The sequence below is a fragment of the Panthera tigris genome, chromosome A2, assembly GCF_018350195.1.
Source record: "Panthera tigris isolate Pti1 chromosome A2, P.tigris_Pti1_mat1.1, whole genome shotgun sequence".
Classification (NCBI taxonomy): Eukaryota; Metazoa; Chordata; class Mammalia; order Carnivora; family Felidae; genus Panthera; species Panthera tigris.
This window is the reverse complement of record NC_056661.1, coordinates 38,850,148-38,994,326: the sequence shown is the minus strand read 5'-3', so window position 1 is coordinate 38,994,326 and position 144,179 is coordinate 38,850,148. Positions and strand designations below refer to the sequence as shown.

Genomic DNA, 144,179 nt, shown 5'->3' with positions numbered 1-144,179 from the left:
TAGACAGTAGGACCATCGCTTGCAAAGTCTTGGGCAGGCAGTACATTTCATAAACCTGAAGAATGCAAAGGAAGCCTTCCTGTGCCAAGGACACCAGTTGGAAATCTCATGGGATTGTGGAAGGATACTTCTTTGTCAGTAAGCATGGTGAAGTGAACACTGAACTGAGCCTTCAAGCCACAGGGGTCCCTCTCAGCTCAGTGACTCAGTAGTTGCATCCTCTAATGGGAAAATGGTAGAATAAAAGGGCCATGGAATCATCTAGTGCTGCGTTTCCCAGAAGGTTTTCTGAACACTGTCAATTAAGTGGTCCGATCGTTTGAAATGTTTGGGAAACACCAGTTCAGTGAGTTTATTACTGAACTCCTTGGAGATATGAATAAGCTAACATGTATTCAAGTCAGTGGTGTGCTGATAAATGCTTACCAACAAGCTGAGAAAAAACATAACCCTGATTTTGAGCATTTGTCAATGTCTGGAGTTTATACTCCCACCATAACTATTTGAGGCTACCAGTGTGACCTCACTGAATACATAGCTGGTTTAGAGAAGTTTTGAAAACTTCACCATCAGCTCCAGCACACTCCTTGTGGGACTCTCAGAGATGGAGGGAATGAAGCTTTGCCCAAAACCTCATGGCCATGGCTGCATTCCTATAGGACATTTAAGGGATGAATACTCTTTAGATGCACTTTAGGAAATTCTAGTTTGGTTATTCTATAAATGGGGAAACTGACCAGCTAAATATCTTGACCAAGAACTCAGATCCAAGCACAGATTAAGCTTTTCTGAGCTTCTATCCTGCAGCAAAACTCTTAATGTCCCTCTTTCATTCAGGTATCCTAGATTCACGACTGCCGTTTACTTGCCATGAACCATGTCATGGTCTCTGCTAAATGATTCCAGCTCATTGTGAGATGTGTAACATGATGTTACACATCATTGTCCCCATTTTACAGACGAGAGCACTGAAGTGCCGAGATATCAAATAACTCCACAAAATGAGACAAAGGCACTGTTTGCTACCAGATACCTTGCTCTCAGTAAGACACCCTGGTACCATATTGTTCCCTACCATGGCCAGATGTGATAGCACAAGAATAAGGCTTGTCATCTTCCTTTATCAGCAAGAAGAATGTCAGCTTGTGTGTGTCCCCTTTCTTGCTCTCATTCTTAAGCCAGAATATCTCCACAGACCAGCTTTGGACAATGGACATACCAACAGCCTGATCACTCCACCAGCATTTACTGGTGGGTGATATAATGGAGTGAATGTTTGTATGTTGAATCCCTAACCCCTAGTGGGATGGTGTTTGGATAGGAGCCTTTGGGAAGTAATTAGGTATAGATAAGGTCATGGGGTGGGGCCCTCATGATGGGATTAGTGCCCTTATGAGAAAAGTCACCAGAGAGCTCACTGCTTTCTCAGTGCACATATAAAGAGGAGGTCATATGAGCACTTGGTGAAATGGTGGCTGCCTACAAGTTAAGAGAAGAGGCATCAGAACGAAACCTACCTTTCCAGCACCTTGCTCTTGGACTTCCCTGTCTCTGTAAGTGTGAAAAATACAAGTCTGTTGCTTATGTCACCCAGTCTATGGTATTCTGTCTTAGCAGCATGAGCAAATTTAGCATCAAATTGTGAAATATTGAGCTCCAGGGCTGGAGCAAGAAGTGGGGGAGATAATTAGTTCAATGGTCATAGAATTCATGACCTTGCTTCTAGAAGTCCACATGGTAGTTATAGTTATAATAGCTTTCTACTTAAACTCTTTTACATCTATGATGCCATTTGATCCTCAAAGGACTCTATGAATGTTTTCTGTTTCAGAGAGGTCTGACTTTGTCCGGGGTCACATAGCTCCAAGGTCAGGAGCACTGAATCATCATCTGCCCCTGTGTCTTTCCCAGTACATCAAGTTGATTTATGCTTAACTATTAGAGTATAGCTAAGCTATTAGTTCTCCCTGAATCAAAACGTGAAAGGCATTAGAGAGGCCTTCAAGATTTCAAAAAAATATGGTATACATATCTTCAAATACGAGTTCAAACACAAGGAGGAACATTCACTTACACGTCACTGTTGCAAGAACTCAGAACGAGGGCCAACTTGGTAATTAACACAATGAACCCTTACGTTGTGCTTCCTAGATGTTGGACACTTTTGGAAAGTTTGACATGTATTAACTCATTTAACCCTCACAATAATAACCCTAGGACATAGCTATTATGATGATGATGCCATTTTCCATATTAGCAAATGATAGTGTAGGGAGAAAAAGCTTAGTTCTGACTCCAGTTGTCTGTAACTGTAGATGACTGGGGAGGGATGTGTGTGTATAGAAGGTGGAGGTGAGAAGGGGGTGATTCCCAGTTACAAGGCATCGTGTTCTGCTTTCTGCTTCCTGCTTTCCCTCAGCATCATAACTATAGTGCCTCTTAGCTGCTCATTTGTACAAGCAACCCAATTTCTTCTTGAAACCCTCTCCATTCCTCGCTCTTTGAACTTAAGGCATTGAGAAATTCTGTTAAAATGCAAATCTTACCCTGGAGGGGAAACACATGCAACTACTATTTTCCATTTACACTTTTTCTGTGAATTCATTTTCTTGATTGGCTTTTGATTCATTGAAAAAGCCCACCCAGACTGCAGAACCAAGAGATTTTTTTATTTCTGTGTTTGTTTTCGGGGAATGGGAAGGTCAGGACAGGAGACTGTCCTGAGAAAGCATAACAGTGACTGACAGAGTTGACTCTGTCACCACCTAACATCACCACCATGCTAGGCACTGGACTCCTCCCTGTGACATTCTCAGCAGCCTTGCACTATAAGCTAAATATCATTACACCCATGTTGCCAATGAGAAAACTGAGGCTTGGGGACGTTAAGTGATCACTTAAGGAATAAACTAGTTAATGCTGAGGAAGGATAGCCTAGCTATAGCATTGTAACTCTGAGGGCTCTGGCAAACTGGAAAACTCCAGAAAAGTGCTAAATATCTAGGGTGTGTCTGAGTGTGAAGCAAGAGGGGAGGCAGCTAGTTATTGTGAGAAGGGGACATTCAAAGGAGTATCAATAAAGAAGGGGCTCTGGCCACCCTCTCCCTTGTGCTCCACCTCCATACTCCATTCTGTGGTGGCCTCATGAGACCACAGGCCTTCCCCCCACCTCCTTCCCAAAGTCTCTGCAGCTTCCTTGGAGACAACTGCTTCAGCGGAGCCCCCACGGCTCATTGGGGGTCAGTTCCTGCCAGGAGGCCAGAACCACTTTCTGGTCCTGCCTCCCACGGCTTTCCTGGTCTAGGCCTATTTCTGTTTCCTGTGTCATTATGTCACCTTCGGCAGTGAAGGTACCTGAGCATGTAGACAGGTGTGAGGACTGCAGGCTATATAGGGAGGTGACGTTCTCTCAGAACCCCAGCAGGTTTGGGTCCTGGCTCTCCACCCTCTGAGGAGACCGTGCCTCCAGACTCTTCCCTACAATGAGCCCTGGGAGCCCTCTCTTGATCACCTGCCTTCTCAAAGCCAAGGAAGGATGGAAGTTCTGTCACTTCCAGCTTAGCGACTCCGAGCAGATTGCTCAGTGTCCTTGATTTCCACATGCATAAAATGTGGATGGTGAGAATATTTGCCTCATGGCCAGGAGGCTGTAAGGATTAAACGCATTAATCCTGGCCCAGGCCTGGCACATGGTAAATGCCCATCAACATCCTCTGCTCCTGGTGGCGATGTTATCATCTATAACTGAGGAGTTATATCAGTCACAGCAATTTTGGGCTATGTGCCATATTTTAACGTATTTTTTGCTTTTCTTCACAGACACACAGACACACATGCACACACACACACACACACATACACACACACCACTTCGTGGCTATGAGCGTAGCAGCACAGGCAGACCCAGCATTTGGAACTCCATTCATCTCTTGGCTATGCCCAACTCACTGGCTGGCCTTGAGCAAGCTACCCCCTCTCCAGCCCTGCTGAGGTCCTGCAACTTAGGAAACTGCAGTGAGGTGTCACTCGTCACAGGCTGAAGGGCTTGGGCGAATCCAGATGGCAGACAGGTTCTTGGGGGTGCCACTGTGCTTTGAAAACATGGTAGTGTCACACTGAAGTCCAGATATGTGGCTCCCTCAACACTTGTGGTGACAGCACCCCCAATTCCTTGGAGCCAGGAAGGATTTTGGAAGTTGTTCATTACTGCCTGGCCCCAGGAGGCACTTGACTTTGCAAACCTTTGAACCTACGAATTCTCAAGTCCGTTCCAGCTGGAAAATTCAGCAGTTGAAACCTCAGGTTTGTCTTGCAGGGCTGAGAAGGATCCCTGCTGCAGAGGGTTAAGTGGCTACTTTCAAAAGGACAAAGCAAGAGATGGCGATAAGATAAGGAGCTGTGTTTTCACCAGACACTCCTTGGAAAGAACAGGCTTTTGTTGTGATCCAGAGGATAAGAGCCTGAGCCTCGAATTCATCAGGCCATCCCTCCTCCCGTTAGCCAGGGCTCAGGGCCGCCAGGGATGTGTCTGCAGCTGCTGCCACCTGCTGGAGCCTGGAGCCTCTGCAGTCTGCCTGCAGGTGTTTGCACAGACATTTCCTCCAAGCCTGGAAACACAGCTCTTGTCCTGATGGATGCAGTGGCCTTCACCTTTGCAGTTGGCTGGTATTTCTGGAGCACCCGCTGTGGGTCAAACACTATGCTTAGAACTTCCTTGCATTGTCTCATCTAATCCATTTCACTACAATGGAGGCCCACACAAGGGGAACTTTTGTCTCTTTTTCACAACCGTATCCCTAAGTGCCTACAAAGTGAGTGGCCCACAGGAAGTACTTGGTAAATACCGATTGCATGAGAACAGCCATAAAGATAGATTGTGTTATTGCTCTGGTTTTATAGAAGAGGAAGTTGTCACTTGGTGACACAAAAGCTCCAGGTATTGTGGATAAAGTGGTGAGGGAAGCTGGAAAGATTCTTGCCATAGGCAGAGTTCGTCTGTCACCTGGGGTGATTTTGTTTTTAAGTTTATGTATTTATTTTTGAGAGGGAGAGAGAGTGAGCAAGGGAGGGGCAGAGAGAGAAGGAGAGAGAATCCCAAGCAGGCTTCCCACTATCAGCATAGAGCGTAATGTGGGGCTCGAACCCACCAACAGTGAGATCAGGACCTGAGCTGAAGTCAGGAGTCGGAGGCTTAACTGACTGAGCCACCCAGCCTCCCCTGTTGCCTGGGGTGATTTTGAAGGCACAAAGTCAGGCAGCGCTAGGCTCAGGCAGCAAGGGTTCTTGGGGTGCCACTGTGCTTTGAAAAAGTCAGGGCTGCAAGCCATCAGGGAAGCAAGCCAAATCAAAATGTTGCCGTGGGCCCTGGTGACCTTGAGGCACAACCAGGGCTCTGGCCAGGGCAAGAGACCCCTGACAGATGTTTTGTGCTTTTTTTTTTTTTAAGCAATTTTAGGTTTACAGAATAACTGATTAGAAAGTACAGAGTTCCCATCTATCCTCTCACACCCCAACCCCTTCCCCCAGTTATTATTAACTCTTCTGCCCCATTATCAACATTTTGCATTAGTGTGGTACATCTGTTATGGTTGAGGGGGTCAATATTGATACATAGCATTAGCTGAAGTCCACAGTAGTTTATGTTAGGGTTCCCTCTTGGTGTCTTACATTCTAAGTGCTCTGACAAATGTATAATGACATGTTTCCATGTTTGCAGTGTCATCCAGAAAGGTTTCACTGCCCTAAGAATCCTCGGTGCTCCGGGGCGCCTGGGTGGCGCAGTCCGTTGAGTGTCCGACTTCAGCCAGGTCACGATCTCGCGGTCCGTGAGTTGGAGCCCCGCGTCGGGCTCTGGGCTGATGGCTCGGAGCCTGGAGCCTGTTTCCGATTCTGTGTCTCCCTCTCTCTCTGCCCCTCCCCCGTTCATGCTCTGTCTCTCTCTGTCCCAAAAATAAACGTTGAAAAAAAAAAAAAAAAAGAATCCTCACTGCTCCACCCGTTCCTGCCTTCCTCTGACTCCCTGAACCCCTGGCAGCCACTGATCATCTTTACTGTCTCCATAATTTTGCCTTGTCCAGAATGTTATGTAGTTAGGGACTTATAGTATGTAGCTTTTTTCAAATTGACTCTTTCACCAAGGATTATGCATTTAAGATTCCTCTGTGTCTTTTCAAGGCTTGATGGCTCTTCTTATCACTGCATAAAATTCCATTGAATGGACGTACCACAGTTTGTCTCTCCATTCACCTATTGATGGGCATTATTGGTGCTTCCAAGTTTTGGCAGTTGTGACTAAAGCTGCTATAAACATTAGTGTACATGTTTTGTATGAACGTAAGTTTTCAACAAATTGGTAAATACCAAGGAGTGCAGTTGCTGACTCATATGGCAAGTTTTGTAAGAAATCTTTCAAAGTGGCTGTCCCCGTTTTGTACTTTTGAGCATTGCTGTTCGTGACAGGCATGCTGGCCTGCATTTTCCCCTTCTTGGTGTTGGCAAGACTTCGAGAAGACAGGCCTACATCTCCTCCCTTCCTGTCTGCATCCACCTCCCTTGCTGAGCCAAACCCACTTCCTCTGCGGAAAGGTAAAGAGAACAGAGGACCTTCTTTTTCATCCTACAAAGAGGGACACATTTCAGACAAGGTGTGATAGTGTAGCTGCTCTGGTCGCTTGAAATCCCCAAGCCATTCCCTTGGGCAGGAGGCAGATAGACTGGGCCTACCTCTCTGGAAGGTCAACCTGTGGCTTTGGGTTCAAAATTCTTGGCATGAGCACAGCCATGTGAGCTGAAGAAGACAGTTGCCGTTTTGATGTGTGGAGCTTTGAGGCCTCTGTTCATGAAACTCTCATGAAACTAGTGCCTTGAACAACCAACTCCTGCTCACTTTCCGCTCTTTCTAAAATGTAGGCAAGTCAGATAGCTGTTTGGTTCACATCATCTCAAAACTTAAAGTAATTGGAATGTTTTGGAAATAATAGAACTGTATGCAAGCTAGGAGTTTATTTCACTTTTCCTGTCTCTTATTAAGAAAGTCATGAAAAATTAGATGAGGCCTTTCAGAGTTACTTTAAAAACAAATTTGAGGGGCATCTGGGTGGCTCAGTCGGTTAAGCGTCCAACTTCGGCTCAGGTCATGATCTCACGGTTCATGGGTTCAAGCCCCACATTGGGCTCTGTGCTGACAGATTCTGTGTCTGCTTCAGATTCTGTGTCTCCCTTTTTCTCTGCCCCTCCCTGGCTGTGCTCTGTCTCTCTCTGTCTCTCAAAAATGAATAAACGTTAAAAAAAAAAAATTGAAACTAAGTTAGGCTAACATCAAACTGTAAGTGTAGGAAAGAGAGGGAGTTTTTTTAAATCATGTTTTTGACATTATTTCCCAGAATTCAAAATTCCATGTTTGGTTACTTCTATGCAATTGCATCTCCCTTCCTGGCCAGACCAACCCAACCAACAACAACAACCAAACTCTTAATCTTCCATCAGTAACTTGGAGCAAGTCATTTAATCATGGATTCATTTTTTAAGGCTCATGCTCTTTGGTGACTGCCTAGGAAAACTCAAGGAATCTCATTTGAACTGCCTTAATCTGTAAGGAGGAAAAAAAAGCTTTAGTTCTGCTGGTAGGAGAGGGTTTATTTATGTGTCTCAATTTACCAGCCTAAGCACTGCAAATATAAACTCTCTGAAGGAAAATTTTGTCCTAATTACTTAACTGAATCCAGAAGCATCTGCTTTGATTTACGGTAAGTCCAGTTGGGTCTTAATCAGGCATTTTACAGCATGCTGAGGTAACTTAACAACTAGTACCTTTTTTTGCTCCAACCAAGTATTTTTCAAAGGGTAGGGATAGGGTGAGGTCCAGAATAAACAATGTTAACAAATTCTCCAGATGATTCTTATAAAGACTGAAGTTTGAGAATCACTGCTCAAGGCAATACTTACTTCTTTTTAATTTTGTTTTCCCTTTCAGCTTTACCTACGAATAACACATTCTGGAGAAGTTTTGTATTCCTGATATGTTTGATTGTCTCGCTGGAAACATTTTTACTTTATAAGTTTCTTAAAATTTTACTTTCTAAATGAAATTATAGTAAAATTGGCTTTTTGTGTGGGTCTACACATCTGTGAGTTTTAACACATGTATTGATTCACGTAACTACCACACCACACTCAGGACACAAAACAGTTCCGTCACCCGAGAAAACTCCCTCATGATATCCTTTTGTAGGCACACCCTTCCCCCAACCCGTGTCCCTGGCAACAACTGATCTGCTCTCCATCACCAGCATTTTATCTTTTCCAGAAAGTTATATAAATGGAATCTTACAGTATATAGTATATAATCTTTTGAGACTGGCTTCTTTCACTCGGCATAATGTCTTTGAGATTCATCCAAGCTGTTGCTTATATCCATAGTCCATTTCCTTTTATTGCTGAGCAGAATTCCATTGTATGAATGTAACCCAGTTTGTTTGTTTCCCCATTGGAGAGCATTTGGCTGTTTCCAGTTTTGGGCAATCATGAGTCAAGCTGCTATAAACATAAGTGTATAGGCTTTTGCATAAATATAAGTTTTCATGTATCTAGGGTAATACCTAAGAGGATCCAGGAGTCAACTAGTAGGCACATTTTTCACTTTATGAGAAACTACCTCCCTGTTTGCTCCAAGGGCTGTACCATATTGTAGTCCCCCACCAGCAATGTGTAAGAGTTCTAGTTCCAATTTGTCTTCGCCGGTACTTGACATTGTCAGTTATCTTTTTTTTTTTCAACCCTTTCTAATAGGTGGTTAGTAGCATTTCATCGTGTTTTTTTATTTTTTATTTAAAAATTTTTTTAATGTTTATTTTTTTTGAAGAGAGAAAGCACATGAGCGGGAGAGGGTCAGAAAGAGGGAGACACAGGCTCATGATGTTTTTAATTTGCATTTCCCTAATGGCTAAGGATGTTGAACATCTTGTTATGTGCTTTTTTGTCATGCGTATTTCCTCTGTCTGTTCAAATCTTTTGCTCATTTAAAAACTGGATTGTTTGTTCTCTTACTGTTGAGTTTTGTGAGTTCTTAATATATTCTGGATACAAGTCTTTGGTATGTGGTATGTAAATATTTTCTCCTACTTTGTAGCTTGCCTTTTCATTATTTTAACAGTGTCTTTCCTGGAACAAATTATTAATTCTGATGAAGCCCAATGTATTCTTTTTCTGTTATGAATCATAAAGGTTTTCCCCTATGTTTTCTTCTAAAAGTTTGATAATTTTCTGTCTTAAGTTTAAATATATGATTTTGTGTGGCACCTGAGTGGCTCAGTTGGTTGACTGTCTGACCCTTGATTTCGGCTCACATCATGATCTCATGGTTATGGGATCAAGCCCTCCATCAGGCTACATACATGCTGAGTGTGGACCCTGCTTAAGATTCTCTCTCCCTCCCTCCCTCTCTCTCTATCTCTCTCTCTCTCTCTCTCTCTTTCCCCCTCTGCCCTTTTCCCCTGTTCACATGCTTTCTCTTTCTTAAAAAAGAATCATAGATATGTAATTTCATTTGAGTTAATTTTGGTATAAGACATGAGATTTATATTGGAATTCATTTTTTCACATATGAAGTCCAAATGTTTCAACACCATTTATTAAGAAAACAATCTTCTATTGAATTGCCTCTGCACTTTTAGCACAGACTCAATTGATAAATTTAGTGCAGGGAAACTTTCTAGAGTAATGGATATGGAAATATTTTTTATTGGGTGTGTATTATGTGTGTTTATGACTTGGTCATTCTCTTCAGTTTGCACACTTCAGGTCTATGCATTTCATTGTATTTGAATTAAACTTCAATTAAAATGGCATCATTTGGCTGGCCATAGCATCAGGTCTATTTTCAGAGTCTCCTCTGTCCCATTGATCTACATTTTTTTTTGCCAATACTATCCTATCTTGATCCCAATTACTGAAGCTTTATAGAAAAGTTAAAATTGAAAAGTGTGATTTCTCCAACTCTGTTCTTCTTTTTCAAAATCATTTTGGCTATTTTTGTTCCTTTGCATTTTTATATCCGTTTGGGATCAACTTATATCTCTACAAAAAATCCTGTTGGGAATTTGATTGAGATTATGTTAAATGTATAAATAAATTTGGGGAGATTTGACATCTTTACTTGTTATTTGCCAGTCTATGAACATGGTATGTCTTTGCATTTATTGAGGTCCTCTTTGATTTCTTTCATCAACATTTTGTAGTTTTCAGCACACAGATCCTTTGCATGTTTTATTGGATTTATATTTAAGTATTTCCACCTTTGAGCTCTTTTATTCTATATTTCAATTTTTTTAATGTTTCTTTATTTTTGAGAGAGAGAGAGAGAGAGAGAGAGAGAGAGGGAGAGAGAGCATGAACAGGGGAGGGGCAGAGAGAGAGGGAGACACAGAATCTGAAGCAGGCTCCAAGCTCTGAGCTGTCAGCACAGAGCCCAATGTGGGGCTCGAACCCATGAACCATGAGATCATGACCTGAGCCGAAGTCAGATGCTTAACCTACTAAGCCACCTAGGCACCCCTGAGCTACTTTAAATAGCATTTAGAAATATTTGATTTCCAATTCCTTTTTGCTGTTACATAGAAATATAATCCTTTTTTAACATTTACGTAGTAAATTCATCTTGTCTTTATTTCTTCTTTTCCAAATTGGATGACTTTTATTTGTTTATTTTCCTGTTTTTGTTTTTTGTTTTTTATTTACTTGCACTGGATAGTTTACTTGCACCATTCCAGTATGGTGTCAAATAGGAAGGGAAGTAGAGGAAGTCTGCCTTGTTCCCATTCTTCGGAGGAAAGTATTCAACCTTTTATCATTAAGTGTAATGTTTCCTGTAGATTTTTCTTTTTTTCTTTTTTTTTTAACGTTTATTTATTTTCGGGACAGAGAGAGACAGAGCATGAATGGGGGAGGGGCAGAGAGAGAGAGGGAGACACAGAATTGGAAGAAGGCTCCAGGCTCTGAGCCATCAGCCCAGAGCCTGACGCGGGGCTCGAACTCACGGACCGCGAGATCATGACCTGAGCTGAAGTCAGATACTTAACCGACTGAGCCACCCAGGTGCCCCTCCTCTAGATTTTTCAATGATGTCCCTTATTGGGCTGACAAAAGTCCCTTCTTTTTGTAGTTTGCTGAGAGTTTTTAATTATGAATGAACATTGAATTTTGTGAAATGCTTGTACTGTATTAATTGGTATGATCATGTACTTTTTCTTTTTTTGACAATGAATAATACATTGATTTTCAAATATTGAACTAACCTGGCATAACTCAAGATAAAGCCCATTATGGTCTGAGAGCATACTTTGGATATATGTATTCTGTTTTTATGATTGTATCTCTTTGTATAGTAATTTTAATGATTGCTGTAGAGTTTACAATATATATAACTTTTCACTTTTAAGTATCTTAGCATTTCAGGTTGAATATAGAAACCTTACCAGTAGATATGGTTTTTTTGTTATGATATGTTTTTTGTTATTTACATACAGTGAAAACTCCATCAGACAGTGTTATAATTTTTGCTTTCAACTATCAACCATACTTTAAGAAACTCATGGGAGAAAAGTCCCGTTATGTTTACACAGAAATTTACTATTTCCATTTCTCTTTCCTCATTCTTGATGTTCCAAGTTTCCTTCAGATATAATTTGCCTCTGTCTGAAGAAACTACTTGGAAATTCCTTTAGAACAGGTCTGCTGGAAATGAATTCTCTTAGTTTTTTTTTTTTTTTTTCACCTGAGAATGTCCTTATTTCACCTTGTTCCCAAGGCTGTTTCCAGTAGAATAGAATTCTGACTTGACATTTGTTTTCCTTCTGCACTTTAAGTATATTGTTATACTTCATTCCAGACTCTGGTTTCTCATGAGTATTCTGCAACCACTTCTATTCTTGTTCTCCTATAGGATAACTATCGGTAGTGTGTCCATTGTTCTCTGTTTGCTTTCAACATTTTTTCTTTTTCTTTAGTTTTCAGGAGTTTTATTATTATGTGTGTGTGGAGGGGGGATTTGTTTAGATTTATGTTATTTGAGGTTTTCTGAGCTTCTTGACTGCAGATTTCTGCCTTTTGCCACATTCAGGAAGTTTTCAGGTTGTTATTCTTCAGATATGTTTTCTTCATTCTTTCCCACTTCTCAGACATAATGATGGGCATGCTAGACCTTCTGGGATTGTCCACAGGTTCCTTAGGATCTGTTTATTTTTCTATCTTTTTTCTCTCTCTTGTTCAACTTATATACTGTCTCCTAATCTATCTTCATGTTCGCTGACTTCTCTGTCATTTCCATTCTGCTGATGAACTCAGCCAGTGAGTTTGTTTCAGTTATTGTATTTTCCAGTCCTAAAAATTTTTATTTGGTTGGTTCTTTGTATCTTCTTTTCTCTTTCTGAGACTTTCTATTTTTCCATTTATTTCAGGAGTGCCCAGGATTCCTGTTGGAATGTTGGAACATTTCTTTAACAGCTGCTTTAAAGCCTTTTTTCAAATATTTCTAACCTCTGTGTTATCTCAGCATTGGCATCTTTTCCCATGTGAGTTGAAATTTCCCTGATTCTCTGCATTCAGAGTAATTTTGGTTTGTATCCTGGACATTTTAAATATTATGAGACTCTGAATCTTACTTAAATCCTATGAAGAGTGTTGATGTTTTTGTTTTAGCAGTTAATCAACCCAGTTGGGTTCGGTCCTCAATTTCCAACCAGTTTTTTGTGGGTTGTGGTTTCAAGGTCAGTTCGGTTTTCAAATCCTTTTGCAGTGCTATTTAGATCTGTTCCAGATGTTCACCACCCAGGGCTCAGCCTGGGACTTGGGTATAGTCTGTTCCATAGCTCAGTTCCAAAGTCTCTGTATGTTGGTTAGGTCACAATCAGGAATGCATAGCTCAGAGGTTAGCCTAGGAGTCCATGAGCAACTTTCTCCTCTCTCTTGGCTGTCTCTGACACTTTTCAGCTCCCTGAACACCTCTTTTTGCTGATTTGAACAGAAAACTGGGGTTTTATTTACCCCACTCTGGCATGCACAACCCCTAGCTGTGCTCACATCTGGAGCCAAGTTTTAGGGTAAGAAAGCCACAGGAGTTTGCCTTATCTCTGGGGACCACAGGGCCTCCTGTTGGAGAGGAAGTTCCCTTCCTCAGAGTTTTAGGCTCCTGGAGGCCTCCAGTGCTGCCTCTGACAGCAGCACCATTAGTATGCCAAGACTGCTTGTGGGATGAGGTACAGGAGAATAGAAAAAAGACAAGAAGCAATGAGAAAAAGAAAATAAGTCATTTCCTCCCCCCTTTCTAAGTATCAGGAAACCTCTTTCCCTGTCTTCAAGCCAGAACTAAAGGGCTTTTCCTCGAGCTCTCTCTGTTCACTCCCAGGTTTTAGACTGTGCTGAGTTCAGGCCAGTAGACACTAGAAAGAGAAAAAGAGTAAACTCCGGTTTGATGGTTCTTCAAATTCTGGTCTTCTTTTCCAGCCCACTTGCTACTGCTTCCTTTTCAGAGTCCTCAAATGGCTGATTGATGCAATCTCTCCAGGTTGTATAGCTGCATTCAGTGAAAAAGTGTATTAACTATATTTTCCTATTCTTTATGTTCTGGTATCTAGGGTCTTGCTAATTGGGGAGGGACTACCCCTCTCAGGACTAGCTAATTCTTAGAGATTTTCAACAGTTCACCTGGGGGCACACTTTTCATATGCAAATTAAAGAGTCCAAACCCCATACCCCCAACCACCTCCTTTACTGAAGTCTAATGCTTTGGGCTACCGGATCCACCTTCTGTAAATCACCCCGGAGCCAGACACCAGACAACTCAGGACAGCCCCTATACCCTAGAGCCTCCTGAAATTTTTCAAACTAGCGAATTCCATGCCTGCTTACCTTGACTCTCATGTTCCTTCCCACAGAAACTAGAGTAAATCTTCTTGCCCAGTTTTCCCTGCTGCCTCTGCCTCTGCCTCCTGACCATCCCAGGTGCTTCCCCATGTGGCCCCTCATGGAATGGTATGACCCTTCTCTTGGAAACTGTGAGTAAAAATCTCTCATGTCAATAACGGTCATCTCCTAATCTGTTGGCCTCACCATAACTAAATAATAATGAAACCTACATTTAAAAACAGAAGGACAGGTTAGAATGTGCTTATTTCATCTCACATGGAACACTCTTTATTTATAGACATAATCAGCCACAACTTTTTTCAGTTATAAATCAGAGAAATTGGCTCTCCCAAAAGATGGACTTTTTATGCCTTGAGTAACTGAAAAGTTCAGTTTATTTGTTTTTCCTTGTCTGTACTTTCTCATTTTTAAAATTTTATCTATCTATCTATCTATCTATCTATCTATCTATCTATCTATCTAAGTAATGTCTACACCCAACATGGGGCTTGAACTCACAACGCCGAGATCAAGAGTTGCATGTTCTTTCTGACTGAGCCAGCCAGGTGCCCCTGTCCTGGCGCCCCTTCTCCTTTTTAAAACAACAAGTCTGTTTTAGTGTTATAGGAGGTCATGCTTCTCTGTGTAGTATCCCTTCCCCTTCCTACTGTGAATTTCCTTTAAGGAACCACTCCTGAGCTACTGCCAGCCTGTATGGTTTGGGTGTGAGTCACCATGGCATCATCCCCCACTGCACAGAGGTCACAGATCTAGTCTGCCCAGTGACATATTCCAATGTCCTGACCACAGCTGTCAGTTCAGAAATTAAAGCCAAGCCCAAGACTTTGCATGAAACTATTGAGAAAGAGCATCTCTGTTTCTGCTGGTGTTACTTAGTGAATGGAATGTAAATCTGAAGTTGCCTCTTCCCAATGTTTTTAAAGAGGTTACCAAATGGTAAAAAAACAACCAAGAAGAAAGCAGAGCTGTGTGTTGGTAAACAGATTTTTGGTAATATTGATATGGGTCCACCACTGTTGAAGACCTTCCTCTTCCCATGGCACTTTAGTTACACAAATTAGTGAATTCCTATTTTGCTTGAGCCAGTCTGTGTTCGTTTTCTGTCACTTGCAGCCCAAATGTCCTGACTAATGTATAAATGAGCCCTTTGTCTATTATAGTTTGTTGTGGCCTGAATCTTGAGTTGATTATCTTTAATCAACAGCACATGGAAATTTTTATTGGAGTCATTTGTTGAAATCCATTGGAAGGAATTGTAACTTGCTGGGTGAATTTTATCTGTCCATACCCTCTTCTTGTTGTTTTTGTCAATGAGACTTGGTCTGTGTTGCTTAGAGTGCTGATGAGTTTGAGTTTTCCCCAGAAGCAGACCCTGGGTAGATTTGAAAGCCAATAGTTTATTTCAAAGGCAATCCCAAGAGTATCAGCAGGGGATTGAGGGAATAAAAGTGGAAAGAGAAGAATGCATTATTACAAAGGTTTCTGGGGTTCATCCCTGCCTGGGAATTCTAAAGAACATTGTAGAATAAGCTCTAAAAATACCAACTCAGAGTATATGGAACCAGAGGGTATTTATCCTCCAACTCATATCCATCATTGGCTGAGGTCTGTTTCCAGGGCTTTAATTCTCCCAGCATGTCTGGCCTGCCCTGCTCAGGAGCTGAGAGCAAGTCTTTAGGTGGAGAGTTGTAGATACCTGTAATAGAATGTGCTAGGCATGTGTGTGAGGGACCCAAGGTTCAGAGGGATGTGGGAGGCGCACAGCCAACCTCTGCCACCAGAACTATGAGTGTTCTTGTTTTCCATTTCTTTGCTTCTAGCTTAGCCTCTGAAGGTGTATTGATTGCATGTGTATTGATTCATATGTAATGACTCTTCACAAACACAGTAGCTTTAAAACTTATCAGCTTCCTCCATGTTTGGGACGATGAAATTGAAGTCAAAAGTGTGGTGTTCTCTAGGATATTTCAGTCATTCATTCATTCATTTCTACAACAAATGCTTTGGGACGACAGAAATCAATAAGCAAAAGTCTCTGTTCTTGCCAAGCTCAGAAACTGATGGCAAGCAGATAGAAATGTAATTACTGGTGGTATGAAATCATACTTGCTTTCATAGAGGTGAGTAAAAACTGCTATGAGAACACACAAAGAAGGCTGTGTTTTTATCTTTAAAGATGAGGAAGGATACTTATTCTCCTTGTTATTGCTATGTAGCAAACCACCCCAAACTTGTGGCATAAAATAGCACCCATTTCTTTATGCTTCTGCTTTGGTGGGTCAGTAATTTGAAAGGGAGTGTAGAGGAGTTAGTGTGTCTTCACATTATGGTGTCTGGAGCTTGGCTACAAAGGCTTGAAAGCTGGAGGCAACACACTGGGTAGGGTGTGGAACCATCTGAAGGCTTCTGGCAGTTGATGTTGATGTTTGCAGAGACTACAGAGAGGTTGCCAACTGGTACATCTACACTTGGCCTCTCCATGGGGCTCCGTGGTATCCTTATAGCATGGTGGCGAGATCGAAAAGCAAGTGCCCCAAGACAACCTGTCAGAAGCTGCATTGCCTTTTAGGGCCAACCTTCGGAAGTCATGTAGTGTCACCTCCACTGTGATCACAAGCCTTCCCAAACCCACTAGGAGAGATCTTAGACCCATCTCTCAGTGGGTGGAGTCTCAGTCATATTACACAACAAGCAGCATTTGGGAAGGGAAAGATTGGTGCATCCACTTTGGGTAAACACTGTCTACCACAGTATTGAAGGGATAAAATCATTTTGTCCATCTGCTATTTAGTAATATATTTTCTGGGCCACATTATTTTCTGAGAAGTACCATTTTAAATTATTTACGTTGCCTAAATCAGATTGCCTCATAAAGATATGAAGAGAGGGATTTATTATTTAATGCATTTGTCACTGCTCCATTGCCCGCACAGACTTCCTCCTTCGTCCATATTTTGAGAACCAATGCCATAGAGCCTGGACACAGTGGTGAAGAGGGCACCAAAATTACCAGACCAGACTCTTTTTAGAGGTCAGGCAAGGGCAAAGACTGTAAATATTCTTATCTTATCTTAGTACTAAGTTGTTTATGGACATACAAACCCATATACCTGCTAAGTTCATTTCTTTTTTTTTTTTTTTTTTTGTCTTTTCATAGTGTTATTTAAATTCTAGTTAGTTAACATAGAGTACAATATTGGTTTCAGGAGTAGAATTCAGTAATTCATCACTTATATACAACATCCAGTGCTCATCATAACAAACACCCTCCTTAATAACCATCATCGATTTAGTCCATCCCCTGCCCACCTCCTTCCATCACCCCTCAGTTTGTTCTACATTGTTAAGAGTCTCTAATGGTTTGGGGTGCCTGGGTGGCTCAGTCACTTAAACATCTGACTTCAGCTCAGGTCATGATCTCATGGTTTGTGAGTTCGAGCCCCGCTTTGGGCTCTGTGCTGACAGGTCACAGACAAGAGCCTGCTTCAGATTCTGTGTCTCCCTCTCTCTCTCTGCCTTTCCCCTTCTCGTGCTCGCTTGCTCGCTCTCTCTCTCTCTCTCTCTCTCTCCCTCTCTCCCTCCCTCCCTCTCTCAAGAATAAATAAACATTAAAAAAATTTTAGCTCCCTCTAGCTGCCATCTTTGTGTCCCAGCGTGTGTGTGCCTAATCTCAGCTGGTCCACCCAAGATCCCCTGAGCACCAGCCCTAGTCCCCCATGCATGGTCCCATTTCCACTCCAACCAGGTGAAAGAAACTATCACGAACCAGGAGAAACTCGCCAAACTTGCAAGCACAAGTGCACGCTGGTGGGAAAGGAACTGCTCACGGAAAGAAGAAAGTGGTTCATAAAACAGCTACGGCAGATGATAAAAAACTTCATTTCTCCTTAAAGAAGTTAGGGGTAAACAATATCTCTGGTGTTGAAGAAGCAAATGTGTTCACAAACCAAGGAACAGTGACCCACTTTAACAACCGTAAAGTTCAGGCATCCCTGGCATCGAACGGGCCATGCTGAGACAAAGCAGCTGACAGAAATGCTACCCGGTATCTTAAACCACCTTGGTGCAGACGGTATGACTAGTTTAAGAAGACTGGCTGAAGCTCTGCCCAATCTGTGGATGGAAAGGCACCACTAGCTACCAGAGAGGACGATGATGATGAAGTTCCAGATCTTGTGGAGAATTTTGATGAAGCTTCCAAGAATGAAGCCAACTGAATTGAGTCAACTTCTGAAGAAGATAAAACTTGAAGAAGTTACAGGGAGCTGGTATCTTATATTATGACTGCTTTTTAAAAATTTTCTTCATGGGTCTGATAAAATCTAGATCTCTGATATTTTTAAGCCCACGCCCCTTGGACACTGCAGCTCTTTTCAGTTTTTGCTTATACACAATTCATTCTTTGCAGCTAATTAAGCTGAAGAAGGCTGGGAATAAAGTTTGAAACAAGGTTAATAAAGTTCTTTGCCTAGTTAAAAAAATTTTTTCAAGAGTCTCTTATGGTTTGTTTCCTTCTCTCTTCTTTCTTCCCCCACCATATGTTCATCTATTTTGTTTCTTAAATTCCACATATGAGTGAAATCATATGATACGTCTTTCACTGACTGTTTTCACTTAGCATAATACATTCTAGCTCCCTCCACCTCACTGCAAATGGCAAGATTTAATTCTTTTTTGATAGCTGAGTAATATTCCATTGTGATTATACATACCACATCTTCTTTATCTCTTCATCAGTTGGTGGACATTTGGGCTCTTTCCATAATTGACTATTGTTGATAGTGCTGCTATAAACATCAGGGTGCATGCACCCCTTCAAATCTGTATTTTTGTGTCCTTTTGGGTAAATACCTAGTATTGCAATTGCTAGATCATAGGGTAGTTCTATTTTTTAACCTTTTGAGGAAACTCCATACTGTTCTCCAGAGTGGCTGCACCAGTTTGCATTCCCACCAACAGGGCAAGAGGGCTCCCCTTTCTCTGCATCCTCACCAACATCTGTTGTTTCTTTTGTTGTTAATTTCAGCCATTCTGACAGGTGTGAGTTGATACCTCATTGTAGTTTTGATCTGCATTTCTCTGATGATGAGTGATGTTTAGCATTTTTTCAGGTATCTGTTAGCTGTCTGGATGTCTTCTTTGGAAAACTGGCTATTCATGTCTTCAGCCCATTTCTTAACTGGATTATTTGTTTTCTGAGTGTTGAGTTTAATATCTTTATAGATTTTGGATACTAACCCTTTAATATCTGATATATCATTTACAAACATCTTCTCCCATTCTTTCAGTTGCCTTTTAGTTTTATTGATTGTTCACTTTGCAGAAACTTTTTATCTTCATGAAGTCCCAGTAGTTCATTTTTGCTTTTGTTACCCTTGCCTCTGGCCTGGTGACATGTCTAGCAAGAAGTTGCTCTGGCTGAGGTCCAAGAGGTTGCTACTTGTGTTCTCCTCTAGGATTTTGATGGTTTCCTGTCTCAAATTTAGGTCTTTCATCCATTTTGAATTTATTTTTGTGTATGGTGTAAGAAAGTGATCCAGTTTCTTTCTTCTGCATGTTGCTGTCCAGTTTTCCCAGTACCATTTGTTGAAAAGACTGCCTTTTTTCTATTGGATATTCTTTCCTGCTTTGTTGAGGATTAGTTGGCCATGTAATTGTGGGTCCATTTCCAGGTCTGCTGGTCTGCTGTGTTCCATTGATCTATGTGTCTGTTTTTTGTGCCAGTACCATACTGTCTTGATGTCTATAGCTTTGTAATATAGCTTGAAGTCCAGAATCATGATGCCTCCAGCTTTTCTTTTCTTTTTCGGGATTGCCTTGGCTATTTGGGATCTTTTGTGGTTCCATACAGATTTTAGGATTATTCCTTCTACCTCTGTGAAAAATGCTGGTGGTCTTTTGATAGGAATTGCATTAAATATGTAGATTGCTTTGGGTAGTGTAGACATTTTAACAATGTTTGTTCTTCCAATCCATGAGCATGGAATGTTTTCCATTTCTTTGTGTCCTCTTCAGTTTCCTTCATAAATGTTCTACAGTTTGTTTTAATAAGTTTATTTATTTATTTTGAGAGAGACAGAGACAGCATGAGTGGGAGAGTGTCAGAGAGAGAGGAAACAGAGAATACCAAGCAGACTCCATGCTGTCAGCACAGAGCCCAACCCTGGGCTTGAACTCACAAACCCGTGAGATCATGACCTGAGCTGAAACCGAGAATTGGACGCTTAACCAACTGAGCTACCCAGGTGCCCCAAGTATTCTCTAGTTGTCAGAGTACACATCTTTTACCTCTTTGGTTAGGTTTATTCCTAAGTATCTTATGGTTTGGGATGCAATTGAAAATGTGATCCATTCCTTGATTTCTTTTTTTGCTGCTTCATTATTGGTGTATAGACATTGAACAGATTGCTTGATTTTATATCCTGGGACTTTGGTGAAAACATGTATTAGTTCTAGCTATTTTTTGATTGAGTATTTTGGGTTTTCTACATAGAATATCATGTCATCTGAAAATAGTGAAAGTGGACTTCTCCCTTGCTGATTTGGATGTCTTTTATTTCTTTCTTTTCTTCTCTTTTTTTCTTTTTTTTGTTTTTTTTGTCTGATTGCTAAGGCTGAGACTGTGAGTACTATGTTAAATAGTAGTGGTGAGAGTGGACCTCACTGTCTTGTTCCTGTTTTGTTCCTACTGTCTTGTTCCTGACAGTAGAGGAAAAGCTCTGAGATTTTCCCCATTGAGGATGATATTAGCTGTGGGTCTTTTGTATATAGCTTTTATGATGTTGAGTTATGTTCTGTCTATCCTCATTTTGTTGAGGGTTTTTATCAAGAATGAACACTGTATTTTGTCAAATGCTTTTTCTGCATCTACTGAGAGGATCATATGGTTCTTATTTTTTATTTTATTAATGTGGTGATTTGCAAATATCGAACCACCCTTGCAACCCAGGAATAAATCCCACTTGATCATGATGAATAATTCTTTTAATGTACTGTTGGATTCCATTTGCTAGTATCTTGTTGAGAATTTTTGCATCCATGTTCATCAGGCATATTGGCCTGTAATTCTCCTTTTTAGTGGGGTTTTTGTCTGGTTTTGGAATCAAGGTAATGCTAGCCTCATAAGGAGTTTGGAAGTTTTCTTTCCCTTTCTATTCTTTGGAACAATTTGAGAAGACTAGGTATTAACTCTTCCTCTGGGAAGGGGCACCTAGGTGACTCAGTCCGTTAAGCATCCGACTTTTGATTTTGGCTCAGGTCATGATCTCCTAGTTTGTGAGATTGAGTGCAGAGCCTGCTTGGGATTCTCTCTCTCCTTCTCTCTTTCTGCCCTTCCCCATCTTGTGTTCTCTCCCCCCTCCCCTGTCTCTTCCTCTCTCCCTCTCTCCCTCCCCCTCCCTCCCTCCCTCCCTCTCTCTTTTAAACTTAAATTAAAAAAAAATAAGAATTCGTCTGGGAAGCCATCTGGCTCTGGACTTCTGTTTGTTGGAAGATTTTTGGTTACTGATTCAGTTTCTTTACTGGTTATGGGTCTGTTCAAATTTTTTACTTCTTCCTGTTTCAGTTTTGGTAGTTTGTATCTTTCTAGGAATTTGTCCATGTCTTCCAGATTGCCCAGTTCCTTGGCATAAAATTTTTCTTAGTATTCTCTTATGATTTCTGTGGTGTTGGTTGTGATCTCTCCTCTTTCGTTTGTGATTTTATTTATTTGGGTCCTTTCTCCTTTCTTTTTTGTGAGTCTCACTGGGGAGGGGAGGTTATCAATATTATTAATTCTTTCAAAGAACCAAGTTTTAGTTTTGTTGATTTGTTCTACTGGGTTTTTTGTTGTTGTTGTTGTTGTTGTTTCTATATTGTTTATTTCTGCTGTAAACTTTATTATGTCTGTTCTCCTGCTGGGTTTAGGCTTTATTTGCTGTTCCTTTTCTAGTTCCTTTGTAGGTGTAAAGTTAGGTTGTGTATTTGACACTTTTCTTGCTTCCTGAGGTAGACCTATATTGAAATATATTTTCCTTTTATGACTGCCTTTGTTGCATCTCAAAGGTTTGGGCTATCATGTTTTCATTTTCATTTGCTTTCATGTACTTTTAATTTCTTCTTTAATTTCCTGGTTAACCCATTCATTCTTTAGTAGGATATTCTTCAACCTCCATGTATTTGTGGTCTTTGCAAGTTTTTTCTTTTAGTTGACTTGAAGTTGCATAGCGTTGTGGTCTGAAAACATGCATGGAATGATCTTGATCTCTTTGTACTGTTGAGGGCTGATTTGTGATGCAGTATGTGATCATTCTGAAAATGTCCCATGTGCACTCAAAAAAAGTGTGTATTCTGCTGCTTTAGGGTGAAATGTTCTAAATATATCTGTTAAGTCTATCTGGTTCAGTGTTTCATTCAAACCCATTGTTTCCTTGTTGATTTTCTGTTTATATGATCTGTCCATTGCTGTAAGTGGGGTGTTAAAGTCTTCTATTATTGTATTATCATCAATGAGTTTATGTTTTTATTAATTGATTTATATATTTGGGTGTTGCAAGTCAGGGGCATAAATATTTACAATTGTTAGGATCTTCTTCATTGACAGACCCCTTAATTATGATGTAATGCCCTCCTTCATCTCTTGTTATAGCCTTTATTTTATAATCTAGTTTGTTTGATATAAGTATGGCTACTCTGGATTTCTTTTGGCATCTATTAGCATGATAAATGGTTCTCCATCCCCTCATTTTCAATCAGTAAGTGACTTTAGACACTTTAAACACTTAAATAAGTGTCTTGTGGGCAACATATTGATGGGTCTTGGTTTTTAATTCCTTCCGATACCCTGTGTCTTTTGATTAGAGCATTTAGTCCATTTACATTTAGAGTGATTGTCGTAAAATATGAATTTAGTGCTATTGTGTCACCTGTAAAGTTGGTGTTTCTGGTGATGTTCTCTGTTCCTTTCTAGTCTTTTTTCCCCACTCAAAGTGTCCCCTTCAGGGACGCCTGGGTGGCTTAGTTGGTTGGGCATCCCAGTTCAGCTCAGGTTATGATCTCATGATTTGTGGGTTCGAGTCCTGCATTGGGCTCTGTGCTGGAGGCTTGGAGCCTGGGGCCTGCTTCGGATTCTGTGTCTCTGCTCCTCCCCCACTCACACTCTTTATTTCTCTGTCTCTCAAAAAATAAGTAAACTTTTAAAAAATGTCAATAAAGAATCCCCTTTAATATTTCTTGCAGGGCTCTTTTAGTGGTCATGAACTCCTTTAGTTTTTCTTTGTTTGGGAAACTCTTTATCTCTCCTTCTATATTGTATGATAGCCTTGCTGGATAAAGTAGTTTTGGCTGCATATTTTTCCCATTCAGCACATTGGATATATCCTGCCATTCACTTCTGACCTGCCAAGTTTTTGTGGATAGATCTGCTGTGAACCTTATTGGTCTTCCCTTGGAGGGTAAGGACTTTTTCCCTTGCTGATTTCCAGATTCTTTGCTTGTCTGTGTATTTTGTGAATTTGACTATGATATGTCTTGATGATGGCTGGCTTTTGCTGAATTTAATGGGAGTTCTCTGTGCTTCTTGGATTTCAGTGTGTGTCCTTCCCCAGATTAGGGAAGTTTTCAGCTATAATTTGCTCACATAATCCTTCTGTACCTTTTCTTTCTCTTCATCTTCTGGGACTCCTATGATATGGAAGTTAGCATGTTTTAAGAAGTCACGGAATTGCCTAACTGCCTTCTTGATCCAATACCTTTCTTTTCCTCTTCTTTATAGCTTCATTATTTTCTATGATTTTATCTTCTATAACACTAATTCATTCTTCTCCTTTGTCCATCCTTGCTCTTATGGCATTCATTTGGGTTTGCATCTTGGTTATAGCATTTTCAATTCCTGCCTGACTAGATTTTGGCTCTTTTATCTCTGCAGTAAGGGATTCTCTAGTATCTTCTATGATTTTTTCAAACCCAGCTAGTATACTTATAATTGTTGTTATAAATTCTAATTCAGATATTTTATTTATATCCATATTGATTAAATCCCTGGCTGTTACTTCTATTTCCTGTTCTTTCTTTTGAGGTGAATTTCTTCACCTTGTCATTTTTGTCCAGGAAAAAGAAAAACAAAAGTGAGATCCTAGGTTGTTTTGGTCTGCTTGTTAAAAGCAGCTAGATCCAAAAAATTAAAAAAAAATATATATATATAAATTTTTTAACAAAAAAATAATTTAAAAAAATAAAGGAAAGGATAGCTAAATCCTATTTCCCTAGAGCTGAAGCTTTACAGCACTTTATGATTAGTAGACGTGGTACAGGCAAGGAATTTATGCTGGTCTTCTGGGGAAAGTGCCTGTTGTGCTTATTCTCAGGTCCACTTGCCCTAGTAGAGATGCACCTACAGGGCACAGGGAGGGGGTAGGGAGCAGGGTTTGGTGTGACTCCTGTCTCCAGTTGGTGGCATTGTTTAGCTCTCTGAGGTTGGTCAATGCTAACTGGTGGGAGGCAAACTGGCAGCACTCTGCTCTCTTGCCTCTGGAGCAGAGAGCTCACGCCTGCCTCTCTTCAGGAAGCCTTCACAGGAGAGCATTCACCTGCCTTGTGTCCCCGGCTTCTGCCAGTTTCCCCCCTTCACCTTCTCTGTGTCTGAGCTGTCCACCTACCAGGTTGCATAGTACTCCTGTGTTTTATCTCAGGTGCACAGCTGGGTTTCTAAACTCCAAATTTTAGGGACTCCCTTAGCATGACCCACGCTGGTCCTCTATGGGAGTGTCTCACCACACTTTTGCTGTTTGCCATTTTGTCCCAGGAAAGCCATCTCATGAGCACACAGCAATTTGGAGTTTATGGCTAAGCGGATCATAAAGCTGGCACCAAGGCTCAGTGCCTTCAGCCAGCATCCCCACTCTTATGCCTGGGAACAGTGCACCTGTTTGTGCCACCCGTTCTTCTGTCAGGGGAAAGGCCTTGCCACCACTCCCAACTGCACTCTACCCCAGGTTTCTCCAGGTAAGACCAAGGGGATCCTCAAACCATCCTGTCTGCTCCTGGGTCTCTGCCCTCCTTGCCCCCAGGAGCACTGTTAAGCCAGATATGACCCTGGTGGTAGTGGACTTCTAAAACTTCAGATTTTGCACTGCACTGATTATAATACCTTGCAGTAGTCTCCACAATCAGGACTCCCTCCCCTCTGCAGCACCCAAAGTTCTCTCTCTCCCAAATTAACTCTTCACAGCTCCTACCTTCCACAAGCTGGTTATTTTTCTACTTATAGATATGCAGTTTTGTTCTTTCAGTCCTCAGATCGATTTCTTGGGTATTCAGAATGATTTGATATTTATCTAGCTGTGTTTGAGGGAGGAGGCAAGCTTAGGGTTGCCCCTACTCCTCTGCCATCTTAACTCCTCCCCCTCAACTAACCCATTTCTTTTGTAGTAGAATCTAATTCTCAAAAATGTTAAAAAAATCTTAAATTTATTTAGTGTGTGGGATGATTACCCCCCAGAATAAGATTCTAATTTATGCTGCTTTTTGAATGATTGTGCTGAGTGTCTGTGCTGAAATGATCTCTTTTGTCCATTAGTTGGACTTTTTTTCAAAGCTGTAATTTAATACTTTTCATTTTTTAAAATCATATTTAGAACATCTTCACAATAGACAATTTGTAATTAAGGTAGACAATACATAGAGACATTTCGACTCTTAGCTGAATGAAGTAGCTAGGAGGCAGTCTTGTACTACAGTCTCATAATTTGTGGATTGAATCCCAAATGTGCTACCTACTGTTCTATGATCTGGGGCAAGTTATTCAACTTCTTGGAGTCTTGGTTTCTTAATCTGTAAAATGGGGGTCATGATACCTACTTTTTAGTATTGCATCACAGATGAAATAAGACAATTAAAGAGCCTAGTACCTAGGAGATAATAAATTGAATATTGGAGGATTCTAAGAGAAACACAGCCACTATATGCTCCCTTGGTTCTCTCTGGAGTTAGAGAGCAGATCAGTAACCATATAATCAACCTTCATATTTTCCCCTCATTTCCTGCCTGCAAGGGCTGAGAAAAATGCATAAAACGAGCTGAGGCTGAAGGCCTTCATGTTACTTACGTGTGGCTGTGTGTGCGTAGGTGTGGGTGTGGCTGCCAGAACTGTGGCTGGGAAGAACATTTCCTTTATCAACCATTTCCTCTCCCCTCACCTTGTCTCTTCTCTATTTCCATTTCATAAGACTACAAGCTTCACAGACATTTCTTGATTATTTCCCAGTGACATGTATTCACTGAAGAGGAGGCAGAGCCTCATGGGGGAAATGCAGCTCAAGTCTAAAGCACTGACTTGGCGAGGACCTCCAGCTCTCTGAGAAGCCTCCCTCCCCTTTCCTCACAGTTTAATTTAGAGCCAGCCTGTGGTGTCGCTCCCTGGCCCCCATGGAGCTGTCAGGAAGGGCAGAGCCAGAATCTGCCCTGCCTGTAATTAAAGGTCTGGTCTTCCACCCCCTCCCCAACCATGTTGCGTTGAGACACCAGGTTCACTTAACACTCCTGGAAATGGCAAGAAAATCAATGTCTTGCTTGATATTCTTCTTGCTTGCTTTTCTTTCCTTTTATTTTTAAGTTAGAAAGTCAGGAAGTCACCCTGAAATCACTGAAAATGTCAACCAGAGAGCTGCCCATTTCATTTGGCCCCTGTGTGGGTTTTTTTCCCTCTTAATTATTATATCGATGACATTCCACCTTTCAAATTAAATCCCTTTCCTCATTATCTGGGGTTGCCATTATTACTGTGTGAGTTGAAATGGATTTCATGACAACTCTGAAAAACCAGGGTTGGCTAAATTTAGCTTTAATTAGGCATCATCGTAGCCCCGTGATTATTTCCTCATTTCATTCGGATTCTAACTGGAGTGCTGAGCGAGGGTTTGGCATGGCTTTTGTGCAGTTTTCACAGAATTATCCCCCACATTTCTTGTGATCATGGTAATTGTTTTCTGCCACAAATGGTTTTTGCAGATAGAGCTTTAGTCCCCTTTTATAACCCAGAGTTTATTAGAAATAGTCAAGCTATGTTCCACAGCTGGCAGCTTGTGCGAGGAAAACCCCAAACAAAATATCAGGATGTTTCTGCCTAATGTTGACCCTCGTGAAATACCCCCAGTGGTAACTAGACACTGGCTATTCCACTTCAGGTGTACCTATCACCACTGAATGGAGGGATTGCCACAAACGATGTGCAAAGTGGAATTTTTCAGATCTTGCCTGGTCCTTCCCTTGCCTAGAGACATTCAAGCGTCCCGGTTAAGAGGAGGTTCTTCATGAAGCCAGAATGCCAGGTTCAAATCTCAGCTTCACTTTTTTTTTTTTTTAAGTTGATTTATTTATTTCGAGAGGGAGAATGAGAGAAAGTGGGGGAGGGGCAGAGAGAGAGGAAGAGAGAATCCCAAGCAGGCTCTGCACTGTCAGTGCAGAGCCCAACGCAGGGCTCGAGGTCACAAACGGTGAGATCATGACCTGAGCCAAGACAAGAGTCAGACACTTAGCCGACTGAGCCATCCAGACGCCCCTCAGCTTGACTTTCTAGTGGCCCTTTGACTTTAGGGAATTTCTTTGAGTCTTGGTTGCTGCACATGTCAAACTGAAATGTGGTAGTACTGCTTCATAGTGTGATTTTGAGAACTAAGTAAGTTAACATACATAAAACAATTAGAACAGCGTATCACACATAACTGCCTGTTGCTGCCGCCGCTTCTCTTACTACAGGGCCCTCAGAAAACAGCATCATACCACAGTTATGTTAGCAGATAGCAGTAAGGCAGGCATAGGCTGGGACTGAGGGGCAAAATTTCATTCCCTGCTGAGGAAATCACGGGAACTAGTCAGATTTTAATCTGTAGTGGACATCTATTGATTTTGCCTGCCAGAAATATATACCCTCTCCTGGATTTTCCTCTAAGGAATGTATGAGTCAGGTTCTAGTTGGCACAACACAAACCATGCCAGGTATTTCAAACAGAGGGAATTGTATTCCAGCAAGGAGTTATGCAGTTGGGAGGGATGGGAAGCCAGACGGGATGGTGAAGCTACCCAGTGGTTAGCAACAGCAGGCTATCTCTACTCTAATACACAGAGCTAGGAGGCCAAGGGAGGGGGGCAGAGTCCAAGGCCATCTGTTGGAAGCTAGAACAATGGTGGGCCTGACCAGCCAGAGCTGAACCATGAAGGGAGGAGCCCCAGGGGAGACACAGCCATTGTCTGTGATACCCCTTGAAGTAGAGGGAAAGGGATAAACACCTTGGCTCCTCTCTCTTCCTACCCTCTAATCTTCTGTCAGTGCCTCCAATTAGCAGAGTCTACCTGAGAGCCAGAGGCAAAGCCATCAAGCAGTGAGAGTTCTCTGTGATCAGAGTAGCAAATAGGCAAATGTCTGGCCCAGAAATGACCTCTCTTCCAACCACCCACTCATACCGTCCTGATGCAGCAGACCTCGACCTTTGGCTCCAAGGGTAGGCATGTGACCTAGTCCTGGCCGATCAGCGTTTTCCCCTCCTCTGGCTATAGTGCCCCGAGTTGGTCCAATGAGAGTGAACCCTGGAATCTGGGGGAAAGAGGAAGCTGCTTTCTGATAAGGTTCCCAGGCATGTGGAATGTAAAGATAGAGTTGCTAATGGCCATGTTGCTACCATAGAAAAAAGAATGGCTTAGAATGAAGCTAGCATAAAGGGAAGCAGAACAAGGAGGAGAGAAAGATTACCAGCAACTATGTCTGAATACCTGGATTCAGCCATTGCTGTGCCTGGACCTCTCAGACGTATCAGCCATAATCTCTATGCTTCCTTCTTTTTTTTTTTTTTTTTATAAGGTTGTTTCTGCCACTTTGAGCCAAATGTGTTATAAATAATATACAACAGACCTAAGACACACCTGGGGTACCAGGAGATGGCTACAATAAAAACTTGTGAACACTGGGGCGCCTGGCTGGCTCAGTCAGAAGAACATGGGACTCTTGATCTGGGGGTCATGGGTTCAAGCCCCACATGGGGTACTGAGATTACTTAATAAAAAAAAAATTTTAAGCAACCCCCCCCAAAAAAAAACAAAAAACAAAACAAAACAAAACTTGTGAACACTGACTAAGAGAGAAGTCTGTCTATCTGTGGAGTCAGTCATGGGGTTGGACATTTTTGTATAAGTCAGAAACCCAGAGATCTGAAGAAGTCTCCCCATCAGGGTCTGACATTCTACTTCTCATGCAGGATCTAGTTATAATAAACTTCTTACAAATTCCTCAGCTGCATTTATTTCTCCTTTATCTCCAGGCTGTCACACTTGTTACTCCTTCAATATTGAGAACTCTTTCTTACTTTCATCCTTAAAAATTATTTTTCTTGTGAAGCCTTTTATGTGTCAGATACTGTGTTAATGAACTTATGTATATAGGAATTTATATATATGTATACATATATATGTATAGGATCTGTATATGAACATGCATAAGTGTATTCATATGAATACATATATACATTTCCTATTTAATCTTTACCTTTGAAGACAGTAATTTATGAGCTAAGAACTGTTATTATTTCTATTTGCCTTTTTAAAGTGTGGAAACTGAGGCAGAGTTGGGTTAATAACTTTGCCTAGGACTTGAACCTGGGCATCAGATCCCATATCCCACCATTGTAACCATGAAGCCTCCTTCTTCTCTGAGCATACTTATTTATCCATCTGGTGTCAGCTCAGATCTGTGCTTCAATTAGATTTTGTCCTGTTGCTGTGTATTCCATGAGCCCCCTGTTCTTCCTCCTCATAGTTGTCAACAGTATTGCCCACCACACCGTGGGCCACTTGCCACGACAGGTTGTATCTTGCATCTTCCCTGAGCTCTGTGCTATCCTCAGTTCCTAGCACATCACAGACTCTCAGTGACCATTTCCGTAACTAAGGGAATAATGAGTGTTGAACCAGCGCTGTTGATTTGAAGGAATCCTGCCTTTCATTGAGGATTAACCTGAAAATTTGGTGAGAAGTGACCGTTAGGATCGAGGAATTGTCAAGTAGTATTCCATTGTATACATACACCACAACTTCTTTATCCATTCATCAGTTGATGGACATTTAGGCTCTTCCCATAATTTGGCTATTGTTGAAAGTGCTGCTATAAACATTGGGGTACAAGTGCCCCTATGCATCAGCATACTACTTGGCAATGAGAAAGAATGAAATATGGCCTTTTGTAGCAACGTGGATGGAACTGGAGAGTATTATGCTAAATGAAATAAGTCACACAGAGAAGGACAGATACTATATGTTTTCACTCTTATGTGGATCCTGAGAAACTTAACAGAAGACCATGGGGAAGGGGAAGGGGGAAAACAAAAGGTTAGAGAGGGAGGGAGGCAAACCATAAGAGACTCTTAAAAACTGAGGATGAACTGAGGGTTGATGTGGGTAGGAGGAAGGGGAAAGTGGGTGATGGGCATTGAGGAGGGCACCTGTTGGGATGAGCACTGGGTGTTGTATGGAAATCAATTTGAGGGCCACCTGGGTGGCTCAGTTGGTTAACCGCCCGACTTCGGCTCAGGTCATGATCTCACAGTTTGTGGGTATAAGCCCTGCGTTGGGCTCTGTGCTGACAGCTCAGAGCCTGGAGCCTGCTTCTGATTCTGTGCCTCATTCTGTCTCTGCTCTTCCCCCACTTGTGCTCTGTCTCTCAAAAATAAAATAAAAATGTAAAAAAAAATTAAAAAAAAAAAGGAAACCAATTTGACAATAAATTTCATGTACAAAAAAAAAAAAAAAAAAAAAGGATCAAGGAATTGGCCTGTTAAGGAGCCAAGGACTACTGTAGCGAAGGAATCAGATACAGCTTGATTCAGCTCGAGTCTGAGGAATGGGAGATTCCAGGCCTGATAGCCAGATAAGGAGAGACTGTTGGGCAAGGGGAGTCTTGCTATCCTCCCAGATCACACCATGTGTATCTTCCCTGCTTATCCCACAACAAAGATTGTCTCTTTACCTTCTCCAGGAGGGTGTAAGCTTTCAAGAGAAGGATTTCTGTCTCTCAGCTCTATTTCCTGGCCCTCGACCTGGGGCTGGGCACCCTGTGGGCCCTTCCTGGATGCTACTTGGTTAGTCATTGATGGAATGTTCACTCCCAAGTCTACCTTCATCACTGTCCCAGGCTGAGCTGTGATGGACAAGGCTCATGCTAAATCCTCAGTGGCTGTCTGCTCTATGCAGCCTTAGTGGAAGTGCCAGCTATTTGAGAGACCAGCGCAGTGACATTTCACAAATTCCTCATGCTTCCTTATTATTTCTGGTAATGTTATCTACTGGCAGATATTGCTCTTCATTACTCAGAATATGTGATGATTAGCTTAAATGTATCCCTGTAGGCATTGTAGGCATATTCAGTCATTTGATCGTGTATTCATCACTCAGCAAATATTTTTTTTTAATTTTTTTTTAACGTTTTATTTATTTTTGAGACAGGGAGAGACAGAGCATGAACAGGGGAGGGTCAGAGAGAGGGAGACACAGAATCTGAAACAGGCTTCCAGGCTCTGAGCGGTCAGCACAGAGCCCGACGCGGGGCTCGAACTCCCGGACCGCGAGATCATGACCTGAGCCGAAGTCGGCCACTTAACCGACTGAGCCACCCATGCGCCCCATCACTCAGCAAATATTTAATGAGCATGTAAATGTATCCAAGTACAAGGAGACACATGGTAGGTTCATGGCTGTTGGTAATGGGGCAAGGGGAGAGATAAAACAACCTAAATCCTGCTCTCAAAGGGCTGAGTTGACAGTACAGTAGCTACTATTTCTAAGGCACCTACTGTGTTCCAGACATATGCTAAATATTGTTTGATTTATTCTTTTTTTAATGTTTATTTATTTTTGAGACAGAGAGTGCAAGTGGGGCAAGGACAGAGAGAGAGGGGAACAGAGGATCGGGGCGGGGCTCAAACTCATGGAGCACAAGATCATGACCTGAGCCGAAGTCAGACACTTAACCCACTGAACCACCCAGGCACCCTTGTTTGATTTATTCTTCACCATCGCCATAAAATGTGGATAATGGATGGAGAAACTAGGGATCTATATGTTAAAGCTACTTGCTCATGATCACATAGCTGGTAAGAAGCAGAATGGGGATTCTTTCCCCCATTTCTGAGAAACCAAAGCCTCATTCTTACCTCTATGCTATACTGCCTCCAAAATAAGGACGAATAGAAGATGGGCTGTGACCTTTATTTCAAAGTGCCATAGAAGACCGGGGGTGACCACTTTCAGCCATGGAACTGCTGACCACTTCTGGAATGTGGAAGCCATCCATGTGGGTCTCTCTACCTTTCCCTTAATCTGGATGGAAATGGAAAATTCAGTGGAATCTTAGGTATCTGTGAACCCCAACATGAAATCACCAGGTATTTGGAACCAACTTTCCATTTCTATAAGATGGCCCATGTGTGGCACACACAGCCTTTGGGGTTTTTCCATTTTGCCTTGCTTGGCCCTAAACATCTGTGTAGCTGTGCTCCATATGGAATGTGTTCTGGGAAGAGGCACAGGTTAACCCTTTTTGTTTGTTTTAAAGTTAGAAACTAGGGGCGCTTGGTTGGCTTAGTCATTTCAGTGTTCAACTTCAGCTCAGGTCACGATCTCATAATTTGTGATTCAAGCCCTACATCAGGCTCTCTGCTGTTAACAAAGAGCCTGCTTTAGATCCTGTATCTCCCTCTCTCTCTCTGCCCCTCCCCTACTCTGTCTCAAAAATAAATAAACATAAAAATATGTTAATAAACATTAAAAAATAATAATAATGTTAGAAACTGTAACTCTTAGGACTTCAAACTGTATGTTATCTAAGGTAGAGATTATCCTGGGAGCGAAGACACCTTTGTTCTGGGAGGTCCCCTCTGGTGGGCACTGCTAATCAAGGCTAGTGAGCCAATACGTGAATCTGGGAAGTCACCCAAAGGCAGACTATCCAGCCTGTCCATGTTCTGTTGAGTCCTGTAAAGTGAGAGCACATCAGAGATGTGTGAGAGAATTTCTCTCCTCCTAAAGCTAGATTGAAGCTATCCTATATCTGAAAAAATTTATCTGAGCTGTTTATGTGTTCCTCATAAAGATTGTGAATGTTGGTCAAGACAAGTTACCTTCACACCAGGTTAGAAGAAAAACTGTATTTGGCTTAGGAGAGAGCTACCTAGTGAGTGTTGGTTTCACACACAGAGTGAACAGCCCCAGCTGGAGAATTTGGGCCAGTCCACTTCAGTGACCCAGTTCTGGCCATTGGGTAGGACCGAAGTATGTGTTGGACGTGGTGGGCTTCCCTTCAAATAAGTGGATGTTACCACTGTTGATCTTCCTGGGAACTTAACAGGCACTCTGAGAACTATATTAGGCTCTAGCATTCTTTTCTCCCCTTTCATTGAGACCTTGACTCCTGGGTGGGTGGCTTCAGTTGATTCCTGACCTATGGGGGTCTCCTAGGAAGCAGTAAAATCCCTGAGAATGAGTTTAGGACCAACCGTCTCTGGAAGTAATGAATCTTGGAGCAGATGTGAATTATCCTTTGTGGAATATTTCTGTGATTTCCAAGTCTTTAGTAAATTCTCATTAGAAGAGAAAAAGTAGAAGTTTCAGGTATAATTGCTGGCATCCTCCAGGTTTTACATTCTTTGATTTACTAGCTCTGTGCCTGTCAGCTTACTTAATGTCTCTAAGCCTGTGATTCTTTATTTGTAAAGTGGGTAACAATTATACCTAACATATAGTATTAGTGCATGCTAGCTGAAAATGTGTCAGAGTAAATCAGATTCTCCCTGCGATGTTGGTATCTCCATGGCTAATTTCCCAGATGCAGGTTGGCTGTAAACTGAAGACAATTATCATTAGACTTTCAAAGCAACACACTTAGACTTTTTGTTAAAAAACAACAACAACAACAACAACTTTCCTCAGAGAAGCTCCAATTAGATGTTGATAGGATAGGCTATTTTCATTTTTTTCTTTTTCTTTTTTTAGCAAGGATTTTGAAAAGCATTAATGCCTGCTAATGAGATCATCATGACAAAGGTACTATAAAGAAATGCGGTAAAAATGAACCTATAACGATAACATCACTTTGGTGAAACTTATTTATTATTAAGCATATTTAAAAAGAAAAATGGATAGCAATTTAATTCAATTTATAACACTTTAATGGAATAACTTTCATAATGGGAAGGAATGCATATTTTGAAACAAGCTGTTCATGTTTGTCTACGAGGGGGAAATTCCATTGCTTCGGGAGCCAGAAAAAGCTGAACAGTATTTCCCCTCAACAAACAAGGCATTGTCCTGGAAATCTGGTCTTCCTTATCCCCCCCCAGGTTTGATTGTTCAGCTACTCTGTTTCTACGAACAGTTTTCAAAGGAATCAACAGGAAGAATTCTGCAAAGTGAAATTGGGCATTTGGTTATAAAATCTGGTGTGAAGGCATTACAGTGTGCTATTGGGAGAATATCAGAACAGCTCATAACTTCATGAGCCATTAATGAAGTTTAGATTCTCAACACACAGGCGTATTTCTTGACTAAGCACAATGTTACAGGTGATTTTTCTGGCTGCTTGCGGTTATGTGCCTATACTCTTATCTTTTTGAAAAAAAATATATGCTTTCTACGTTTCTCCATTACTTCAGTAACACTGTAAGAAACTTCTAAGACACATGAATTCATATTTTGAAGAAATAAAAATGTAAAAAACTATGTTAATTTAATTTTTTCTTTGCTTTTTGGTTTCTTTTTAGTTCAATTTATTTAAACTAAAAAATAACATGAAAATAGTTCACCCATTTCTCCCATCCTTCCCCCCCCCTCCCCCACCATCTCTGGTAATTGCCAAGCTGTTCTCTGTATCTGTGAGCTTAGTTTTATATATATAGTTTACACACACACACACACACACACACACACATATATGTATGTATATATTTAGACTCCACGTATAAAAGAGGTCATATAGTATTTGCTTTCTTTGTCTGACTTATTTCACTTGGCATAATGCGCTTGAGGTCTATCCATGTTGTCACAAATGGCAAGATTTCATTCTTTTTCTTGGCTGAGTAACATTCCATTGTATAAATATATGCTACATCTTCTTTATCCATTCATCCATTGCTGGTTATTATGTCATTTCCACATCTTGGCTATTGTAAACAACGCCTCAGTGAATATATATCTTACTGAATTAATGTTTTCATTTTCTTCAGGTAAGTACCCAGAAGTGGAATTGCTGGACCATGTGATTGTTCTCTTTTTAATTTTTTCAGGAACCTCCATACTGTTTTCCACAGTGGCTGCCCCAATTTACATTCCCATCAACCATGCACAAGGGTTCCCTGTTCTTACATCCTCATCAATGCTTGTTATTTTGTGTCTTTTTGATGATGGCCACATGAACCAGTGTGAGTTGATAGCTCATTATGGTTTTGATTTGTATTTCTCTGAAGATGAGTGAAGTTGAGCATCTTTTCATGTACCTGTTGACCATCTGTCTGTCTTCTTTGAGAAAATATCTATTCAGATCTGCCCAATTTTTAATTACATTGTTTTTTTGCTATTGAGTTATATGAGTGTTTAAATGTATTTTGGATATTAGCACCTTATCAGATATATGATTTGCAAATACATTCTCTTGTCAGTAGGTTGCCTTTTCATTTTGTTGGTGGTTTCCTTTGCTATGCAGAAGCTTTTTAGTTTGACATAGTCCCCTTGTTTAGTTTTGTGGTTATTGTCTTTGCTTTCGTGTCAGCTTCAAAAAAATTTTCAAGACCTGTGTCAAGGAGCTTATAACCTAGGAGTTTTATGGTTTCAAGTCTTAAGTTCAAGTCTTTACTTGAGGTAATTTTTGAGGTAATTTTTGTGTATGGTGTAAGACAGTGGTCCAGTTTCCTTCTTTTGCATATGGCTGTCCAATTTTCCCAGTGCCATTTATTGAAGAGACTGTTCTTTCCTAATTGTAAATTCTTGCCTTTTTTTGTCATACATTGATTGACCATGTATGCATGGATTTATTTCTGGGCTCCATATTCATATGGAGTTATCTATAGGTCTATTATACCCTACTGTTTTAATTACCATATTCTTGTAATATCATTTGAAATCAGGGAGCGTGATGCCTCCATCTTCATTCTTCTTTCTCAAAAGTGCTTTGGTTATTCAGGGTATTTTGTGGGTCCATACGAATTTGCAAATTTTTTGTTCTATTTCTGTGAAAAATGCCATTGGAATTTTGATAGCAATTGCACTGAATCTGTATATTGCTTTGGGTAGTATGGACAGCTCACCAATATTAATTCTTCCAATTCATGATCATGGAATATCTTCCCATTTATTTGTGTCTTCTTAAGCTTCTTTAGTTAATGTCTTGTAGTTTTCAATATGTAAATATATTTTATCTCTTTAATTAAATTTATTCCTAGATTATTAAATGTGAGACCTGAAACCATAAAAATCCTAGAAGAGAATGCAGGCAGTAACCTCTTTGACATCAACTGTGGCAATTTCTTCCTAGATGCCTCTGCTGAGGCAAGGGAAACAAAATTAAAAAAAAAATCTAATGGGACTACATGAAAATAAAAAGCTTCTGTACAGTAAAGGAAACTATCAGCAAAACAAAAAGCAACCTACTAAATAGAAGATATTTGCAAATGATATATCTGATAAGGGGTTAGTATCCAAAATATATTAAGAACTTATATAACTCAACCCCCCAAAATGAATAATCCAATTTAAAAATGGGCAGAATACATAAATAGACATTCTTCCAAAGAAGACATACAGATCGCCAGCAGACACATTAAAAGAAGATCAACATCACTCATCATTCAAAATTACAATGATATATCACCTCACATGTGTCAGAATGGCTAAAATGAAAAACACAAGAGGAGCACCTGGGTAGCTCAGTCATTTGAGCATCCAGTGCTTCATTTCAGCTCAAGTCATGATCTCACGGTTGGCGGTATTGAGCCCCATATCACTGACTGCGCAGAGCCTGCTTGGGATTCTCTCTCTCATTCTTTCTCTCTGCCCCTCCCCCATTTGTGCTCTCTGTCAAAATAAAGCAAAAAGAAAAAGAAAAACATAAGAAACAACAGGTGTTGGTGAGGATGTGGAGAAAGGGGAACCCTCTTGCGCTGTTGGTGGAAATGCAAACTAGTATAGCTACTCTGGAAAACAGTATGGAGGCTCCTCAAAAAGTTAAACATAGAATTACCCTACAGTCTAGCAATTGTTCTACCAGATATTTACCCAAAGAATACAAAAATACCAATTTGAAAGGATATAAGCACCCTGATGTTTATAGCAGTATTATCAACAATAGCAAAGTTATGGAAACAGCCCAGGTGTCCAACAATTGGTGAATGAATAAAAAGGATGTAGTATGTATGTTTGTATGTTATGTATGTGTGTGTGTATATATATACGGACACACAATGAATATTACTTAACCTTAAAAATGAATGAAATCTCACCATTTGCAACGACATGGATAGAGCTAGAAAATATTATGCTAAGTAATAGAAGTCAGTCAGAGAAAGACAAATACCATGTTATTTCACTCATATGTGGAGTTTAAGAAGCAAGACAAATGTGCAAAGGAGGAAAAAGGAGAGAGATAGGCAAACCAAGAAAACAGACTCAACTATAGAGAACAAACTGATGGCTACCAGAGGAGATGTGGATGGGGGGATGGGTTAAATAGGTGATGGGGATTAAGGAGTGCACTTTTTGTGGTGATCACCAGATGTTGAATCGTTGTATTGTGCACATGAAACTAATATTACACTGTATGTTAACTAACTGCAATTTAAATAAAACCTCAAAAATTTTATTCCTAGGTGTTTTATATTTTTAATGCAATTGCAAATGGGATTGTTTTCTTAATCTCTCTGATAGTTTATTAGTAGTATGTAGAAACACAACGAATTTTTGTGTATTGATTTTGTATCCTGCAGCTTTATTTATTCATGTATTAGTTCTAATAATTTTTTGGCAGAGTTTTTTGGGTTTAGTCTTTTTATATATAATATCATGTCATCTACAAATAGTGACAGTTTTACTTCCTCCTTACCAAATCAGTTGCCTTTTATTTCTATTTCTTGCCTAATTTCTCCAGCTGGGGCTGCCAATGCTATGTTGAGTAAAAGTGGTGAGAGTGGGTGTCCTTGTCTTGTTTGTTGTTTTAAAGGAAATGCTGTCAGCTTTCATCATTGAGTATGTTAGCTGTGGGCTTGCTGTAAGTGGCCTTTATTATGTTGAGATACATTCCCTGTATACTCAATTTGTTGAGAATTATTTTATTATAAATGGATGTTGAATTTTGTCACATGCTTTTTCTGCATATGTTGAAATGATCGTATCATTTTTATTTTTCATTTTGTTCATGTAGTGTATCACATTGACTGATTTATGGATGTTGGACCATTCTTGCATCTGTAGAGTAAATCCCACTTGATCATGGTGTATGATCCTTTTAATGTATTATTGAATTTGGTTTGCTACTATTTTGTTGAAGATTTCTGTATCTATGTTCATCAAGGATATTGGCCTATAATTTTCTTTTCTTGTGGTATTCTTGACTGGTTTTTGGTATCAGGATACTGCTAGCATCATAAAATGAGTTTGGAAGCATACCTTCCTTTTTTTTATTTTTTAAAAGAGTTTGAGAAGGATTGTTTTAATTGTTTTTTGAATGTTTGGTAGAATTCACCAATGATGTCATCTGGTCCTGGACTTCAGTTTGTTGGGAGGTTTTTAATCACTGATTCAACCTCCTTACTGGTAATCGATCTCTTCAGATTTTCTATTTCATCATGATGCAGCTTGGGGAGGTTATATGTTTCTAGTAATTCATCCATTTCTTTGTGTTGCCCAGTTTGTTAGCATATACCTGTTCATAATAGTCTCTAGTGATCCTTTGTATTGTAACATTTTCTCTTTCATATCTGATTTTAGATGAGTCTCCTCTCTTCTTACCTTGGTCAATCTACCTAAAGGTTTGTCAATTTTGTCTCTTCAGAGAGCCAGCTCTTGTTTCATTGATCCTTTCTATCATCTTTTCGGTCCCTATTTCATTCATTTCTGCTCTAATCTTTATTTTCTTTATTCTACTAACTTTTGGCTTCATTTGTTCTTCTTCTTCTTCTTTTTTTTTTTTTTTAGTTCCTTGAGGTGCAAAGTTAGGTTGTTTATTTGAGACTCTTCTTATTTTCTTGAGATAGGCATTTATTGCTATGAATGTCTCTCTTAAAACTGCTTTTGCTGCCTCCTATAAATTTTGGGATGTTACATTTCTATTTTCATTTATCTCAAGGTATTTTTTTATTGCTCTTATTTTATTCTTTGATCTACTGGTTCTTCATTAGCATGCTGCGTAATTTCCTAAGTGCCTCTACTTTAAATTCTTTCTAAGTTACAAACAATAATATTTAAGCAATTTGGAGCTTAGATTCTGTAGTCGAACTGCTAAGGTTAAAATCCCAGATCTACCAGTTATTAACTATGTGAGCAGGTCACTTAAAGTTCTTGAAAGCTCAGCTCATTTGTAAGTCTTTAAAATGGAAAGAAATAAGGGTAACTTATCTCATGGCTTACAGTGAGGACTTAGTGAAATAACATGTAAAGTGCCTAGCACAGTTCTCAAAAATTATTGGTAGTATTTTCTTTGCTTTTCTTGTACCTGCACATGATTGGAACATAACTCAAATAAGTTTTCAAAAATAATGATAGCATATTTTGGGGACACAGTATGTGCCACTCAGTAGGATAAACATTTCATCTTGTTTTATTTAATTAAAAGGACTTTTCAATATTGCATTTGTGGAAAACCTAGGTTTGGTCTGGATCCGGGTAAGGCTGGACCCAGGAGTTTGAATGCGGTCCTCAGAAATCTGTCTGTCTCTACCTTTCAATTCTCACCTCTATATTAACTTTGGTCTCAGCCAAATTCTCTCCATGAGAAAGCCAGATACTACTAGTAGTTCTAGATGTTCATGCATTCAGCTCTTCTAGCTCACGCCTTCCAGCAGAAGTCCCAGATCATTTTTGTTTGGGTACATTTGGGTCAGTGTCCTTCCCATGATGAACCTTCTGTTAACCTGATGTGGGTCACTCTCTCAACCCTTGTTTGGACTGAAGATTGAGGATCTGAATTGATGATAGCTCAGCTTATAAGCTTTCTTTTCTAGTTTCTGAAAAGCAGGGAGACCACCCATGTAACAAAAGTCAAAACCCATGGACAGTATCTTCAGATGTTGTAGGAGATAGAAAAAAAAAAAAAACCCAGACCCAGAGGGAGCAGACCTGATATGAAATCAACAACGGTGGAACAGGAAGGAAGGGGGATTCTGAAATGTCCTGCAAGCTGCAAATCCATCAAATGGCCAAACACAAGAGAGGGTTGCATCCTGAGTGAGAACTGTTGTGAGCAGATTTGAGAACAAAGAATAAAACTAGGGAGCTGAGAAAGGGAGGAGCACTTGTATACTGCAAATTACCTCTCTATAAATGGAATGGCCTGCAAGCAATGTCGTCTCAGGATTGATTTAAGCACCCAGGTTGTTTATTTCAATACATCCCCATGGCTCCTTAGAGAAATGGCTCATTCTAGGTCTGGGGCAGGGAGGATGCAGGCTGAGCTGGAGACAGCTTGTTTGTCAGAAAGCAAGGTAACTATCCAAGACTAATAGAGTTGCATCAACGTGACATAGGAGGTGGTCTGAAGAGGCTCCCAGTGGCTAAAGTTGGGAAAATTTGGACATCAAAAAGAGCAATGATTATAGATACAATGTATTTGATTATATAAAATTCATGACTTTATAAAGATACCCAAAAAAGAGAAAGCCAGAAAAGCATCATATGAGATGGCCATTAAACACCACCTTACTTTTCAATTTGTAATTAAAGGAAAAATAAAATATCTATTCTGCCTCCTCAGTGGGAACTATATGGCACAATTACCAGCTGGCTCATTTGATAAAGAACTCTACATAACAAAAGAATACCAGTTAGTAAATGTAGAAGGAATGATAGAATTTGAAAACATCATTTTGTAAAACGTAAAACCTAATGGAAATAGGGATTGAAGCAAGATTTGTATGTTTGGTGAGTGTTTGATGGAGGACAAGACATTGCAGAAGGCCAGAACAATACTATACCAATTCGTTTCTGATCGTGTATCAGTTATCTATTGCCAACTAACAAACCATTCAAAAAAAAAGTAGTGGCTAAAAACAGTAATCGTTTATGATTCTTCATTACTCTGTAGGTCAGTTTTCCTGGTCTCTGTGATTAGATGGTATCTTGCCTAGAGCTGATCGATCTCAGAGGTCCTCGCTCACATGTCTGGCAGTTGACAACAATGGCTGGATGGCTGAGGTCCTCTACAGAGTTTCTCAAGATGACCTAGCCTGGCTTCACTCACATTTCTGGGACCTCAGCTGGAATAGCCGTGGCACTCTCCACGTGGTGTCTCGTGTTCCTGTAGGCTAGTCTAAGCTTCTTCATATGATTGTCTCCAGTTTTCAGCAGCAAAGGAAAGAAAACTACAGGGCCCATTTTCCAAGCTTCTACTTGCATTGAGTTTACTAGTATCCAATTCACTGAGGAAAGTCAGGTAGCCAAGCCCAGACTCAAGGGGTGGAGAAATGGAATCCGTCTCTAGCTAGCAATCCAGTATAACTTTCTGTAATGAAGGAAATGTCCCATATCTGCACTCTGCAAATGATAGCCACTAGCCACATGTGGCTGTTGAGTGCTTGAAATGTGATTAGTGCAAATGAGGAACTTAATTGTCAATTTTAATTAATGTAAGCATAAATTTCAATAGCCACATGTGGCTAGTGAGAGCTAGCCACATTGGAGAGTGCATTTCTTAGTAGAGAATCATCTGTGGCATATTTTAGCCAAAAATGTTGATCATGAATCCATCAATCCTTTAGATCTAACTTCAGGTTCATAGGAGATCGAGGGGTATAGGAATCAGCTACATAGTACAACAAAGAAGCAACCAGAAAAATCTAGAAGGTGCAACATTCCATGGGAAAACTGGCCCTGTGTCTTCAGCAAGCCAAAGTCATAAAAAGAGAATCGTGACAGATTGAAGAGACATAAGGGATATAAAAGCCAGATATGTTTCTTGATAGGATTCCTGCATAGGACCAAACGGTTGTAAGGTATTATTTAGCTTAATTGGGAAAATTTGTATGTGGTTTAGCTATTCAATAACATAAGAAAATGTACTGAAATGGAAAGGTAAAGATCACTGATGAGCAACGGTTATGTTTTAGAATAGTATGTAGGGTATAATCTCATGTGGGTGAAGAAAACATACATAGAAATATGTGTGTATATAAATACAAATTTACATGCACACATACAGATATCCAGAAGCATATGCACTAAAATGTAAGACACGCTAATTCTGGGTGATGGGAAGAAGTTTTGTTTACCTTTTTGCATGAGTTTACTAATTTTTTTTTTACAAACGCAAAGTCTGCTGCCTCTAGAATAAAAAAGGGGTTATTTTTTTAAAAGGTAAAGACACTACTAAGTGTCTAGGAGGTACCAAAAATAAGCAGCCATAGTACTATGTGTGTGCATGTGTGTGTGTGTGGGCACACGCCCGTTGAGAAAATGCTTCCTCATGATAATGTTGCAAATGTTTCCTGTGCACTCAGGAAGACCATGGGGTTCTGCAGGTGCTGGAAATGGCTTAGCTAATCTCAAGGATCTGGTAAATGGATCACTTCTCTCTGACACCACAGAAGCTTCAGCCATCAAGTTAGATTAGTCACAGCATATCCCATTGGCTAGCATGTTCCAGAGTGTTCTAGTATGAATCATTCATGTAGGCTTCTAATTATGTTGCTTGGTTTCCCTCAGAAATAATGGCCCCAGGGACTGAATGTTGTGTCACAGAGAAAGTGAATAAATTGGCCAGGCCTTGCCAGGTGTCAAACAAATAGGAATATACCACAAGAAAAGTGTTCCATCCATAATTAATGACAACATTTTAAAGTTTTACCAGAAATTGATAATACGGTGCTTTATTTTAATGTGATTTTCCCTTAGTGATGTGTATGTATTTTCAAGTAGGTCTAATATCAGATATACATTAAACTTTCCTTATTGAAAATGTAATTGCTGAATAGAAAAATATTATATTTATAAACTTCTCCTTGTCACTCTTTATGCAGTTATTCACTCTGTGTGTTCAATGTGGAAGTTTCAAGAATATAATGTTTTTCACAGAAAATATATTCAGGGCTACTAAGTGAATTGATGACTGCCAACTTTTTTTTACAACTTTTTACATAATTGTCAAATTGTTACTGCCATAATAAAAATTGGGATTGACACGAGTTTCTTTTGGAATCACATGGCTATCTTTTAAAATAAACATGTATTACCATTTCTGAGTTACAAGCCCATTTGGGTAACTAAATCTTCCTAGCAGTCAACTGAATAATTAAATAGCAAGGCAAGAGCTTTTATTATCCCCCAAATCTGCAATTGAACATTTGCGACGGAACAAATGGATCCATTCCTCTTTGGGACCCATTAAGGAGAAAGGAGAATTTTAAAACGCTTATAGTCTAGCAAACAGCAGTTGTTCAAGTGTTGAGTTCTATCAAATAAAATTAAGTGAAATCAAATTCTTTTCCCATTTGTATACTTTATGTCTTTGTTGAAATCACTTATTCTGAGACACAATAGGCTGTCACACCTGTCCCCTTAAGTTTCCAAAGCATTAAGTCATTGCTCTACTGTCTAACTTCTCTTAGTGCCATATGCATTTTCCCTTAAATTTTGGAGTAAACAAAAGCTTTAACAAGTTCACAGACTCCTCTTCTTTTCAACAGAGTGACCTACTTCCAGCCTTGCTATCAAGTCCCTGAGGATGTTCCTGTTTCGTTGTAGTTAATTTGAAAATGATATACAATATGATGCTTTGGTTATAGATAAAGGGTGATAATGATTTCATCGCATTTTGCCCTTTGCCTTTCTATTTACACAGAGCCCTCTCAAATGACTTGTCCAGGGATCTTGCCACAGTGTTTACTGAGCATGCTGGTTTATAGAGTATTTCATCTAAATGAGGAGAGTGAAGGTTATCACAGGCAGAGAAATGCAAAGCTTTCGGGGCTGGAAAGTATAGATTGTGTATATTCCTTCTTTTATATCCGTTGAGTGCTTGCAATATGCAAACATCACGCTAGGTGTTAGAGGTATGTGGGTGAACCATATAGGCTCTCACATACTTTACAGCCTACTAGGAGTAGCAGATAATTACAAATGCAATTCATCAGTTAATTAACTGTAATCATGAGAAGGGATATGAAAGAGAAAAACAGATACTATAAACACAGATGCAGCAGGGTATCTGACCTTTTGGGTGTAGGGATTAGAGCCTGGGTAAGGGGAAATCAGTCAGAAAAAGCTTAACTAAATGCCATTCAAAAGGAAGGAAGGAGGAGGATTTCATAAGTGAAGAAGAGAGAAGTATTACAGACAAGGAGGAATTGCATGTGCGAAGGCCCTGAGGTAGAAGGGACATGACAGATTTGTTAACAAACACAATTCAACTGGGTAAATTTGAATATCTAATTGGCTTTATTAAATGATTCATGAGTTGGGTGACAATTCATCTAGCAAGTAGAGAGATACTCAAAGGAATTGTCTAAAATAGAAGGTTTTTTTAGGGAGGTGGGTGGACAAGGAAGTTATTATCGAAAGAAAAACAAAGGATTCTTTCAGGCAAGGTCACCTTTCCTTAAGGGGAAGGGCAGTGGTTCTTACTAGGTCGATGACCTCATCTTCCATTGTGGTAGGTGGAGAGGGCCCCTGTGATACCCTGCTGATTTGGTTCTGACCAGAAGATTCCTGACTGGCTAGTTAATACTACATTTATGGGGGAGGTTGAAACTGCAGTTAGATCAGGTATTAAGCCACTATTTGGTTATTTGGCTTAGCATAAGTGAATCCATTTTGGGATGGATGGTGTTTTGTTTTTAAACACATTTTTAAGAATTGAAAGAAGACAAATAGGGCTGACATACAGAGAACAAAGGGAGAATGTCATGGTATGGCCAGAAAGGGGCAGAAGGAGAGAAAACAGGACACACAAAGGGCATCAGATAGATTTGATTACCTGGATTGAAGGTGAGTAAAATGGGAAGATTGTGCCAAATGGTTTGGCTTTACTCTAATAAGCAACAGTGCAGCACTTGAGCAAGAGGGGGAAAAAAACCAAAAAAACAAGCACATTCTGTCGATGGTGTCAGAACAGTAGTGCATGGCCAAGGTGACATCAGTGTGGAACTAGAGACGGGGCTTACAGCTCAAAGGATACATAGAACTCTGCCCAACGGGCTTATGAGTCTGGATGCAGAAGGGAAAGAGGAGGAAGTGTGGAACTGAGACCCAGTAGAGGGATAAGAACCCATTGGCAGTGATGACAGAGTAGATGAGAAGAGGGAGAGAGAACTGAAAATAAGGCTAAGAATATAAAGCTCATGCTGATGCCACTGAATAGCCTGTAGCTGATGGCAGAGTGTGGGTACATACTCCAGCTTTTTGGGGCATGTTCTACTCTGTCCCCCGGAACTGCCCAGTTGTCCTCCTTCCTCACATGCTTGATGCCACCTCCTTTATCATCTTTCTTTCCTTCTCCATCTTACTTCCCAGGTCCCCCACTTCCTGAAAACATGTGCCAGATAAATCCACTTGATCTCACATCAACTACTTCAGGAAACAAAAACTAAGGCAGTATGAGTGGAGAGAAAAAGAAGAAACACGCATGTGTGGGGGCACGCGCGCACACACACACACACACACACACACACACATTTTCAGTTTCAACGTGTCAGCAGAGTGAAAGCTTGGGATACGGCCCTGGATGTCATCTCCATGCCCATGACAGTTGAATCCCACAAGAGGCTGAATTTCTTACAAACAAAACAGGAGGAGCGCCTGGTAGCTCAGAAGGTTAAGTGTTTTGACTTCAGTTCAGGTCATGATCTCATGGTTCAGGCCCCTCATTGGGCTCTGTGCTGACAGCTCAGAGCCTAGAGCCTGCTTCGGATTCTGTGTCTCCCTCTCTCTCTGCCCCTCCCCTGCTCATTCTCTCTCTCTCTCTCTCTCAAAGATAAACATTTAAAAAATTAAAAAAAAGAAACAGGAGTCTCAGACACTGCTGGAGAATACAGAAGGTAAGCTTACAGTGGCAGAGAGGGTGTTGTTTTAACTAAGAGTGACAAAGAAGTTTGACTTTGTAGCCTTTAACACAGAAAACTTTAAGAATAGCAGCTCAGAAATTTGGAAGAGAAGTTGCACCTTTGAGAAGATTGTGTAAGTAGAGCACACGTGATGTATGAAAAGCTTTGGGGTTTGTGTGTAGGTTTTGTTTTTTGTTTTTTGTTTTTTTGTAGTTTGTGGAGTAATAGGTTACTTCAGTAAGAGGTCATGCAGTTTACTTAACACAATAGGTTTAAAAAAAGACTCTAAGAGTGTGTGGTTTATGAGATTCATCTGAGGTTACTTCTAGGTGCATTTCCAAAGTTTTTCCCCCCAAAGTATTGGCTCAGAAATTAAGCCAAAAAGAAAAATGCTACATGTAATATCGCCTTCTGCCCTTTTAGCCCATTGTTATTCCAGATATTTCACCACTATTTTGCATCACTTTAATGACTTACCAAATATTAGTTAGGAAATGCATTATTATCCTCATTGTCTACAGGAGGAAATTGACACAGAGAAGAAATGTGACTCACCTAGTTACTACTTACTTCCACAATTAATGATGAATCTAGGACAACCCACAGTGCCTCACTTCTAGCATTTCTGTGTTTTGAATTTAATTAGAAATTAATATAATTTAATAGGGTTTTTTTGTTGTTAGATATTTGATGATGGTTTATAAAGGAAATGTTCTTTGAGCAATCATTATGAAATGAAAGGGCGTGTTAACATGGGCATGTTAACTGAATGAAAGGGCACGGGACCTGTTTAGACAAAGTAGTTCAGTGCCTTTATGTTACAGATCTGTCCTTTCTTGCCTTTCACATTGTCCAGTAATAGGGAGAGATTCCACAAGATGAAAGACTTACCCCCCTGAAACCATAGGATCAGGGAGTTCAGTGGGAGACACCATCCCAAAGAATTTGGTCTAACAGAGTTCATGATTATTTTGAAAGGTCTTACGGTAACCACACTAATGTGAGTTCACTTCTTGGTGAGTTACAGATAGAGATGATACCAGATGGAGTAGTCACACAAAGAAAACTTTACTTGTAGCAAAAAAGGAGATCATGGAGAATAACTCCCAAAGCTGGGACTCCCCCAGCAGGGGTGAGTGGGTCCCTTTTATTTTGGGGTAGAATGAATATAAAGAAAGGTGAGTTTTGTCATTGCATGTAGAGATGGGCATAAGGTCGTGCACATGTATGTATGAAACATACATATACATGCATCATATATTACGTTAATGAGGTTTGTGCTTATATAATGAGGTAGAAGTGACTGCCCGACACTCTATGGTCCATCTGCACAGGTAGTGGTCAGTGATCAAGCTCAATCTGGTCAAGGCTGGCTAGAGGTCTTCCTATTGTTTGCCTTTAAAAGATAATGTTAGGGGTGCCTGAGTGGCTCGACTGGTTAAGCTTCAGACTCTTGATCTCAGCTCAGGTCATTATCTCACAGTTCTTTTCTTTTTTTTTTTTTTTTTTAATTTTTTTAATGTTTATTTTTTAGAGAGAGAGAGAGAGAGAGAGAGAGGCAGAATGTGAATGGGGGAGGAGCAGAGAGAGAGGAAGACACAGAATCCGAAGCAGGCTCCAGGCTCTGAGCCATCAGCACAGAGCCTGACATGGGGCTGGAACTCACAAACTGTGAGATCATGACCTGAGCTGAAGTCAGGCGCTCAACTGACTGAGCCACCCAGACGCCCCATATCTCACGGTTCTTAATACTGAGTCTCATGTTGGCCTGTGCGCTGGGCACGGAGTCTGCCTGAGATTCCGTCTCTCCCTCTCTTGAAAATAAATAAATTAATAATAATAACAAAAGATAAGGCTAACATTCCTGTGAAGAAGAAGAAGGGGGGTGGTCAGTGGGAGTCTTGCTGGTGACATTATTAGACCTAAATTATTCAGTCTCAAAGCAGAGTATTTTCTAGTTTTTTTCTTTCTAATTTTTTTTGGACAGAAGCAGAGTTTTAACTTGGGCTCTTGAATCCTCAGACGTGATCTTGGGCAAGGAATTTTCACTCAGACTCAGTTTCCACACCTGGGAAATCCGAATCATAAGAGTCCCTACCATAAAGGTTTCTGGTAAGGTTTAACAAAGATGATTCGAGTGAAGTACTCAGTACATAGTTAGTACTCCATAAATGTTAAAACTGTTGTCATCGTTAATGATCATCCGGGTCAGTGACTGAGACCGATAGGTTAAGGAATCCAAAGCTTGATGTCTGATTCTGCGAGGTTGACATTCTTTCTAAATCTCTTCATTGTTTCAGGCTGCTTTTTGTTTGTCTGAAATATAAGGGGGAATGGTGGTCTAAAGATTCACCTGGAAGCCGTGGCATGTATTTGAGGGGCTTCTACATGGACGAGGTCCGTCTGACTTTGTCTAGGGGAAAGCTTATAGCAAAGGCACCAAAAGGAAAAGTATTACAGGGTCTCCCTACTTTACTAAAGATGGTAATTGCAGTTGACGAGTAGCACCCACGGAGGCACTCAGCAAGGGTTACAGCTTATTTAAAAACGAATAAGAGCTCAAATTCAAACATTAATAGGGTGATTTTGACTTGGTATTCTTTCAAACATGTAACCACTTTTCTCTTTTTAAATTCAAGGCCAGTTGCTTTATTCCCTTGGGCCTTCATTTAGAAATGAGTGGCTCATTAATTATCTTCTTGACTGCAGAATATAGATGATGTTTCATTTCATTTTCACGTTGGATGAGTCAACTAAAAGGGGTCTCATTGCTGAAAATCATGGATCACAATTTCTCTTTGTTTCTCCACTGTTAGGAATAGCTCAGACCTACCCCCTGCAAAGAAGCATACTAATTCTCCCAATTGCCTTTAGCTTGTTAAGTAAATCTCATAAATTTGGTGCAGTGAGATGTTTGCATATAACTTCATCAGAAATATCATTTATGTCCTTTGTCGTAACCTCATGCCAGGGTAATCGTACATTGGAGACCCATCAAATAAAACGATTTATGAAGAATATTGATTCCATTCTTCTTTCCACACAGATATTTACAATTGGAAACAACTTTCCAAATAAAAGGGATATGAAATCTGCCTTTGTTCTTGGGTATCAGAAGAAAGCATTTCGTAAATATTCTCCAGATGAACAAAGTTTCAGGCAGATTTGCTTGAGGTACATATTACACAGACCTGAGCTTTCTCTCTCTTTGCTTAGTTTTCAGAGTTTAAAAAGCTGATTCATAGGGTTATTTTTCAAAGGCTAGCTACTGAACAGGATGGCGTCTATGAACACTGCAAAATACAGGAAAGAAGTCCGGCCTCTGCTCTGCTGCTTACAACCAGCATCAGTTTTTCTGACTTCCAACATCTTTTTTTAAACGAGGAAATGACGCATTCTCTATGTTGGAAGCATGATTGTTTACCATTTATTTCATTTCTCCCTAAAATGCTTTTGCTCCCTTTTGTATAATCACTATGGGTTTTTAAAGGTCTTTTCTAAGCAGAATGGGTGTACTTTTTCTCCTCACCTTAACAAAAGCTATGTCTTCAGCTGTCTTTTGCTCTCTCTCTTTTTTTCCCCTTTCAATAGAACCAGTTAAACATTAGCAGCAAAAGGAGAATAATTTATTTATAGGGTATACACCTTTGAACGAATTACCCCCAAATCCCACACAATTATAAAACAGAAGCACTTAAATGAGTTCAGTACAATAAAACAGAGTGAACCAATCAAAAAAAGTATACAAACAATGGGTCTAGACTGACTCTTTAAAGTGTGGACCAGAAAACCCACTTCTAAATGGCTTTTGAATATTCAATTAGACAAATTGTGGCCCAGGGAAGCTTTCCATTACAGTGGTGGGTAATTTTTCAATGGATGATAGACTTGAGGATGTTTTTGCATTTATAAGGAAGCACTCCTTAAATAAACACTAAATCCCCCAAGGAAGAGCAAAGAACTCTGGAGAACACAAAATCTGATTGGGTGTGACCTCAAGCACTGAGTATGTGGGGATGAGCATTGAGTACTGACTGATGAATGAACGCAGAATGGGAACAAGAATAGCAAGACATACCCAAGTCCCAACTGTGATCCCCTACATGTTCACCTGCCCCACTGGGAATCGCACTTTCATCTCTGGGCCATCTGCAAATATTGGGCAAAATTCGCTTGTTGAGGAGCAGATCCCTATGTAGGGCTTTAGAGAAGAAAGGAAGAGGTAGCACACAAAACCATAGGGCGAGATTTCTCTGGGACATAAAGACCAGTTCTGCCTTCATTGCCAAACCCACCCCCCCCACCCCCACCCCAGGGCCAAGCCTCTCTTCTCTCTGGGTCTTAGTTTTTCCTTGTGAGATGGAAATATTACTACCCATCTTGTAGAGTGGTGCATGAAAAAGCACTTGACAAACACGATGCTCAAAATGTTACCTCCATTGGGGCACCTGGGTGGTTCAGTTGGTTAAGCAGCCGACTTCGGCTCAGGTCATGACCTCATGGTTTGGTGAGTTAGAGCCCCACATTGGGCTCTATGCTGACAGCTCGGAGCCTGGAGCCTCCTTCTGATTCTATGTGTGCATGTCTCTGCCCCACGCCCGGCTCACTCTTTCTCAGTCTCTCCAAAAACTGAATAAAAGTTAAAAAAAAATATTACCACTGATCAAGTCATCTTAGCCACTCAACCAGCAGAGAGCTTGTGGGGGACTTGGATTTACAGGGTTATGCAAAAGGAAGTTTGCTAATGTGCAAATACAAGAAATCCTGTTTGGTAATCACCAGAAGATGGTAGCCATGTGACAGAATGGAATAAAGCCACTGAGATAAATTAACTAGCTTTGCTATATTGTAATAGCTCAAATAAAGGTATTATATTTTTAAAAAATGAATATATAGTGGTGCCTGGGTGGCTCAGTTAAGCATCCAACTTCGGCTCAGGTCATGATCTCCCGATTCGTGAGTTCGAGCCCCACGTCAGACTCTGTGCTGACAGCTCAGAGCCTGGAGCCTGTTTTAGATTCTGTGTCTCCCTCTCTCTCTGCCCCTCCCCTGCTCGTGCTCTGTCTCTGTCTCTCAAAAATAAATAAATATTTTTTTTTAATTTTTTAATGAATATATAGATCAATGTGAATTTTTCTTACCTCCTGCCCCTTTCCCAAGCAACCAACTGGACCACATTTTTTTGTCATTTTCATAGGGACCCATTTCAGCCTTTGTTGAATGTTTGTGTTGATACTAGAGGAAATTTCTTACTACTCTCGAAGTTCTGTTTCATGTTGTTTCAGTCATTGGGTTTTGCTTTAGTACTGGTTTTTTGGTCCCCCCCACCCCCACTGCGGCCAGAATGACTATGTTATCACCTAAAAGTGTCCCCTCCAACAGGGGTGTGCTGGTTTTTCTAAAACATATAAATACAAGATGCCCAGTTTAATTTAAATTTCAGATCAACAATGAATACATTTTTTAGCATAAGTATATCCCCAATGCTTTGTGGACCAAACTCACACTGAGAAATTATGGGTTGTTGATCTAAAATTCAAATGTACCTGGGTGACCTGGATTTAGGCTGGCAGGCCTACCTCAGGAGCTGGGTGTGGCCTAGAGGGTACTTCTGCATCCTCAGGAAGAAGTTTTATTCCCACCAGAGGCCCAAGCTGAGGCACTGAAGGAAAAGAGAGAGGCCCCATATATTCCTGGAATGGGGACAGAATATGGCTGTCTGAAAGCAAGGAATGGGTTTGGTCATGTGGGATTCTGAATCTTGCTGCCTCTGCAAGGGACCACCCAAGGAGGGCTGTCCTCTCATCTGAGGACTTATTCTGATTTAGTGCCAACCACAGATCTGGTTAGAAGAGACCAACTACCTGCACGTTAATGTTTGATACGCTTGTACATTTCAAATCGATAAGCAGCAAGTGGTGGTCAAACACACCCTCTTCTTTGGTGAGGTCAGTGTGGGACCCCATGAAAGGAAAATTTTGCTTTCATGTAATAACTTGAGATTGGTTTATTTTATCCCAAAGCGTTTTGCAATCAAATAAAGCTGATTTTTGAAGCGGGTAAGTGTGTTCTCTTTTTCTTTCACATTTTTCCTGCTTTTTCTATCTGTGCTAGTCTCTAATTTTAATTCTTTGTTATTTTTAGGATAAGAAGTAATGAGTACCACAAAGCTCATGAGTGTGTTGTTGTAGTCATTTTTTCAGGTAATTCCTATCAAAATTCTTGACAAAATAATAGTTGTTATTTTTGTTATGATTTGTATGTGATGCATTTTGACTTGGCTCCCATATAATTTGAACATTCAGTGGCAAATTGAGGCTGTAATGTTATAAACAATGTCATTTCCAAGATGAATTATTAAATGTTATGTAGAAAAATGTTTTGAGTGAATTATCAGTTTATTCCATTTACCAACTATAAATTTAGGATCAGAAACATGATGATACAGAGGATAGAATTTCAAGATCTCCTCTCAGGGATTCTGATTATCTTACAACAAAGATACCACTAGAGTACATTTGTAAAGAAAATTACAAATATTGTTGGTTATTAAATAGGAATAGTTTTATTTTTTATAATTTTTAATATGATGCTGACATTTTATTGTCAAAGATGCTGTGAGAAAGTTCTCTAACATTATGCTGGAGTAAGTGAGTGGGTACGTGATCCCCTTTCAGAGCTCTCTCAAATTCTAGATGTTTTAAGTAAAAATGAATAAATATTTAATATCATAAACACACTAAGTAGGAACGTATGGTATAATATAATCTCAAAGTCACTGTGCGTAACATTCTAATTCTCCTGGCAACCTTTGCAAGATAATTATTATTGTATCGGTTTATTCATGAAGAAACTGAGGCTCAGAGAGCTTGAATAAATTGTCTAAGGGCCCTGTGCTAGTAAGGGCAGAGCTAAGATTTGAACCCTGGTCTGGCTGACACCAAACCCATGTACTTTCCCTATACCATTCTGTTGTTAGAAGGAGTACTGGACAAAGATGAATGATTTATAAACTTCCTTCCTTCAAAAAAGGAATAGAGTCAATGTAATATCAAAATAAGACATTGACAAATGAAAGCAGAATACACAATCATTTAGAGCTGGTGTTGCATGGGAGTCGTGGGAAATTACTTTAGGTGAGTCCTAAACAAAGCTATGACTGTACTAGTAGCCAAGGAAGAGAGGAAATTGAAGAGTACATTGGTTGTTTTCCTCTTAAAAAGTCAAAGAATGAGCTCATTTGCAAAGGTAGTCTTTTTCCTTTCATGATCTGATGGAGGAGTTTCTGAACTGAGTTCTTTAGTGAGAAATGCTAGTTATCAAATGAATATTGCCTTACTTAATCTTTGGTTTTGTAGAAATCTAGTTAGTTTCATGGAATCCTTGAAGCTGAACTGCATTTGAGGCTAATTTTATTGATTGATTGATTGATTGAGTGATTTATAAAAAGACACAGTGTTGTGATCAGACTATTCCATTTAGCAATCAACAGCATGAGTGAAAAAAAATCTGTATTAAAATGCTTTGTTGGAATGCTTTACACTTTTCACAGAATGGAAACTAAAATAACCTGTTGTACAATTAGTCATGAATACAGTCCTTGAGTTTTCTGCCCATGAACATGAGTATTGTCTAAAACATGTCTTCTTTGTAGCAATTAGGCCCTGCCCCCACTGTGCTTGGCTGAGTTCACAAAAGTGTTGTAACCTGTAGCTTCCCTGTCACTTCTCTGGCTCTTCTCTCCTGCTAAGCTTTGTTTCCTGACAGTAATTAAAACCTTCTACCACTTCCATAGCTACTGCTGCTCCTGGAACTGCATTAGCCACCTGGTCACGTGGCTTGGCAAAGTATTGGCCTCCGTCACCATAGGGGCCAGGGCTTCTGCCTCCAAAATTTCCTCCTCTCATGGGTCCAGAATTTGAAGAGTGATTGCTATAATCGCCAAAGTCATTATTAGCTTCCACCACCTCCAAAGTTGCTTCCATCGTTACCAAATCGATCATAGCTGTCCGTGTTGTTGCCATATCCACCACCAACTCAACTGCTACCAAAGCCACCTTGCCCACTGAAATTTCCTCCATGACCAAGGTTGTCATTCCCACCAAAACCACCTCCACGACCACCACCAAAGTTTCCAGAACCACTCTGACCTCTTTGGCTGGATGGAGCACTAGCCATCTGTTGCTTAGATAGGGCTTTCCTTAGGTCATAGTTGTGGCCATTTACAATCTGGTATTTTAGGGTATTGTTGTTGTTGTTGTTGTTGTTTTTAATTTTATTTAAATCCAAGTTAGTTAACATATAGTGTAATAATAGTTTCAGGAGTAGAATTTAGTGATTCATCACTTACATATAATACCCAGTGCTCATCCCAACAAGTGCCCTCCTTAATGCCCTTCACCCATACAGCCCATCCTGCCACCCAACACCCCCTTTAGTAACTTTTAGTTGATTCTCTGTATTTGAGTCTCTTATGGTTTGCCTCCTTCTGTTTTTATCTTATTTTTCCTTTGCTTCTCCTATGTTCATCTGTTCTGTTTCTTAAATACCACATATGAATGAGATCATATGATATTTATCTTCTCTGTCTTATTTCACTTAGCATAATACACTCTAGTTCCATCCATGTTGTCGCAAATGGCTAGATTTCATTCTTTTTGATTAATGAGTAATATTTCATTGTGTAAATCTAAACCACATCTTCTTTATCCATTCATCAGTTGATGGGCATTTGGGTTCTTCCCATAATATGGCTATTGTGGACAATGCTGTTATAAACAATAGGGTGCATGTGCCCCTTCAAATCAGCATTTGTATCCTTTGGATAAATACCTAGTATTTATCTATTTTTAATTTTTTGAGGAACCTCCATACTGTTTTCCAGAGTGGCTACACCAGTTTGCATTCCCACCAGCAGTGCAAAAGTGTTCCCCTTTCTCTCCATCCTCACCAACATCTGTTGTTTCCTGAGTTGTTACTTTTAGCCATTCTGACAGATGTGAGGTGATATCTTTCTGTGGTTTTGATTTGGATTTTCCTGAGGATGAGTGATGTTGAGCATCTTTTCATGTGCCTGTCAGCCATCTGGATGTCTTTTTTGGAAAAGTGTCTGTTTGTGTCTTTTACCCATTTCTCCACTGGATTATTTGTTTGTTGAGTGTTGAGTTTGCTAATTTCTTTATAGATTTTACATAGTAACCCTTTATCCAGTATGTCATTTGCAAATATATTTTCCTATTCTGCAGATTGCACTTAGTTTTGTCGATTGTTTCCTTCTCTGTACAGAAGCTTTTTTCTTCACAAGGTCAACATTGGTTCATTTTTACTTTTATTTCCCTTGCCTCTGGAGACATGTCTGGTAAGTTGCTGTGGCCGAGGTCAAAGAGGTTGTTGCCTGTGTTCTCCTCTAGGAGTTTGATAGTTTGCTGTCTCACATTTAGCTCTTGCATCCATTTTGAGTTTATTTTTGTGTATGGTGTGAGAAAGTGGTCCAGGTTCATTCTTCCACATGTCGCCATCCTGTTTTCCCAGCATCATTTGCTGAAAAGACTGTGTTCTTTCCATTGGATGCTCTTTCTTCCTTTAAGACCGGTTGGCCATACATTTGTGGGTCTATTTCTGGGTTCTCTCTTCTGTTCCGCTGATGTTTGTGTCTGTTTTTGTGCTAGTACCATACTGTCTTGTTGATTACAGCTTCATAACACAGCTTGAAGTCTGGAATTGTGATGCCTCCAGCTTTGGTTTTCTTTTTCAGGATTGCTTTGGCTATTCGGGGTCTTTTTTAATCCTGAACAAAATTTAAAACTATTGGTTCTAGCTCTGTAAAGAATGCTGGTGTTATTTTGATAGAGATTATACTGAATGTGTAGATTGCTTTGGGCAGTATTGACATTTTAGCAATGTTTTTTCTTCCAATCCATGAGCATGGACTGTTTTTCCATTTCTGTATGTCTTCTTCACTTTCTTTCATAAGCTTTCTATAGTTTTCAGCCTACAGATCTTTTATTTCTTTAGTTAGCTTTATTCCTTATGTATTTTATGGTTTTTTGTACAATTGTAGATGGGATTGATACCTTGATTTCTCTTTCTGCTGTTTCATTATTGGTGTATAGAAATGCAATCCATTTCTTTATGTTGATTTTATATCCTGCGACTTTGCTGAATTCATCTATCAGTTCTGTCAGTTTTTTTGGTGGAGCCTTTCAGGACAATCTGGTATTTCTGAATGGCATTCTTGTGTACAGTCATGGTCATCAAATGTTACGAAAGCAAAACCTCTCTTCTTGCCACTGCCTCACTCCTAATTTCAACCACTTCAATTTCCCCATACTGTTCAAAATAATCTCTCAGATGATGTTCTTTGGTGTCTTCTTTAATGCCACCAACAGAAATATTTTTCACAGTTAAGTGGGCAAACAAGCCTTTGAGAATCCTTACCTGAGGCAGTCCTCTGGTTCCACACCTCTCCCATCCACCTTGTGTGGCCTTGCATTCATGGCTGCATCCACATCTTCCACAGTGGCTTACGGAACCAACCCAGATCTCTCATTACCACACAGTCCGTGAGCGTTCCCCATTGCTCAGAACAGCCCCTCAGACTCTCATCAGTTGTTTCAAAGCTCGAACTTCCAAGGAAGAGCTTTTGCAGCTGTTCGGGCTCTTTGGGGGACTCTGGCTTAGACATGCTGGTGGGGGAAGGGAGACTTAAATGACGCTTCCTTGGTGGCATCCACAGGCAGAAAGGCTAAATTATCATCATTTGAAAAGATGTTTTTCATACGTAGAAATTTGGTAGACATGGATATTTATTATAGGAACCATTTTTACATGCTGGGGGACTAACATTGAATTGTAATTCACTGAAGACATTTAGACAAAGGCTGGCATAGTATGATGGAGATTGTGCCATTTGGTGATCTCATACCGAGATTGGCAAATTTTTCCTCTAAAGGCCCAGGTAGTTAATATTTTAAGCTTTGTGAGCTATGCCGTCTCTCTTCCAACTACACAACTGTGCCGTTGTTGAGTGAAAGCAGCCATAGACAGTACGTGGATGAATGTGGGTATGTTCCAATAAATCTTTATTTACAAAAACTGGCGGTGGGCCACATTTGGCCCAGGGACCCTTATTTGCTGATCCCCACTTGCACATAATACAAGATCAAGCTTTCAGATTATGTCCCTTTAGCATTCTGTCTCAAACTACATGTCCAAATGAGCCTTGTGTCCCAAGTAACTCAAGAAGGAATTGTACAACATGTATGCGTATTCTCTATTATTGCTTCATTAAAGTTTAATTCTGTGACCAGACAGCCAGAACCAGAGTTTATGCTGTGAAGATGCGGGGCCATAGCACACAGCTGGCCAGGGTGTACCATCCCAAAAGGCTTTCAGCCACAGGAGCTAAGGGACATGGAAATCTAGCTAATGCTCTATTGGAAGGAGTGTCTTTTTCTAATTCTTCCATCTAGAGGAAGAGTCTTTTTCTAATTTGTCTGCCGGGAGGGATGTCTTTTGCTAATTCCGATAATGGCACATGGAGTGTGCTAACAGAGGCCCTGTGAAGACCTAAGAACCTGACTCATATCCTTCCCATTTTTGTGGGCTACCACTTAAAAAGCAATCTTTGCATGGTTCTTTAATAAGAATTAATTGGAAACCATAGGGTTTGGCGCCATAATCCAGGAATAAGACACTTCAGGCCTGAAAGATATTAAGGGTAGCTGTTAACAATTGACTGTTGCAACCAGAACATTGTGAGATTGTGTTTACTCTCTCTGATTTTGGTTTTAATAAACTGTCATGGACTTTAAAAAATCCTAGCCCTCTGAAATATTAGGGAAATTATATAGTTTACATAATGGGCCATTACTCTCAAGGGGATCCAATGCTGGCTTTGGACAACAGTGTGAAGAGTCTCACATTGCCTATACTCATTTTCCGATAAGATTCACCATTAAACTGTGATCAGTTGTTTAGGAATTGTGTTTAAGATTTGCTCCTTCTTCATATGACATCAGTGAAACCTGTTATAATTTGTTAAGAAAAATGCTGACATCGACTTGTTTTCTTTACTTCATAGGGTTAATTTTATTATTTTTATTATTAAAAATTCTCGTAGAAATTAAAACAGTGCTAAAATATATAAAGGCAAAACTGAAGTCCCCTGTGTTTTCTGACCTTTGTGTATTGCTGAGAAATAAGTGTCCTGAGTCAGAGCTATAAAAATATATCTTTGTACGTTTTCTTCTGGTATTGTTTTATTATTGTATTTAAATCTTCAAGGACAATTGGTCCTGTTTTGGGGTATGTTGCAAGGTAGGGATTTGGCTTTTCCATCTAAATGAGTAACCAGTTTTCAACCATTGATTGACTACTACATCATGTTAGTACCTAGGAGAAGAGCTTTATGTGTATTTCTGTGGTGTCACACTCTGAAAAAGGTATTCATCTCAAGGGTGAAGATTTAATTGAATCAATAAGTTTTACTGCCTCATCAAGAACATTCATAAGTGAAACTGGTATTTTTTTTTAACTTTAAGTGGCCTAATGGGGGTGAATATAATAACTGTATCCTCAGCTTGGTCCTCTGCCTTGGTTTGTGTTAAGGTACCATCAGCTGTACCCACCATTGTCTTTGTATCATCAGTGCAAATGTCAACACAGTGAAAAAGGAGAAAAAGCAGATCGTGTTTTGGTATGATTATGAAAATCATTTTGACCTTGCAGACCTTCCTGACAGGGTCTCAGAGGACCACTGCAATGGTCTACAAGTTCCATGAGAATAAGAATTCTGCCTATCTTGCTAGTCATTGAATCCCTAGTGCCTGGTACATAGGAGGACAATTAATACTTATTGAATGAATATGTGTTGCCACCTGTATCAATTAGCTTTTGTTGTAATAATTACGTATAGCAAGTAACCATAAAATCTCAGTGGCATTATAAAAGTAAGCATGTTTTACTCCTGCATGTGCTGGTTGCTTGGGATTCTCCTGGTCTTGGCTGGGTTTGTCTGGGCAACTCTGCTTCTTGCTTCTGGTCCATGTGTCAGCTGGACTCATTCAGTGCTTAGTCTCTCATCCTTCTTGGGCCAGTGAGCTAGTTAGGGCCTATTGCAGAGACACAGAGAGAAACGAGAAACACATTGGGCCTTTGAAACCTTGGATGAGGCCCTGTCACTACTACCCATATGTTTTTGCCCAGACAAGTCACATGGCCAAGCCCAGAGTCAAGGGGCAAGAAAGGATTCTTTGTCCACAGTAAGGTCATGGCAAAAATGTGGATGCAGAGAGATAGGGATGGAGAACTGAAACCAAACTACTAATAGGGAGACCAACTCTTCCCAATTTGCCTGAGATTTTTCTGGATTTACCCCTGAAAGCCCGACATTCCTAGAACCCCCTCAGTCCTGAAAAAACTGGGACAGTTGGTTACCGTAACCGCTCCCCAATATATTTTGAGCTGTAAGCAGGTTGAAAATTGTATGGTGTGGGAGCTGGTCCCATTTAAAATTTTTTCTCAAGCACTATAACTTTAGATGAAAGTATTTAATAGAAAACAACTGGTTATAATTGGGGAAGGAATAAATGTTTCATAATTATTTTAACCCTTCACTAAGAAAGACATATTCCATGTATATAGAACCATCAGGTCAAACTTTAATATAGCACATTTTACTTGAACACATTTTTAAACTATATACTAAGAAAATCCAATTTTAAATGTATACATACTATATCATTTATATGTGATAAACTATGGTAGCAATCTCTTATATTTTGCAAATATCTTTTAACATTTTCTTCAATTCAGTTCATTTTTATATCCTTAATCATAAAACTATAAAAACAAGATGATATTGTTACTGGTACCATGTAATTATGTAACAGCTCATTGGGCAAGAAAGAGCACATTTAAAGGAGTGAGGTAAGCAAAGGATATTTTGGAGGTATTAATGACCTTGGGTATCGAAGCTAAGAGACTGAAGCAAATTTATGGGGTTACATTGCATCTTTAGCAGTTAAAACGCAAGAGAGAAATAATAAATCAGCTGAATCGTTGTAAGAAAATTGAATATTGTGTAGAGAGATTAACAGAACTACACAGGAATTGCGAGACGTATATGCCTGTTGCTGGGAATGGTAATGAGAGTATTGGAAATGAATGGTTCTGCATCGTCCTTGAAATATCATTACCTGTTGTTCAGAAAGGCCTGTTCCCATTTGTATTTTTCCTTAATATAGTACATGCGTTTGCATCCTTGTTTGGTGAAATTGTTTGAAATATGTCAGAAATGTTCTCTAATTCCAATTGAAAATAACAATGTTCTGGAAGCTCAAAAGAGACTTTTAAAGAAAATCACTGGTGCTTAAAAATATGCCCTTTTAAAAATACAGTATTGGAAACCAATGAATCTGCTCTTGCTCTCAAATGAAGATGAATATGTATTAAAAGGATTGACTACCACTACAAAAAGACCTCGATGAAAATGTATCAAAAATGAAATAATAATTAAATATACATTATATGTTGGGAGTATTTTCATTCACTATTGTTCTTAGCACTGATGATTTAATATTTAATACACAAGAATAAAGCTTTATACTCGAGCGCAACAAAGATCTCTATATAATGAAGTCAGCTGCCAATGTCCTATTTTTTTGGAGCAACTCTATTCAGCAAAATCCGAGGACAGCAAAAATATGTGGATGGTTATAACATTTATCATTACTACAGCCCTAGAAAGTTGATAGAACCGTCCTGATTTGACAGATGAAGAAACAGGCTCAGAATGGTTAGTGTTTAGGCGATCACACAGCTTGTAAGCATCAGCATTGGAACTGACACCATCAATCCGGTGTCCATTGTTATTGCATCTGTATCCCACTGGGCTGTAGATGGGGCCAAAAAAGTACCTTTCTTAGAGGCTTTTCCTAATGTCCCTCTGTCATGCACATGCCTTGCTTTTGTCTGTTCAGTATTCTTCTGATGAACAACTCTTCCCCTACCATGGAGTTCTCCTGGGTGGGGCTGGTAATGACAGTGCCTGCTCCCATAAACATACATGCACCCATACGCCTGTTCTCCCTCACGCAAGGTTGTGCTGTCACTGGATTGGGCCACTCACAGTACCCGTTATTTTTCCATGAATTCATCCTTTCCATGAATTTTCCAAACTGGTATAAGACAGCTTAATTAACTAATCTCTCTCCCTCTCTGTCTCTGTCTCTCTGTCTCTCTGTGTCTCTCCCTTCCCCTCAATAAAATGTAAGCAATTAGTCCATGTAATATCAGCTGCCATTTTTCTGACTCCACCCCCCAAACTCCCAACACAGTCAGTAAAGAGAGCCTGTTTGCATTGAAAGACTCAGTCTAACACACAAAGAGAAGCAAAGATGAGAGGTGAATAGATAGAGAATCCAGAAGGCTCTGTATGATCCCTAGATCTAGCCATGCTGGACATGAGCCAATAAATTTTCGTTGACATGAGCCAATAAATTTTCTCCTTGGATAAGCTGGTTTGAATTGGGTTCCTGTAACTTTCAACTAAGAGGCTCTTGACAACTACACCTCTCTCTTCTGTGCTCCTGTAGCCCTCAGAGCCTGTCTTTATGGTATATGTATTCATATGTGCACCATCCTTCCCCACTAAATTGAGAAGTCATCTAGGATAGACACTGTGTCTCATTTACTTTGTATCCCCAGCCCCTTGCATAGTGTCTAAACAAAGTGTACATTCATTGTTAGAATCTAGTCAAATTAACAAGAAACAGATAAACACTCCAATAAAATATGGTCAATGACATGTTCAGGTATATCCTCGAAGAAGAGTCCTGAAAAAATGCTCAACCTCACTGGTATCCAAGAAGTACAACTTAAAGCCACAGAAATATCATTTCACAGTCACCAAGATAGGTAAAATGTTGAACTCTAACAATAAATATTGGTGAAGATGTGGGGAAACACACCCATAGGTTCTTTGTGTTGAGTGTAATTTGATAAAACCATTTGGAAAGCAATTCGTCAAAACCTAGTAAAATTCAAAGCTTGCATACCACTTAATTCTGTGATTCCACTTCTAAAAAAAAAAAAAGAAAAGAAACCTTAGTGCATGTGAACAAGGATCCCCACTGCAGCCTTTTGGAAAAAAATGAGAAAGCACCTAAAACTCCACCTTCAGAAGATTAAGTTGTAGCCATGCCTATCATGGAGTACTCCAGAATAGTTAAAATGAATGGAATGGATCTACACGTATCAACCCAGATCCACTTCAGAAATATGATGATGTATGTGGATCCTGAGAAACTTAACAGAAGACCATGGGGGAGAGGAAAGGGGAAAAAAAAGTTAGAGAGAGGGAGGGAGGTAAACCATAAGAGACTCGTAAATACTGAGAACAAACTGAAGGTGAATGGGGGGTGGGGGAGAGGGGAAAGTGGGTGATGGGCACTGAGGAGGGCACCTGTTGGGATGAGCACTGGGTGTTGTATGGAAACCAGTTTGACAATAAATTATACTTAATATAAAAAATACATATACTGGCTACGTTTTGATGAATTCCTTTTTCTCTATACAGTTTTTGTCCCTTCCTTCCCCCCACCACCAAATCAGGCAGTAGTTTTCAATTTTTTAATTTCCTAGGGGCTCCTGGGTGGCTCAGCCGGTTATGCGTCCAGCTTAGGCTCAGTCATGATCTCACAGTTTGTGGGTTCGAGCCCCGTATTGGGCTCTGTGCCAACAGCTCTGAACCTGGAGCCTGCTTCATATATTGTGTCTCCCTCTCACTCTGCCCCTCCCCTGCTCACATTCTGTTTCTCTCTCTCTCAAAAATAAATAAACATTAAAAAATGTAAATAAATATTTTTTTTAATTTTTTTTAATGTTTATTTATTTTTGAGACAGAGAGAGACAGAGCATGAACGGGGGAGGGGCAGAGAGAGAGGGAGACACAGAATCGGAAGCAGGCTCCAGGCTCTGAGCCGTCAGCCCAGAGCCCTACGCGGGGCTCGAACTCGCGGAGCGCGAGATCGTGACCTGAGCTGAAGTCGGACGCTTAACCGACTGAGCCACCCAGGCGCCCCTGTAAATAAATATTTTTTAAAATTTCTTAAAAAAAGAAATATGATGATGAGTGTAAATCAAATTGCAAGAGGATACGTGGAAGGTGATACCATTCACCTGGGTTTTTTTTTAATATGAAATTTATTGTCAAATTGGTTTCCATACAACACCCAGTGCTCATCCCAACAGGTGCCCTCCTCAGTGCTCATCACCCACTTTCCCCTCTCCCCCACCCCCATCAACCCTCAGTTTATTCTCAGTTTTTAAGAGTCTCTTATGGTTTGCCTCCCTGCCTCTCTACCTTTTTTTTCCCCCTTCCCCTCCCCCATGGTCTTCTGTTAAGTTTCTCAGGATCCACATAAGAGTGAAAAACATATGGTATCTGTCTGTCTCTGTATGACTCATTTCACTTAGCATAACACTCTCCAGTTCCATCCACGTTGCTACAAAAGGCCATATTTCATTCTTTCTCATTGCCAAGTAGTATTCCATTGTGTATATATAAACCACAACTTCTTTATCCATGCATCAGTTGATGGACATTTAGGCTCTTTCCATAATTTGGCTATTGTTGAAAGTGCGGCTATAAACATTGGGGTACAAGTGTCCCTATGCATCAGCACTCCTGTATCCCTTGGGTCAATTCCTAGCAGTGCTATTGCTGGGTGATAGGGTAGATCTATTTTTAATTTTTTGAGGAACCTCCACACTGTTTTCCAGAGAGGCTGCACCAGTTTGCATTCCCACCAACAGTGCAAGACGGTTCCCGTTTCTCCACATCCTCCCAAGCATCTATAGTCTCCTGATTTGTTCATTTTAGCCACTCTGACTGGTGTGAGGTGATATCTCAGTGTGGTTTTGATTTGTATTTCCCTGATGAGGAGTGACGTTGATCACCTTTTCATGTGCCTGTTGGCCATCTGGATGTCTTCTTTAGAGAAGTGTCTATTCATGTCTTCTGCCCATTTCTTCACTGGATTATTTGTTTTATGAGTGTGGAGTTTGGTGAGTTCTTTATAGATTTTGGATACTAGCCCTTTGTCTGATAGGTCATTTGCAAATATTTCTTCCCATTCCGTTGGTTGCCTTTTAGTTTTGTTGACTGTTTCCTTTGCAGTGCAGAAGCTTTTTGTCTTGATGAGGTCCCAGTAGTTCATTTTTGCTTTTAATTCCCTTGCCTTTGGAGATGTGTCCAGTAAGAAATTGCTGCGGCTGAGGTCAGAGAGGTTTTTTCCTGCTTTCTCCTCTAAGGTTTTGATGGTTTCCTGTCTCACATTCAGGTCCTTCATCCATTTTGAGTTTATTTCTGTGAATGTTGTAATAAAGTGGTCTAGTTTCATTCTTCTGAATGTTGCTGTCCAGTTCTCCTAGCACCATTTATTAAAAAGACTGTCTTTTTTCCATTGGATACTCTTTCCTGCTTTGTCAAAGATTACTTGGCCATACATTTGTGGGTCCAATTCTGGGTTCTCTATTCCATTCCATTGGTCTATGTGTCTGTTTTTGTGCCAATACCATACTGTCTTGATGATTACAGCTTTGTAGTGGAGGCTAAAGTCTGGGATTGTGATGCCTCCTGCTTTGATTTTCTTCTTCAATATTACCTTGGCTATTCGGGGTCTTTTGTGGTTCCATATAAATTTTAGGATTGCTTGTTCTAGCTTTGAGAAGAATGCTCGTGCAATTTTGATTGGCATTGCATTGAATGTGTAGATTGCTTTGCATAGTATTGACATTTTAACAATATTTATTCTTCTAATCCATGAGCATGGAATGTTTTTCCATTTCTTTGTATCTTCTTCAATTGCCTTCATAAGCTTTCTATAGTTTTCAGCATACAGATCTTTTACATCTTTGGCTAGGTTTATTCCTAGGTATTTTATGATTCTTGGTGCAATTGTGAATGGGATCAGTTTCTTTATTTGTCTTTGTGTTGCTTCATTATTAATGTGTAAAAATGCAACTGATTTCTGTACATTAATTTTGTAGCCTGTGACTTTGCTGAATTCATGTATGAGTTCTAGCAGACTTTTGGTGGAGTCTATCCGGTTTTCCATGTATAGTATCATGTCATCTGCAAAGCTTGACTTCATCTTTGCTAATTTTTATGCCTTTGATTTCCCTTTGTTGTCTGATTGCTGATGCTAGAACTTCCACTATATTAAACAACAGCGTTCACCCAGATATTTAAAAAAAAAAACAAATGGGCTTTATATACTATTCCACCTAATTTTAAGTTTAAAATATCCCTTAATAAAGTTTAAAACAGTATGTTGCTTATTGTCACACAGAATGTAGTAAAAGATAAAAACAGATGAGAAGAATAATCTGCTTTAGTGCATTTCTAAGGGAGAAGAGTACGAAAGAAGTTTCCATGAAATCTATAATGTTTTACTTAAAGGTTTCTTGTTTTAATTTTTAATTTTTTAATTTGTTTTACATGGTTTTTTATTTATTTAGAGAGAGAGAGAGTGGGACAGAGGGAGATTTTTAAGCAGGCTCTGCACTGTCAGAGCAGAGTCCGATGTGGGGCTTGAACTAACGAACCATGAGATCATGACTGAGCTGAAATCAAGATTTGGTGGCTCAACCAACTGAGCCACCCAGGCACCCCTATGTTTATGTGTTATTTCTTTGGGAAAAAATTTATCTGAAGCAAATACAGCAAAATATTAAGAGCTCTCAGGTCTAGGAGACAGGTAGATACTTTCTTACGTGTTAAGAAAAGAACTTTTTGAAGAATGATGATTCAAAAAATCAAATATTAAAAACTCGAAAAATATTTTAAAAATAAGTAATCCATGTTCACTTAGTTAGTTGTTGAGGGACTGCTCACCCCAGACCCATTTTGCTACAAGGGAGGAAAGCAAAAACAATTATGGCAGGAGGGGAGGAAGGAATAAAAATCCTTCAGTGTTTTATAATATACAGCAACCTCAACTTGTGTTGTAGCCATTTAATATAATAGAAAAGGGCATCTGAATTTCTGTACTGCAGATTTTCTGAAAGCCATGAGAGTTTACTTTTTATTTATTTATTTTTCTTAGCTTTCACCGTTACACAAAATCCCATTCACTGGAACCAGGATTCCATACCATCTGCCTCCTGGGAAACTCTGATAATCTGCTGGCCTAAAAGGTCCAGGTATCTGAAAGTGGCAGGTCAGTGAGGTTTTACAAAGGCCTCTCTGAAGACAGTTTACAACTTACCCTTTTCCAAGGTAGGAAAGTTAATTTGCTATTTATAGGTACCAATGTTTATGGTCAAAATGCTTCCAATTTTGTGAGCAATTGATTTAATTGTAATAACTTCTATAACCCAGTGGTCTGGACCTGGGCCAGCCACCAACATTCCCTGGCAATGTGCTTACGCTCTGGGAGGCTGAGACCCAGCCCTGTGAAGCTGGAGTAGAAGAGAAGACAATCTCGGTGCTTCTAGGTCAGAATGTCTGCAGAACAGGAACAAAAGCACATATGTCAGAGTCACAGAAAAGCTAACAGAGCGGCTGCCCTTGGAATAACTTGGGACTGATCTTGCCCTCCTCCATGAAGCAGTGGGGGGGGGGGGTGCTGCATTTGGGGTGTTTGTCTGGGCCCTCCATCCTACCACTCCATATAACAGGGCATGGTACAGAGGAGCCTGTGATACAGCAATAGAAACACTGTGATCCTTTCTCAGCCTACAAAGGTTGTGCAAGGGAGCGCTGCTGAGTTCTTTGGGGTAGTTTTTCTTTTCTTTTCCACCAAGGGAAGAGGCAGACAAAAGGAAACTTACCTCCCCCAGGAGGACCAGCCACAGAAACCATGGTATGGCATGGCCACATCAGGCAGGTGAGTTCACAACAGAACAGCATAGTTTGGCTCTTAGGTTGACCATTGAAAGTAGTGCAGAAGGAGGGACCTTGTGTTCTTTGGCTACATGACCTGATGCCTACCTTCAGAAAATGAGCAAACAAAGATAAGAACACACTGCAGAGAGCTTGAAATCGAGGGAAACAGGGGCTGTTGATGCCAAATACACTTCATGGAATCCAGTTTCCCCACGGAATCAGTTTCCCCACGGTGGGCTGTGATTAAGACACCTGGCCTGATCCTCCATCGAAACTAAGAACCCAAGAGCCCAAACTTCCTGTGTCTGGCTTGGTTCATCACTAAGTTAACAGAACGAAGGAAACAGTGGACCTTGATTTGTAATCTACCTGGGCATTTTCCTTCTGCTTCAGTTGCGTTTCACATACATCTGTATTGGTCTGTATTATCCCTGAGTTACACATACACATCTGGGAGAACACATAGGTACTTCCTGGGGCACAGGAGACAGGGTGACCCTCTTAAAATGCAAATATCATCAGGTCACCTTTGGTTCAACATCCTGTTGTGACATCTCATCTCATTCAGAGCAAAACCCAAAGTCTCTACCATAGCCCTCGGGCTCTGTGCAATATAGACGCCTTCCACCACCCACCGTGCACCTCGAACCTCACCTCCTACCCTCGGCTCAGTCACTCAGGCTAGCTGTGGCTCTCCAGCACAACAGGCACATGCCAACCTGGAATGTTCTTCCCCTGATACCTGGATGGCTTGCTTCCCCATTTTCTTCAAGTCTTTAATTGCCTGTCACTTTCTCTTCCCTGGCCATTCTCTATAAAATTGCAACCCTCAGCTCCAGTCCCCACTCTACACAGACGTATCTCTTTACCTACTTCGTTTTCTCCAAATGTGTACCACCATCTGACATTCTGCATGCTGTAGTCCTTTGTTTAATATCTGTCTGTCTTCCCCCCCACCCTCCTAGAGTGTTCATTTCATAAGTGCAGGGACTTGTGCCTGTCTTGGTCATTGCCATATTCTCAGAGAGAAGACCGTGGCACATAGAAAGTGCTCAAAAATTTATTGAATCCGTGAAGTACCTGAAAGAAAGATGTTCATTGAACCCAGAAGATGGAGCAAAATACAATTTTATCCGTTAAATCACGTTCTCATGGACACCTGTCACCCACCTGTGTTTCTCTCCCAGGGTTCCTGCCCATCTTGGATGAACAAGATGAGGTCTTTCATTCCCTACCTAATTCTTGAGAGAAAAGCCTTCTCAGAGCAAATAAACTTTTCTTGCCAACGTTGACTGCCTCTTGAGGTTTAACATCAATGTGTAGTTATGCTGTTAACTTCTTGGCTTTTCCGTCTGTCTAATGAAAGACCGTGTTCTTAGAAGAGAGGATGGGGAGAAGAGAAGAAGGGGGAAGAGAGTCCCATCAGGTCACATCTTTGTATCTCACAGACGCAACTACACCAAACCGCAAATACCAGTCACTGTCCATGAATCTCATGAACAAGTATCACCAGAATAGGGACTTTCAAATGTCTTTGACAGCTAAACATTTAATATTGAGATCCAGGACACAGGCACATTTATATTTCTGAAACAAAAGATTTATGAAACTGTATCATTATTTGGAGTGTGGCACTCTTGACATTTTGCATTCTATTCTATTTCATTTTTTAAAATGCCAATCTTGATCTTTGACTTCGTTTCATAACCCAGTGGATCACAGACCATAGTTTAAAGACCTCTGGTCTCAACTCTGAGCCCTTGAACTAGAATGTCACATGCATCTCTGCAGTCTCTCAGATAAATGTGGAATATACAGTCGTTGCACGTCACCATTTTCCTGCTTCATGCACAAGTGTGGTGTAAGTAAAAAATATGATATAAATGTGGATGTATTTTTTAAGACCTTTTATGTCTAAGAGAGAGATGTTGTATTATACATTATGAGATATTTTAGTAGAATAATTAAAAATAACTATAGTACCAGGTAAAATGTTAAATGTATAGAATATTCCCTCACCATGAGCGGTTTCCAAAGCCTGCACTCTTGTGATTATTACCAAATGACTGTCACTTCATACTAAACGAATTTACCGAGTGCTCTCCCTCCTTTTCTTCCTCCCTCTCTCTCTCTCTCTCTCTCTCTTTCTCCCCCTCCCCGCCCTGTCTCCTTCTCACACACACACACGCACGCACGCACACACTTTATTCCAGCTCTCAGAACTCCGGCACTACCTTGGAGTAGCACTTGCTATGGAACTTTGTAAACTAAACATCAATCACTGAAAGGGTGAATTGTCTATTGAAAAAGCAGTTATGCCTACTGGAAAAAAATGTTCAAGAAGGGGGGAGCATGTGACAAGTATACAAATTTTATATTAGATCGTGCAAACAGACAAAAGCAGGTGGCTTTGACAGGCTGCAGCTTGGATCAAGTGGGATTTTATTTTATTTTTTTTTATCAAGGGCCCTCCTGATTCTAGGACCACCACATCATTTTTACATGCTGACTCAGACCATCCTTACATAGTGTGTGAAGGAAGTAGGCAGCTGTTGTGATTCTCATTATGTGTTTGTGTAAACTGGGCCTCCAAGGAGTTAGTCACACTGGGGAAAAAGCCTCTCGTTCCCAGTTCCAGTTGCAGGAAGGAACCCAGCCTCTGTGCTGTATGTGCAGTGACATTGATTGCTTTATGGTTAGTAGTGCCAAAGAACTGGAAACGGGGTGGAGTTGGTCTGGAGGGAAATGGCTGGCCAAATAGTAATATCTATACTACAAAATGTTATGCAGCTGTTTTAGATCTGAGCAATAGCTTAAGTCTGAGTTTACTCAGAAAAGCAAGCTAGAGAAAAAGAAAAATATATATAGCATAATCCCATTTTTTTTTATTTAGAAAGAAAGGAACATGCTATACAGTATTTGGGTAGAATTACCTATAAGTGTTCATAGAAGGTTGTTGAAAAATAAAGACAGATATATACTAAATGATCACTCTTAGTTACTTAGGGAGAGCTGGCGTATGGGCCTGGACAAAGGGGATGACAGGGTGTATAGGTGGCTTTTTTGTTGTGTAATTACATTTCTTTCAAAAAGTAATATTTGAGAATTTAAAGATTCTGACAGAGGATATTTAAAACAATCAAGGAAAAGTACCTTTCTTCTACATCTGCTGTAAGTAAAGTGACCTTCTCAAGGTCTCCTACGTTGAAAGGGACAGCATCAGGACCGTCATCCATGTTTTTGACCCCAAGGCTGTACCCTTTCCTCAAAGCTACAAGCTGCCTCTCATGTATCAAGTGCATGTAAAACTTTGTACCCCTAAAAGTGGTATTGGGCTGAACACACATAGTGAAGAAGAGAATAATGCCACGTAAGAAAATGGCCCGAATGATTGTTGTTACCGCACAGTGTTTAATGCAAATTTAAGCATGCGAGTCAGGTACCACACTAGCTGTTGAAGAAATGTAATGCTGACAGTATTTGGCAATAAAATAATAATCACTGTGTGTATCTCTGATGAAATGAGATTTAATCCATTTGAGCTCCTAATTGTCTGCCACACTACATTAAAGATGGATACCACTATTGTCTCCACTGCTCAGAAATATGAAATTCAAAGCAATATGCACAATGTCTTGAAATAAGCTAGCTTAATGAACCAGCAAATTAGACCTTTCTATCTCTTTATTTAACATCCAGTTCCATGAATTTATCAGAGTTCATTACAAAGGTGCAATATTTAAAGAAATGCTGCTAAATTCATTTATGATTAGAACTAATGACTTTGAAAAAGACTTCTCATATTTTTAGAGAGAGCCGTTATTTATTATTGAATTTATATGGCTTTGGGTAATAAATGTTCAATCTTTTCTCCCTTCTGTTATTTATAGTTTGAATTTTGTAATACAGCCTCAAAAAAAAAATCTCATGGAAAGAAGTAAACTTTTACCTGCAAACACAGCAATGGCATTCAGGAAAACAATGGCAAAGCTTTCTTCTTGACCTGTGACAGGTTTTTAGTGGGTGGGTGAAAGGGAACTTGGCCCCTAGGATACATTTGGCAATGTCTGGAGACATTTTTGGTTGTCACACCTGAGGGGGGTGTTACTTGCAGCTCTTGGATGGAGAGCACTGACGCTGATGAACACCCTACAGTGCACAGGACAGCTCCTTCATTGGTTAATTATCCAGCCCTCAATATCAGTCCCAAGACTAAGAAACCCTGACCTAGGTAAATGGGTCCCATTCAAAGAATGCTCCATTTTATTCGGTATTTTCTCAAATGAGATCACTTTTCATCTTGTCACATAGATTTAGAGGAAGACGAACTAAAAGTGTGGATCTGGATCACATGATTTTTCCCCCTAATAGTTAAAGTACTAATGACTTTAGCATCTGCAATAAAGGCAATAGCGTTGAGGGCTAGAATAGAACCCTAGAAATATAGATTAGAGAAATGACTTTAACTTGTCCAAACTTTTGATATATTTTCAAGGGGATAGCTTGGCCATTTTGAACTAAAAGCATCTGGCTATCTAATGGGTTTCAAGATGTTAGCATTTTAGTCCAAAAATGCTTAAAAGAAACCTGCTTGGGATTCTCATTTAGATGAGAAGGGTCTATCTCCAGCGTCAAGAATGATGGCAAATAATGGGAAGATCACAAGGTCTGATTCATTGTAATTTGCATTTACCTAGAACATTATTTATGGTCAGTTCAATGTAGCAGTTCCACACTTTCGACAGAAGTAGATTTGATTTCAGTATTGCTGAATTTCTCTTTTAATGTTCTAGTCTCAGCTCTTTAACTTGAATCTGTCTCTCTGCATGCATATGGAATCCAGTTAATTTGATAAAATTTAACTTCGTATGTTTAGTATGCCTGTGATAACAATGATCAATGTTTCTTTAAGCCTTATGTATTTAAAGGCAAATAGAACCATTATGAAGTGGCCCAATGAAGAAGGATGAAGAAATGGAAATTCTCCTCATCCAAAAGAAAATAACAATCAAGAATCAGAAAATAAAAAGATTAGAATCCCAATTAGCTACGCTTCTTGAGAACTAGGGTGTTTTGAAGGAAACTTGGTTTGATATCTAACATATGTTGGTAAATTCTTCGATCTCATTAAGTAGAATGAATATAACTGAAGCAGTCATAATTTAAGGGTCGTGTAACGTGGCCTTTTTTTTTTTTTTTTTTTTTGCGGCATTTCTTCTAGTGAGGGAAATGGTTTACTGGTTATGTGCTTGTCACGTATTTTCGGAAAAATAAATGTTACTAGCACATCAAGTCCGTGATTTTACTATAACTGCTCTCCAAAATAATGAAGTAGGTCTTGATGTTATATCCCAGTCTATTTAGAGACAAATATCAAGTAAAGTACACAGGTAGGGCAAAAATTATGACTGGTACACAAATGAATGAAATCCTAGGGCAGTGGTTCAGAGTCATCATTCCACATAGGGTCCCCCTACAGCCCTGCCATCTTAACTCCTCCACCTCCACCTCAAAGTCATCATTCTGAACATTTTCATTATATAGCATTTTGGATGAACAAAGTAATAGGGATAGAGGTGTAATGGCCTCGGCTTGTCATTACATTGGTTTTTACAACCAGTAACTCTTATTGTTCATTGGGCCCTTGCGATGATGATCAGTAACATTTATATAGTGCGTACTACATGCCAGGATGTTGTAAGGATGTTACTTACTTGGTTTTGGGTTTTGTTTTGTTTTTTAACTCATTTAATCTACAAAATAACCCCATCTAATCAGATGCAGTTAGTCCTTGGTGAAGCTGGGATTTGAAACCAAGGATCTGCCTCTGGAGTCTGTACTCTTAACAACTATGCAAAACTGGGTCTCTTGTGAGAAAAGCAAGTGCCACACACCGTGTCAAAGGCTTTCACATATTATTTAACCCTCAAGGTACTCTTCTGCTGGCCCTCATTATCTCATTGACTACATGCAGTCGATGGGGTGAATCAATTCGTTTCTCACTAAGTTGTTTAGAGGGATAAACTTCCAATTACTCAAGACTTCAAGTCAGTGAAAATGAAAATGAGGAAGACACAAGAAGAGCCGTAATGATGTGAAAAGTAGAATTTTGATGAACCTTTATTCCCCATCTCATCGTTTTTAAAGCTCATTCTTTCTGTATGGCTATAATGTATTTATACATCCAGGCAGTATCATGTGATATAACTTATAAATTATATTATATTATATTATATTATATTATATTATAATATTATATTAATTTATAGGGGATGTTTGAGCAAAAATTTTATACTGATGGATCCATATTTTATAGTTACTCCAGATATTCTCCCTGTCTGGGCCATTCCCTTGGTATACACAAGTCAACTTGGAAACTTACATTGTCTTCTTATAGCCTATATATATGGACGACTTCATTTGCTGTGTACATTTAAATCCACTTTCACAGCCCATTGTCACTAATTGCTGGGAGTGTCTTAGACATAAAAAAGAATATGTCATTTTGAAGTTTCATCCACAAGATGAAATCAAAAACAGAACAGCTAGTCAACTTACAGAAAAGATCACATTGCTTAAAGGAATCCAAGAGGTTAGCTAAGTGAGCCATTTGGATATTCAAAGTATCCACTTCACAAATATTCATATAGCCTTATGCCAGCCACAGCAGAGACAGACCCCATGTGTCTGTCCTCAGGTTGCTAACAGTCTAGCCCAGTGGTTAAAAGCACAAAAGCCTGGCTGCATGACCTTGGGCAAGTTATTTAGCCTCTCTGTGCTCAAGTTTTCTCATCTGTACAATGGAAAACAGTACCTACCTCAAAGGGTTATGGTAAAGGAGTAGATAAATTAATAAATGTGAAGTGCTTAGCACAGTGGCACCCACAAAGTACTATTTTCTCATTACTGTGTGTCATGATTAATTTTATGTGTCAACTCGGCTAGGCCGCAATGCCCAGCTACTTGGTTTGAGAAGGTATTTTTTAGATGAGATTAACACTGAAATAGGTAGACCTTGAGTAAAGCACATTATCAAAAATGTGGATACGTCTTATCCAATCACTTGAAGAGCTTGACAGAAAAATACTGACCTCCATATATACATATGGAATCTTATGACTATAAATATATATAAATATAAAGATGGATGGATGGGTGGAATCTTATGACTATAAATACATATAAATATAAAGATGGATGCATGGATAGATGGATGGATAGATAGATAGATAGATAGATAGATACACATTCTGTTGGCTCTCTTTCTCTGGGGACCCTAACTAATATACTACAGGATAATGTAACTAGTATTTCCAAGCCCTTCATACATATTATTTATCACTTTGAATATCATCTCACTTATTCTTCATAAAAGCCGTATTACCTGCATTTACAAAGAAGCAAACTGGCCTAAGAAAGGCAAGTGACTTGCCCAAGGTCCATCCAGCTGGTACCTGACAGAGACAGGTGTCTCCCTCATATCCCCCTTCCTCAAGTAAATGCTGCCATTGTTTAATTTAGGGTTAAAAAGTTAAGGTTTCCAGTTCTGGGTGGAGTGATTTGTGTTCAGCTTACCCACAAGGCTGGGTGACACAGAAATATTGATGCAGCTGTTTTAAAACACTTTTCAAGCTATTGAGAGATACTAAATGGCAAATAATAAATTCCTGAAATGCATTTTGCCCGCCTTTGATTGTAATTCTTGCCTGAGTTGAACTGCAGAACTATGTTAGTGAAGCTATTCACAATATTGCAGACAGAAGCCAACTAGACAGGAAAGAGTGTGGAACCCACAGAGTCCCCTTATTACAAGAGCTGTCTGGCAGAGGGGAGCAAGTGTAACATCTTAAGTGAAATTAGTCAAGGTTTCAAGAAGACCAACTGTGCTTTCAAGGGGAACAAATGTCTTTTGAGATAGATGGGAGGTTCAACTGTTTGAGAACGGACTTTCATGTCCTGTCGTCTTATCAAGGGAGCGTATTAGGGAATTGGCAAATCCAGTCAAGCGTCTTCCAGTAAATAACTCTGATCCTTGAATGAAGCTTATCTGAGGGCTCACCAAAGGCATCTAAATGAGTCCTAGAACCATCAGGCAAAACCAAATTAGCTAGTGTTCAGAAACAATTTCCTTTTATGTGCAAAGCTTGTTCTTAAAAAAAAAAAAACCTACACAGTTCAGAAGAGCTGTAAGGAAATATTTTTACAATCTGTTCCACTGGTTAACAGATTGAGTTTAGCCTCAGCTGGTGATTTTTGTCTCCTTAATTATGGGCAATAACAACACTTTAAATTGATATGGCGCTTTTAACTTTGCAAAAGATGGTCAAGTTCATTTATCAACTGATCTACTTTGTTGTACTGTGCTATAATTTTCAACTGATGGTCCAAGACAGCAGGCTAGCACATTATACAGAAAGACATGCTAAGAAGGATTGTCAATACATCTTTTTTTTTTTTTCTAAACAATTTAAGTGATGATGACATGCTCTAAAGAAATGTATCTGGTACAATTTATTTAGTCCCCAAAGAGAAAATATCTACATAAAGGCAAATGAATAAAGAACACTAGATAATATAAAAAAAATTGGTGGGCACCTGGGTGGCTCAGTTGGTTGAGCGTTCGACTCTTGATCACGTCATGATCTCACAATTCTGGGATCAAGCTGCAACACTGGGCTCCACACTGAGCGTGGAGACTGCATAAGAATCTCTCTCTCCCTCTCTCTCTGTCCTTCCCCCACTCATGCACTCGCTTGTGCACTCTCTCTCAAATAAATAATTTAAAAAATTAAAAAAAATTTTTTTAAATTTCACATGCATGTTCTAAGTATCAAAATGCAAACCCAAACCAACTAGGAATGATTGGGGAATAAATTTTGCTGTGCATTTCTCTCTGTGAGTCTAGGTATTGAGAGTTTACTGTGTTTTAATGATTCCAAAAAATACTGGAATAGGATTAAGAGCAAGGGGCTTAGAACTGACTGTTGAAAGATACATGCTGTGCTTGGCTATAGAAGCATCTTTATTTGGTTTATTTAGAAAATTCATATACTCACTATAATAAGGAATTGATAGTTAGGTTGGCAAACCCTTCAACTGTAAAAATTGCTAAATGGTGTTTAAACCAGCAGGAGAGGCTTTGTCTATACATTTTGTATTCCTGTTTTGAATTGTACGAGATAAGATTATGTGCCATATTTTTAAATTATGTGACAAAGGAAGGCAAAAGTCTTAAAATATATGAGGCTCAGAACTTATATTTAGATGTTTCACTTTTTAAAGAGACAGGTTTGTAAAATCAAATTGATAGAGACATGCTTACACAGTTTTGGAAGGTAAATCAAAGAGCTAAAGCTACAGAATGTGGAATTTCTATCCGGAAATAAGATATGAAGATAAATTAGTCAATGAGAGGTATGTGTATACATAAAATATGTACTGAATTATATTCTTTTGTGTTTGAAAAGAGAAAAGGCATTATCAAATAACTATATGTTATTTGCAATATGTATATATATGTATGTTGCTATGTTAGAATTAACTGCTATAGCAAGGATTTTTACACCAAAAGTGCAAAAATTCTGTGATTAGTCACAGTTTACACTTCATTTGGTCTCCATCCATTGTATCCCATCATGCTAACCAATCCCATTACAAATTTGGTCCTGCACTGACTGATCCAAGCACCAAACTGGAAGTTTGTTCTCTTTCAATATGCTCAGCAAAATTACTGTGGTCATTGCCTATTACCCTGAGAATGAGGTCTCTGTGTCTTTCTCTCTTAAGTTCCATGAGTTCTCTATCTGTAATGGCAAAAGGACAAAAGAAACCCAGGGCTACCGTATTGTACAACTTCAGGGGCAACATTCACATTTTAGTCTAAGTGAATCCCTAGCACTGTTTATATAGACTACCATGTGAGTGGTGCATTTGGAATGGTGCAAATGCCCTCAAGTTAGGCTAAGCCCTAGAAATTAACAAAAGTGGGTGAGGTTATATCAACATAGAGCATTTCCTGCTGTTTGATATTTTTCTCTCCACCTTTACAAGGGCCAAAGACTTCCATCTCATCTTCCTGGCTTTGCTTGGCACTGCAGTTTAGGCATATAATAGGACAGACCAGATTGGAAAATCCAGATGACCTAACATGGGCCAGGCATCCACACCCTGGCCCAAACAGCTGCATCCACAGAAGTGGTTTCATGTGGTTCAAATTTGCAAAAGACAGAATCTCTGAGAAAAGTGTATGGATCGGGCAAGCAAGTTGGTCACTCAGCTTTCTGTGGTTACATAGATGATGCTGGATTTTGTCAGGAGAGTCTATACTCTGTAAGAATATTCCTGTTATGCAGAAGTCATTCACCCTAAGATAATTACCCTTCCATGACAGTAAACATGCCTTTATGAGTAGACTTTATTATTTATTTTAAAATATTTGTCTCCTCTGAGTGGGAGTGGATTATAGTTTCCTGTCCCCTAAAGTCAGGCTTGGCCATATGACTTGCCTTAGCTAGTAAAATGCTAGTGAAAATGATGGCTGTCAGTTTTGAACAGAAGCTGTAAGAGCCATCATGTGCTTCCCCCACTGCTCCTTTCCTTTTACTATATGGAAGCAACATGTTAGAAAGTCTTTCCTGTAGTTTAGGTAGAGTGAGGAGCTAGAAGCAGATGTGATACTGTCTGTCTTTTGATGGAAGTGTTTATCCATTAATATTTAATGCAATTATCAATATGATTTTATTTAGATATTCTGGGTTTTTTTCTGTTTTCCCCTCTGCCTTTTGTTCCTCTTTTCCCCCTTTCCTGCCTTTTTTCTGGTTATATTGTGGAAACTCTTGCTTCTATTATATTCCTACAAAGAGTGTTGATGATTTTGTTTTAGCAGGCGATTACCTTGGAAAGAGTCAAACAGTGAATTCTGTTGCCTGTGGAGGATCGCAGCTCACATCTCAATGTGCTTCTCTTAGCCTTCCCGCCCCCCCACCCCCAAGCTGCTTTAAGTCTGCCTCACACATTGTTCAGGGGTCAGAGACTTGGACAAAGTTTATGCACAGAAGTGGTGGCCCTTTTGCTCTGCCTCTTTTCTGGGATTCCCTCATTACTTTCCAGCAGCAATGACCAGCTCAGAGCCTGTGATTCCTCAAGCCAGAAAGAACAGCAGGTTTTCTATTCGAATTTGAACCCACCCATGCTACTACTTAAGCTTAATCTAACACCACTGAAAGGGGAAATTCCTGTTATCATCAACTCTGATGATGACTCTTACAAGTTTTGACTCCTTAAATCTGTCTGCTTTTGCTCACTCTCCAGAACCTTCAGCAGTTTTATTGTTGTTGTTGTTTTGTTTTGTTTTGTTTTGTTTTTAATGTATTTTGTTCAGAGTTCACAGTCATTATTTGCAGGAAGAGCAGATAATGGAACCTACTCTACCATAGTGGAAGCAGAACTCTCTAAAGCCAATTCTGAGATAGGTGTGTAAGGAGAATCAGAAATAAGATGTTATGATTGAAAGCCATTGAGATTTGAAGGTATATATGTTCCTCCAGCCTAATTTACCCTAAACTGACTAATTAGCCAGCTAGGGCAATCTGGGATATTACTCTGACTGTTTCACCCCTGGACTTGTGAAATCCATTCAAAGACCAATGAATTTCCCCAAAGCACACTGGTTTTATGAGTTTTGCTCTTCTCCTTACACTGGTAACATACTTTAAGTGGTACTCTTTCCTTCTTAATTTCTACCACAGTCATGAAGAACAATGCTCCTTAAATTGAGAAGACATTCTTTCCATATCTCCACATTTCATTCTTATCACTGAAATCGCAAGGTTTGGAGACCAGAATTCACAATCTAAATGGAACACACATCTACCATAGTGAGTCACTAACAGAATTGGGCCTGGTAAAGTTATTAAATACTTAAGAGCACATAATTAATTGATTGTGGCTAAAACATGGGACCATATAGAAGCTATAGAAAGTAGAGATAAAAAGGAAATTATGCCAAGGACAGCATTCTTCTTGGAATTGCCATTTCAGTGTTTACTTCCGCTAAAATTGATTCCATAGGGAGTAGGTCTTTCATCCTGCAATACAGTAAAGTAGGTCTTTGACATCGTTGTTGTATACTATGTATGATGTTGCCTTTACTAGGAATACAAGATTGTGAATAAGCAAGCTTCAAAATTCGAGTACATAACTTCTGTCTTTTAGTTGAGTAAAGTAATGGAAATACACACACACACACAAATATACATATCTATCTATCTATCTATCTGTTTGTTTATTTATTTATTTATTTATTTATTTAATGTTATTTAGTCCCTAAGATAGTTACTTTGCAGTTTAGAATCTAATTGCTAGTAACACTTCTTCATAAAAGTCTATAGGAGAGGAGAGCCTGGGTGGCTCAGTCGGTTGGGCGAGCTCAGGTCATGATCTCGCAGTTGACGAGTTCGAGCCCCGCGTTGGGCTATATGTTGACAGCTCAGAGCCTGGAGCCTGCTTAGGGTTCTGTGTCTCCCTCTTTCTCTGCCCCTCCCCTGCTCATGCTCTGTCTCTCTCTGTCTCAAAAATAAATAAACATTAAAAAAATTAAAATAAATAAAAGTCTATAGGAGAGTTGTAGATTAGAAGTCTTCTGGAAGTACATCACAGTCTTTGAGTATTGTTGATGTCCACTTACATTATGAGTAAAGTCTGGGAGGCCAACCCCAGGAGATGTCTTACAGGCATCCTCACAACTTGCTTTTCCTGATTTTAATGTGCATCTATAATTCCTCATAAAGAATCTGAACATCATGTCCATATAATTAAACTCATTGTGTTTATTTTTTTCCTTTACCTATTTTCATCAGATTCAGCCAATCCTTTATTCAACAAATATTTATTAAATGGCTACTTTGTGCCACGCACTGGGGATGCAGGAGTGAATAAGACAAAATTTCAGACTTCATGGTGCTTCCATTCTAGAGGACAAGACAACAAGTAAGCACATAAGTAATACTGCTTCACATTGTGAAAGGTGATGTGAAGAAACAGAATAGGGTATGGAGCTAAAATCCACTGGAACTCTCTTTTGCCCTGCAATCTCTTGACCTTTGCATCATCACTAATCACAGTGACTATTCTGAATTGTAAGTAAGCTCTGCACGAGAGATCAGTATTTTCTCCCCATTTTGCTTCTACATACCCCAAATCCAACCCACTCCATTGGCCCTGCTCACAACAAGGATACCAATCACCTGCTCATTTCTAAATCCACTGAACACTTCTCACTCTTTTTCTGACTTGACTCCTCTGCAGCAGCTGACATTGTTCCCCATGTCCTTGGAGAGCTTTCCTGCCCCAGGGACATCTCTGGCCATTCTTGGCTTCCTTTGGAGTCTACTCTTGGTCTTGCTGCCCAGTCATTATACAGTAGCATTGTGGAGCCTAAGAAAGCTGGGCCCTCCAACCTCTTTTCTTCCTTCTCTGACATGTTCTCCTTGACACATCTCATGCACCCCCGCACCTGCTTCATTACCCACCTCCACTGATCAAAAATCTGTGTCTCCTGCTGAGCTATTGCTCCCAAACACCAGACTTGTGTCACCGACAGCCTTAAAACACATCTATTTGGATGTGTCTCAAATTGCTCAACTTCAATATGTTCAAAACTGAATTCACCATCTTTACTTCCTCCCTACCCTGCCCCACCTCCAGCCTGTTCCTTTCTATCCATTCCCCATCTCGGGAAATGGCACCACACTCTAATCCTTAGCTGCCCAAGCCAAACAGCTGGGTGCCACCTCTCTCCCTCACCCTCCATATCCACTTAGTTACAAAGTACAGTCAACTTGACTGCTTTGGTTTTGGACAAGTCCATCCACCTTAGACCAGACTCTAGTGTGGTCTGCATACTCTTGGATCTGCCCTTTCAAATCCCCCCTTCACACTACAGCCTGGATGAGCTTTCTAAGCTCTAACCTGATTGTGGCTTCCTTAGGCTTGAAGCCCTTCAGAGCTTCTTTCAGGGGAAAGACTGTGTTGCACACAAACCTCCCCACCTTCGTAGATTCTTTTACCTTTTTCCTTTATGAAGGAGCTCAGCTCTGCTGTCTGGGGTCCAAGTTGAAGTGGTGGGCCTGCATGGCCTTCCAGTGTCACACACCAACCTCCACTTCCAAAATCGCACGAAATGCCACACAATGGAGCGTGACGTCTGACTTCTTGGGCTGTGCCAGGTGACATAACCAGAAAGATGGAGAAGTTAATTTCGAATAGATATTCCTTAAACAAAGGAAAGTAGGATATGGAAGGGAGCTGGGCAGAGAACTTTCCCCTTCTTGCTACTTTTGTGGACTACAAGGAGAGGTTTCTTCTTATAATCTTTCAAGCAAAGTCCCTTGTCCCATGCAGATTCACCTGCTGAGTTAGTTACTTGCTGTGCCTCCTTTTGGCTCATTGTAACATGGTGGCCACCAAGGCCATGTGTTATAGTTCCCTCATGTTGCTTTGCTTCTGCATTTGCCTTCCTTCCCTTTATAACTTTCCTCACTGCCCTGGCCTTGCATCCCTCACATTAAGTGTCAGTGCTTTCATTTCTGCCTTGTAGTCCACTTTCTAGAGGACCTGGGTTAGACAAAGACCAAACTTCCTGGCCACTGCTTATCTCCCTGACTCTCGAGTCTGCTTTCCCCTCTCTCTTGCCCAGTCCCTACATGCCCAGACCCCACACAGAATCCCCACACTCAGCAGCATGATGAATATGCCATATTCTCTTTCCCCCTGCAGGCCTCTGTACAGATGCTCTCCTGCCTCCCATAGAGAAGTCTTCTGTCTCACGTGGAAAGCATTCCTTGACACTACTGTTGCACCAGCTGGTTAAGGTACCATGTTTTGATGTTCCCGTGGTGTAAACATTATTTCCCGCCCCCCCACCCCACCCCCCGCCCCGTGGAAGTGCTCCTCACCCAGCATGGTGATTGCCATTTGCTGGTCTTTCCTGCTAGACAGGAAGTTATTCACTTTTGTACCTGTAGCACCTGGTACAAAGGCTGACACATAAGAACCCAATAAATATTTAATGAATGACTGAATGGATGAATATGTGTTTTCAAAAAGGGATACGTTTTATGAAAAAAAAAAAAGATACACCAGCAAAAAAATTGAGCTAGTGTTCAATTATTTCCTGAGAAAGACTTGGTATACTTTTTTTTTTTAAGCGAAGCACACTCCATTCTTATTTTTGTTGTGGTGGTGGTGTATATGTGTGTCACTGGGAACCTTCATCACATTAAACACTGTATAGTTCACTGGTTAGGTGTAGGACTAGGTATAAGTTTGGCTCTAGAGCCAGATTGCCAGTGTTTAAACTCCACCTCCCTCACTAACCTGTTGTGTGTGTGTGTGTGTGCGTGTGTGCATGTGTGTGTATCTTTGACATACAGGTGGACAAAGATTTCCTTATCTGAAAATGAGCTTAATAACAATCTCTACCTCATAGTGATTGTTTGGAAGCATAAATAAGTAAAATAGCCAAAGAGTTTGGCACAGGGTTTGACACAGTGATGAGTAAGCATTGGCGATCATTACTATTATTATTTGAAGAAGGCATTTTTAGTATCACCTCCTAAATAATTTTGCAATCCATTAGGTAGAATGCTTCTTGTTGCAAGGTGCTGAAAAGCCCATCCTAAATGACAAACAAGACATACCTGGAAAGAGTGGAACCATCAAAGATACTATCAAATGCCTTGCCCTCTACATCTCTCTATCCACATGCTTCTTTGTTCTCAGTTGACCACCTGATGGGAGAGGGAAAAACCACACTCCAAGTGTGAAATGGAAATATTTCCCTCATTCTTATTGGACCGGCATTAATTATGTGACCAATCAGAATCACAGAAGTGGGGCAAGGGGGAAAGGATGCCATGTGATTGGCTCAGACTGCTTAACATCCACTCTAGAGCTTAGTCTTGGATTACATTCTCCCGAGTCATGAGACATGTGGAATGTTGAATACTTGCTCAGGAGCTAGGTTCTGTTAAGAAGAAAGAAAGGGGTGAATGGAGGCTGATTGGGCAATCAGCAGTGTTTACTACATGTACTGTTGCTGTCAGGAAGTAGGGAGATACCTCTGTTAATGAAAAGAATGGATTAGAGAACATTGCATTAAGCCTAGAAGCTATGTGACCAGGTATAAAAAATAAAGTATATATTTATATGTCTATTTTACATGTGGATAGCTAATATTTATTGAGAGACTGCTTTGTGCCAGACACTATGTAAAGTCCTTCGTACTCACTGATTTCCTTCAATCTTCACAAACACATCATTCGTTAATAAGGCAATACTTAATGAGTACATCCCATATTTCAGGCACTGTCTAGTCACTAGGAATATAGTAACAGTCACAAAAGACCAAGACCTCATTCTCTCATGTCCCCTGCATTCTGTACTTAGGAAACTGCAGCCCAGGGAGAGAGAATGAGGTGCACCATATCACAGAGCTTGAATGTGACAGAGTTGGGATTTGAATTCAGGGAATCTAACTCCAACGCCAAGAGTAAGTTGGGACAGGAAAATGTTTGGCTCTAAGTGAAGTACTGTAAATGTGAAGTAAGATGTTAACTGAAACTCGGTCACAGTACTCAGCCAATCCCAGACTCCCTTCTTTCAAACCTCTGTTTTCCCAGAGAGGGTTCTGCGTGTCTTGGAAAAGGCCTTGCTCCGGGGGTCAGGCACCATGACCTGCAGTGGACTCACCGCGAGAGAGCACCCAGGACCATGAAGGGCAGTCAGCAGGCTAGAAAGAGTGCAGCAAACAGGAACTGTGAGGGCTGAGGCCCCAGGAGAGCTCTGCACAGATTTAAACTCCCCTTAGGAATTCATCCTTCTTCCCAGACCTCCACTCATTGGAGCAACTTTATTTAATGTTACCTGTAGCTTTGCTTCTGGGATGCCATTGTAGCCAGCCTGCTTACCAAAAAGAGGGTTTTGTGACATCTAGTAGGGTGAGACTCCTGGGCTTCTCAGTGGGAACCTAAAGCTAATTAAAGAATGAGGCACGTTAAAGGGGCACCTGGGTGGCTCAGTCGGTTGAATCTCCAACTTTGGCTCAGGTCATAATCTCACAGTTCATGAGTTTGAGCCCCACGTTGGGCTCTGTGCTGACGTCTCAGAGCCTGGAGGCTGCTTCAGATTCTGTGTCTCCCTCTCTGTCTGCCCTTCCCCGCTCATGCTCTGTCTCTCCTTCAAAAAGAAATAAACATTAAAAAAAAATGAGACACATTAAAAAGAAAAAGAAATGTTAATAGGCTTTACATCCAGTGCAGAACCCAACACAGGGCTTGAACTCACAACCCTGAGATCATGACCTGAGCTGAGATCAAAAGTTGCACACTTAACTGACTGAACCACCCAGGTGCCCTGAGACACATTTTAAAATCTTAGTCCTGCTCATATTATATTGATCCATCACCTCAAATTTTAATGAAAATTTAATATCCAACTTTGACTAGGTTACCTTGAATTTGAGTTCCACTAAACTGAATCAAACTTATATAGAGAATTAGTAACTGTTACTGAATCATATGAACTTGACTGAATTCGAATGTTTCTTTTTGCTAGAATTGGTTATTTGGTCAAGTTTAATGTTGTTTTGTTTGCTTTTTAAAGCAGTCTTGCCGAGGCTCTCAAGCACTCACTATGTGTCAGGCTCTGTGCTAGGCGCTGGTGAATCAAAGCAACATGATTTGTCCCCCAGAAGCAGACTAAAGATTCTTGTGAAAATGATTTCTTAATGCAGTGTTCCCGGGAGACCCTCGTAAAGCAGAGGGTGGGGTTGGGGGGGCAGGAGGATAGAACTAGTAAAGGAAGAAGGCAAGCCAGGTGGTGCTCTCAGGCAAAACTCCAGTTTCCGGCAGTTCCTGCAGGGAGCTCTGGAGGGTAACTACACCTCCAAGTTGTGTCCTACTCAAGATGAGGGAGTAGGCTTTCCTAGTCCTGTGTTAGCACTCACTGGCTACAGGCCACACCCCTCCCCCCCCACCGCGTCTCCCCACCACCCCCGCTCAGCCCCCAGGATGGAAACACTCAGGCTTTTCTGTCTCCCTGCACAGAGGAAAGCCTTGACTAATCCTGACCCAGGCTCTACTGTTAGCAGCAAAGGTTTAAGGCAGCTAAGGGAGGGGAGCACAGAACCAGAAGAAGGATGGGAGGGCAGCTGGGCAGAGCATGGACCAGGCTACCACCTACTCCTTACAGAGTTTGTCATCTACTGGGTTGGCCCAAGGGAGCCACGACAAGAAAACAGGTAACTATGTCATTATTGTATGTGATGAGTGCACATGGGCAATGAACAGAGTGTGATTTTTAGAGACTAACCGGTGAGTATCTAGTTGGAATGGTCGCCAGAGGTGGACATTGTCAACCCGCAGGCATCCTTTACCCTTTGCTCTTCTCTCCTCTCCCCCATGGCTTTCAATGGAACTGCCATCTGACCACCCTGAGGGGATATATATGAGGACCAGAGTTCTAAGAATGGCTGGGTAGAAGGGTAGAACCATCCCTTGTCTCTGGTGGCATCATGGAGCCAGTGTACCATCCTGGATAGTCACCTTCAGACTTCTTTTTTGTGAGGAAAACAAAACTCCTGTTTGTTGAAGCCAGAGGAAATCAGATTTTTCTGTTACGTGCAGCCGAATTTATTCATACACACACACACACACACACACACACACACACACACACACGTGTGTGTGTGTATATATATTCTTTTTGGGTTGTTGTTGTTGTTGTTGTTGTTGTTGAGAGAGAGAGAGATCACGTGTGCATTTGCTCTGGCAGGGGAAGGGGGAGGGGGAAAAGGGAGAGAGAAAATCATAAGTAGGCTGCACCCCCAACCCAGGGAAGAGCTGACTTGGGGCTCTCTCATGACTGTGAGATCACAACCTGAGTGGAAATCAAGAGTCTGATACTTAACCGACTGAGCCACCCATGCACCCCACAGCCAGATTTATTCTTAAGTAGCTCCCAAGCCTTGGAGGAGGGGCTGACCTTCTAGAGATCAATTTCGCAGGAAGCAGAGGTAAATACAGAAATAGGTTGTAAGACTTCTGACACTAACTTCTCTGCAGCTGGATATAGCATTATTATGACACTTTAATATAGCAGTTATCAGCAGAGTAAGTACAATAAGGTGATATATTATCTTTGTGGGAATCTTCACCTGCAGTAATGGGTTCATTGAACCGAGGCTTTCCCAGCATCAGCACAATTAACGTTTGGGGCCAGATCATTCCTTTCTGTAGGAAAGGAATCCTTATAGGATGTTTACCAGCATGCCTGGCTTCTACCCTCTGGTGGCTGGTAGCACCCCCTCACCCTAGTTGTTGACAAACAAAAAAGTCTCCAGGCATTACAGAATGTCCTCTGGTGGGGAAGAGGGAGAGGCAAAGTCACACCCAGTTGAAAGCTTTTTTCTTTCAAATAGCTATTTAGTTTCAATAGCTACTTAGTTTTATCTACAAACTTTACAATTAATGATAAATTATATTTAAACTACAGGAAAGCAATCTTGCTTTGTGAAGAAAGCAATCTTTTGATCCTTTAGGCCTACCTTCTTTTAAGTAAACATTGAAAACAGAATCTGCATTTAGCAAAAAAAAAAAAAAAAAAAGAATAGTAATACAAATCACAGAAGAAACTCTTTAAGCATGCCTTCCGTTAAGTCATTTTTCACCATGTACCTCAGTTTCCAAATCTCTAAATGGAAGAACTTATGTAAGACAACTCACAAGTATTTTTTCCCTTTAGAATTAAGATTATTCCATGATTCACTGAAAATATTTCTGGGGTTACCCTGGACCTTAAATGATGATTCGGTTTACAAAAATGTGATTGACATGCCAATTTGGGGAAAACAGGTCTATAGAATGAGACATACTGTTTTTCCTTCCGAAAGTCTTGTTGAGGACTATCATTATTTTAAGGAAGAAAAATAGTCATTGATATATGTGACTATTTTTCTTTTTAATTCGGCAAAGCACTTGTGCTCTCATTGATTCAAGGTCAGGTTTTCACACTGTTATCTTGTGAAAGCATTCATTATCAGGTTCTTCACTGCTTTTTACAACTGACATGGCCACAGTCAAAAACAGAATACGCCAAGGAAAAAGGTCAGTACATGCTGAGGTGAATCAATTTGCATAGGGGAGAAAAAGAGAGGGCTGTTTCCATGGCTTCTAACAGAAGTAGGGAGAGAAATGTGAAAAATGAAAACTAGTTTTCAGTGGCAAACAAAATGAACTGGTCTATAAATATTTCATAATTTTAGCCCCATAAAGTCTCATTGTTTGGCGGTAATCTTTATTATGAGTAATCATGGGTTGCTTTTTTGTTTCTGGCTTTTTCTGCTGATCTCTGTGCCATACATCTCTGAAATAACACCCACTAATTTCTTTTTCATTTACCTCACTCTGGTAGAGAGAGAATATGTAGTCATCAGTAGGAAGTTAGAGACATAACTATCCGATTTAAACAAATAAAGTACATTTTTAGAGTCAACGAGTATTGTATATAAAAATGAAAACCCAAAGATAAAGTCCTCAGTAATGTTTTCCTTTTGGAATAGAATAATTTTTAAAACATCCTGAGAGGTTAAGGAGGTCAGCCATACACAGAAGCAGTTAGGTTGTTTCTTGTGTCTTGGGAGGGGGTACCTGGAGCATCAGCGACTGAGGTATGTCAGAGTTACCCTCTTTGCTTAGAAGTGGGGCACACCTGTCTTGCCTTTACCTATCCATGTCCACCATCTTTTTTTTTTTAAGTTTACTTATTTACTTTGAGAGAGAAAGAGAGAGAGAGTGCAAGCAGGGGAGAGAGAGGGAGAGAGAGAGAATCCCAAGCAGGCTCTGCACTGTCAGCACAGAGCCCGATTCAGGGCTCGATCTCATGAACTGTGAGATCGTACCCGAACCGAAATCAAGAGTCAGTCCCTTAACTATCTGGGTCCACCAGGTACCCCAACCCTCTCTTGTTTGTGAACAGTACCTCATTTTCCTTAGGCAAACCATCCCCTCTCACCTTAAATAGAAGAGGTCTTGTGGGGCTACCCTCATATGTGTATCAGCATCATACCCCAAGTCCCAATCATGTCCAACAGCACATTCCATCCCTGTGGCTGTAGTGATTGGCTCAGAGATGAGTGCCTAACCCAGAATGGTCCTCTGAAACTCAGTCCTGAGATTCCTGCTAGGATGCCTGGTGCAGGAGGCAGGTAGAGAGCCCCCTTTTTGCTAAATGGGAAACAGTGAGAGTGTCATCCGGGATCTGCTGGGGTAGATCATTCAAGAGACCCTGGCAGAGGAGACCAACCCAACCCAAAACACGATTGAAGACCAGCCTGAACTCATGACCAGTCCTTGTTCTAGACTGCGTAAATTCTTTCTTTGCCTAAGCCAGTTTGCACTGGATTTTATTACTTGCAAATGAAAGATTCCTGAGGAATTCAGAAAATCAAGTTCTGCAGAACCTGGAGAAGACTAAGAGCTCAGAGATGCATGTGGAACGGAGTTCAAAGAAGAATCCACGTTTATTTAGGGAGCTGTATGTAGTCAGCAGAACTACAAAGCACAAACTTAGGAAGTAGTTAGCAAACGAAAAATCAGGATACGTATTTGGGGAAGCACTCCAAGGACTTCAGGAGCACTGGCAGTGTTCAGATGTTGAAGCTGGCTGTTGGCCACACAGGCACTTAATTTGTTATTATTTTTTAATTATTATTATTTGTTAATTATTTTTAATTTTAAAAAATTATTATTTTTTATTTTAAATTATTTTTATTATTATTTTATATACTTCTACGTATACATTATGTATTTCTATTTTTCTGAGGTTAGGAAGCTTGCACAAAATCGCAGGACTTATAAATGGGGTAATATTAGTACTTTATCTCACAGGGTTGTAAGGATTAAATGAGGCAAAGCATGTAAGGCTTTAACATCATGCCTCACACACGGCATGTGCTCAGTAGATGTTAGATGCTGTTCTAATAATAACTGTTTGGGGATGTTGGGAGGAGTATAGAAGATAATGCATATTAAACACTTAGCACTACTTGCTACATCTAGTAAGAGATTACTTTAATGTTTGCTATTATCATTTTTATCATAATGGGTTAATACGTTTCTCTGACCAACACATCTTCCATAGAAGCAGATCACCCATGGTATTTGTGGGCTGAGTATTTTTCTCCTACCATTCAGGTTATACAAGACGTTTTGTACAAAAACGATACGAGTAGAGATACGGGGACATCTTTAGTGTTTCTTCCCAACCTTACATTTGACGAATCTTTGCAGCAGCGTAGAAGAATTTTGATTTGTACCTATACTGTACCATAGAGTAGTCACTAGCTACCTGTGGCTATTGAAATTTAAATTTCATTGAAAAATGTATTCCTCAGTTGGACAAGCCACATTTCAAGTGCTCTACAGGTATATGAGGCTCATTGTACTGTTGTGGACAGGGCAGATATGGAATATATCTATCATTGTGGAAAGTTCTGTAGGACTGCATTGTGCTGTTCGGGGAGTGACTGAAACCAGAACTGGAAAAGCATAAAATCCTCCATTTTTGTTGCTTGGAAACATTGTACTTTTGGGTGGAAGGTTTTCTGGCTGTGTCACAAAAGGAGTCACAGGTGACCTCTCACCTTGACCCAGTGACAATAGTCCAATGTCTCCCTGACCTGTCTGCACCTCCAGAGAAGGAGCAGGGCACTTAGGATAACCAGGCCTCCTCAGTTTGGGTTGTGAAATCAGAATGCCAATCTCTTGTTTTAAAATGAAAACCTTCATTGCCCAAGGACTGGCACTCAGGCCCTCTGGTTCCCAGAGCCTCTCCCAGCTGTGGTGAGAAGCAGAGAGCTGGAGTGCTCCAGAGTCAGAGCAAGGGCATTGGTTTGTGTGGTCTGAGTGTGCTTTTCCCCAAGTTCAAGGGAGACCTGCCTGCCACTGGAGCTGGACAGGTACCTTCTCAGGCCAGAAGACTTTGGGCCTGATAATGGTCAGCTTTGCTGACTTTGTATTAAGAGACTCCCCATTTTTCTTTGTCTTCTTCCTTCCATCCGTCCTTCCTTCCTTCCTTCCTCCCTCCCTCCCTCCCTCCCTCCCTCCCTCCCTCCCTCTCTCCCTCCCTTCTTCCCTTCCATCTCTCCTTCTTCACTCCTTCCTTCCTTCCTTCCTTCCTTCCTTCCTTCCTTTTTTTTCTTTTCTTTTCTCCTCTTTTCTCTTCCCTTTCTCTCTCTTTCTCTCTCTTTCTTTCTTTCTTTCTTTCTTTCTTTCTTTCTTTCTTTCTTTTTCTTTCTTCCTTTTTTTAACTATTTTGAACTAATCTTATACTCACAAGAGATAGCAAAAATGATTTAGAGAGTTCCTGAGTACCTCCACCCAGCTGCCCCCAACATAGCATCGTACATGACCAGAACGCATTGTCAGGACCAGGACACTGACATTGGCACAGTACCCTTTTCCTTTGATAATAGCAGATGTTTCATTGGGTCCTTTCATTATATCAGGTACATTGTCTTTTAATTCTCCTAACAACCCTGTACTGCAGGTATTACTATTTTTAGTTCCATGTTATTGAGAAAAGAACTGACACTCTAAGAGCTTAAGTGTCTCCCCCAAGGCTGGTCAGGCTGTCAATGGCAGCACTGAGACTGGACCCCCTCAGATCTAACCTCAGAGCAGCACTCTCCAAGTACAATTGGGGTAAAAAGATTAACAAGCAGGCCTCAAGACCAGACATGCCACAGTAGAAGGAAGGGAAAGCAGTTGTGACCACAGGTCCCAAATTCTGCCAACATGTGGTCAAACCCCAAGTTTGCTCAAACTTTCAGTAAATTTATTGTGATGTTTAGGAAAGGTAATTAATAGCATTCGAAATATATACTGCAGATGATTTGTACTTTCATACTCTTTGCTTCAAGAGCTCCTCATTTGATATCATGGCTCATAATTGGGGCAAACATTTGGTAATCAAAAAATACCCCCCAGAGGCCTAATATTGGGGGAAACAAAAAAATATATAAATATACTTACTTTGAAGGAAGATAATGCTATAAAAGAACATACAGTGATAATAGCTACCATTTTTCCAACGCTTATATGTCAGGCACTGTGGTAAGTAAGCCCTTTAGAATATGTTAACTTCCTTTATTTCTTACTCCAGATTTCCGTGAACTGGAAAATGTGTTTATAATGGCGTTGGAGATGGGTACCCATACCTGAAAGAGGTGCACGTATAGTCAAAAAAACACGATCTCATCATCATCACCATCATATACTAGGTACCAAAGTATGCCATATAGTCTGCTAGACGCTGTCCATGATCTCATTTAATACTTTCAGTCCTTTTGTTTTTGCCCACCTGTCATTTCCTACCTGTCACGTAGGTATGAGGCTATTGATAGTTTACATATATTGAGCTCTTATGATGATGCAGTTGATGGATCATATTTATTCATTATTTCATTTGGTTCCCATAACAGCCCTTTGAGGCTGGAGCCATCATTATCTCCATTTTACTGGATGAGCCCCTAAGCCCTGACCCAGATCCAGATTTGTCTCTAAGTAATTGGGGGTGCACTCCAAATGCTCTCAGATTTTTTGGAATGTATTTATTTAAGTGAAAGTTAGTGAATATATAGTATTGGTTTCAGGAGTAGAACCCAATGCTTCATCACTTACATATAACACCCAGTGCTCATCCAACAAGTGTCCTCCTAAATGCCCATCACTCCTCTAGCCCATTTCCCCACCCACCCCCCTCCAGCAACTCTCCGTTCGTTCTTGGTATTTAAGACACTCTTATGGTTTCCCTCCCTCTCTGGTTTTTATCTTATTTTTCCTTCCCTCCCCCGGGTTCATCTGTTGTGTTTGTTAAATTCTACATATGAATGAAATCATATATCTGTCTTTCCCTGACTGACTTATGTCACTTAGCAAAATACACTCCAGTTCCATCCACATTGTTACAAATGGCAAGATTTCATTCTTTTTGATCGCCAAGTAGTATTCCATTGTATAGATATACTACATCTTTTTATTTTTAATGTTTATTTTTGAGAGACAGAGAGAGACAGAGCATGAGCAGAGGAGGGGCAGAGAGAGAGAGAGAGGGAGACACAGAATCCTAAGCAGGCTTCAGGCTCTGAGCTGTCAGCACAGAGCCCAACACAGGGCCTGAACTCACAAACTGCGAGATCATGACCTGAGCCAAAGTCGGACACTTAACCGACTGAGCCACCCAGGCGCCCCAATTATACCGGAATTTAAAATAAAAGGAAAAAAAAGAAAAGAAAATCACTTTAGGACTTTGAACATGGTCGTGGTGAGACTTTTAGCCTGGAAAGAACTGTCTGGTACCAGCGTGTGGTGTAGAGTGGTTCTCATGGGGCTTTTCTCAACAGTGCCTACAGACCCAGTTTGTCTCTAGTTGATAAAATTGCCTGTGCTCTCTCTTCACAGCTACCCCTGCCCCATCTGCATATGAAAACACCAGAAATGACAGGCAGTCAGGAAGAATTTTATCTGATGGTGTGCTTACCAAAACTTGGATGTTCCGCTGAGGGGGGAAAAAGTTTGAAATCTACTATTTTACACAAACTGAATGTCTAAGAGATCAATTTACAAATCAGACTAGCAATTAATTAATTTAAATATTACTGAATAATTGGAAGCAGCTTGTGCTGGGATAAGATTTGTGGTTTTTCATCAGCTTTAAGGAAGACAATGAGCACCTCTGTCAAGGTGGGGTTCTGGGGCCCCACCGGCTCTACAAGGAAAACACTTTGAAGCACCCCAGTAAACCCATCTCCTGACCTCACTCACTCTCCTCCACCTCCAGCTATTATGATGGGGGTCTATTAAACAGACAAACACAGGAGGAAGTGGAGGGGAGAATGTGTAATAAGATCATAAAAGCACAATTACTATGGATCATTGGCTAGGGCTTGGAAATACTTTCATTATGGTGAATTGCATCTATCAGCTCACAGACATTTTAGAAGTAAACAAATGAGTTAGCAGTTTACTGCTTAGGATTCTCCAAGTGAGGGTTTATCCCACCAAAGGTAATTTCCCAACAATATTGGGGGAAACAAAAATATACCTTGGAGGCTCTACCTCCAAGCCTATGCTACCCTGTTTGCTAATTCATGGACCAAATGTTGATAATATGTAACGTATACATTTAACAAACCCAAACTGCCCAATCATGTGAAGGACAGATGACACCAGTGGATAGATACGCAGGATGCTTTAACATCGAATGCACACTTTGATGGTCTCTCACTCTAGGGACAGTGGAACCAGTGACTGTAAGGACTCAATGTATAGGGCAAGAATCTCCACAAAGTAGTCTCCTTTTTTTGGAAGATGTGTTTATAACTGTTTTCTGGATGGGTCCCCATACCTCAAAGAGGTGCATGTATAGTTGGACAATTTTTGAGTCAGGAAGTAAGAGAACTCTTTCTCCTCCTTCCTATAAGATGAAATCTTTTCGATTCTCAGTTTCCTCAGCTGAAAAGCAAGCTAGATGGATCTGAGTGTCTCAATATTCCTTGTATTTGATGGATGAGTTCGCCTAAGACTCATTCCATCTTCAAGGCCCTTATTCTAAATTTAGTGGGGGTTTTGTTACGGCTCGTATGTGGTCATGATGGGAGATTTAGACTTGTCTAAAATTTTATCCCTGATACATGCAAGATGTGCTCTATTACCAAATGTTTTGGAAATGCTGGGTTGCACCAAGTTGGGCTGGTTTCTTTTTTGAAGGACTTCTCAGGGCCTATGATGTATTGATAGAAATGATGACTTCTCTTCCTGCCTAAAAAAAGCAAGCAGGATGCTTTTGACAGGGTACTTACCTTATGAGCAGAGGCACCAATCTGGTCTTAGAACTCTGACAAACGAACCTGCAGAGCAGAAATGTTGATCACCTGTTTCCTTGACAAAAAGAAAAAAGAAAAAAAGACGTCTTCTGACCCTTCCCTGTTGTTTAGGGAATCCCTCTGGAAAAAAGTCTCAAACAAAAAATCTAGACTTGCACCGGATCTGACATTTTGTTCTTGAGTTTGATCTCTTGAGTTGAAAGAGAGAGACAAAAAAAGGAAGGCTTTGAGATAAGTTTGAGGAAAATTCACACCATAGTGGTAATTTCTTGCTTCTGGTTATTGGCTACCTAAATTTTGTATGGCACTGTTTACGTAAACCATATAAATAGGAGGCAAAGCTATAATATTGAAGTATTTGGCATCGGACTGACTGGGTTGAACCCCCCACTCTACTACTTAGAAATGGTTGTGATTCTGTGCAATATTGTCCATCTCTGTGCATCACACTTTTCTCATCTGTAAAATGGGAATTGTGATAGTAGCTACCCCAGAGAATAACTGGAGGTCTTATAGAAAATGTGTTGAAATTTATTAGCACTACCGTGTGCAAAGCATAGAAATAGCCATCCTTTACATTTGGAAATGGAGGCTCTGTTAACTGGTTTGTGCCTTAAATTCCTATGCCCAGATGCCTTATTATTCCAAGGCCTTTCCCTTAGTAGAAAAATAAATCTCCAAATATGGGGGAGAAGAACAAATTGCTAAGTGAAATTTACTTGCATGGATAGCTAATAAATGTTGATAGAGGTAATTAACTCGCCCTTGTTTTTATCTTAAAACTCTTTACTATATGTGCTTTCTTTTTTTCTCTGTGGAAAGTTACTGAATATACTACAGATTTGCATAACAATCTCTTCTTTTTAATGAAGTACATGATATATAAACCTTAGCCTTCAGGCCCATGTTCAGTGCTAGCAATGAATATTAAATACATTCAGCATTTTAATGAACAAAACCTAAATCTTTTAGAAACATCTATTCATCCCGACCCCTCATATTATTTCAAATGAATTTTATACTAATTGTTTTAAGAAAACTCTTTCTCCTCGATTATACTTCAACTATTTAAAAATAGGTAAACTTTATTGTACATTATCACTTGAATAGACTAAATAATTTTAGTGCCTCCACAGACAATTGGCTTTCAAATTGAAGCAGGGTGATTTATTTTTAAAAATAAAGAGAAATCATCAGCATTGAAATAGATTAAAATAGATGTCTTATTTAGAACTTTAAAAGCAATTCATTTTTTCATATGTCACATTTAAAGCCTGGTTATTATTTTTAAAAAATATTTCGGACTATAATATGGGTTTGTTAACAAGAAAAGCCACTGTGTAATAGTACAGTGATGAAAGATGGAGAGTAAGAAAACAAGCAGAATATCTATTTTACTTTTTTTAGACCATCTAAATGAAAATCCTTTACTAAGACACATGGGACCCAGCTATGAAGTTAATAGGTCCACCTATTATGTTATAATAATCAGAAGTCATAGGAAGAAGACACACAAGAAAGTATGTCCTCTAGCAAGCTGGAATCACTTTAAAAACCAGAGCTCCATATACATGGGTAATAAAAGCTTTCTTGATTTATATGGTTGAGAAAATATTTTAGTCTTCCAGTTCAAGGTGTCAGACCAAACAAATTTATTGCCCTTCTGCCTCCAGTTCTACCAGGAAATATTGATTGACCACCTACTATGTAACAAGCAATTGAAGTAAAAGTACATATAACATGATGAGCATGCCAGGGGTCCATCGAAGAACCAGTGTTGGGGGCAACTTCCCAAATTTGGGAAGCAGATGGGTTAAACTGATAAACCAGAGGGAACATCTGAAGTACAGTCCATACTAGGCTCAGGAAAATTTCATGGTAACAAATTTGCCCTGAGGACCAGTAGAAAAACTTGTGATTCCTCTTCTTTATTATCTAAAGCAAGAGTCAATGAGCTTTTTATACAAACTTTCTATAAAAGGCCAGGTCATAAATGTTTTTAGCTTTGCAGGCCATACAATCTGTCTCTGAAAAATACCCGACTCTGGGACTCCTGGGTGGCTCAGTCGGTTAAGCATCCAATTCTTGGTTTCGGCTCAGGTCATGACCTCACAGTTCGTGGATTCAAGCCCAGCACTATCAGTGCAGAGCCTGCTTCAGATCTTCTGTCTCTCTCTGTCTGTCTCTCCATCCTTGTGTGCTCCCTCTCTAAGATAAATAAGCATTAAAAAAAATACTCCACTCTGCTGTTGTAGTGTAAAAGCAATGATAGACAGGACATAAACAAGTGTGGCTGTGTTCTAATAAAACTTTATTTACAAAAACAGGCACTAGGTCACACTTTGCCAACGCCTGATCTAATTTTTTTTTTTTTTTTACCATTGTGGCTATAGTATGTGATATAGACAAATAAAAAAGTTTAAAGGAAACTGGCCAGAATTTTATCCCCAGCCCAGCCTCTTCTCTGCACCCCAGGCCTGTCTGTGACTGCCTCTCCCACACCCAGGTAAATTTCCTGCATCCCCAACATCACTGCTATTGAGACAAGGTGAATCCTAGGGATAAATCTTGGTATTTTCTTCACTCTTTATCTTAACCAACAGTAAACTCTACCTGTTTCACTTCTAAAGTGAATCAATTCACTTCTGTCCCTCTTTACTGCCAATGATGGTAGCAGAAGCCCCCTGGACCACTACAGTAGCCCGTCATCAGATCCGTCCTCATCGACCGTATCCCACCTGCAACCTCTTCTCCACATTCCCCGTAATTTGTTCAGCACATATTTGCTGAGTACCTGCTGTGTGCCAGTTACTCTTCCAGGCACTGGAGGCAAATCGGTAAGCAAAAGATATTTTAAAAAATTCTTGATCTCATAGAGCTTGTATTCTGGGCTATGTGTAGGGTACGTGGGACAGAGCAATAAACATAAAAGTCAATAATAGAGGATGCTTTTTCCAATCCCCAGCACAAGCTGATTCCCCTGCCTGGAATGTTCAGCCCCCTCTGCTCCTGCTGTCCCCATTCTTCATGTCACTTAAATCCGGCTCAAGCTTCAGATCTCGGCTTATGCTTCGTTACTTTAAGAAACCTTTAGGTCTTCCCACATGCTGTGTCCGAGTGCACGACATTGGTTTCCTATAATTATATAATTGTATGATTGTTTGATTCATGTCCTTCTCACTAGACTGCAAGCTCTCAGAGGGCTGGATTCATATCTGTCTTGGTCATCATTGTACTTCCGGTTCCTCCCACATTATCTGACATATAGTAAGTATTTAGTAAATGTCTGGTGATTGAATGAATTATGGTTTATTACCCACCCAAAAGAAAATACCAACTTACACATTTATTCTTTTTCAGAGTCTTGGTATAATTCTAGCATAAGGAATACTGAACTCAAAAACAAAAACACAAAATGAATAATACAACGTTATCATTTATAATCATTCAAAGTTCAATATGCTCATTCAGGAATCCAAGCCATGGTTGATCCCTTTCCTGTAAAATACGGCCTTGCTCACCAGATTTCTGGTTCCCTCAGATTTACTTTGTCCATCCCTTTGAAGACAGACTAAATTATGTGATTTTCTTTGGCCATTAAAACGTGGGCAAAAGTGAGAGACATCAAGTCAAGGCAGATCCATTTGAAAACTGGTGTGCAACCCTCCAGTTCCATCCACCTGGGTTAGTTTCCTGTGGCTGCCATAAGAATTTATCACAATTGAGTGGCTTCAAATGACAGAGATGTATTCTGTCACAGTTCAGGAGACTAAGAGTCAAAAATTAAGGTGTGGATGAAGCCATGCTTCTTCTGAAGGCTCTGAGGAAGAATCTTTGACTCTTCTGTGTTCTGATGGTTGCTGGCAATCCATGGCGTTCCTTGCCTTGTAGATACATGACTCCAGTCTCTGCCCTAGTCTTCACATGACCATCTCCCCGTGTGTTTCTTCCACGTCTCTGTGTCAAGGTCTCCTTCTCCTTTCTCTTACAAAAATACCAATTATTAGATTTGGGGCCCACCCTGGTCCAGGCTGACCTCATCTTAAATGATTATAACTGCAAAGCCCCTACTTACAAACAAGGTCACACTGACAGGTATGGAAGTTTAGAACTTGAACATAGCTTTCGGCAGGGACACAAGTGAACCCATTCTACCTCTGAAGCACACGTTGAGATGGAGCCTTCATCAGCCTGGGTCCCAGGGTTATTGCCGGGAGACAGGTTTGTGTCTCCCAGTTCACCTCAGTTCAGTCCCATGTCTCCTAGGTAGACCGGTGATCTGAATCACCTGCACCAGGACAAGTATTTATCCCTAATAGCTGTTTGATGACTCCATTTCCCTGATTCATGCAAATTAAATGTGTCTAGGCTGTATACCATTTTCTTGTCTGTTCTTCCATAGAATATATTCCTGTTGATCATTAGTTTTTTGTATCTGCCATTTGCTTATCATTGTGCCATGTGCCAAGAGGAACATGTGGGAAATTAGACACAAAGAGCCCAGTTATAAGGAGTATATAATCTAATCTGGTGGGTGAAACAGAAAAAACTATCAGTGTTGGCTGAAATTATCAGACACTAAATAATATGACTTAATAAGAGGTAATGCTAATAGGGCTCATAGTCTGTTCTAGGTACTATAGTAAGCACTTTACAGGTATTATAGCCTTTCAACCCCATGGAGGCTATACCACATTGGGTTGGTGTTTTCTATTTTATGGGTGAGGAAACAAGCTTATAAAGTCTTTTTTTTTTAATGTTTATTTATTTTGAGAGAGAGAGAGAACATGCACACACACAAGTAGGGGAGGGGAAGACAGAGAGAGAGAGAGAGCAAATCCCAAGCAGGCTCCGCACTGTCAGCACAGAGCCAGACACAGGGCTCAAACTCATGAACTGTGAGATCATGACCCAAGCCAAAATCAGGAGACTGACACTTAACTGATCTGACACTTAACTGACTGAGCTATCCAGGCACCCCACAAGCTTAGAAAGTCTTAAGCCGCTTGCCCAATGGTCATTCAGGATTCCATTCCAGGTTGGTCTGATTCACAAATTTGAAATCCCATGGCCTTTCCTGTACTGTCTCTTCAATTCAGCTCAACCTTGATAGCCTGCTACTAGATGGTGGTCTCCACTCTGATCTACACAAAGTTTGGTTGTCCGTATGCAGTTATCCTCGGACTGCACTTATCATGTGGCAATATCAACAGGTTGTAGTAATAAATAGAATAGTTAAGCCACTCTTCAATTTCTATCTCAGCATTCTTAAGTCGGCCTTTCCACCTAACTGGTTTTTATGAACTAATCCAAACTCAACCTTTCATCTTTCCTCTTATAAGATGAAACTTTCAGACTTAAATTCTCTAAGCTGAGATGCAAAGATTTGTCGTATCAGGGGACTTCATGTCTCCTTTAAAGCATTAAAAGCAATGAAAAAAAAAATCAAAAGAAACAACATGAAAACAAACCAACCCTATTTTTAAGTGTTTCCGATCTTGTTTCAAAACAGCCTAATGAGGACTGTTTTCCAAACAGCCATATATGAAGCCATCCACTTTTGAAATCTGATTTTCCTGTGTAGACATATCCTGTTTTCTGTGCTTGGAGAAGCAGGGAATACCCAAGCTGGCATTCAATAGTAGCAAAAATGAAATAGACCATTTTTAAAAAATTGTAGGAATGTTAAAATCCATGTTGACTGGTTTTTACATTTACCTGGCAGCATTCCCATGCTAGCGTTGGCATGGAGACTGGAAAAGGAAACTTTCCACCAATCTGTCACTTGCTACTGTTTCCACTTACTTTACTGTGAGTCCAATTTTTACAATTTTTTCAAAGTTAAAAAAGTTTTATTCTTTTTTTCTTTTCTGTTCCAGGACGCTTCTCAAACGTAACCACGGGTAAAAAAGAAAGCTTTTAAAACTGAAAGATTTGGTTTTCCAAATATTCAGCTGTTTAACATTCAGATAATTGCCATCCTTTTTTTTTTTTCCACATTTAGTCTGAATGCTTTGGCATGGGGAACCCCACAGTCTGAAAGTAACTTTGTCCCAACTCTCCTCACTGCATTTATTAAAGAGGCTGAAAGAAGCATCTGCTTTTCAACAGTTTCTGGTCCTTAAGGGACCAGGGAAAGCCAGAGGTTCTAACATTCAGAAACAAAGTTGGGCTTCCCAAAATTTTGATGTAAGCAAGGTTGGCAGTGGCCACAGCTGGGTCTTCTTGAAGTTGTTTTCACTGAAGGAAAACAGGCTGGAGATCCTTGGAACTAGGGTCAGAGACAGAGGGCAAATCTGCCACTCATCCTGCCATGGGTAGTCTAGAACCCGGTAGGCCCTCCACTCATATTTACACGAATGAACAAATCACAGTGGTGCTGTGTGGCATCTTCCAAGACCGAGGGGTGATTTTCCTGGGCTGGAAAGTAAAAGAGAGAGCTGCCTACCTACAGTTCAAGGGGCCTCAGGCTGGCACCCGAAGCCAGGCGTTCTCATTTCCCTTTGGCATCATCCTAAACTGCTCAGCCTGAAGCTGGCGCAATGTTAAAGAAAGGAGGAAATGCATGCGAGGAAAATCAGAGAGGAGAGGGTCGGGAACAGATGTGAACATAAAGGGAAAGCATTAGAAATGAAAGAAAGAAATTGGACTCCCACAGCTGGAAGGACAAACCCCACAGTGTCGTCAGGGATGTGGGATTAGGGGTGATTTTGCTCGCCCTTTGTTCTTTTTTCCTGTCTTCCACGTTTCCCGGCTTATTTGTTTGATGTGTGCCTTTTCTGTTCGGTTATTGGACCATGAGGCCAGACCCCAGTGGCAGTACCTGGCATGCAGCAGGCGCTCTGTGAAGACCTGCAGAACAAATGAAAGGGTTCCGAGGCTCCTGTCCCTCCCCTCCCCGCTCCCCCGGGTGTCCAAGCGCCTGACACGTAGTAGGCGCTCCCTAAACATCTGCTCAGCAAATGAGCTGCAAGTTTTAGGCGTCGAGCACGTGGAGCTTTGGAAACCAGGACATTGAACGAGCGTGCCTCAGACCACAAAGCGACTCGGGCGCGTGTGAGAGGCGGCGGCGGGCTGGAGGCGAGGCGCGGGCCGGGAGCCGGGCGCCCCGCGGGGGGTCCTGCCTGCGTGGCGCCCGGGGCGGGGGCTCGGGGAGTCGCGCGCCGGCACGTGCTCGTCCCGGGGCCGCCGGGCCGGGGTGGGCGCGCGTGTGCGCGTGGGGCGTGGGGTGTGTGCCCGCGCCGTGCCCCCCGCGCGTGCTGCCGGGCGGGCGCCGGCGTGAGTCACGGCGGGGCTCGCCTTTATAACGGCCCGCAGGCTCGCGCCAGCCGCCCGCCCGCCCGCCCGCCGCTCCGCGCTCCAGCGAGCGCGCCCCGGCCCCGCGCCCCGCAACGGCCCCCAACCGCCGCGCAGTCCCGAGGGCGCCATGAGGGGCCCGCGCTGCGCCCCGCTGCTGCTCCTGCTGCTGCTGCCGCCGCTGCTGCTCACGCCCCCCGCCGGGGACGCCGCCGTCATCACTGGGGTAAGCGGCCCCGGACGCACCTGTCCGCCCGGGATGCGCGCCCGCGCTGCGCCCGGGGGTGGGGGGGTGGGTCAGGAGGGGAGCGGCACGGGGAGGGTCGCCCCGGGCAGGGACACCTGCCCCGGTGGCCCTTTGGCGCGCTGGGAGAGGTGCGCTGCTCCAAAAGCGGCAGACGGTCCGGGACATTGGGTGCGCCTTGGAAGAAAAAGTGAGCGAAGTGTTACCCACCTCCTTTATCACCACCTTCTCCCGCTTGTTTCCGTCCGATCTCCTTACAAGCTCTCTCCTCGAGTTTGGTCGGTTTTTCTGTTAAGCTGAAAGAAGTTTGCTTTCAGAGTCTTCTCTAGTACTTCTTTGAGACGTTCCAGCCTCGAACCTTACGATTTGCGAGGCCCTTTCTGAAATGCAAAGGGGCAAGACGAATATCCCCCAATCCTGAGACTTGTCCTTTGGTCAAGGAATTTGCTCGTCTGGCTTCCTCCGCAGAAACCCTTAGAAATAACTTGGTCCGAGGCCATGTGTGCGCTTTGAAAAGCAATGGGGGCACCTCCTTCTGTTTCCAGGGCTTCCCCCCCCCCAGCGTCTTGAGGTTTTCCTTGTAAAAGTTCTCCATTTCCAGTTCCTGATAAAGCGCCTCCAGTGCCCCGGCATAATTATGGAGTAGGTTGCAATGTAGGTGTTAGTTTCAGCTTTGAGAAGTTGTCCTCATCATTTTTGGAAGTAGGAGCTGATTCAGTTTTCTCTCCTGCTCCTACCAACAGTTTTCTCTGGGTGGACCCGAAGGATGAGTTTACAGTACAAAATTTAAAAATCTTGTCTATTTTAACATTAACGATGCAAAACCGCTACCGTTTCCTGGTTGTTCACCTGCTTTACTCTTTTTTTTTTTTTAAGTCTTAAATTAACACCTCCATGAAATTACTTCAATTATCTAAGTGCACATCATGGGATTTCAATAAACCTTTTATGTTTGAACAGATGATGCATAATGAAATATTTAAATTTGAGGGAAATGTCATTGTATTGAGAAAATAAAGCTCCACTCTCCCAAGTTAGTTAATAGGGTTTATAGCATCTTGAAAGACCTTGCACAGTAACAGTATTTGGTTATATCCAATACGTACTATAAGCATTGTGGTATTTATTAAAATAGAGGTTTTTACAAAATGTATTTGAATAGCTTTGTCAGTGTGGTTGGAAAAAAAAGTTTTTACAGGTCTTTTTAATATATGAGTTGGAACATGATTGGGGTTTTTTTCCCCTCTTCCCCTGCTGGCTCATTTTAAATTTCTCCCTAATCCTCTGAGCCCAGAATTCCTCTGCAATATAAGTATCTTTTTGTTCCATTCACAGGACAACACTATTTGAATAGATCTGCAATGGGTTAAGGATGCGGGGCATTAGGCAACAGCTGTCTAATTAAAAATACATAAACCTATGCAATTCTTTGTAAATATTTCCAAGAACTGAAGTTTTTTGTTACAAAAATGAAATTTTATCACATTGAATGTTTATCTGTTAGAGAGGTTTAGCGTGGACTTACATGTACTGTTTTTGTTGTTGTTTTACCTCAGTGATTTTTTAAAAAATTTTCTCTAAGCGACATGGCAATAAAGAAATGTAGTTATGTCTTCATGACAGGAACCATCTGGAGCCAAATGAAAAACTTAGTAACTTCTCATCTTCAGGATGTTAAACATCCAAGTGATTGATTGAATTTTTAAAAGATTTTGGCTGGCTTTTGATTGTCGTATAAAAAAGGGTTAGTGGGGCTTCAGAATTCTAGGTCTTGGGCATCTGTTGATATAAAATACTGCCTGAAACCTCCACCTGAAATATTTACCTTTTTTTTTGTAATATATGTCGTTCATTTGAAATTGATTTATATTCCACATAGATTTGTTAAGAACGTATTGGAAAAGATCACGTACTGAACCTCTCATTTACAGAATGTAAAGGCCACGTGTACGTGATTTCTGGCAAATGCATAAAAATTGGAAAATAGAAACGTTTGGATGTTTTCATATAAATGTCCTAACACTCAGAAGTGAAAACTGTAGTTTTTGATCAGATAGTTGCCTTAAATAGAATGAGAAAAAAATTCTCATGAGGGAAATAAACCAACCCTGGAGCTAGATGGTTCGTAGTTTTTAAAGAAAAATAATAAACAAGGGTGTGCTCATATATTTATGTTTTGAGAACTTGGGACTGGCCCCAAAACATTGAAGAAAAAGAACTTTGGAGGAGTGCGTTAGTTGTTTCCAGTAAATGTAAAAATTTGAATTTCTGTCTAAATTGTAGACTTTTTAGTTTCTTACACATACAGTACAGTATGTTTTACCTTAGTTCTAGCAAAACAGAGTATTGCACACCACTCAAACTAAGCTTCCTATTTTTTGTTGGTTCTAGGAAGGAACAATTGTCCTTTAGATCTACTTTCATGCAAATAAATTTAGACTGCATTATTTATTTCCATTTAGAGAGAGTATGAAAATTTCTCCATAGTTGATTCTTTAATTACTTGTATTTACAATTTTTATATTGGGAACAGATGGCCTGAGTAATCATTGTTGATAAGTGTATCTGTCGTTTGCATTTCTAAATCGGATAAATCTTAAAGAATAGTTCCACTGATTTTTAATGTACACATATGTATATCCTAAGCCAATAATTTCCTTTTTGTAGGTTACTTACCCCCAAAAAAGCATAACAGAAGACAGAAGTCTTGGTTTGTCCATTCCCAACCCATGAAATTTCTTTCTTTAAAGAGGAAATGGTGAAAATCAAGTCAGTGGTGTGAGAAACATCAAGTCTCATGAACCAAAATGCAAATATTTGAAAGGGAGAATGAGCACTTTTAAAATTTACATCAGTGCCTTTATGGGTCTGGAGCATTTCATGCCAGATTTAGAGACCACTTAAATCCCTTTTTAAAATTGGGCCCAACATATTCTGCAGTTAATAGTCATAAAATCTTTTGATTCCATTTATGTAGTTCCTAATGGCCATGTATGGTATAAGACTAATGTAGCCTCGTTTTTCAAGTTCAAAGCCAATTCAGCCACAAAATCCTAGAAAAGAGAGGTGATTTTCTGTGTGCATTTTTCAACACACATAACATTTTCTATGTGTATTGATTTAAGATTTTCATAATGTGTGGACCATTATGTAGGCCATTGTTTTTAAACTAGGAAAATCTCTTCTGATCAGATTTTATTCTAAATATGTTCAAGAAAATGAAGATTACAGTTATTTTTTATGCGTGAGTATTAAAATCCTAGTGGTTGGATATTTAAAGAGCCCTTTTTACTGCTAATTTTGGATTTCCTTAGCCTGAGTCTTCCCTGCTATCTGTATTTATCTGTCTGTCTGTTACTTTTCAGGCCTGCGACAAGGACCCCCAGTGTGGTGGAGGCATGTGCTGTGCTGTTAGTATCTGGGTTAAGAGCATAAGGATTTGCACACCTATGGGCAAAGTGGGAGACAGCTGCCATCCGCTGACTCGTAAAGTTAGTATATATACCCAGATGCTCAGTGGTTCCCTTACGTTGTGGTAACTCAACTCCCGGCAAGGCCTGTATGGCATGAAACCCAGGGTAATGTGCTTGAAATCACAAGTGAGAGAAGGTGACGACGGGAAACCACGTCCTCTCCCCTCTCTCCTTCCATTAAAACCAGCTGTGTCCTCTACCGTCCTCACCCTGTGAATCATTTTCATACCATGGCTTTCATGACCTTAGAAACATGTCATAAAAATAACTTCAAAACCATGAATTTGCCTAAAAATTATTTAGGACAATATAAATACAAATATCAGACGTACTGATAAGGCAGAGGTAAATAACTTTGTGTTTTGTCTCTTACTGAAAACCGTCAATGATACAGTTACCTTGTATCTTAATTTAAAAATCCTCTATTTTCCTTCAGTCTACGCAGTACACAGTTCATAATCCTAGAGGTTAATGGCATTTAATTTTCCAGTTTATTCTTTTATCTCAAGTATAAATATCCTAATGACCTCAACAACACTTTTGGACAGTTTTAGCAGTTAGTGGTATGACCATATGAAGGCAGGGTTGGATGGTGCTTTAGAGGTTGTGTTGTAGACTGTCCCGTCCGCAGGGATCTGTCAGTTATGTTACTTCAGGAAAGGGTGGGTAGGAGACAGGAGGGAGCAGAAAAGTCTGTGGAGCCTGGAGAGTCTCAGCCCTTCCCGATCAAAACTTTGAAAATGATGGGATCTCGGCAGGCTTCCCCAGCAATACCAGGTGACAGTGACTTGCTCCCCTAGTGCCACCTCCTGGTTTTACCCAGCAGCAAAGTGAAGTCCAGAGCATCAAAAGGCGTTTCCCAGGCCAGGTGGCTTGTTGGGAGGCAGAGCTCAGTCTTTCTGCAGCATTCTCTCTCCGTGTTGTATACTCCTGTTTTAAAATAGATGGGGTGACCAGGCGCCTGGATGGCTCAGTCCATTCAGCTGACTTCGACTCAGGCCATGATCTCACGGTTTATGAGCTCAAGCCCTGCATCAGGCTCTGTGCTGACAGTTCAGAGCCTGGACCCTGCTTCAGATTCTGTGTCTCCCTCTCTGTCTGCCCCTCCCCTGCTTGTGCTCTGTCCCTCTCTGTCTCTCTCTCAAAAATAAATAAACATTAAAACAATTTTTTAAAATTTTTTTAACGTTTTATTTATTTTTGAGACAGAGAGAGACAGAGCATGAACGGGGGAGGGTTAGAGAGAGGGAGACACAGAATCTGAAACAGGCTCCAGGCTCTGAGAGGTCAGCACAGAGCCCGACACGGGGCTCGAACTCACGGACCGCGAGATCATGACCTGAGCCGAAGTCGGCCGCCCAACTGACTGAGCCACCCAGGTGCCCCTAAACAATTTTTTTTAATAGATGGAGTGTTTTTGAAGCAAACTCGACCCCGCCTTCTACATGTAGTTTGGGGTTGAAAGCTGTAGTAAGGCCCACCATCTTCCTCATATGCTACAGTTGTAGATAACAGTTACTATTTTGACTTTCTCGGAGTAAAGGTAATGCAGTAAATTGGATTGTTTTAGTTCTGTGAGCTGTAATAGGGACTCCACTTGTTTGGGTCTCTCTGAAGGCTGTTTGGCTTTCCTGTGGTTTCCTTGAGAAATACTTCCTGTTCCGCGTAGACCATCCCTCCTGTGGTTTTACAGTCATTTTAAAGTATGACATGCACCTTTTATTCTTGGCCGCTGTAAGACAGGAAAGGTTGTAAGCCGTTAGTTGTCTGTCTCAATGCCAAACTCCCTGCGGGGAAGTGACACCAACCCAGTCACCCTTGGCATTGATGTCTCGTTTTTCATCACCCTTATCAAGGGCAAGTCCACGTTTGTACATGTGAGTCATTTGAGCCATTGAAAAGTCTACTCTTAACCTTTTCTTTTAAGAATGACATTTTCCCACAGTGTTAGCATAACCTTACGCTCCCTGCATACTAGAGTCACGTGGCCTGCTTGCTAAAACAAGGAGAAAGTGACACATTCTACTCAACTGCTGTTTGTAATCATAGCAATTCCAGTTGCCACCTGTTGAAGGCTGTGACGTATCCCACACTCTGTACTAAATGTTATATATGCGTTTTTTTTTAATTTAATACAAGATGTGCCTATGAAGCACATTTGTTTCTGTCCTGTGCTGCATACAACCACCTGCAGCCTCAGAGGAGACTCAGTAACTGGGTAAGGTCACAAGGTGATAGGTCGCAGAGAGACACCGGGCTCCATTTCTGTCTGACGCTCCAGCCAGTGTTTTTGTGGTGTGAATCACCATACTCTTCTGCCTCCCCAAAAGCGGTTTTGTTGGAACGCTTTGTACTCCAGTTAACCAAGACTGGTTTGTGTGGGACGAGAGATAATGGTGTCCACATGGGAATTTGTCACATCCTATGTAGTTTTGATGAGCTTTCCAAATCTGAGGTATTTTAAAAAAGAGAACCAAATAGTGTTTCCCTGGGTTTCTAGATAACTTCCAGTTCAGGTCTCGTGCAAGGTCATTTCTGAGAGTAAACAAAATCATTCTTCTCCCATAAACCCAGGTACATCTCTGCACTTTGTTTTTACCATAGTTTTAATAATGAAGTCTTTAATGACAAATTATGGTTTTCATATTAGAATTAAGTGATAAAAGAACTGAAGGATTAAAAAAAAAAGGTTTTTTTTTTTTTTTTTTTGTCAGATCTTAACTTTTCCCCTATTCAGATGCCCACCTGAAAAGTTTTTCTAGAACTCAGTGTTACAACTTTTCATCCTGGATACTTTCCTGTCTTGAAAATACGTTTTCATCGGTTATTTCAATGGCCTATTTTTAGAGTAGGTCCAGGAGTTATTATTTGTTCTGGGCGGAATTAACTTATCCTGGTAAAAATCTAGTTATTTCCAGATTATCTCTCCACTATATTGTATTCAAAACAACTTGAGGAAAAAAATGTTTGTAAATGTTTCCTGGTGAATGTAATATATAGAATTCAACTTCAGACTACAGTTTAATAGCTCATCAGTAAATGGTAAAAATGTAGACACTGCATAGAAAATTGTATTTTAATATGACGTGTTCAGTACTTTCTTCTTCTTTTTTTGGGGGGGGGTTTGTTTGTTTGTTTTGTTTTGTTTTGTTTTTTTATAAATTTTTTTTTCCAACGTTTTTTATTTATTTTTGGGACAGAGAGAGACAGAGCATGAATGGGGGAGGGGCAGAGAGAGAGGGAGACACAGAATCGGAAACAGGCTCCAGGCTCCGAGCCGTCAGCCCAGAGCCTGACGCGGGGCTCGAACTCACAGACCGCGAGATCGTGACCTGGCTGAAGTCGGACGCTTAACCGACTGCGCCACCCAGGCGCCCCTGTTTTGTTTTGTTTTTAAAGAAGGGTCACAGGGATCAGTGTTTTTAAAACACCAGACTGTGAGTAAGTGCAGACTGCTCCTGTTTAAATTTTAAACTTTCCATTCTGGCTTGACTTAGTCATTAGCTACAAATGTGTGTTTATTTTGATAAAGTGAATAATATTTGATGAATAAAATTACAAACTACAGGTAGGAATTGATAGTCACTGGATTCAGTTTACTGTTTTATTTCAGATGCATTAACTAACTTGTGGACTTTATAATGACTGCTAGGCTATAATCTTATAATTGTGCAGTTTTTAAGTTTACATTTGATAATTCAAAAGTAGAATAAAAGATCATCCTCCCTAAGAAGAACAGAGTGTATGTTTTCCAAATACATATTTGGTCAAATGAAAGTTTTAACATGTATTCATTTTTAACAATTTTCTAACAATTAAGGATGAATTGCTGAATCGTATGTCTGCAAGGAGTATTTTACTGTTTAAAAAGAAAAACATTATTTTAATATTTTTATTAATACCAACACTTTTCACAGTTGGCAAAGATTAGCCATTTCTATCCTGTTCTGATTACTGCTTGGCTTTGGAAGTTTATCATTCTGTGATTAATACTTTTATTTTTATAATGTGTGATTTATTATTTTTTCTTTTTTAAACATTTTTTTAACATTTATTTATTTTTGAGACAGAGAGAGAGCATGAACAGGGGAGGGTCAGAGAAAGAGGGAGACACAGAATCTGAAACAGGCTCCAGGCTCTGAGCTGTCAGCACAGAGCCCGATGCGGGGCTCGAACCCACGGTCCGCGAGATCATGACCTGAGCAGAAGTCGGACGCTTAACCGACTGAGCCACCCAGGCGTCCCTATTTTTTCATTTTAAACAACTGTGTTTCCTCCAAAAAGTTGTTTCTGCTCTGTTTTGTATATTTAACACTTTTTTGTACCAGTTTTATTTTTTGTTTTCTGGGTTTTACATATATATATATATATATATATGTGTGTATATATACACGTATGTACACACGTATATATACACGTATATACACACACACATATATATATACATATATATATACATATATATATACACACATATATATATGTATATATATATATGGCATGACACTTCAATAATTGACCAATATATTTTCCTTTTCTGAAAAAACATTTTTTTTTCCAGTTAAAACCTGGGACATTTTTGTGTTTTTTTTTAAGGGAAGATTTTAAAAATTATTAGCTGTTTCTATTTTAAAATGATAAATTTAGAATTACAATGATAAAACATTGTAATTATAATTTCAGGATAGAGAGTACTTCTTAAAACAATATTAACTAAAATATAACTTATGTAAGTATAGAATTGAGTGGAAGATGGGTAGAAGAAAGCTTAGTACATTAATTTCCTCATGTTTCCTATCACAGGTGTCAGAAGCCACTATTTACATTTTCTCCCTCAGGGCAGCATCACGGCTGTGCATACAAGTTCATTGTCAGAAAGACTCAGAGGACATAAATATACTTTAGTCTGTATACTGATAGATATACTAAATATAGTACTGACAGTATGGGCCCCATAGCTCTTTGTTGTGGGGGCCGGCCTGGACCCTATAGGATGTTTTAGCAGCATCCCTGGCTTCCTCCCACTAGAGGTCAGCAGCCTCCTCTCTCAGTTGTGACAACCAGCCGTGTCTCCGGACCATGACAGATGTTCCCCGTGACAGTTTGGGAGATGGAAATTGTTCTGGTTGGGCACCCCTGGCCTCACACTACATTGTACTTAGCCTCACAGGACCAGTGAGGGGACACAGCAGCACCATCGTATTAGGCGCCCAGCAGCTACCCAGGCACATACTTCGTGTGTCCTCCCTACCACACGGGGTACTTGTGGCTGCCACAGGTGAGAGCCACGTGGGCCCCCTAGACCCATCCTTACCACCCTTCCTTCTTGCCAGTATTTTACTCCCCTCTAGACCCAGAGGCCCCGGGCATATATGCCAACAGCTTCCCCAACCCACGTGAAGTTCCACACAACCCATGAGGCCAACCCCCTCATTCCCTGTTTTCCTTTACTCTTTCAGAGGGCACAGTGCAATTCCATGTGGACCGTCTACTCACAAGAAGATAAATAATTGCATTATTTAGGGTTGTGTGAATATATACTTACTCCAAAAAAAAAAAAATTGAAGAAACATTTTAAGACTTGACCCAATTCAAATACATTGGCGATCTTCCTAATTATTAAAACTGGAGACTGGGAGTGGCAGAAATTCTGAGATTTCGGGCTTCTATTTTAGGCACTACTATGGCTATTTGAAATTTTGTGAACTATGTACTTTTGTTGACAAAAGTTAATGTACAAAACTGGCTTTATTAAAAACACGTAACTTTTTTATTGAGATAAAATTGGTATATAAATTATGTAAGTTATGCATACAACATTGTAATTTGAGATCTGTCTGAAGTATAAAGTGATCACCATCCAAAGTCTAGCTACCATCTGCCACTGTTCCATTAACCCCCTTTCCCCATTTTGCCCGCCCCCCCCCAATTCCTCCCATACTGGACTAGTGCTTTTTATGTGACATGACCACAGTTTTCTTCATGTATGCTTTTTTTTTAAGTTTATTTATTTATTTTTGAGAGAGACAGAGCACAAGCAGGAGAGGGGTGGGAAGAGAGAGAGAGGAGCGGGGGAGAGAGAGAAAGAAAGAGATTGAGAATCCCAAGCAGGCTCTACACTGTCAGCACAGAGCCCGACGCGGGGCTCGATCCCATGAGCTGTGAGATCATGACTTGAGCTGAAATAGTCAGACGCTTAACTGACTGAGCCACCCAGGCACCCTCATGTATCCTTCTTTATGTTTCTTTCTTTAGCAAAACTGACTCTGTTGTGAGAGAAATCACAAACAATACATTTGTTTTGTGGCAGTGCTATTATTTTCTCTTTAAAAATGCCACAAATGGATAAGAATGATGCCTTCTGGAAAGTTCTAAAGGTTCTACCTTGGCTATTTCTAGAATTTTCTGTTTGAAATTTTAGTCTATAAGAAACGGATTGAGTTAATTCTAAAATAAGCCATCAAATTTGGACTGAATAGTTAGCTCCTTGGCTATATATATGCCTCTGAATATGCATCTTCTATATACTTTGTAATGTATCTGTGGCTGTTAGATATCTATTCAGTTTGTCACACAGTATATGTAGATCTAGAAATGAACGGGCCTGTTGAGAAAATGTCAAGTATCTAGTAAGTGTATAATGTCAGAAATGGAGTTCTTTGTCATTATGAGCTCACAGATGGAAAGGGAGGAGGAAAACCCGCTAAGGGCAGGTGCAGATAAAAAAAAAAAAGAAAGAAAAAAATCCTTGGCAGGGGGTGAAACAAAGACAGATATTGAAAGAGGGGAAGTGGACTTGATAAGAATAAGACAAGGGAATCCAGGTATAAAAGGTCCTACAAGACAGTCTGATCATTATGTTAAGATTGCCAGGGCAGATCTGGGCCTAGGCTAATACCATGTTGGTGCCCTCAATAAGAAAAAGAAGAATTCACAATATTTTTGATGTTTTATTTATTTTTGAGAGAGAGCAAGAGAGCGCACAAAGAGCAGGTGCAGAGAGAGGGGGACAGAGGATCCAAAGCAGGCTCTTTGCTGACAGCAGCGAGCCCGATGTGGGGCTCGAACTCACAAACTGTGAGATGATGACCCTAACCGAAGTCCGATGCTCAACCCACTGAGCCACGCAGGTGCCCCCCACAGTATTTTTTAAAGACTCACACAGACCTATGACCTTGTGAACACACCGCCAGGGCCCTACCTAAGCCCTGCAGGGAACCACACGAGTGAAGGCCCTCAGCTTCTTTGGCTTCGCAGTAAATCCATCTCTAACTTTGGTGGCATGAGCCCCTTGGGTCCCTGCCTGGTGCCAGGCATTGGTGTGCCGAGTGAGCAGAAGCCACAGGATCTGGGAAGGCCACCCCTCTGCCTTCAGGTGGCACATAGTCTGTGGTGGGGGCTTTGCCAGGAGAGAGGCCTTTAACACATATTTTCTCCAGTGTCTCCTGTGGACCAGGCTAAGTGCCATGTGCTCACAAAGGAGATTTCTTTCTTCACAAAGCTTCAAAGTTGGGGGATGGTGGTATTTGAGAAAAGAGCAAACTCTGGAAGAAAGTGGGACTGGGTCTGTGACATGTCCCCTTTCAGCTGGGTGACTACAGTCAGCCACGTTACTTCAGCTCAAGAGGAAGCCACTTACGGGGTGCCTGAGTGGCTCAGTCGCTTGAGCTTCCGAATTCAGCTCAGGTGATGATTTCATGGTTCGTGCGTTCGAGCCCCACTTCGGGTTCGCTGCTGTCAGCACAGAGCCTGCTTCAGGTCCTCTGTCCCCTTCTCTCTCTGCCCCTTTCCTGCTCTCTCTTGCTCTCTCTCTGTCTCAAAAATAAATACACATTGAAAAAAAAGAAGAAGCCACTTGGCTTGTGTCAAAATGAGGCAAAAATCTGGCACACGGGTTTGGTGTGACATTGATGCCCAGTGCCTTATGAAGCCTGGCCATGGCAGGTCCCCACTGTTATTTTCCTTTACTCCTCTCTTCAGGGTACTGAGAACCCACATGACAGGCCAGAGAGTGATCATGGTGTCTTGAAGGACAAATCACAAGACTGTAAGCACCATGAGGACACTTACTCATAGCTTAAACTATCTTGCTGGTTACCTGTCTTCCCTCATTAAAAAGTAAGCTCCATGCTCGGCAGAGGCCTTTCGTCTCCTGTCTGTCTCTGTATCCGTAGCACCTAGAACGAGGATGGATGTGCTGGTGACCCTCACTGAACTACTGCTGAATGAGTGAATGAAAGAAACACGCTTGGCGTTGTCCATGTGGAACAGCCGGACGTGTGCATTATAGTTCTCGTTCACTTATTTCGGGTCTTTTTCCTTCATTATTGCTGCCCGTGTTCGTTTTTCTCAACGCCGGCTCTGTTGGCACATTGGGCCAGATAGTTGTTTGTTGTTGGGAGGCTGTGCTGTGCATTGTAGGCTGTTAAGCTGCATTCTCTGACCTCCACCCACTAGATGTGACTGACACTCCTTCCCCCAAGTTGTGACAAACCAAAGTGTCTCTGGATATTGCCAGATGTGCCCTCTGGGACAGAATCCCCCCCAACTCAGAACCTCTGGCCCATGCCAATCGTTTTAGGTCTGACAAAGTGAAGCGCTCAGAGGCTCAGGGCTAGAATAGATGATGAAGGTCCGGGGTGCTAACTTCTTATGCGGTCCACGTGTGATCGTCTAAGCCAGTCGACCTGCACCCACTTCCTCTGACATGGTCTCCATGCCAACAACTGAGCTAGCCATCTGTGTGCCCTTTGACACACACAGTGACAGAACCATTCTGCGCACAAGTCTGCATGGAGCTGACGGCCGTGGCACCTGTGTGCAGGCACTGTCCTTGCAGCCTTGAAAATGAGGCCCTTGTGAAAAAAAGGCAGAAGGATGTCTCTGCCTGTTCACCCCATGCACACCCTGCCCTCCTATTGCTTCCCTCTCTTCCTTTTGTATTTATTGATCACAGTCATTTCCCTGGCCCTTCCAGAACCATTTTGGAAATGGAAGGCAGGAGAGAAGAAAGAGGAAGAGAAGAAAAAGGAAAAAGGAGGTAAGAAGGACATGAGCATGGTACCAACCCAAAGACAATGTGCAGAATAATCAGTCCTGACCGTTGTTGGACCACCATACAGTTGGGTTTGTCCTATTAGTTCAACCACAAAAGAAGGTTAGAATGGTTCTGTCACTGTCTGCACAGTCTTTCTTTTCTTATGTGCAAAGAAATTATTTAGAAGGCATCTGGAAGATGTATCCGAGATTTCCTCCTCAAGACAGATAATTGGTATGGGGCGGCCTCTTTTGGTGGAATAGAATTAGGAAATCCACTAGAATGATTAGCGGAAAAAGCATCTGAATTGAGAAACAGAAAGGATGCATTTTTGTGCCATGTGTCAACCGAAGAAGGATCCCTGAGGCATGAGTCTCTAAGAGCTTGCCTCTCTCTCACGTTACCCTGGCTGGGAGTAATCTGCCATCCCATTTCATTGATTATCAACTGCCTCCAGGCCTGGGCTGAAAGTTTCTTGCTATAACTTGCAAAGTAGACAGATTCTCAAGAGGGCACGATTCCCAGGGGAGGGAGAATGGATGTCGTCCTTTGCCTCTAGAAAGAATATGTACTTTGAGGTACTCCCGTGCCCCTCAGACAAAGGACCACCATGCCACTTGCCTCCTTAGCCCAGCTTCATTCGTGGCATGGGCAAGACTGAAAAGTACCCACTGGAAGACTCTTGGAATGAATCCGACCTTTCTCTGCTGGCTCTCCCTAGGCCAGGCCTTGGTTTGTTCCATTTCTGTGACTCGAGCTTGCCTCCTTCCCTAATTTCTCTTTTGTTTTTCTCCAACCCACACCCCCCCCCCAGAATTTTGACCCCTCTGACATCTGTGTGCAAATGTGTGAATTTATGTGTTGATCCTTGTCAGTGACTTCATATTTACTCATTATATCAATGTGAACATGCCCGTAATGTTATGCCCTCCTTAATGAGCTTCATTAGTAGGATGATACACAGACCAAAAAATGAGAAGAAGTGAAAGGCTGTGTAGCTTGGTGGTTAAAAGCTTGGTCTCTCTGGTCCAGGTGGCCAGCCAAGCTTCGAGTTCTCGGTATGTGACCTTGGGCAAGTTACTAATTTCTCTGTGCCTCCGTCTCTCATCTGTAAAATGGGTATAATTAAAGCATTTGTCATCTTCACAGAGTGGTTGTAAGGACGGAAAAGGATAATATATAAAGAGCTGAGCATATTACTTGATGATAGTTCACAATATAACACCAGCTGTTGTTATTCAGAGATTTCTCGAGAATCGTTTTTTGTTATGTGTGTTTGGGTGTTTTTGTGTTTTGTTTTGTTTTTAATGATTCCTGCTCTGACTCAGTTTTTTTCTTTTATCTTAGGTTCCATTTTTTGGGCGGAGAATGCATCACACATGTCCATGTATGCCGGGCTTAGCCTGTTTACGGACTTCATTTAATCGATTTATTTGTTTAGCCCGAAAGTAATCACTTCAGAGTAGAAACTTTAAATGTGAACAACCACATGATGTCTGTAAAGTCTATTTACTTGTGATTGTGCCCAACAAGTATAATATGCCAGAAAGAAATGCTCTTGCTTCCTCAGCTATCCAAGTAACATTTCTATCTTTGATGTTTAAATGGCTTTTTTTTTTTTTTAACTGAAAGAGGATTTCAATTTTGGATAGAAATGTAGAGTGTAGGGCATTATGGAACCGGTTCTCATTTCCCTGTTTGTGTTTTGGCTTGGTCTGGCCTTTTTTAATGCCAGTAACTCACCCATTTTCACAGAAATGAGGAGAGTAAGAATTTGGTCTTTTGTTACAGAAACTTTTTTGTCTGAAACCCCCTCACCCCAGCCCTGCCCACCACACACACACACACACACACACACCCTCTGGTCTCTTTTCTCTCCTCAAAGAATTTTAAGGCCCCCACTTATTCTTTGCCATTTCCCTGCTGGGCCCTCTAGCATTTTAACGAGGGGAACAGGGTTGTTAGATATCCTTTAGCTTGTTGGGAAAATCCGTGTGGAAAATCAAGCTTTTTTGCCTGATACTTAAACAGCAAAGGGTGTGTGGTTGAACTAGACACTCCACAATTTTCCTGGTTGAAGTAGAGGTGGGCATACTCTCCAGCTTTCATGGAACCTGTCCATGTGACAGAACCTCAGATCCGCTGTGTGACAGGTGTGAGTTCAGAAGGCATGGAAAGTCCATTTAGACCTTATTTCTAGATTTAGGGTTTTTTGGGTTTTTTTAGTAAAAAACACTTCTCCAATATGTTACACTTACTTCTTTTTCTTCTTGTGAAGTTTATTTTTTAAGTCTCATAATTAGAGATGTTCCAGAAAATGTCCCTTGAAGAGGAAGTATTAATTTTAATCTGGCATAACACTAGTTACCATTTTAAAGTCGGTATTAAGTTGTAATTTAAACTTTACTTGTAACCAAAAGGTCTATTGTAATGGATTACCTGACATCCTGCCATGTGTCCCTATATCAATATTGCTGTGTAAAAATTCTGTATCAGAATAATGACAGTATTATATATCATTTGATTTATTTTAATATTATATCCTTATTTTTGTCACAGTTGTTGTCAGTTTTTATTACAAGCAGATTTCTATTAGCTCACATTCTAAAATGGGTAAAGACCCCCAAATTGGTAAAATAGCACCAACAGTATTTGCGTGTTCACTTTACATACAGCAAAGTTCTGTTTGCATGAATTTTAAGGTAGTACAAAAAATAAACAATGTGTAAATCGGTGAGGGTTTTGGAACAAGAAGGAAAATTGTGATATGCAGAACTGGTTGTAATCAGGAATGGACTCCTGCAATTTCACTGTATTGATTCAGCATATAGTGACCCAGTGTTTACCAAGAGTGGTCAGGCAGGATGCGAGGCGATAGCCTTAAGGTGATGCCAGTGGCCCAGCCTTGCAAAACCCACCAAGTATTGTAAATGGAATCAACGTCAACAAATAAACAGCTTATGAAATGTGTTCAACTGAGTAAACTTGACCATGCCAACCCACTAACCGTTGCAAAAAAAAAAACACGTCCATTTTGTAGTAAGTTAACTTATTCAGCCGGCGCTCACAGTTGCACATTGTGTGTAACTTTACCCTGGGGGCTAATGTGTCCCATAAATAAATGAATGGGATTTTGCTGTACTAATTACCATATTTAGTCATAGAAGTATTATTTTTGGTTCAGTTTAGTTTGTGTGCAAGAAGCATTCCTCAGTGAGTTTGTTGGAAAAACATCGCCTTCAGCAAGTGAAATTATGGGTGAAGAGGCAAGCACTTCAGCCGTTACCCTAAATGTTGTTTTCTTGTAATGTGTGGTACATCCTTTTTCTTAAGTCTGAAAACTTGATTGGGTCAACCATCCATTTTCACCCAAGTTAAAAAACATATGACTTTTATAAAATTCTGCTTTTACATAAACCAACTCAATAAAAAAAAATCACTAAAAAGAGGTAGATCGTAGTATAGCCATGAGAAGGAATGTGAGGTTTGTGTAGAAAACTCAGAACTATATCTACTGACTCACCTACTACCATTCAAAGAAAAACAGAACCTTACTATTTGTTAACCTCTCCCCTCGATTGTTATTTTTACTAGGGAATAACTAACTCCATTCTTTGTAAGGTACAGCTTTATTTGGTTAGTGTTCTTTTAACTTGTCACCAGGGTTAGCATCTTTCGAATAATTGTTTCAAAAACTCGTAATCATGTTCCATGGAGACTCTTTAAGCTCACTGTATGCAAAGCACACAAATTCCTGCGCTATAAAGACTGTGCTGCTGTTTCTTCCCTCCTCAGGACATTCTCTCCCTGAAACTGGGACTTCATAGGCCAGAATTTCTGCAAGGTAAGGCAAACTGAAAATTTACGCAAGAAAAGTTAAAGTCAGCAATCTACTTTGATGTCATTATCGGGTGTGAATTCCATCCATGCTGGGAGAGAAACAGATCTGATGCCAGAACCTACGAGCTAAATTCAAGTGGACCCGTGGATTCCTTTGCAAACACTGACTTTCTTGAAAACTATCATTTCGGACTTCAACCTTTTTTTTTTTAAAGCAACATCTTTTTTTGACCATGGAGAAGTTTGTGCTAAAAGTCTTTCCTTACAAACCCTCTCATCTAACTGAAGGCCTTTTTTCTTCCCAGCATTTCAGTGTTGTTCTAGTGTTGGAGTTCTGTAAAGTCAGTCCAGTGATAGATCACTCATCTAAGCCAATTTTCTTCTTCATTGGTTTCAGTATCAGAAACCTCATCCCATTCAGAATTTTCTAACTTCATTTTTTTAGAGGATTAAAGTTGGGGACCATTTTAATTTTAAAAACAGGACAGTTTTGGTATCCAGTGAGGATCACTGCCTAAAATTCACTGACAACCTTTTACGATCATTCTCTTTTAACATGTTGCCCTGTATTTCCAGTAATATCCCCAGAATTAATATTTCTTTGGTTCTTAGACATCTTCCCCCTGATTTGTTAATGGTCAGTACACCCTACGGTACTAAAGAGAACTGTTTCTCTTCTAGTATCTTTGACAACATAATCCTTAAGTAAATTTATTACCCTCTACTCTGACTCCCCCAAAAGTCAGGGCACTTTTCAGAGCACACCTCTCCCAAGATTCGAGATGCCATTAGTACACTGTTCTTGAAGGACCACTCCTTCCCCCGCCCCCCCCCCCCTTATCTATCACCCTTAGAGATTCTGGTTCAGTTTGTCTGGGGTGAGGCCTGGGTGTTGGGATTTTTTTTTTTTTTTTTTTTGGAAGCTACTTATTTGATTCTAAGGTGCACCCGTGGTTGAGAGCCACTGAGAAAGAACAAAGGAATATGCTTTATAGAACTGTTGCTTCCCCATGAAACCCCTTTATGAGACACCTTTGTAGTTAGATGAGAAGTGGAGGGAGTAGCTAATGTCTGCCTTTTCTTGCCACCCTCAAAAGTCCCTGGGATCCTCAAGCATAAATGAATCTCTGTTTTGGGATGGTTTCTTTTTTTCTTCTCCCTCCACGACTTCTAGAGGGACCTTCACAGAAGGGTCCCACTTGAGAACTTTAGTGGGTTGCATGGCTCATTTGAGGAGTCTATTCAAAGCTCCTCTGAATTACATTAGGGAAGCAGGCCTGGGTACAGCCTGGCTGGTGCTGGCTCTCCTGCTGGCCCTGAGGAGTCTGTGCAGCCGGCTCCCTTGGTTTGTTGACCTCGGTCGTCCTCCAGGCACACCCTCCCAGGTGACAGCTTCCGAACTGCCCCCTGTCCTAGCCCCACGTTCCTATATATCTCCAGATTTCATTCTATGTTACTGGAGCTATAAATCCTCAAAATGCTTTAGAAAGTCCAATATTGCAGCAAATTGTAACTGAGTAACTCACATTAGTAAGCATTTTAATAAAACGTACATACACCACAAGAGATTGAAAGGCAAGAAAGTAGAAAATCATGGGGCAAATGCCCGGGGTAGCCTGTGTCATGTATGTACACAGTGTGTACCATTGTGTCCATGGCGGATTTTCATCATCATAAAGGCCTGGAACACTCACTCATGAGCTGTGGCACAGCCAGGCAAAACCGGGCGTGCGCCCTGCAGGGGCAGCTGGGGGGTATTTCCAGGCATTCGCTCACTTTCATCCAGGATTTGTCAACACTGACGCTACTGACTTCCTGGGCCAGGCCAGTTTTTGTTGTGAGGCACGGTCCCGTATTCTGTAGGCTGTTTAACAGCACCCCTGTCTCCTGCCCACTAGATGCCAGTAGTTCCCCTAAGCCGTCACACCCCAAAATGTCTCTAGGCATTACCAAATGAGTAGGTAGGGGTAAATTGTCTCCCTACAAAACCCACTGGTGTCGTCTGAAGATACTTTGTGTCTGCTCATATCAATTTTGTTTCAATATCAGACAAAATTTGAAACAACAGTATTAAAAAATTAAACCCCCAAATGAGGGCTGTACCAAATAGGTATTCTAAAAACTAAAAAACACAAATAGAAAACTACCATTTATATTCAAAGGAATGGAAAGGTAAATACTTGATACATTTTAATAGCCAACCAAAGAAATACCAGTTGTGGGGTGCCTGGGTGGCTCAGTTGGTTAAAAGTCTGACTCTTGGTTTTGGCTCAGGTCATGATCCCAGGGTTGTGGGATCAAGTCCCGTGTCAGCCTCCACACTGAGTGTGGAGCCTGCTTGAGATTTTCTCTCTTTCTCCCTCCGCCCCTCTCCCCCGGGGGGTTCACACGTGCTCTCTTTTTCTCTTTCTCTCTCTAAAGTAAAAAATATGTATATATTAAAAAAGAAATATCAATTGTATGTCAGCTGTATAGTTTACTGTTTCAAGGGAGAAATTTTTTAATAAGCCACTCATTAAAGCTTAAGGCCACAGGCTCAGATAACCTCAAGAGTAGATGAAAGATTTCACATCTTTGGAGTAGACTTCTGAGCAAATTTCCACATTGTTCAAATCCAGATTTCACCATCTTGATTAAAATGTGTTATAATTTATTAAAAATGTTTTTGTCGCAGAAATTCAAAAGCTTTACAAGAAAAAGTTGAAGAAAATTGTGGGGTTTTTTTTGTTTTTTTTTTTATTAAATGAGATTTGAATAACTATTGAGAAGCTTCACAAATTGAGTTTTCTGAGTGCGACTGAGTACGGACCTGTTCCCATTAGGCAGGACTGAGGCTGGGCTTCAGTGTGTGTGGTTCAGCCAAGCAAAACAAAAACCTTTCATTATGGAAATATTTAAACATGAAAGTAATCAAAATTATATAAGACAGCCTCATGTATTCATCATCCAGTATCTTCTCAGCAGTCCCCATCTCAAAGCCAGCTCTACCTGACTGCTTCTCACCCCAGGACCTCTGCCTCTCCTGTGTGGCCTTGCAGCAAATCAGTCTTGTCCCCGAAAGAAAGGGCCTCTTAGGGGAAAGGCAGCCACAGTCTTGTGTGTTACTGATGATATAAGTCCTTTTTCTTTTAAGGGCAGCTCTCTGCTTGAACCTTGCTAGGGTCCTTTCACTGATCAGCCTATGCCCCTACCCATTTACTCTTGAGATACATTTTTCATATCCCAAGTTGGAGTTCAAAATGGAGGAGAAAAATATCTCAGGCCTGGCATAAGAACATACGAAAGAATATTTTCTCCTGTATAAAATTTTAAAAGAAAATCATTGCTGCTCAAAGTAAGAGACTCACAGGAGAATATGCCAACTACGGTGTTGTGATTGGGTTCTGGGGAGTTGAATGTCGTCTGCAGCCAATAGTCCTTTGGATAGCAAATGTTAGTATTCTCTATTAATTTCCCTGGGTTTGGTGAGAAGGATTTGGGAAAATCCTTGAAGACATGACTGGTAAACTCCATCTGTCTTCCATAATTCATTCCTTTATTCTCACGTTCTCTTCTCTTCTCTTCTCTTCTCCCCTCCTTCCTTCCTTGCTTGCTTCCTTCCTTCGTTCCTCTCCTCTGCCTCCTTCCCCTTCCCCCAAAAGTTTTAGCTAGGCACATGGCCACTCATCTAGCCATCTAGAGACTTCATTTACCAGTATCCTTTGGCTGGGTGTGGCCATATGACTGAGATCTTAGCAGTGGAATGTGAGCACCAGTGCTCTGCCCCACTTGCTTCAAAGGACATCACGCTCCACTTCCTCCCCAATAGGGAGATTCAGTAATGAACCTGGCTACTTTGAGCCCCGAGGGTAGGAGGCACTTGGGGAAGATAATGGAGCTGACCCACTAGCCAGTCGCTGGATCACCTCCTGAAGCAGGCCTCCAGAACCCCAGAGAAACAATTGAGCCACTCTTATTTTGGGTCTCTATCCAACACTTCCACCTCTCCCCTAACCAATCCTAATGGAGTCATTCTTTCCCAAAGTGCATCATTTCGTTACACTTCAGACTTCATTCTGTGCCCTTGAAAAACATAGCTTCCGTGTTTTCATTTAGCGGCTGTCCTGCAGAGAGTGGGATCAGCCCCCCACCCAAAACTGATGGGCATTTGGGGACTGGTGATGGCACACCCCCAAAGGATGTGACAAGATTTATGTCTCCTGGAATTTGCTGGCAAGGGTGGAGCAGGCGCACGTCAGTCCAGAGGGCACTAGGCACGCAGTTTGGTTGGTTGTAGATTTCATTGTGATCAGGAGGCAGGGCCAACCTGAGAATTCCTGCCTGCTGGGGCTGGGTAGCTCGGCTGTAGGGCAAAAAGAAAAGGGGAGTCTGAGGCTTGAGAGCAGTCAGTGTTCAGACATCCATACTGGGGTTTTCCTCTTTATCACAGCGCTGAAATAATATCTTCATGAGAACCTGATAATCAAATGGAAGAATAATCCTCAAACCAATAATGGCTGAACTCACTTATGTATTTTGGTCATGAGAATATTAATTTTCCAAACCTAAGAAAATGCATAAATCCATTTCTCTGTGCCACTCCTTTTAATTCAAATATGTCATCTCTCCCTGGATTAAGAAATTTTGGAGACAGGGAATGTCCCTGAGGCCCTCTATGACTGTAAATTTTCTTAGGATGTTTAAGTGAATTTTAATCTCACCAAGAAGCACGAGATAAAGGGAAGAGAAAAAGGACTTTAAGTGACAAACTTTCAGTGAACAAAGCTGTTTTTTCAAGTAGCAAAAAGTAAAGTAATATGCCATTAGCAGAAGACTAATTATGCCTTTGTATAACTGTGTTCCTTTCAATAGAGGCAGGTTATTAAATATATATCTGAAGGTGTTTAATTCTAATACCTTTCTAAAACTTATAAGGAAACTTAGAAATTAAAAGGAAATCTTTTGTCAGACCACATGTCACCATACTCATAAAGGATTAGAACAATTATGCAAATCAAATTCTAGAAATAGCTCTGGGTATCCCATAATTCCTCAAGATAGATATGCAAATTACACTGCTCGTGACTGGGTTGAAAGAATTACACAATGTACAGTTACACTCTTTATGTCGCTATCCCTGATGAGAACCTGCGACAGGGGTTCCTCCCTGTCTCGTCTCCTTCTTCCTCTTCTACTGAGCACATTGCCATGCAAATTGGTCAGTGCTCAGGAAACACATTGGGGAAAATATATGGAGGAATAAGCGGGGAGAAAATAAAATGTGAAGTGACGAAGACATGGAAAAGTTTCATCTCCACATGCATTTTACATTTCATGATCTCTGGAGAATATTCTAATAAGGCATGTATTAAGTCAGCATCGAAACTTTAATAATTTTCCAAAGCCTTTTGGAATTACAGCACGTCTGTAGTTCAGGAAAATGAAACCATTTATTGCCCTGACCAGGTTCCAACACGGGGCCTAACCAAAAAACAATGTGCTCCTCTCACATATCATATCCTGGCATATCCTAGAAAGCTCCGTAGATTGGCACATTCTGGTAGTAGAAATGAATCCGGGAAATTTTTACATCTGTGCTTAGCCAACAGTTTATATGTTCTCCACCTAGAGTAGACTGGTCACTTAAATCTTCATTTATAAATGGCGAAATTATTCCTCCTAGAAGCCAAGTAATATTAGCTTTAATGTACCTGTCTCCTTGATGTTACAGAGAAATAAGAGAATTGTATTTATGCCTTGACATTGCAGCTTAAAATGTTTTTGCATGTTTTCACCGTGTAATTTGAAGTGACTTCAAGACTTGAGGCTTTCAGATAACAAATTTCAAGCTGTCTGTTTCTCTTAAATGACTGCATGCAGGACACAGGGTGCACTAAATACCTACTAAGGCTTTCCTCCTGCTTTTTCCTTGACCAAAAGCACAAAATACCTTTTTCTGTAGTGAAAGCCTGCTACTCTTTCTTCTTTTGGCAGGGAACTGGAGTGGTCTTCTTGAGGACTACCTGTTTCATTTCTGTTAAGTTCTGACTTGTCTAATTAATAATGGCTTTGCGGGCTCTCCTTGAAGCAAGATTTTATATAACAAATTTCCTCCATTAAAATGACCACATTCCTTACTGGCGCTTGGATATTTGGAGAGAATTGGAAGAGAAAATGTTGAGCAGAGAATTACATGGTTTTATTTCACTTAGAGGACTTTATTTTTTTAAATGGACGCCAGGGTGAGGAGAATGTGGGCGTCAGAAGGTAAGAAGAACCCAAGAGGAGGGGAAAGAGGAAAACTGGACAATTTTGTTCCAGTCTTCTGGTTTTTCCTCCTTTCCTCACTTGGGTAACCAGAGATCCCAGACAATTGATTATGATGTCTCATCTCCTCATTATCCCCAAGCACCTTATCTAGGGCCTGCTTTGGGCATATATTATGTTCTGACTTGATTTGTGGCTCGAGGAACGTTTGCTAGGTGTCTCCAATTAGCTTGCTAACTCATTAGCATACGGGGACCTTCCATATCCCCATCTCCTCCTGCCCTGCCCAACACACAGAAACTGGCTGCTTATTAGCTTCCAATACGAACTGATTACTGTCCATGGGTTTATTCAAGTGGTTTTCCATTTTCCTGTAACTAGATTTATGATGTCAAAATCTTAAACATACACTGGTCAAAACTAGCCTAGTAATAGGTAGTCTTTTTCATCTTCTAGGTTTATTTCATTCTAAGAAATCAGGTCAAAGTTCCTATTTTTCCAAAGGCAGGTTAATTCAACAGTCAACAGCAGGCTGAATGACCTGATAGTTGGAAAGAGTGAGTGAATTAAATAAGTCTAATTTTTTTTTAACTTTTTAAATACAGTTCTAGGATATCAAGTACTCCTGTCAAAGGAGTGAAGGGAATCGAATATTTTAAGTACTGTTGCCAGTAATTGTTGCTTCAAAAAGCATCATTATTAGTGCCTGAAGCAATAGTAGTTTCTATTTCAAGACTAGGAGTCTATAGGTATGAGGTTGCTTATGGGATTTTTTTTTATGTTTATTTATTTTGAGAGAGAGAGAGAGAGTTTAAGTAGGGGAGGGGCAGAGAGAGAGGGAGACAGAATCCCAAGCAGGCTCCAAGCTGTCAACACAGAGCCCAATGTGGGGCTCAGTCCCACAAATTGTGCAGTCGTGACCTGAGCAGAAAACAAGAGTCAGACATTTAACCCGCTGAGCCACCCAGGCATCCCATGAGGTTGCTTGTTTGGTTAAGCAGCTCACCTCTGTTAAAATAGATGCCTTTCTGGTCTGTTACCTTCACTGTGTTGACAGTATCTCTTCTCATGGTTGCAAGATGGCTGCTGTGGCTCCCAATGCCAAATCCTCACCAAAAACACCCCCAAAGAAAGGAAGTGGTAGGGCTGGGGGAAGACAAGAGAGCTCTATTCTTGGGCTGAGTTGGACCCCCAGGGTCTTGTCTAAGTTGAGGAAAAGGCATAAAGAACCCCTTTGACTCAGACTAAGTTTGCTTTAACTTCTGTTCACTCCAGAAGCAGCTAAAAAGCATTGCAAAGGATATTATTGATTTCGGTCTAGAATGTGAGTGGGTGGTGACGGTTTCCCATTACCTCCTTTGCCCCTCATGGAGAGGGTCCTGAAGCTCAGCGGCCTTGGCAGGTGACACAGAATGACACATCTGCCAGGTGAATGGAGAACAGTATTTTATATCCACTGCACTTTCTAACCCCAGATACCTCAGCACACAGACAATTCAGAATGCCAGTAAGACCATAAACTTGCTACTCAACTCACCATGGCCCTCAGATCTAAAGAGTAGGTTTGGACACTGGAACGTTTTGCAGGGTTTGCCCTAGAACTGTTTTCCCCCCTCTCCTCCCCTGTGGCAGCTAGTTCACTCCTAATGTCTAGGTATTCACACCTTACATCTGAACGCTTAGTAGCAGTTGCATTGGGGAATGGGCATGAGGACTTTAGACACAAGGAACAATACATGCAAAGGCTTGACACATTGCAATCTGTTCAGGGTATGGCGGTTGTGGAGTGGCTGGAGGGCAGGGCCTGGGAAAGGAAAGGACAGAGGTGAGAGCTAAGGGAGCTGAGAGCCACGGGCATACATGAGGATTCATACAGGTAAACACAGTGCACCAGGAGAGCCCGGAGGAGGGTGGCTGGGCTAAGAAAGGCTTGCAAAGTCTTGGATCTGGGTCCAGCACGAACCCAATGTTCACCAGGACCCAGAGGTATGGGTATACAGGTAAGTTCCACCTATGCCATCCCAGTTCTTAAATACTGCAAATATTGCCTCTGCTCTGGAGGGATTGGTGAGAGATTCCCAGAGAAGGGGACATAGGCTTTCCAAGGAGAGCGTATACAAAGGTCATCATCAAAGGGAGGATGTCTTTGCATTCCATCCTGCAGGCCTTAGACAGATGGTAAAGGTTAGACTGGATCCCACCCCCCCTCATCCCCCCCCCCATCCTTCTGCAAAAGGAAACCCTAGCTCAGCCCTAGGACCCAGAACCTGTTATCTTTTAGTGGGCAGGGCACTTGAGAAGGTAGGGGGTGGTGGTGAGATCCAAGACTTGGCAAAAGTAATTGTGCCATGTTTTGCATCTTTCAAAAAGAGAAAGGAAAGAAGGAAAGGGAGAGAGAGAAGAGTGGAGAGAGGGAATAGAGAAGAGGGACAAAGAAAGAAGGAAAAGTAAAAAAAAAGTCAAGAAAGAAAAGGAAAGTGGAAACAAATATGGCAAAAAAATGACAAGATTTGTCAAGGCTGGATACTAAATAGATTATTGTCATTGTTTATTGGCTTGTTATATGCTTCCCCACTTGAGATATTTCTTTTTTTAAAAAAGGAACAGTTAGGTGGAAATGTAAATAGATACCCTTTTTCTGCAAAGCTTATAGACATAGGATATCAAAACACGTAAAAATGCGTAGTTTTGAACCAACAGTTCCATGCCAGGACATTCAGATGAAGATTTATGTACATGAAATCTATTTTCCATTGCCTCAAGTGCAGTGATTACCTGTTTACCTCACGGGAGAGTGGGAGGGGTGGAGACGTGCTAAATAAACTTCCCAAAGAAACAAATGTGCTATTTTAATAGAAGTCTTCCCCAAAGACTTTGTACCTGTCCGGCAATTGATGAGTATTCTGAAACACAACTAAACTTTTTCTTGATGGGGGCGCCTGGGTGGTGCAGTCGGTTAAGCGTCCGACTTCAGCCAGGTCACGATCTCGCGGTCCGTGAGTTCGAGCCCCGCGTCAGGCTCTGGGCTGATGGCTCGGAGCCTGGAGCCTGCTTCCGATTCTGTGTCTCCCTCTCTCTCTGCCCCTCCCCCGTTCATGCTCTGTCTCTCTCTGTCCCAAAAATAAATAAAAAACGTTGAAAAAAATTTTTTTAACTTTTTCTTGATGATGTTTTATTAATTAGCAATCAAAGTACATGTTAATAGATTCATTGATCCAAAAAGCTGCTGAGGTGTGAGGGGCGTTTTGCATCTCTACACCATTCCCCTAGACAGCTCGTTTCTCTGCCTCTCTTTGTTCTTCTGTTTCTTTTACAGTTGACTGTCATTTCTCATTACTCTTCACCTGAACTCTCATTAGGAATCATCCACCTAATCAGAATGAAGCACAACAAAACAGAACCACATAATCGAATGTTTAGACATGCCATCTGAAGCGAATCTCTGTCTGAGGGGCACCAGGGTGGCTCAGTCACTTAAGCGTCCCACGCGTGATTTTGGCTCAGGTAATGATCTCACGGTTCGTGGGTTCGATCCCCGGGTTGGGCTCTGCACTGACAGCACGGAGCCTGTGTGGAATGCTCTCTTCCCCTGTCTCTCTCTGCCCTGCCTTGACTCATGTTTGCTCGCTCACTCTCTCAAAACAAATACATTTTTTAAAAAATAAAATAATAAAGTAAATCTTTGAACAAAGGCCTGTTGGTATATCTCCAGCCAACCGGTGTGCTTCTTAAAGATGTTCTTTCTTGGATCCAACCTCAACCCCTCCTAATAATCTCTGGACCATGCAAGCACTTCAGGTAATTCTTATGTATATTAAAATTTGAGAATCATGGGTTTATGGATTTTCCTGTTAAAAAACAACCACGAACTCAAATCCATATATAGAGAGCAATCTGAACGGGTTGTCTCAACAGTCAGGTTGCTGCCTAAGGCTGAAGATGTTCAGGGGTCAAATGGTTTGGGCCATGCTCCATGCCAGGTGCTAAATAGTCTACAAATCACATGGGCTTAGTGACTTCTGTTGTTTTGAACTTGGAGCCCTGGGAGGCGGAGGAGGGTTAGATGAAGAGCCTGGGCCTGTCTTTCTTTAGGTTAGCTGAGATTTCTGGCAAGTGGCTGTCGGATAATTAACATCTACCTGGTCTCACGACCTGGGGAGGAAGAAGGTAATTGTTACTTGTATTTTCCAACTATGAGACCATCTTCAGACTGTCTTCTGCGGACACAAAAGAATACTGCTGACCGTTTATCAGAGGCAAATTGGGCACACCCTCTTGTTATGACTTATCCCTCTTGCACTGAATACTTAATAGTTCATATTATATACAATATGAACTACAATAAATTTCAACATATTTACTGTGCTCATATTTATTGTTTTTATCAAAATGACCGCTTCGCTCACACTCGTCTTCCGTATGTTTATTAAAAAAAGTTTTAAAGCAATATATACTACTGCGTTCCTTTAAAGAAAAGATGTGCATCTTTTTATCTTGTATCTTAGCTAGACTCCAAATGCCTTAGATATTCTGATGGTCAAATAAAGAGCCATGCACTCACAGGATAATGGAACGAATACCGTATTTAGAAGTGTATCAGTACCAGTCACAGTCTCAAACAACAGCAACAAGAAACCACTCCAGAATGAAAATACTGGTATATTTGTATAATGCAAAGAGAAATACAGATATAAATCCTCAAAACGGAAGGTACATTAATAAAAATGTAGCATTATAAGCAAAAAATATTATACAGTACTTGCAGAATTTAGTCTTTCCGTTTAAGATTACAGTGTGTCTACCAAATATTTAAAAGTATGGTTGTCATTATTAATTTAAAATATCCATCAGATGAACAGCACAGCTTAACCTAGCAAACATTTTAAGGAAATGCTTTGTCTTGTAGAAGTAGAGTTATCATTATATTCCATTCATTGATACCATGAACAAAAGGAGAACAGTTTTCAAAGTGGAAATTAGTTTCATAAGACAGAATAAAACTGGGCGTCTCAAAGCACAAGCTGTTTCCATAAACGTATTTTCATTTTTATTGGCAAAAAATACCTAAGCAATTCTGACTTAGTTCTGACTCTGCTTCCCAGAGCCTTCCCAATCCGTGAACCACAATCAGTACAAAAACATGCAATACTGTTTTTTTTTTTTCTCCACACCATCACTGACCAAAACACTTTTACTCTTTTTAAAAGTTACAATTTTACAGAAATGTTTCCACTCAAGATTGGTATAATACAGAGAGCAGTTGTTGCCGCTGATGTGTATTTTTCTAGTAGTATAAAGGAAGGTAGGAAACAAATCTGGTCACTTGTCACTGCTGAAAAAACACTGCCTCGCTACTTTACGCTCCCATTTCTGCTCTTCAAATTCATTACCGATACTGAACAAAGTTTTCAACACTTTCAAAGAACCAGAGCAGCACAACTGACCCCACGGCCGGCAACTCAAGGGGGAACTGACGACAATTTCCCCTCCCCCCTTTCTCCTGCTTCCCACAGAAGACCCTCAAGAAATCAAACTTGTGAAGTCCCCTAGGTTCCTCTACTTCACTGCGAAATGTAATGCCACTTGAGGTTGTCAAAAATAGCTTCTGTAGAAAACTGGCCAAGGTCTTTAGGAAACGTTGCATGAAGAAAATTAGTGTAGGCTTTATTTAAAAAAAAAAAAAAAAAAAAAGGAACACATGGAATAAAAGACGTCAGTACCAGTACAAAGACTCCAAGGCCTATTGTTCAGGATGAAAATATACTTAGTAGGACAAATGCACGGAGCTGGAGGTGGGGCTGGAACATCGAAACCCATCCCTCCCTCCCCCCCCCCCCCCGCCAAGAAAAAAGTAGTCTGTACAATCCAAGTGCTTAACCACTTTGAGAGTCATTTTGAAGGCAGCTTAGAAAATTAATAAGGGGGCAGAAGAGAGAGAAACGACGTCACTGTCCGAGCCAAAGGGAAAGGCCGGGTGGGGCATACGAGGCAGGAGAGCCCCTCACAAGCCGATGCCTTTCAAGTCGCAGGGGAGGGTGGCCTGGGTGGTCTGGGGGCTCTGGCAGCAGGGGAACTGGGCCCTGAAGCAGTCCCTCAGCTCCCTGTTGAAGAGGAAGCACACGACAGGGTTGATGCCGGCCTGGGCGAAGGTGAGCCACACGGAAGCCGTCAGGTAGGCCTGGGGGACGGCGCCGGGCCGCACCAAGACCCGCAGGTAACTGGCCACGACGTAGGGCCCCCAGAGGAGCAGGAAGAGCAGCGTGACGGCGTAGAACATCTTGCACAGCCTCTTCTCCGTCTTGAACTCCTCGAGCACGAGGAGGCGGCGCGCGCCGCGGCCGGGCCCCGCCGGCCGGATGCCCACGAGCGCGGGCGGCGTGGGCCCGCGGCCGAAGCCCGCCGTCCAGTTGGCGGCCGCCTGGCCGGTGGCGCCGGGGCCGTGGAAGGTCCAGTCGTGGCTGACGGCGGGCACGAGGCGTGCGGGCCGCATCTTGCGGCGGTCGTGGATGAAGAAGAGCAGGCGGAGGTAGACGAGGTGCGTGGCGCCCACGACCACGGCCAGCAGCAGCAGGAAGCCGAGCGCGCCCGGGGCGCCGTCGGGCCGCTGCTCCAGGGCGCACGGCGCGTCCTCGTCGTCGCCGCCGCCGCCGTCCAGCACCGGCGGGAAGGCCGCGGCCAGCGCCAGCGCCCAGGCGGCGCACACCAGCATGGCGGCGCACGGCCAGCCGGCCAGGCGCTCGGCGTAGAAGCGGTGGTGCGCGATGGCCAGGTAGCGGGTGACGCCCACGCCGAGCAGCAGGAAGGCGGCGTGGAAGCAGAAGAGCGCGGCCAGGAAGGCGAGCAGCTTGCAGCCCAGCGCGCCCGGCGGCGCCCCCGCCGCGGCCGCCGCACGCCGCGCCGCCAGCATGACGGCCGGGAGGCAGGCGAGCGCGCGCAGCCCGTCGGCCAGGCACAGGTCGAGCAGCAGGTAGTACGGGGCGCGGTGCAGGCTGCGCTCCCGCACGATGAGCAGCGCGAACAGCACGTTGCCCGCCAGGCTTACGCACAGCAGCAGGCTCAGCGTGGCCAGCTTGAGGCCCAGGGCGGCCGCCTCGCCGCCGCCGCCGCCGCCCGGCTCGCTAGCGTTCGCCATCGCGGCCTCCCCAGGCCGTGCGCTCCGCTCCGGGGCCGCTCCCGGCCTCGCCGCTCCCCAGGCCCGCCCGGCCCGGGCTCCGCCGCCGCGCGGGCCCCGGGGCGAGCTCCCCGGCCGGCGGGGGCTCAGCCCGCGGCCGGCTGGCCCCTCCCGGGCTCTCCGAGCCGCCGCCGCGCCGCCGCCATCTCAGGAATGATGCGCGCAGGAGGCGACGGCCACTCCCTGCACCTTGGGCGCCGCGGGCTTCACTGCGGACAGGGCCGTGCCGCCGCCCGCAGCCCCCCGCATCCTCCTCCTTCTCCTCCTCCGCCGCCGCCGCGCCTCTTGGCTCTGCCCCCCGCCGGGCCCGCCGCCGCCGCCGCCGCCGCTGCCGCTGCCGCTGCCGCCGCCGCCGCCGCCGCGGAGCCCCCTCCCCTCCGCCGGAGCGCGCAGCGTGGCCGCCGCCGCCAGCCCCGCCGAGGCAGCCCGCGCCGCCCGGGCCGGGCTGGGCTGGGGGGCGCCGCCGCGGGCAGCCGCGGGGCCGGGAGGCGGCCGGGAGGGAGGCAGGGCCCAGGACGCAAGGTGGCGACAAGTCGCGTTTGGCCCCAGGTAACGGGGGTCCGGCGGCGGCGTCTGGCGCCCGCGCTGGGGTCACGGTGGCCGTGCGCAGGGGGGAGGTGGCAAGGGATGGCAGGGTCGGGAGGCCTGGGGGGAGGGGGGGCGGGCAGGAATCTGTGGGTAGAGCCTTCTGCCCACTAGCTAATGATTAACAGTAGTGATCGTCACCGTCGTAATCATGTAGCCGCCGACGTTCAGGTGAGCACCGATGTGGGTGGCAGTGTTCTGGGCAGCTTTTCAAGCGTTATCAACCTGATGTTCACAGTGACTGCAAAGTTGCTTCTTTTCTTAACCTCACTTAGTACCTGAGGGAGCAGAAGCTTAGGGCTCAAGGGAGTTGCGAGCCAGTAAGTGGCGGATTCGAATATCTCTAGGTCTAATTTCCAGGGCTGGACTCCCCGCGACTCTGCAGCGAGCCCTGCTCTCGGCCTAACCCGTGGTCCCAGTGAAGACATATGTGAGGGAAAAGAAATTCAGCGTTTTCTCTTAAGTGACCTGGAAGGTGCACCCCATAGCCCCCAGGGAATCTGTTTTCTGGGTGAGCCTGAAAGGGCAGCCGATCTTCCAATCCTGAAACACACCAAATTCTCTCAAGGCTTTGCTCGCACCGTCCCCCAGCCCGGTCCAGCAGGCTGCCCCCCACCCCACCCCACTTGTTGGGGCCATCCTTCTGACCAGGCCACCTTACTCTGTATCACTGCCTGATCATTTATTTATTTATTTTTTTTATCTAGCGCTTATCATTTATCATTGCATAGTTTTATTCGTGTTTTAAAATTCTATCCTTCCAGCCAGTCTCTAAGCTCCATGAAGGCAAGGGACCATGTCTGTTTTTTGTACTAGTCTATCCCAAATGCCTAGTGTAGTACAGCCAGAATTGAGAAATATGTTGTTTCTCAGGTACACTCACTTTTCTTTTCTTTTATGCAGAACATTATTTATTGCCCACCTACTATGGGCATGGCAGGCACTTTGATGGACATTTCCAGGAAGACATAAGATCGTAGAGAGCCTTGAGTGTGAGGCTAAGGAGTCAAAACTTTCATCTGTAAGCAGTGAGGTGCCCTGAAGTTTTCCGAGGAGAGTGACATTGTTAGAATTGTGCTTCAGGAAGATTCTTTTGGCAGTAGTACTTAATTAAGAGGAAGGACAGAATAGACCCTGAAAGTCTAGTCCGGCGCCTCAGACTTTAATGTACACAGATATCCCTGGGATCCTGTTAAAATGCAGATTATGACTCAGTAGGTCTGGGATGGAACCAAAGATTCTGCGTGTCCAACACGTTGCTAGGTGACACTGTGTTCCTGTTCCACACACCACACTGAGTAGAAAGGACCTCAAGGACAGCTTGGACCTTTTGCGAAAATCTAAGTGATGGCCAAAGACTTAGGACCCCTAAGTGGCCAGGAGCAAGTAGGCAGCTGACCAGGAAGTCTGCAAATATCTGTTGACAGCAGAGAAAAATAGATTTTGGAGGATATTTTGGTTAGGAAGTGTGTTTTGATAATGGTAGCTTAAATATGGACATGAGTTTCTGAACAAGAAGTCCAGAAGTCAATGGTTGCTGGCGTTCGATTATTGGCTCAAGGACTGAATTTCTGAAAGTCTTTTAGTCCTTCCTGTATGATCAGTAAGGTGCTGACTCTCCAGCCATTGCTTCTGCATTCCAGGCTGGAAAAAAAAAAAAAAAAGGAAAAGAGCAGTTGGAAAGTGTTCCTGCCATCCAAGTAGGCCCTGTCTGAAGAGCATTTCAGAAGTCCTTTGTTACAGCAAACCCCGACACAGTGTTGGCTGCCTACCGCTAGCAGGAAGGGAGTTTGGGAAATTGGTTTTGTTGTTGTTGTTTTGGGTGTGTGTTTTTAAACGTCTATTGATTGATTGATTAATTGATTGAGAGCAGGCATGCAGGAGCCAGGGAGGGGCAGAGAGAGAGAGAGAGAGAGAGAGAGAGAGAGAGAGAGATAGAAAGAATACCAAGCAGATTTCCTGCTTAGCGAAGGGTCTGGTCTCACACCTGTGAGATTGTGACCTGAGTGGAGATCAATCTGAGGCTTAACCAACTGAGCCGTCCGGGCGCCCCTGTTGTTTTGTTTTTAAAGCCAGACACATAGCGATAGAGAATGACATCCTGTCTTGATGTGGACCTTAGCACTTGGGGTGCTTCTGCCCTGAGGAAGGGGTGCCTTTCTTAGAACTCACACGAAGACGTCATATCTAGTTCCTTTATGGTGGTATTATGGCGACCTCTGTTTACTGAGTTGTTTCTATGTGCCATGCACTGTGTTGAATACCTGACATGTGTTACTGCATTTAATCATTATGGGGACCATATGTAGCATATACTGTGACAGGCTTCATTTTGCAGGTGAGGCAGACAGGTTAATTTGTCCAGGCTTTCCCTACACGGACATGTGAGAGCTGGGATTGGGGTCAGAGCCTGAACTCATAACTTTGTATATGTTGCCTCTTTATCGTAACTGCAAAGAAACTTACTGAGTTTCTAGAAAGAAAAACAATCAAGAACAACTGATGTTCACGTTCACAAAATTATGGCACCTTCAGGGAGGGAAGGAATTTTCAAACCCATCTAATCTAATATTTTTATTTGATATAGAAAGTCTCATTAATGGCTGAGTGGAAAGGAGAATCCAGATCATTTCATTCCTAGGTCAACACCCTTCCCACTTAGTTGAAATAATAACCTTATTTGTCCTAATGTACACACGACATTGGATAAGTCACTTCACCTCATGGATCTCACATGTTCCCATTTACAAAATGGGACGGTGGACCAACTGAATTCTGAGGGTCTTCAGTGATGAAATCCAGTTTGTATAGGAGAAAATGAAAGTTAAATGGTTCTATAACCCCAAATGGGGAGAGTTTTTTCCAGAAAAGGACACAAAGGAAGAGATATTCGTCTTTTATCATTTAGATTTCTCTGTGTTTCCTACTTTTTTGTATGGTTCAATATACTTTTCTTTGGGGTTTGAGATTTGGTTTAGTCATTTGCCCAGGATCAAATAGCAGAAGCAGCAAAGAAAATATATAAATCTCAGCATTTATATGACTGCTGCTTTCATTCTCAACATTTGTTCAGTAGATTAATACTTAAGGAAAAGCTATTAACATTTTATTGCCAGAATCAACTTATTTTCCTTTTATTGTTTCTAGGAAGCATCCGAGAAGACTTTAAAATAGTTTCTTAGGGATGGACTTAAGTTCCTGCATCTCAAAGCAAAACAGCTCTATGAGATTTTTCTGTGCCTTTTGCTTATAACCAAACTCTTCCTTCCAAAATTCTGTTTGCTTTAGATGGAAAAATTGGGATTTCACCGCCAAATCAATGATGTCACTTCTTTGCTGCACATGTAGACAGTGTGAGTGGTAATAAGAATCTAGACTGTTTGGAGGAACTGGCTGAGACTTCTTGACAGATACAGTCAAAGCCATGGGTCCAATGGTCATGGGAATGAATTTGGCTGATGACTCTTGTCCAGCCTCAGGCCTTCATCTGACCTTGGCTAGTTATCTGCCAATGGGTGCGTTGAACACCAAGTTAGAGAAGGTTTGCTTGACTTAACCCCTATGCTAACTCTTAGAAAACATGAGCCAGAGTCTACATCCAATGGATGTTTGATTATTAAAGGATAGCATTCATATTAATCTCTCGTGGGAGAGAGTCATAACTGCAGGAATGAAAATAGACTGGGAGTTAGTTAGATGTACCGCGGTTCATATCCAAGTCCCACAGATTACTAGTGTGCATCCTTAGCCAAGTCCCTTGCCTTCTTTAAAACTCTGAGCTTCAAAGGCTTGTTGTGAGGAAGATACTGTGATCCATTTACAAAGAGGGTAGTACCTGGTGTGCACACCGGTGGTGCGTAATAAGTGTTAATTACAGTAACTCTTGTTTGCTCTTACCAGACTATAAATGCCTTGGATAACCATGACTTGATTGACTTCTGTATTTTCTACCGCAGCTTAGACTAGCAGGATCCCCTATATATAGTGGGTTCTCAATAAATGTGTCTGATGTCACACATATAAGATCAAAGGCGAAAGAAATATAACTGCTTCCTAGAAACAGGATTTCTGACTCTGAGTTACCATTTTGCCTTGCTGGTGGAGAAAGAGATTACGACCTTATAAATATTTCTTGGGTTTCATCATGGCCCCTTGCTTCTTCAAGACGTGACATAGCTCCAGGGTAACATCCAGATTGCACAGTATGCAGCACTGCACTAAGAATAGTGTGTGTATGCATATGTGAGGTCTTTCATATGATGTTTGCTCAGTTGTTGCCATTTTGTTCCTGTCCTTGTAAACTGTTGTGGTTTAGTGATCTTAGCTGCCTCATGCCACACTGAGGGTTGAGAATCCGAGCTGAGATGCATATCATATAGACGCATCCACACCGGTATGGCTGGGAACCAAGTACAGATCCCCTGTTAGTTCCCCTTTCTCTCCATTCTGCTTCATCTCTGGAGGCTCCCTATCTACTCTGGCAGAAGGAGAACCCAGTTCTTCCTTGATCTTCTGGAATTGAGTCCATTCCTCTAACTCTGTGGTTCCACAATTTAGGTGTTTAGGAAAATAAAAGCCCCCGGAAGCTACCGTGACATAAACCTCTCCTAAGCAAGGAAGCCTCCCTGCTTTGTGCTTGAATGTTGGGAAGGAATGGGGAAAACAGAGGAAGAAAAGTTGTCAGTTCATATCTCACAATATTGTTCTTGCTGTGTGTATTTGTTGAATGAATGACTGAATATCATGTGTACATGCATGGTGTATTGTAACACTGTATTGAAAACACTTTTAATGGTTGCTGTTCTGCACATGCAAAAGAATGAAGTTGGACCCCTGCCTCACACCATATACAAAAATGAAACTCAAAATGGATCATACTCCTAGAAGTAAGAGCTAAAATTATAAAACTCTTAGAAGAAAACATAGGAATAAGTATTCATGACTTTAGATTATGCAGTAACTTCTTTGATATACCACCAAAAAAGATAATTCAAAAAAGAAAAAATAGATAAATTGGATTTCTAAAACATTTTTAAAAGTTTGTGCTTCAAAGAACACCTTCAAGAAAGTGAAAAGACAACCCACAAAATGGGAGACAAATTTTCAGGTTATTTATATACATATCCTGTGTACAGGATATATAAAGAACTCTTATAACTCAACAGTAAAAAGACAAATAATCCAATTATTAAAAAAATGGTCCAATGACTTGGATAGGCAGGGTGCCTGGGTGGCTAAGGTTAACATCTGACTCTGATTTTGGCTCAGGTCATGATCTCATGGTTCATGGGTTCGATTCCCGTGCCGGGCTCTGTGCTGACAGTGCGGAGCCTGCTTGGGATCCTCTCTCTCCCTCTCTCTCTGCCCCCTCCCTGCTCCTTCACTCATTCTCATTCTCTCTCTCTCTCTCTCTCTCTCTCTCTCTCAAAATAAATAAATGAAATTTTTAAGAAAGGAGTAGGATAGGCATTTCCCCAAAAAGGCATACAAATGGCCAATAAAGTCAAGGAAAAATGCTTAACATCATTAATCATTAGGAAAATGCCATAGTGAGATACCACTTCCCACCAACTAGGATGGTTGTTACCAAAAAGACCGTAACAAATGTTGGTGATGATGTGGTGAAATTGGAACCCTTGTACAATGCAGGTGGGAATGTACAATGGTGTAGGTGCTTTGGAAAACAGTTTGGCCGTTTCTTAAAAAGTTACATGTAGAATGACCACATCAACCAGCTAGACTCCTAGATATATACTGAAGAGAAATGAAAGAATGTCCACATAAAAATTTGTACACAACTGTTTATAGAAGCTTTTTTCAGAATAGCCAAAAGGAGGAAGCAATTCAAATGCCCTTCGGTGGATGAATGGATAACCAAAATGTGGCACATCCACATAATGGAATATTCACTCAGAGAAAGGCATGAGGTGCTGACTCCTGCTGCAACGTGGATGAACCTTGAAAACACTAAGCCACATGGAAGAACCCAAATACAAAAGACTACATATTATACAAGTCTGTGTGTATGAAGTGCCACATAGGCAAATCCATGTAGACAGAAAGTAGATTGACGGTCGTCAGGGCCTGAGGGTAGAAGAGATTGGAGGGGCGCCTGGGTGGCTCAGTCGGTTAAGCGTCCGACTTCAGCTCAGGTCACGATCTTGCGGTCCGCGAGTTCGAGCCCCGCGTCGGGCTCTGTGCTGACAGCTCAGAGCCTGGAGCTTGCTTCCGATTCTGTGTCTCCCTCTCTCTCTGCCCCTCCCCCGTTCATGCTGTGTCTCTCTCTGTCTCAAAAATAAATAAACGTTAAAAAAAATTAAAAAAAAAAATAAAAAAAATAAAAAAGAAGACATTGGAGAATGGCTGTTAATGGGGTCCTGGGTTTGTTTAGAGGATGCTGAAAATGTTCTAACAATCAGCTCTGGCGCTAGTTGCACCCACCTGTGAATGTCCCAAGGAAATACAGAACTGTGAAACAATTCCTGTTACAGTCAGGTCACTTCTGTGTCCTTTGGCGATGTCCTTAGGACAGGGTGGATAGGGGCCTGGAAAGCAATGGGGACTTCTTGTTGGTGCTTCTTGCGTGAAGGTGGGCCTTTAAGGTGTGAATTTGTATGTCCTTCCCTGGGGTTGGCCACAGAAATAAGTCCTGCCTTGCCATACGGTCACGTGTTGCCCCTTTGGTATGCTGCAGCACTTACATGCTTCGATGCAGAAGTGAGCTTGGAAGGAAGGGTAAAGAAATTCTTACATGTGATCAGTCACTTTATATTGAAGTGTCTGTCCTCTAGAAAACTACCTTTTTTTTTATATCCAGTAATGTTCCAATGTGTTTTGCATACATTATGGACTTTGCTCCTACAAAACCCTGTACCCCCATTTTACAGAAGAGGAACCCTGAGTCCTAGGTTAATTAGAGCAGTTAATAACATTGTCTGTGGTCACACAACACAAAGCTGCGGAGCAAGATTACAATATGGACTGGCCTGAAAGCCTGATTTTTTTTTTTTTTTTGGAGAGAAAGAGGGTGCAAGTGAGCAAGGGGCAGGGAGAGAGAGAGAGAGAGAGAGAGAGAGAGAGAGAGAGAGAGAGAAGAGGGGCTCACCCAAAGCGGGGCTGGAGTTCACCTGCTGTGGGACTTGAACTCACAAACCATGAGATTGTGACCTGAGCCGAAGTCAGATGCTTAATGACTGAGCCACCCAGGCGCCCGGAAAGCCTGAATTCTTAATAAATATATACAGGGCTGCATTGATGAATACATAACTGAAGGAAAACCTATCAATATCATGTAAATATTAAGCTGAGGGTTGTAACACCTGAGACACAGTTGAAAAAAACCATTACGCTGAAGGCAGTATTTTAATCACCTGAAGATGAACACTTCCGATATTGAAAAGAAATAAAAATCTACGCTAACATGTTATCACCATTTAAACTCTTATTTGTTTGTTTGTTTGTTTGTTTATATTTCTGTCATAAATTTTTCCTAAGAGTTATAGCCAAGGCTCCAAATGAGAAAAAAAAAAGCTGCCTTTTATGTGACCCATCTTTTCCCCATTATATTTAATAGCTATTTAAACTCCCTCTAGTGGTTAAGTTATGATGTGACCCTAAATTTTGCTTTTCAAAGATTGAATGCGGCCCCCAGGACAAGGGTGCTACTGTGAATGCAGAAGATTGTAGGGTCAACCCTGTTTCCTGACTGCTCTTCTCCTGTGTATGGACTAAGGGTATGAATAGCAAGTTTCAAAGCTGCTGCTTCTATAATCCTCTCCTCTGTCTCCTATTTCTTCACAAGTCAGATTATGCATTGATTATTGTCATTTTCTAGAGAATTACAGAGACTAGTTGCTAAGATAACAGATTTGTGGGGCACTTCCTTATACAATGCTCTGAGCTATGGAACTGGAACTGAGGCACACAGGACACATTCTAGACATGTGCCTATTTCTTGACTTGCTGTCTCACCTATTACTTTCTTATAATGAAAGCATCAACTTTCCTATAATGAAAAATGAAAGTGACTGTTATCAAATACCCACCATCTGTGCATGTACACATCCCACTCGCGCCCAAATTCTTTCTCTCCCCCCTGACCACCAGGCTTTGCATTGGGTCTTGATTTAGATGAGGTGGAGATTCTTTTCATTGGCCAGAATTATTAGCCTTGTCTGGGGAGAGCAACTGCAAAAATAAGATCCAGGCTGACCTTAGAGACAAGACAGACAGGTTTTGATGGTGAAACAAGTCACACAGAAGGTGTGACTTTGGCACATTTCTCATTTGACCTTATGGTTAAGGGTCTCCATTTCTCATCACCACCATCCCTTTACTTTCTGACATGCATAGAGCCCACTTAATGAGTACAGGTTCAAGTCTGCTTAGCATTAGTGAGGTGTAGGATCCTGAAATTCCAGGCGATGTAGGACAATTCACAGCTGAATCACATAACTATATGTTGTCAATTCTACTACCACTTTCTTGTTTTCCTTAGAGCCACTAATTGTCTCCACACACACACCTGCCCCCGTCCCGCCCCCTTAAAGTGATATGTGCCACTTTGACCTCAGACTTTCTGACATATCTTGCACTTTCACCCAACACAGCCAAACTCCTCATCTGGTTGATTGGTAGTGTTTTCATCCTTGGAGACCTTTCTCTTGGAACGTTTCTTACCTTCTGTCTGGTCTGGACGGCTCCCTGCACCGCTGTTGCCCTGGATCTTCCCATCAAAATCATGCTGGCCTCTTCACTCCCCTGCCATGTCAAATCTCTCATTTCCTGCGGCCCACCTCTTTCTCTTTCTTGTCTTGTTCTTTCATTTCGTTTTTAGGTGGTTGTATGGATGAACATCAGTAACTTCCTGAGAAAGGTGATTTGGAGGTAACCGTTTTAAGATTTTACACATCTAAAAGTGCCTTTCTTTTTACCTTCAACCTTCCATAGTTTGGCTGGGAATAGAATTTTACCAGGTTGGAAATAATGACTAATGACGTTGAGCATCTTTTCATGTGCTGATCTGCCATCGACATATCTTCTTTTTTGATAAGTCCTTTCAAATCTTTATCTGTATTTTTTGATCGAGTCACTTATTATTAATGACTTTTGAGAGTTCTTTATGTATTCTGGAAACACATTCTTTTTCAGGTATATGATTCCCAAATATTTTTTCTTGGTCCGTGGCTTGTTTTTTTATTCTTTCAATAGTGTCTTTTGATAAGCAGAAGATTTTCATTTTCACCAAGTTCCGTGTATTAATTTGGATTATTTTACACATTGTGCTTTTAGTGCCCTTATCTAAGCAGTCATTGCTGGTAACAGAGTCACAAAGATTTTCTCCTGTGGTTTCTTCGAGAAGTTTTATTTTTTGAAGTATTACATTTAGTTTTATGTTCCATATGAAGTTAATTCTTGTAAATGGTATGAGATATGGCTTGAAGTTATTTTTTGCATGTGGATATCCACTTCTTCCGGCCCTCTTTGTTGGAAAACTTACTTTTCACACAGTTGCTTTTGCGTCTTTGTCAAAGAAATCAGTTGTTCATATACGTGTATGTCCATTTCTGGACCCTCCATTCTGTGTAGTTTATCCATATCTCTCGATGCCAGTGCCACACTTTATTGATTATTGTGACTTTTTAACAAGCTTTAAAATCATGGAGTGTTGGGGCGCCTGGGTGGCTCAGTCGGTTAAGCGTCCGACTTCAGCTCAAGTCACGATCTCACGGTCCGTGAGTTCGAGCCCCGCGTCAGGCTCTGGGCTGATGGCTCAGAGCCTGGAGTCTGCTTCCCATTCTGTGTCTCCCTCTCTCTCTGCCCTGCCCCCGTTCATGCTCTGTCTCTCTCTGTCTCAAAAATAAATAAATGTTAAAAAAAAAAAAATCATGGAGTGTTATTTCTCCAGATTTGTTCTTCTTTTTCAAATTGTTCTGTTCTAAGTCATTAGCATTCACATATGGATCTTAGAATCAAGTTGTCGAATTCTACAAAAAGGCCTGTTGGGATTTAATTGGGATTGTATGTACATCAGTTAGGGGATAATTGACACTTTAACAATACTACATCTTCCTGTACATGAAAAAGACATATCTCTTCATTTATTTGGGTCTTTAATTTCTCTCAGTAGTTTTCTGTCGTTAGCATACAGTTATTTACATCTTTTGTCAGATTTTTCCATAAGCATTTCATATTTATGATACTATTACAAATGACATTTTAAACAATTTCAGTTTCTAATTGTTCACCGCCAGTATGTAAATACATAATTTATTTTTGCATATTTATCTTGTGTCCTGAAATTTTGCTAAGTGCACTTACTCCAGTAGTTTTTTGGGGCAAATTCCATGAGGTTTTTTACATTGATGGTTGTGTTATCTGTGAATAAAGACATTTTAACCTTTTCTTTTCCAATCTAGATGCTTGTTACTTCTCTTTCTTGCCTTGTTGTACTGGTTGGAACCTCCAGTACAATGTTAAATAGAAGTGATGAGAACAGATTTTATTGGTCTGTTTCCTCATATCAAAGGGAAGGCATTCAGATTTTCACCAGTAAGTTTGATATTAGCTATAGGTTTTTAGAGATGCCTGTAGATGAGGTTCCCTTCTATCCCTACTTTGCTGAAATTTGTTTTTAATAGAAAATGATTGTTGTTTTTTGACAAATGTTTTTTTCTGCCGTTTTTGAGATGAACACATGGATTTACTAGGATAGTTTTTTAAATGATGAATTGTATTGACTGACTTTTGAATGTTAAACCGACCTGTATTCCTGAGAGAAATCCCATTTGGTCCAGATGTACTATCCTTTTTATATTTTCTTATTCTTATATTCTACTTGGTAAAATTTTGTTTGGAATTTTTCTATCTATTTTCATGAAAGTTATTGATACTTTTCTTCTGGTACTGGTTTTGTCTGTCTGTTTGTTTTCAAGGTGACGCTGACTTAATAGAATGAGTTGAGAAGTATCCCTCCTTTAAAATTTTTTTGAATTGTGCTTGGTATTATTTTTCCTTAAGTGTTTGGTAGAGAAACCATTTGCACATGTTTCCTTTGTGGGAAGGTTTTTAAGGACATCCTCAATTTCTTGTGGTAATATATGGCTATTCGAGTTATCTGTTTCTTGAGTAAACTTCAGTAGTTAGTGTCTTTCAAGTTATTTGTCCAGCTCATCAGTGTTATCAGTTCATTGTCATAAAGTTGTTAATAACCTTCCCTCATTATCCTTAGAATTCCTTTGTCATCTGTAGACTTTACAGATCGATTTAGACTTTATAGATAGGTATAGATTTGTTATCACCTATCTCTTTCCTGATTTTGCCAATTTGTTTCTTCTCATTTTTTTTTCCTGAACAGTCTGGCTAAAGGTTTATCTTTTTCTTTCTTTCTTTCTTTCTTTATTTTTTTTTTAATCTCAAAGAACTATATTTTTGTTTCATTGATTTCTCTGCTTTCTATTTCATTGGGTTCTACTCTGATCTTTATTATTTCTTTTCTTGGGTCCATTTTGCTCTTCACTTCTAGTTTCTTAACATGATTTCAGTCATCAAGTTCATTGATTTGAGACCACTATGCAAGCATTTGTATTATAAAATTTTCCCTAGGGTCATCTGGGTGGCTCAGTCATTTAAGCTTCCAACTTTACCTCAGGTCATGATCTCACAGGGTTTGTGAGTTTGAGCCCCTCCTGGGGCTCTGTGCTGACAGCTCAGAGCCTGGAGCCTGCTTCCGAGTTTTTGTCTCCCTCTCTCTCTGCCCCTCCCCTCCTCTCTCTCTCTCTCTCTCTCTCTCTCTCTCTCTCTGTCTCAAAAATAAATAAACATTAAAAAAATTAATAAAATTTTCCCTACATTTGTATTATAAATTCTCTTATAAATTTAACTGCCTTAGTAGTATCCCATAAATATGATATGTGTTGTCATATTCACTCATTTCTAAGTACTTCTAATTTCTTTTCTTCTTTTTTAAACAATGGGTTATGTAGAAGTGTTTTATTTAGTTTACAAATTTGAGGGGATTCCCAGAGATGGTGCTGTTACTAATTTTTAGTTTAATTCCATTATATCAGAGAACATCAGAGAACATCCATTGTAACTTGAGTTCCTTTAAATTTATTGAGAGTTGTTTTATGTCCCAGAGTATGGTTTGCCTTGCTAAACATTCCATGTGCCTCTGAGAAGACTGTACATTGTGTGGTTGTTGGATAGAATGTTCTGTGAATGACAATCAGGTCAGTTTGAATATTTCTATATCCAAATAAATGTAAAATATTTTATATTCTTAC

General features: G+C 41.1%; 2 protein-coding genes and 2 pseudogenes across 2 annotated transcripts; 2 read left to right on the top strand and 2 right to left on the bottom strand.

The window, feature by feature from the left end:
* Positions 1-15,847: 15,847 nt before the first annotated feature.
* Positions 15,848-18,191, top strand: LOC102952127 (annotated as a pseudogene).
* A 34,135-nt stretch (positions 18,192-52,326) lies between these two features.
* Positions 52,327-102,817, bottom strand: LOC102952414 (annotated as a pseudogene).
* PROK2 (prokineticin 2) lies at positions 101,347-117,080 on the top strand. The gene is made up of 3 exons (XM_042979420.1): positions 101,347-101,525; positions 104,909-105,034; positions 115,401-117,080. The coding sequence occupies exons 1-3, from the start codon at positions 101,430-101,432 to the stop codon at positions 115,503-115,505; spliced, it is 327 nt and encodes a 108-aa protein (XP_042835354.1). The 5' UTR covers positions 101,347-101,429; the 3' UTR covers positions 115,506-117,080.
* A 12,903-nt stretch (positions 117,081-129,983) lies between these two features.
* Positions 129,984-131,320, bottom strand: GPR27 (G protein-coupled receptor 27). The gene has a single exon (XM_042979418.1). It carries the CDS (start codon positions 131,269-131,271, stop codon positions 130,141-130,143), a length of 1,131 nt encoding a protein of 376 aa, XP_042835352.1. The 5' UTR covers positions 131,272-131,320; the 3' UTR covers positions 129,984-130,140.
* Positions 131,321-144,179: the final 12,859 nt, after the last annotated feature.

Excerpts from the sequence above, each read along its gene's own strand:
- GPR27 (XM_042979418.1), bottom strand. The coding sequence starts at position 131,271 with ATGGCGAACGCTAGCGAGCCGGGCGGCGGCGGCGGCGGCGAGGCGGCC.
- PROK2 (XM_042979420.1), top strand. The coding sequence starts at position 101,430 with ATGAGGGGCCCGCGCTGCGCCCCGCTGCTGCTCCTGCTGCTGCTGCCG. Across the intron at positions 101,526-104,908 it reads ACGCCGCCGTCATCACTGGG|GCCTGCGACAAGGACCCCCA; the intron begins GTAAGCGGCCCC and ends GTTACTTTTCAG. Across the intron at positions 105,035-115,400 it reads GCCATCCGCTGACTCGTAAA|GTTCCATTTTTTGGGCGGAG; the intron begins GTTAGTATATAT and ends CTTTTATCTTAG.